General features: G+C 38.8%; 1 protein-coding gene across 1 annotated transcript; it reads right to left on the bottom strand.

Annotated features, from left to right (window-relative positions):
* Positions 1-60,929: 60,929 nt before the first annotated feature.
* PLPP4 (phospholipid phosphatase 4) lies at positions 60,930-126,334 on the bottom strand. Its single transcript, XM_074907854.1, has 8 exons — positions 125,922-126,334; positions 106,021-106,129; positions 101,545-101,635; positions 98,158-98,221; positions 96,511-96,635; positions 70,525-70,695; positions 63,818-64,006; positions 60,930-62,454 (listed from the first exon to the last, which is right to left on the bottom strand). Exons 1-8 carry the CDS (start codon positions 125,975-125,977, stop codon positions 62,444-62,446), a joined length of 816 nt encoding a protein of 271 aa, XP_074763955.1. The 5' UTR covers positions 125,978-126,334; the 3' UTR covers positions 60,930-62,443.
* Between the last annotated feature and the right edge of the window lie 17,845 nt (positions 126,335-144,179).

Raw genomic sequence — 144,179 nt, 5'->3', positions numbered from 1 at the left:
AGATAGAAAGGCTGTGCTTTCTCAAGAGAAGACACAGCAGCATGGGAGATTGTGGGGAGGAGGATCCTAACCCTGGAGCAGAGAGCAGCCGAGTACGTGTCACTGGGTTCAGTCCCAGCACCACCTCTCTGGACAAGAGCACTTACATCCAGGAGAGGGAATGAAGGCATAAAGAAGTCTAAATTGTACAGGGTTTGCGGAAAATAAATGCTTTAAAGATTTGCCTAAAACTGTCAAAAACTCGGTTTAAATTTAGTATCTCCAGTATTCATGGAGATATCAGGACAGGACTGGGGACTTACTTTTAGTGGGGCAGTCTAAATTGGATGAAAAATCTGCTTATGATTAGATTTGAAGTCAAATTAATTCAAACTAAAAACAGAATTTACCTGAACATCAAAGGCTCTGCACATGACTTCCTTATAGACAGAAGGGAGCCAAGTTTTCACCAAAACCATAGAAAATTTATTTCTTTGAGAAAAAGAGCAAAAGTACAAATCACAGTGATTCCTTTGGAATAGGACACAACTTCTCTGAACCTTGGTTCTGGCTCTCAAAAATTAGAGAGAGAAGTCGCAGAGATTTCAAAATCTATAAAATTTCAGGTTCTAAATGTAAAACTGAGAACTGAGAGTTTGGCTAGTATTTTAAATCATGGGGTGGTTTAAAAAAAAAAAAAAAAAGAAAGACATCATGTTTTATGGAAAGTGAGTTGAAAAAATCAGACACAGTCATACACATACTGCAGGGAAAGCTCTGAAACAGCTTGGGTATTGTTTCCAAAACTCATCTGTAGATAAGACTGCCAATTGCATTTTTGGTAATCTAAGTAAAAGTGATTAAATACTAAAACATGGTGTCACAGATGTCTACTGGAATCATCTCTGAAACCAAGCTATTTATGTGTCTGAGCATGGATTTCAAAGTCCACGTGGTATTTGAAAAAAAAAAAATGGTGGGCAATTTTGGCTTCTGTTTTTAAATACCTAATAAAGCTAAACCTCTAATCCTACAGAACATCCCAAGACATTTTTTTATAAATATACTAAGATGAACGAACCCCCCCCCCCCTAAACTCAAAGGTTTAAATCACTGCATTTATTATGAGAGATAAAAGTACATTCCTCAAAGGAATTCATTAATGTAGTAAAGTTCCTATCATACACTGAACTTTGATGGGTCTTTGAGCAAAGAAATAACCTGATGTTTGGCACTGCTATGTATATTTTTATCTTTTGAAATAATGATTTTATTTTTTTTTGCTGTCACAAAGGGGAAAAAAGATGGTCCTTTCATGTTATTTTCATCCTGTAGTCATCAGGTTTTGAGCTACGTATATTTAAATGTTCCTTATCAGACTGATACAGTTAACAGAACCATAATATTTTTAACAGTTTATGGAACTGCTGACCTGATGCTAGCTGGGAGTTCAATGACTCTCTGTAGTAGTACCCTCCACCTATCTTCAGCCTGGTAAAATCAACACCAAGTCACCAACCCCATTATTAGACCATCTTGATGTAGACCTGTGAGGAACAACTTCATGAGAGTTTACTCATCTGCGACTTTCAGTCTTTTGGCACCTAATGCTAGCTCTAAAAGTGAATGTGACTACTGTAACAGAAGCATGCAGATCCTACGAACTGCGGTAAGGTAATTTCCAAACAGGTACGTATGTACCCTGACTGGCTATATGGGCTATCCTTGACTTGAGAGGATGTCAGACTGGGCTGTTAGTCAACAGTCACCATCTAGAGATATCTTCTGCACCCTTTGACCTCAAGGGTTGAGAAGTTATTTTTCAGAGTCCTTGAGCCTGGCTGAACTAAGCTGTAGTTTAGCTCAACACACTGTCTACCACCTGAGTACTATCTTAAATCTAAGTTAATTTTCAGATATAATCATTTTGCCATACAACAGACAGAAAGTGAGACAGTCCTATTCAGACTTTCAGAGTCAGTTATTTAGTTAGCACTATTCACCTTGCCCATTAGAATATAGGAAAATGTTCCCAAAATAATCAGTCTACCCTCTTTTCTGTTATTGATCATAACTTTTGACACTACAGTATATTACGCCAATGCCATTTTATCCTTGTTCAGTTTTGGGTTTGACATAAGAATAGAACATGATGATAAAAACATGGAAAATAGCCTGGCCATGAAGATCCAAAACAGCTCACTGTCATTTGAGAAAACAGCACAAAAATCTGTGCAGAGAGTGAAAGGAAAGTTATAGTATTTAAGGGTTAGATTATTATTCTGGTGACCTTGGAGGTTAGTATAGTTCAGCTGTACCAAATAGACTGTACCACTTCATTATGATACCTTTAAACAAAAAGGACAAATACAGATTCCCCATTTAATAACTCAAATGAAAGTTTAAAATAACATTTTTGGTGTTCAGCTGAAAAAGCTTGAGTATATATTCAAGTGGAAGCAGACAAAAAGGGGTTCACTCTTAAATTGCATTCTCATAAAGGCCATTTGAGGCTCATCAGTCTGAAGAGGAAAGCTGACAGTGTACACAAACAGCCTTTACCCTCTAGAAGTAATAAAAATGGATAATGTGACATTTGTCATAGACCTTTGACTGCTATAAGATTGGGAAATAAAATACAAAACAAGTTCAAACTGCTCTAGAGTAGCTGGTTATCAGTGAAAGCTAGATAAATTTTTCTTGCATGTTTGTTTTCTCCTTTATTTTGGCCTGCTTTTCAGAGAGAGACACGTTAAAATAAGTTCTTGTTACACAAGAGGTAAAAAAAAGAGCATTACCATATTCAATTTCCCAGAAATGCCTATTGTAGCAGTAAAAGCAGATGGCACCAGAAACAAATGAACATCAACTATTCTTGAAGTGAAGTATGTCTAATTAGAACAGGTTGGTTTTGATGAAGATAATGACTTTTGAAAATTCATCAATTTTTATGCAATAAAAAGAAATTGCAGCAAACATTTTCAATAGCCTGTAATACTTGCATCCAGGCAGAGTTAATTTAATTGGTCTGCCAAGGGTTGATCTTGCAAAGGTCTGAGCACTTTTTTATTTCTTGCTGAGCTGACAGAGATATAAAGACATTCGAAACTTTTTCAGGAGCCTGCTGGCAATATACACACCCAACAGAACGTAGCTCAATGTGGTCAAAAGCAGGGCTATAACATTGCAGTGACAAATGTTTTTTTGACTTATTAGCTGGACATTTAGTGCTGATTATTCTGAAAGACACATACCTACACTGAGTTGACTTCTGCCCTGGAACTACTATATTTGTGCTGAAAACGTAATACAGGACTGTAGATGCTATGGCCATGGATGCAAGTGATTTCCAGAGATCTGGATTTCAAATATCTATTTATATATCTTTTTCTCACCTATATGGAGCCGAGACTTAAGGAGTTTGACCTTGCAGTTCTGAATGGAGAAAGGGTAGGTACAAGGCAGGACAATAAAACATTACTACACCTGCACGTTTTATGGAATAGCTGTAAAAAGTTTCTCCCCATCTGTCTAGCAGTCTTGTAGGGGTTTCCAGAAGATTCTGACTAAATCATTCCTACGTGAAGAACGCTCTTATGTTCAAAGGTTTCGTTTTTCTGTTATTTTCCTACATTCAGCTCAAAGAGAGCTTGGATTTGCCATGCTTGACATCTCTCTGCCCTGTTGTAACGGCAACCATTTGTCTCTTTACCTTTTACTGTGAAATTCCACGATAGAAAAAATAAAGGTAGCCTTATACTACATCCAGCATTCATCACTTTGTCATTCTGTGGGATTTCCCATGCCTCCCTCATAACATCCTCCCTAAAGTCTCCAGGAATACTTGGGCAGAACTGCCACTGGTAACAAACATAGACATTAAGACTTTTTGAATCCCTATGTCTATCCTACAAAATGGTATTCCTGTTTCTTCTACAAACATTAAAGATCAGGCACCTGGAGAAAAGACAGATCATGAATATTCTCTGGAACAGTCTCCTCCTCTCAAGTGCTTCTGAGAATATGCAACTCACATCAAAACCAAGCAGCCTTGCAGACTTCCTGGTCATGGACATTAAAGTATGGCTGAAAATCAACATTAGCAATTCATCTCAGGTTAATATACCCACTGTTTTTCTATGAATGAAATGAAAACTAAAAGAAACTCACACCACTCTCCCTCCAAAATGGCCCAATATCATTGAATTGACAAAATTTAATAGGATTTGGCAGTTAACAGATATAGAAACAGGTACTGGATAAATTGAGGAAGATCCAGCTGCAGCTCCACAATTCTAAATAATAGCTCATTACAGATTACTTCTGAGTGTTTACTCAAGAAATAAAATTATGTGAATTAATTTCGTTTGTTTCTAAGAGAGCAGGAAAATGAAGTACAAATGTTTTTAAATGCAAATAAAATTATACTTTTTCATGTATGCCAAAAGTCTAAGAAGTGTTTCATAGGAGTTGATCAGCATGCCTCACAAAAAAGAACAAATATTTTTTATGATTTGAACATTTAGATACAACTCAAAATTTAGAACACCTGTAATATGAGATTTTAGGTTGAAACCAACAAAGATCTATTTTCAAGATATTGCCTAAGATGATTTAAAAAATACAACATAAATAATATATCTGACAGGGGGAAAGCTTGAGAAAGAGAATTTATAAAGAAAACTACCCTATCTCTAAGATAGGGTGACATTTATTAGAATGAGAGCTATTATAATGATGAACCCAGACATGATGTTCAGGAATAGGGTTTTCTCAGTATGAATAGAAAAAGCAAGAAGCTTGAAAACATGGAGCCACTAGAGCATTACCATGTAATATGAATATATTAATGTATGTCAGTGAATTTTGTTGAGCTGAAGCATACTCATTTTCATATTACTTACTGAAGATGATTACTTAACATTTTAGTTAATATTCAATGTTAATTAAACAGGCTGACAGGAGAGAGATGGTTCAACATTTTTTGCCTCTTCTGTCTCCTTTATTAAAGCAACTTTGGCCTCAGGATAGTAAAGGATTTTGCTACTTAACTCTGGCATCATTAAGTATATTAAACATCATCTCATCAATGAGACTGTGAATTTCCAAATGGTTTTCTATGAAGTTTCCTCATCCTGCTCCTAAGTACTGTAAGTTATTTCAGTACAACTTTGCTGGGGAGGAGAACTTCCATCAGGTTCACATCCGAGATGTTTGAAAGATTCAGCCATAAAAAGTTATTTGATTTAGATATTTTTCCCTCTGCTTTATTTTTATTTTTTTTCTTATACAGGTTTGTATAAGCCATAAAATACTTCACTGATTCCCTAGACTTACACAAGTGTGGTTCTTTTGTAATTTCTGACAGCTGCAACACTGGCAGCAGTGTTGGATTTAATTAACCTGACAAAATGTCTGCTGTCCCTCTCCCTCCAGAAGAAGAGCTTTTGTCCACTAAGACTCAAATATTAGGACAGGTCTGTGAATTGTGAAGGCTGAAGTTAACTGACAGATGTCCCAGTCCATATCCACAAACAATAAGGCACCTGATTTGCCTGATTGAGCTAGTAGGACCTAGACAGTTTAAGCTCATGCACGGCATGGCTTATGGGAGTAAATATGGGAGTAAATAATCACAAATCACCCTGCCTAGCTTGGATGCTCTCTACTGAGCTAGGTTGTAACCTGTCTCTAGCCTAGCAGGGGTCACTGAAATATAATATGGTTGGCTGAGATTTTTCACTTTCAAAACACTCGAATAGCCCATAACGTTTCCACAAAACTGGCTGGGAGCCTGTCACAGGGACCCCCTGGGTGCTGCTGCTCCATTTGCTCATTCTCTGGATACGCACAATTTTCTTTCTCACTTTCTCACTGGAGCAATATGGGAAAGCTACCTAGATTTTCAAAAAATACATTGCTAAAAACATGCTTATCTGCAGACATGACTTTACCACACAAGCATGGCCGTAACAGTAGCATATAGATGAGGTCTTGCCAAGTGTTTTTCTGCCTCAGTCCCCATAATGATTACTTTGATCTCTGAAGGCAATGGAAACACATTAACAGGAATAGGCATGTAACACTAAATGGGATATGACAGCATCTTTCTTCTCACAACAGGATTCCCTTGCCTATGATCTCGCTCATCCCCTTTTTCTTGGCTCTTGTCTAACAAAAATCTGCAGCTGGGAGGTTCAACATGTTTCTCACCAGCGATTCTAAATTTCAGCCTTCTGGAGCCATGGCTTATAAATGAAAAAATCCTGACTAACCCTCCAGATCTCTGTTTAAGGCTACAACCAGTGCCTCTCAGCAGTGTGGGTATGATAAAATGGAGCTGTCAAGCCCCATTCCCGGAGAAGAAGGTTCCAATAGCAGCTGTCTCTGGGCCAGGCTCTCCCTTTTCCTGCACGAGTCATGATCCCTGCTGGAAAGGCTGGATGTAGTCTTGGAACTACTACTTCCAGTAGTCTTGGAACCCTTCAGCTTCAGGCGTGGTGTTTTCTATGTGTTCTTGTGCCCTGGTGTTAATGTGCTGGTCCCGTGCTTTCTGTACATACCTAGATGTGCTTAGGGTGAGGATCTGGTTTCCCTCACAAAAATAGTTTTGTAATGCTAAAAAGAGAAAGGTCTTTTAGGCTTCCCCCATAAATCAATCTCCTTATTCCTCCTTCTGTTCCAACTCGCATTCATCTTTGACCATTTTTGTGCTCAGATTTGCACAAGGAACTCCAAATGAGGCCTCATTGCCACCCACCACAAGACATGAGGATCTCTTCGCCTTTATACTTTACAAGGCTGGATACATGCAGGTTTCTTCATTAGCTGAACAACAACAGAAAAAAAAAATATCAGGAAGGGCTCTTGGTAATCTAGTAATTAGAATTCAAGATGTTGAGATCATGGACAACTGCAGACATGGGAAGAAAGGAATTCCACAGCCTGGTGGTTTTCCTTCAGCAATCACATAGCATGGCCCTTGCCTCATAGGAACCAGACCATTTGAAAGGTGGGCTTATAGTCCTCTTCCAGTTAACCCCAGCTGCTATCATGCAATAGGAAATCTAAGTTAAAGTGGCTCAGCTGAACTGGGAAGGAAAGTGTCTCTGGAGGGTAGAGGATATCTACTGGGGCAGTGCATAATGCCACGGGGAAACATCATCTGACCTCCAAGGAAGCCACTCTAACACCAGGAGGGACAAGGAGGATGTAAAGTTATACAAATTGATGACCTAATTTCCTCCATAAATAAACACTGAATCTTTGCCTTTACCTATGGGTAACATATGCACTTATAAATCCACGGGAAACAGCACAGAAGCTGTTTCTGACCAGTAATACAAAGTGCAAATATAATTAAAAAAAAGAGGAAGGATTTTTATTTTTTTTTTTCATTATTTTCACTAGGTGGGAGGCGTTTTTTAAGTGATTGTATTACAAGCTTTTGAGAAAAGCCCACCTCTCAAAGTCATTCCGAATGCTCAGAGAAGAGCAGGACACTTACTAAGAATAAAATTAATACTGATAGTTTAATTTAACTCTGTCACATCTCATGATCAAGGCTTTTCTTGCCAGTGCTTATTCATTTCCTGTGACAGCCAGCATGGACTTTACAAATAGGGCTGAATAAACACAGACTTTATAAGCTGACACCATATAAGACAGCCTTCAAAATTTTCTTCTTTGAACAACAGCTGTTCCTTTCCTGATGTCCATATCTGGGCCCCAGCCAGCAGCCACAGGGCTCTCTGTGCTGGCCACAATACCAGTCTCCCTGACGCTGATCACATGCTGGGCATGTAATGTCAGCCCAGCAGGTCCTCCATACCTTAGGCTTTCCCATTTCTAGCCTCAGTAGGTTCCTCAGAATAATTACGTGCTTGAAATTTCTATACTGGGGCTGCCAGAAGTAAAGGCAAGAATCTGTAGGCACACCTACTTCGGTTGCCCAAGAAATTAAAAATGCCAACTGTTCCTTGTCCTGTGTTTGAAAGATGGGGACCACTACATAGCACAAAAGCTGACAGCAAACACGTTGCTTTGTTTTAGAGCAACTCTTTTAAACATTAGATTTTTTTTTTTTGTTAAATTTCTTGATTTTAGATTAAAACTGGAAGTATCTTAACTTGTAAAAGGATATTTCCACTTTCATCTTTTGCTGAAGCTGTTGTCTACACTAGACCTGATATTGCAACAAATACCTGTCACTCTGAAATCCTATTTTCCCCCAATAATCTATTTAATAAAAGTATTTTGCTCTGTGTGTTAAGTCCCTGGTTGTACGCTGCCTCAGGTCTTTCTGCCCCTTGTCAAAAGACAGCGGGTAAATGACTCCGTGAGGACACTGAGACCTAAACAGGCTCTCTCAGCCCAATGAGAAATACATTGCAATCTCTGGGATTTCAGTGTTTTCTTAAGATGCAGTCTCCCCTCCCCGACTTGGATCTTTTCTGCACCATTAATGTGTTTTGATTTATCACCCTCCTGGGCCAGCTGCTATGGACTTGCTTGATCCAGAGTGTTCAAAACCAGCACTCTACAAGGCAGACTGTATCCACATTGCCTGCACGGGGAACAGATTAAAAATAAGGTGTTCAGTTCAAAAGTCAGACTCTAATTAGAAGCAGTCTTCCTCCAGTGGCTGAAATCAGGAAAGACTGGGCGTGCTGAATTAACTGTAAAAAACGCTTTTGAATTCAGTTTTTAAAAATTCTGTCTGCATTGTCGTTTCTTCCTTTGACTTCAATCGAGGTATTTTATTTTCTACTAGTGAAAAATGTAGACTACTGAGCCACTGAGGTATAGTTAAAAGAAACTCTAAGCTTATATCTGAATACCATCTCAAGATTGTGTTCACTGCTAACAAAAACCCATTAAAGTGCTAAGATTTTGAGATGGTTAGAAAAAATCAGAAAAAAAAAAATCAAGGTGTTGATGGAACTCTTCACAAGGGAAGCTTGTAATCAGGAAAGCACATGGTCAAAATATATAATCACTCCAAATGTGGCAATGTAAAATACCACAGTTTGGTCATAAAAACAGAGATTGCACATGTAATGGGAGTTCATCAGTCGAGAAGGGAAAGAGGATAAGTAGCAGCCTAACTGAATAAATTCAAACTCTCCAGTGAGGTCCAAAAATAACGCACATACAAGGGTGGATGGGGATTAAAGGAGGGGTGCCTATCGCATCCCACTTGTTTTCACTGGAAGAAAAGGGGGTAGCGTAAACGATGGTGTGAAGTGAAAAGATGGGAAAGTGATGAGAAGAATGACCTGCCCTGATCTGGAAAACAGTGTTCCATGAGGTGCTTTACCCAAGCAGAGCAATCTTGCTAATCTGTGTTTAAACCAGACATCCCATGATAACAGTAAACATCTGTAATGTGAAAACATCTTGCGTAAAGGTAAAGACACAAAATTCTCTTGGAGCCTCTGTGTCCTCTTTAACCTCTTCTAATCGTTGTAAAGCACTCCTTGCCCAAAGAATTACTTTGATTAAGAAAACTATGACTATAGTGAGGAACTCTTTGATTTTAGCAATTTATGAGGGTTTCCTAAGGTCAAACTACACATTACCATTTTCCATTTGCTTTTTATTTCTCATGCAAAAGAATTTTTTTTTGTGTTACAACTCCTTGACTTTACTAACCTGTTCCCATTATGTTATAACTTTTTTTTCTACCTTACTGGAGGCTTTACATTCACTGCGAAACCTACCTTGGCAAGCAAAAGCATTGTGCACTAAATTTTCTGGTAGAAGAAATGCTGCATTTTGTGAAGAAGCCAGAGACAGTTACCATAAATCTGGGAGCAATAGTTTGCTGTAGGGCCAGGATCCACGTGCCTCTGTGTGATCAGGACTTGCTTTCTGCTCCTGGCTATGGGCCATTCCAGTAGCGGGCTGCCCATAGGTCACTGGGATGTTTCACTGATGTCCGCCAAGAAGAGATGGACACCTGGAAGCTCATCCCCATTTTTAGCTTCTCAATAACTGTTCCAAAGTGTTGCAAGTACTGTGATTAAAATTATTTTTTAAACAATGCTGACATCATAAATGTACCCCAAGATAACCAAAAGGTACAGAAAAGACTGAAGAAGAAGGGTCAGATTATGCTGTTCTGTTCTTCTCCTAAGAAGAAAGAGATGAAGAGAAGCCAATGTCTACTGGAAATTGTTATTACACTTCTCAGTGAAATTTCTTTGTAGTTTCAGGAGATGCTATGTTTTTTAACTGCTTCAGTAAATCACACAAAAGGAAGAAAGAGGATGATCTTACTAGCATGGGGCAGATTTGATTCCTGTTCATGTTGTTTCTCCCACTTGAAAGAGATGGGGTGCTTTTATTTTTTTATAAGTGAAACAGAAAAAAAGCAGGAATAGCATAATATTTTCCAGACAACACAGGCTTTTTGCTTTTTATTTGATAAATCTTCCATACCTCCCTCCCTGAGGCATGGGGATGATTTTTAAGAAATTAGCTGCAAAAGAAAGCTGACAGCATTCCTCATCAATAGACAGCACAACTGCTAGGATGTAGCAAATTTCATACTCAGCTTGCCTGTTAGCCTTGAGGGGTTTACAGGGACAGATTTTGTTTGTTTAGTTTTCCAAGATGTTAAGCAGATACAAGAACTCGGAGAGCACCCCAGACTAGCTCATTGTAAGGCTGCATCTGCAGTGAGACGATAGCATAAAGAAGAAAACAAAACCACATCTAATTGTGGGGTGAACAATTACAATATGGCATGGCCAACAGTAGAAATAGATAATAATGTAAGCAGAGTACAATTTCATATAGGGAAATGGTTTTATCCAATGCTAATCAGCTGCCTCAATCAATTGAGAAAAAATTATGCGTGATTGTGTTGCAAAATTCCAAATCCTGGTCTAACCCTCTCTCGCAACTTGCTTTGCTTGCTGGTATCTGCAAATAGCCACATGACTGGGTTTTATTAGAGAAGGGGTTTAGGGGATTCACAGATGAACAAATCTCTGCATGCAAATGAATCTGAGTTTTACTTTACTCATTCCAGCTTTAGATGTCAGAGCAAGGATATGCCTTTATTCTGCATAAGTATTTTCAGAAAAGTCTGTCGAATTCTCTGAGTGTTCAGAGATCTTTAACAAATCTACCCTAACTCAGCCAACCCAGTTACAAAATTGTTTTCTGCTCATTAGCTATGGACTAAGCAAAAACCCCTCAATAAACCCATCATTTTTATAGCTTACATGTGGGAGTAGCCAATCCAGGACCTGCTTTGGTCTGGGATGAAGAAAAATTGCAGGTTCCTCTGTGACAGATGCACTTGACCCCTTACTGAACCAGCAGTAGTTTGGTACAGGCTCCAAAGGAGGTAAAGTCCTGAGCCACAGCTGGGCCAAGAACTCGTCTAGTTTCAATCCGTTCTCTGAAAACCCACAAAGGAGCAGAGTGACGCAGTGAGAATCAGTGCATATGAACTTGGGTCACAGATCATGGGATTAACACCTGAATAGTGGGTAGCTTTCCCAAGACTTGAGAAGCAAAGAAAGTTGTGGGTACTAGGAGTCTCGTGCATACCTTTCCTGTCGCATATAAATTTGACTACAAGCCAACCACTTTATTCCACAAATAGGTCAGCCTAAGTGAGCCTTGTCTGAGCTCTCCCTGCTAGGCAGTGTGGCTGCATGGCAGCGATCTCCCCTTGAGCTGGGACACCTCTCAAGGTTGCTCCCCACAAGGCAGTGAGACATTTTACCAAAAGCAGTTCTTTGGTAAGTCACCAATACCATGCCTAATCTTATATTATGGAAACTTTGATTTGTGCTTTGGTAGTTTTGAATCATTGTTCAAACGATCATGCAATAGAGGGAACCTTGCCATTGAACTGTTAAGTCACACTTTTACAACACCATATTAAAACCACTTATGCGAATAGCTTTGATGGTGATTCTTTAAGTGATCTAAATCACCCAATTGCAACATTCTCGTAACCATTTCTTGCTTGTCAAAATTATAGGAGCAAGAGGAGGCATCTCTCACAGCCTGACCAACCTGGCTGAGGTCCCGGCATTGTAAAGTATGAAGTGACACAACTGTACCATGCTGATGCAGGAGAGATGTCAAAACTCTGGGCCACAAAGATGAAGGGAAAGAAGGTAGCTACAGATCAGTGGCTAGTTTACTCTTACATTAGTGCTGTACTAGCCATGCAAAGACCAAGAGAAAGAAGTCATTCCTTATCCTGAGAAAGAACAAGAGTCATTCTTAAAGAAATCCATTTGAGAGTGAGAAAGATTCTTCCTTGCTTCCAAAAAACCAAGGAGGCTTTTGCTCCCAGGCCATACTCTCAGGTAAGATCTTCTCAAAATCCCTTTCGCACGCATTTTGACTGAGGGAAGCAGCTTCCAGCCCACTGTTACCATCAGACCTGTGCAGGGACTGACGAAGAAGGAAACCACGTAGGACGGAAAAATGCAGCAGGTCTGGTCACGATCCTTATTTTGGTGGGTGCATTACAGTAGATGTGAAAGTTAATTCTGTTGAATTCATTCAACCAGTGTATCTGATTTATTTGTTAATAAACCTCAAACCTAGCAGTTTCACATCTTTCTAAAAAAACAACCTCTAGATATCACTAACAGAAAGTAAATCTGAGAATTGCACAACTGATTAACCGAATATGAAAAAAAGTGATGCTCGGCTCTTATAAGTGCATGTTTTTCAGCAAATTCCTGGATCCTCAGTTATCTGGAATAACAGTGAACACTACAAAATCAGCAATTAACAAGTGGTTTTGAGTTCCAACTGGCTAAAAATGAAGTGCTCATTTCCTTCCAAACAAAAAGTACTCCCCATCAAGTTTTTTGGCAAACTAGAGCGCTGAAGTGGCACCTGTCAATTGTTCCAGTTTGTTTGACACATTTATGTCAAACCAAATATCAAGAGGAGCACCTTGGCTGTAAAAATGTTATCTTCTAGAAGTTGCTGACATTTTAAAAGCATACATAACTATAACTATATATAACTCTATTCTAATTAGTGTAAAAATTCAGAGGGTTGTGGGTTTTTTCTGCTGTAGTTTGTAAGACGGATTTCTTCATCTTTTGATGCAAAAACTATTGGATTTGGTTTTGGTGTCTTTTTCTTCCTAATTGCCATCTTTGCAGACAGTATCGTGGATGGTGCTAATATTCTACCTATTATTCACCGAAGATTCTGTAACAAGAGCTTAGTTCAAACTTTTACTGAAGCTGTACAGGTCAGGGAAAAAAAAAATGAGCTTATTGTCGCATAAATATTTAGGCTTTGCAAGGATGAAGTACAACAGGAACTTTTGCCATGTGTTATAAAAAGGCAGTCGAGCGACTGAGACATTAAGATGTGTTTGATAACACTCCAAGTTGCACGTTTGGATACTGAACTATTAATTCATGCAAATAAATTTCACCTTTGCATAGTATTAATTAACAATGTAAATTAACTTTATTTGGCCATATCGGATGTACACGAGGTGTGTGGCATTTTTGCTGTATACAAAAAGCAACCGTATGCTTGCAAAGGGAATAATGCTATACGGTCTAAAAAGAAAATCATCACCAAGACCAAGCTCTGGTTCTCCAAGATAAATGACATACTGCATATGACTGCTGAAAAAAACTGATGTTGAGCTGAAACGACGCACCAGTCTGCATCAGCTTGGAGCTGTGGTACATTTTTCTCTAGGTTGAAACCTTTTCTTGGTTTAATATTGCACTTGCTCAGAAAGTCTTGTCACCACTCCCTGCCTTCCTGTCTGTCTTATAAATTATTGCTGCTGTTAAGCACTTCAGCTTAATAGGTTCAAGTTAGAAATACAAACGGCATCTTATCAAGTCCACCGATGAGGTAAACACTGAAATGTCAAGGAAAGAGTTCAGGGAGACAGGCAAGGAATGGAGTGAGGCAACTGCGATTAATCAGAAATGATTTACCCAGGCTGCCTATACTTACTCTGGACATTTACTGAAAACACGTATAAAGACTGACTGTGAAACAAAATTCATTGTGAGAGCAGTTATAAGCTGTTCTCCTGGGCAATATGCTAGCTCACAGACCATACTTAAAACAGCTATATTGCTGTGCTGAGAGAATATAGGTTGTGAATGTTTTCTTTATAATAGCACTTTAGCATATTTAAAAGGTTAAATTCTCTAAAGAGAAATAAAAGCAATGGCTGGGCTACATTTTAATGCATTTTATGAAAGTTAGTGTCTAGCTGCCAAAAAGAACGTTATCTTTCCCCACAGATTTGTAATGGGATGAGGTGTGGTTTGGTCTTTTCAGGACCAGGTTTGTTACAGAGCTACAGAGTAAACTAGTGCTGTAATTTGCAATGTATGATGTGCAAGGAGATGAGCTCCTGTGACCTTACGAACCTCTTTCATCCTTCAATTCCCTGGTATGGAAAAGGTGAAGTATAAAATGCATCACCTGGGATGGCAGGTGGTGGTGGTGGGTGGAAGTAAAAAGGCCAAAATAAATGAAGGCAGGATCTGTATTGTTGAAAGTTGGTCAGATAAAATGAATTTTTAAAAGGCCACATAGTTTAGATACAAGAATATAGAAAGATAAATTTGATGACCCCTTAGGATTCCACTATCTAATATTTTTAAATGACATGTCAGACAGCACACCAACCACTTTTCAAGATCACAACAGGAGTCTTGCATCACTCTGCGTGCTCCTCTTTGCACAACTGTCACACTCACAAGTACCAGATTCTTGTGTATGTTGGTTTGAACAGTACTCTTTAAAGATGCTGGTGGCCTTTTCTCTCTGTGTATGTCATGGCATGTGAATATTTTCATAAGGAGTGCTAGCTGCTACATGTCAAAAAGACTTTCCTAACTACATTCAGGAGGAGTAGGTAATGGAGGTAACAAGTATAGCTGCCTGGTGATCCGTTACACGATAAAAAAATGAGAAAGGAACCCAAACAATAGAAAATCAAGCTCACCACAATACCAGGTCTAGTTTCCTAACCAGCAGTGTTTCATGTAGCGACTATCACTCTGCTACTCAACTGCCTTGTAAACCAGTAACTATTTGCAGACAACTTCAAATTAACTATAATTTTTTAAAAAATGTCTTAAGTGAATAATCATGCATGACCTTTGTCAATTATTTCAGGATAACACTATTAACAGAAGAGAATAAGTCTTTAGGAGATTCTTCTTCGAGAAGAGTTAGTAGCTCCAAGAAGTGAGATTTTTTTGCTTATTTATGTTATGTTGTCTCAAATTTTTATACTCTTCCCCATCCAAGAGTTTCCCATACATTATCATTAGTCTGATGAAGAGGACTTTGAAGAAACTGGTCAGACCCTCATTTCCTGTAATCTTAGGCTAACTTTTGACTCTTACGAATTAAAAATAATAAACACTCCAAGCAGAGTTGAAAATAATTTGAGAAATGTTATCTAAAGGCAAAACTATTTTCTTAAATTTCCAATTAAAGCAAACCAGAAGAAGAAAAAGTCAAGTGTTCAAGGCCTATATCTAGTCATAATTTTTCTGTGTCAACGTAATGGAGTTCTGATTAGTACATTGCCCTCATTTCTTCAAATACTATTTTAGTCACCGACATCTCATTGACGCTTTATTAATATGATAGTTGTTTAAAAGGCACTGACAAGGAACAAGAAAAATCTAGGAGTATTAATCACACAGTCTAATTATTTTTTAACATGTCAAATACTTACTGAGTGACAAACTGCTTATCTAGGTCTACACATATATGGTCAATTGCCAGACTTTAAGGAATCTGAGAGAACAGAGGCTGCAGAAGGAAGCATAGAGGTAACAGTGCAGAAGTGCCTGTGGTGAAGGGGAGTAGAGAGACCTTGATCTCTGTCCCCAGTGAGGGGAAGAACTGCACTTCCAGCACATCACCAGCCTAGGACTGGTTGTATTTTAGTATAATTTCCTCTTATTTCCTGTCTTCCCCATTCCTTAGCTTCCCCTGTAGCCCTTTTCCTGATCTTTCTCTCTCTGTGTGAACCTGACAGCTCAAGTAATTGGTATTTATACACAGCATCATACATCACTGCTAGATACACCTTTAGTGACCTAAACTCTTTGACATCTGTTTGAAGACCTCGGTAAAATGAATCACTGCTCTTAGTGTCTAGTAAATAAGTCTGCACCTTTTAGCACTGCCAGAATGGTAGCGTTAACCTGTTATTAACAGTTAAGACACACTGCTAAAGAAAGGTTCACGTTCACCTTGACTCACCTGGGGTTTTGCAGTCTCCATTCTCTTCCATTATTCTTTTTCATTAAATATGTATGGTGTTATATGCCTGGTATTGTGAGAAGGCACAAACAGAAGCAAAGAGGCCACGAGTCAGTCCCTTAACAGTGCTGAGAAGCAATCCCACAGTGTTTGCTGAGAGATAACACGCTCACCAAGGGGGCCTGTGGTAGAAATAGATTGGAGGAGATACAGATGGCAAAGTTGGATTCCTCCATTCGCTTCCTACAACTGAAGTTTTCTTTCTTTTATCCTAGTTAAATATACCATTATTTATCAAACTGAGTCTACAGGGGGAATAATCTTCTCCGTACTTTATCTTTTTCTCATTTACTTTGCCAAACGATGTTTCTCAGTACCGGTTTGTTGAACAGATGCAGTTGCATGGCAGTTTTAAATAGAGCTTAGCACTGCGTGCAGCTGAGGTAACATCACATTTAAACCATTTTATGTTTCCACTTGGTAATTGCTTATCTTTGACTTTTAAAGTCTGTCAGATGTACGTATGATAACTATGAAATCTATTGTGAAGACTAACACCCAGGGCTGATAGTCCTGTTTTGATATCACTACTTTAACCTTATCTGGAGTGTGTTATATTACAGTGTGTGATAGTGACCCATCAGGAAACTACCAAAACCTTTTGGTTTAATCGATACATGGAGGCAGGAAAGTGGGGAAAAAAAAAAAAAGGTCCCTTCTCATAACAACACCTCAGCTCCAGTAACAAGAAAGACCAAACCAATGTGGCAAAGCAATGGATAGAAGGGCTTCACTTGTTTGCAAATGCAACCCTACACTTCCCGAGGTTTGATCAAATATCTTTTAGTTTCCCTTAGCATCAGGACTATGGATTGAAATATCATGGCGCTGTGCTTGTGAAACAAAATTAAAAGCTTTAGAAATATCACAGAAAGCTTTCATTATTTCTAAACTCTATTTTAGACTGTTGAATATCAGATTTAAGATGCGCTTAAGGTTTCTGCAGAAAGTAATTTAAGAATTCCATATGGGAATTTGAACCTGGCGTGATTGTATATAAGTCAGACGTGTTCACGTTCTTGGTTCATGGGTAATTCCCCTCTGAAGTGTCTGTTAACTGATTGGATCGTATGTTTTTACTTGCTGGCTGTCAAATTGGAATTACTTTTCTTTTTTCTACTTCAGAGAAGAAAAGAGTAGTGAGGGTAAACTTGATAGATTTTTCAAATGTATAAAACTTTATTGAAAGAAAAGGCGATTCTCCCTCAGCACCCTTTAAGACAAGAAGCAGTAGCTTTAAATTGTGATGAGGAAGTTCAAAGTGAGGTAAAAGGAAAAGACTAATAATAGTGGAGCATGGGAAGATATTACCCAAGGTGACTGAGGCATCTTTGTCACTGAGGGTTTCCAAGAGGATGATGGTCTGTCAGGAAATATTTACCTAATAGTTCTGTCTTGGGAGGGAAGATCTGGGCCAGCAGCTTTCAGGTGAACATCTGCTGTGACTTTACTAAAGTCACCATGACTCCCATTTTAAGGGCTGAACACAAAATACTTCAGAGATTCAGTGCTGTCACATGGACCAGCACTGAAATCCCTGGTAGTTCCAGTCATTACCGCAGCATCACCGAGCTGCTCGCCCAAACCACCTCCTGGATTCCCCAACTCCAGTGCCGTGGTCTTAGCTGGGGGTGGCTGACACACATTCGAGGACATGATATTTGCAAAAATGCTACTGCTTCTGTGAGTACAACCAGCAATTGCTGAAGGCGGCTAGGGTCTGAACCATAACAGCAGCAGTAACCTGTGGAATGTCACAATTTATATCACACCACAGTAACTAACATGTGGAAAAACTTTTGAATCCTAAATATGAGTGCAAATAATAAGGTCAGAATCTCTTAAGAAGTTGTAAGAAACCATAATCCTCCTGTGGATTTTTCCATAGAGTGAGAAAGTAAATGGTAACTAATTATATGCCACATCATATTTGCTTGTGCTTATTTGTATCAATTTTCATATTTGTAGCTAAAATTGCTTTTTATTGATTTTTTTTTGGTCATTAAAAATTAAGTTATATCTGTTGGGTTATAAATCAAGGTATAATGATTTAATGTCCTCTCCTAAAGGAATAAAAGTGGTAGTAGAAAATTCTGACATCTTACAATATCTGGTAAAGTTGATAAAACATGGCCCAGCATTTTCAGAAGTGATTACAGACTCTGAGCACCTGATTAGGGAAACCATGTCTAACAATTTATGAATATCATGCTGCTTCTTCATGTCTAAGGTTGAGTATCTTAAAGTGAGACATATAGAAATACCAGTTACTTTAGGAATTGTGTCATGACCCACAAACCTAAGGAGAGCAAGCACAATTGGTCGGCAAATCCATATCTCATTTTTAAGGAATGATCCCATATAAATCCGGTTAAACCTACTGTCCACTGAAACTTGCTGTTTCTTTAGAAATTGCACAAATTTTTATCACTGATCAAATCACAGAATTGAGTTTCTCCAGATCAATTGCTCACGATTAGTAAGCTTTTTGCTGTTTCAAAATATATCTGAAGATAGAGCAGGTGAAAAGAAAAATGGCACCAAGGGGATTGTTAATTTTTTCATATACAGGAACAATAGACATAGCTGAACTAAACAAAGACTAAAATAAAATTGAATGATAAAATTGAATTATTCTGAATTTTCCATTATTGTCCACAATTCATTCATCCAAAACAACCAATCATCCTGCATTTGTAACTGTAATAACCTCATTAAAACCGTACTTTTGAATAAAGTTACAACTGCAAGAGATATTTATATAAAGGACAATTTTTGCCCAATTCTACTGTAGCTTACATTTTGGTCACTGCAATAATTTATGCAAGCTAGGACCTCTAGTCAGGCATAATAATATACACCTTTGTGAATGGATAACCAGTTATATAATCAAAGTATTTAGATACTCTGAAAGTATTTTTTGTTTCCAAAAGCACCATTGTTGAGCAGGCCATGTTACGGCTAAACTCTGCTTTTGAAACTGTTCATTTATTCTGCTGTGGATCCTTGGCTTTTCACCACTGTGGTGCTGATTCTTGTGCAGTTGATAATAGCTCAATTAAGAGGTAAGGAATTTGGAATCAAATAAAGCAGAAATATTCCCTATATTGAAGACTGATCTTATCACCTACCTGAACTTAATTTCTTCTTTGTAACAATATCGGTGTGTTTGCTCATCCTACAGGCAAACCTTCACAGAATGAATGTCCCGTGATTTATCTGCTGGTTCTAAAATGGGAATACTCACTGCCTGCTTCAAAATACAGATAAAGTCTGAATTTGAGCCTGCACACTCTTGCCATGGCTATTCCATCATCTCCTGGATTAGGAGAAATGAAAACTTTGCAAGTAGTCTGTGTATTTGAGCTGGGCTGGGTCAGGGCATGGATTGATGATCTGAATTTTTTACTCTATTTGTTATGCTCACGTTTCTTGATATAAAAGGTTCATATTAAGCAAAACCATAACACCATGGGAATGCCAGTTCATGAAGCGAACACCATTCCCTGCTATCTTTCATATGTGGCATTTAAGTAATAGGTTGTAATTGTGTGAACATGAGACACACAAAAAAATGGAAAACTATTAGGAACAGCTCTGGAGCTTTTTTGAGAATACATATGACATAGCGTCCACAAGACATACAGATTTTTAACTTCAGTTGCTGCCAGTTCGTGCCTTTGAGTCCCTGATAAATAGAGCTGATGTCACCATATGACATTATGAGTCTTCAAATTAGTAGAGATGCTCTTGTTTTGAAAGAGTTTAAAAACAACAGAAAAAGACAGACCTACTGGAATGATGGAACTTCCTTTGCAAAAATATTCATGGCAATACTCACCTTGCTTTTGATTTCTGTTCAGATAATGACATCTTCCTAGCTTTCCCTGAATTTTCAGAAAAAGTGACAGTCTCTTGTACTTTCCATCCTATACTGCAGCAAGGTGTTATATGCCTTTTAAACAGACAATGTATGAAACAGAGATGGTTATATTTTATGAAGCAGTTGGTTTATAATATGCACATACACAATATCCCTATACACACACTTAAATATTTTCTTAAGTATTTTGGAAATTTCTGGGAGAAGATTTGATATATAGATGTAGATATAAGCCATTTAATTGCTTGCCACCCTATAAACTACAGCTTCAGAATGTTCAGACTCTCCCCTAAATATCATTTCTAATTAACAGCAGACTAAATTAATAACTGAAAAAAAACCAATCTGGAAACATTTGTGTGCAGTCTTTGCCTTAAAGCATATGTAGGCGACAGTTTGTATAAATAAAAAAAGGTAGTGTTGTAACTACACCTCAGGTAAAGCAACACGCATAATATATTTAGATCTTACTGAATCCAAATACTGAAAAATCCTTCTTCCTTTTTAGAAACAGTAGCTTAGCTGAAATTTCAAAATTTTAAAATGTGGCTGTTCTTTTGAGATACTTAACCCGAGTTGCACACAACAAATGAGCAATTACTTTTTTAGATAACGTTTCCTTTGTTTAATATTCTCTGGACTTTTAAGTCAGAATCTTTCAAGTATTTTTAATTAAAGACAAAAACCCTAGGTAATGCTTGGCAAATTAAGGTCCTAGTGGTTTGTTTAATTTTGTCTGAGACTAGTTTCATGATAAATAAAAATAGTACAGATTATTAAAACACAGGAGAAGAGACATGAGGGAAACTAGCCAAGTAAGAGACATGCTGCGTCTCTGAAACTTAACAACAGATATTTTGTTGACAAGGAGCCATGATTAATTACACTTTATTGCTCTACCAATCCACAAGGCATAACTGTGCTGTAGAAAAAAACTCTGCTACTTCTTAAAACTGTCTTCTGTGCAGAGTCTGAACAAGAATCCCCAACTGATCTATGCCTATGTACAGGTGATTGTAGGCACAAAGTGGTAGGATGTAGAAAGAGAAGTCTCATTCTCTGAACTGAGAAATTATATCCTAGGCTAGTCCCAGGCTTCACCAGTACAACTAGAGAACAGGTTTTTTACTGTCATGCAGACCCTACTGCAACAGAATGTGAGGAATTGATCTGTTCCTCTCCTCCCTAATGGAAGCAGAATTGGAAAATTACGTTCAGGTATTTCCTAGGAAGAGGTAGAAGTAAAGAAAGGGCTATTTAATTGTAAATAACTAGAGAACGGAAGATCTGACAAAGTGGGGCAAGGTCATCTTTGCCAACATGGCTGCTAAGGTAACAAGGAGTGCCTTAAACAAGGTCTGTGGGGGATGGACACCAAAGCCTGAAAAGAAATGGAGCACTGGTGTCAAGAGGAAATTTGTGTAGGGAAACCGAGACGGAGTGCTCTCAGAGGTTACAGTAAAATGGCTGGAGTCAGCGGACACGTGTTAAAGCAGGGAAAATTGCCTCAGACACTGGGGTAAAATTCTGCGCGGGGTTTAGCATGGAGCCCAGAGAGGCTGTGAAACCTCCAGCCTTTGAAATACTGAAAGCTTGGCTGGACAAGGACCCGAGCTAATGGATCAAGCTTGAAAATGGATCTAACTTCAAAGTTGGCTCTGTCCTGGGCTGGGGGGACCGAAGCAGATGTCCTCTGGATGTTCATTCCAACCTCAATTTTTCTGATTCTGTGATACAGATCTGAAATTGCTGCACTTAAACTGGGAGATGTGTCAACGTGTTTTGAAGAACTGAGTATTGTCTAACAGCTGCCTGAACTACACAGAAGTGAAAGCTGAAAAGGAAGGAAGCAGCTCATAGCTAGGCTGAAATATGGTGTTGGCTGTAACACGACAACTTTTTAGTGGTAAGCTATATCCTAAGCACCAGACATGCTGCATTAAAATCCCTAAAATCCAATTGGTTTCATTGATGATGGAAAGCTCACACAATGTTTCACATTGGTGGGATAAATGAAGATAATCAGAACAGTGGAATAAAATCCTCATAGGCATTCACACTAACACTCCTTAGTATTTTTTTTTTTAGTGCCATATGTGTTAAACAAAACATGTTTACATCTCTAAATTTGCACGTTACTTTAAGGTTACAAGTTATTTTAAGAAAATCTTGCATCAAAATAATTTTTGTCCATGACAGAAATGTCTGTTCTCTTCAAGAATTAATGGAAGCAGCTGAGGAGGGAGGACAGCTTTGAGAAAGTCTGAGCAGAGATGCAGACAATACAGCCATAATCTGGACTTCACCCTTTGTTCGGGCTGTATACTTTGAACTCATCTCCACCAGATGAGACAAAAGATCCTTCTATAAATAGAAAATGATTTTTTGAAAGCAATTATACTAATATGCCTCTATTTCTGCTCATACCAGTGTCAGGGACATAAACATGATAGCTGAACAAAAACGCATGTAACTTTTTAAAATCCCCACCTTAAAAATGGGTAGAAAGATGAAGGAGTAGGGGAAGTCATACAAATGTGATAAAGGTTATGCATCTAATAAATATGGTCAAGCACACCTAAAGCTTTTTCTTACTCTGCATCATACTGTATTCAGGCTTCTCAGCCTTACAAAGAAAGTGGTCGTTTCATCTTGTTCTTCTGGGCAACTTTAAATTTTTAACATTTCGTCCAATGCTTTTTTATAAGTCATGCAGTAGACTGTTTGTAAAAATACAATACCAAAAAGATTCAAAAAGTGATTAATGTTATTGCATAAAAATACTCAGATTTTTTTTACCTTATTTTACATTATGTCAGTATATTTATGTGAACTGTCTCTTGCCTTCCTCAATTTTATGAATAAATACTGCACTAGGGAGGCCAGGCTTGCAGAGTGCCTTTGAAATAAGTAATATTGCCTTCTCCCCAAGAAGTTCTCCACCAGAAAATCTAGACTTTTCCCCTGAAATCAGCTGTGCACAAATTGTCAGCTCAGAGTCAAGTAGTAAAACGACCCCATGAATCACACAGTGATGAAGGTGGCAATTAGAGTTCCTCTGTGGCAGGTGATAGATAAATCTGACAAAAATGAAAAGAATTTTGAAGGTTCGTATTCTTTCTTTCTCTGTATTGCTAATTCTGGGTTATTCATCAGAGCTCAACTTCGGTAAATACATCCCCAGTACTATTCTTGCCCATGGCTAAAACAACATTCCTATCCATTGTTTGGTCAATCATGTAACTTCAGCAAATGCAATTAACATAAGTAACACTTTTTCTAGTCTGTGCATTGAGAAAGCCCAGCTCCCATAAAGAAGAATCAAATTTGTATAACTAAGTGCCACTGATACAAGGTGGTTTTACTTTTTTTGTTTTGTTACTTTCTTTACAACATCTGGATTCATGATATTGTTGAAAATTACAGCCCATGCCATTTAAACTCAAAACGTCTATAAATCCTGATAGTGCTCATATATTCCATTTTATTTTCTGTTTGTGCACCAGCTAAACAAAAAACTACATAAAATGGAAGGTGATTATAGTTGTGTTAGAATCATATACTTCCCCACTGCTGCTCTTTTGATAAATTCTGCTTCCCACTCTTGCGGTTGGGATCAAGTGTTTTTAATGACTAAAGACTTTATCATTAAGTAGTATCTCAGCCTAGTGGCTTCCCCAAGCTGTGATCATTGCATTCAGCTTAGAGAGAATATTGTAAAGCTGGAGGTACATACATACAAACATCTTAAGAAACAAAGAAGTAGCATCTACTTGTATTCAAATATCAAATCAGACTTTTGATCATCTCTCAGCTTTGTATTTGTTGTTGAGAGAGGAAAGAATACAAACCAGCTCAATTTCTCACCTCAGAGCAAATGTTAAATCCATGTACAACTTTACTGTTTCTCTTATCTAATCATACTTTTTCCTCCTGCCGAAAGATAAAACTTCTGTGCAGAAGTGAATAACATGTAAGCTGACATTTTCAAACAGGAGCCTAAATCTCATTAAATCTCAGAAGACTTGGATATATTTGGCTGTTGACAATTCCAGAATTAAACAATAACATAAAGGAAATGCTTTCAAGTAAAGATGATGTTTTCAGATACAACTCAACATGGAGCCGAGTTGCATTTTTGTGTTCATCTGCCAGGCACCCACCCAACAGTAGAAAGAACACTGGGTTCACATGGATGCCACCGAGGAATAAGTGTAATTGAGAATCTGATCCCATATTAATTTCCTGATTTATATAACGACAAGGGTGGAAACAACCAGAACCATTACCTTTCTGATCAAAGAATGTAAACAGAAAGGCTGTGCCCAGAAACCAATACCCAGATGTACCTCAGTGACTCTGATGTTTCAGTGGTTTGGTGTGCTGGCACGGTCAATAAAATTCTTAAACATACCGACCTATACAAGTTCTCAATGCTTTGAAGGGCATTTCTGCAGTCCAGCAGCTAGTTTCAGCTTTCACATTGCTACGTTACAATCCTTTCAGATTTCTGATCTGTTTAGAAAGTGTGATTTGTAATTATTTATCACCAGGATCTGAGCTTCTTTGAGAGTTCCAGATATGTAAAATATCTTTCTTCTTCCTCCCTACAAACGAGTCCATTCCAGGTGAGTTTTAAGTTTAGTACAAGTCAGTTGACGATTCATTAAAGAAAAGGAGATTTAGAACAGTCATCTGTCTCCGGCATCACATTTCCAGTTGTTCTGGGGACATATCTGCTTGTGTGGAAAGTCTGCCTGTACTAAAGCAGTGCCATTTGTGCCTGAAGAGCTACCTTGCTTCGACCCTCAGATTAGATCAAGAATGGATAGCACCTAACAAAACTTATCCCAAAAGTTCATTTCTGTCAAGTCATTTATTGATATCAAAGTGATGGTCTTCACCAGAGCCTGAACCATGCTAAAGCAGAAATATTTATCACGCATCCAAGTTTCTGCCTATGACTTCATATACTTTTAGCAACATCTAACAAAGCATTAATAAGAAACATCAGCTCTAGGAAAGTCCAGAAGAATTATGTATTAATTTTATCTATTAACAAGACAATTTTTAGCACTTTCTAACATGAATGTGGCTAACGATTTCATTCTTCATGATACAGATTTTTTTTTACACTTACATTTCCACTCATTTTAATATTTCTATGGTTATATTACTATTGCATCTCAATGATGTGCTTAGTTACTAAAAACCATCCTAAGAGAAATATAGATTGCAACCAGAAAAAAAAAATTTCTCTTCTTTCTAATGAACAGTAAAATCCCAGTAGGTTTTCTAGACATTAGAATGGTTCTTTATCCAGTATACCCAAAATTTACTTCACTTGTATCAAGCAAAGTACTTACACCTAAATTTTCCACACATGCCCTTCTAAAACGCTTAAGAATCACAACAACGAAGAAAACAGTTGTAGAATTTTTTTTTTTTCAGTTGATTTCTTTAAACAGTGGGATGCGTAGAAAATTTTTGCGTTTTTATACAGTGCCCAGATGGATTGATAACCATGGTGAGGAGAAGGAGGACAATGAAGTCAGAAAGATAACAAACTGAGAGATTAAGTTGTATAAGGCTTCAGAGGGACTGTTTCTCAAAATAAGCTTTTAGCAAAAGTCTAACCTTTCAAAAATTTATATTAATGAAAAAAGGTACCAAAATCTAATTAGGAAGATTATATCCTGATTTCTGTGAAGAACAAAATGGAATGATGTCACTAGGGAAAAAACCTCCAGAGATGTAAAGAGCTTCTCTCAGAAACATTAAAAAAGAAGGAAGTTAAAATTAGAGCCAAGTAAAATGTTCACAGTGAGACAAAAAGGCAGAGTTAAAAAAAATGTTAGAAATGTGTGTACACCTATCTTAGGCACTAATCTCAGGGCCAGGTTTTATTTACTGGTACATTCTCCCTCAGCATTGCACAAAAGTGAATTTCTGTAAAAAACAAGTATAATAAAGAGCAGCTCCACTGATACTAATATCTTGTCCAGATCTTCTCACTAGCATCAGTAAGAGTAAAATAAGCAAAATGGAAGTAATTTCTCCCAAATCAATTTCTTTATCTGATGTTAAACATTTTAGCCCTATCCCTTTGTCAATAGTAAGTTAAATTAAGCTTACAGAGGGATAAGGATGTCAGCCCATATTTTTTTCAGTTTTCTGAAAAAAACCCAACAATTTTAAATTTTTTTCTGAATATTTCTGTGTAGATGCTTTTCTTTAAGAGCTCCACTTAGCCATACTTCTATAATAAGCATTTAGGAAAGAAAAGTAACACTGTGGAATTTCCATATGATATTCTGATATTCTCAACTGGCATGAAACATTTCTGGTTTATAGGGTCTTTTATTGTGTGTTTGGCCTTCAGATTTGTCTCTGCTGTTCCCGATGTTCCAGCTGATGCTGGACATGGAGCCAACTGCTCTTCTGGCTTTTTACCAAGGCAGGGAACCTCACCACAACCTAGAAGCAAGTTGACACCTGTCAACTGTCACACACTCTTCTCAGGGGGTTGACCTCACAGAAAATACTTGCTCCCTACATATTTTTTCCAGCTTTCAGTGAATATAACAGGAAATGAAGAGAGAGAACAAGTGCATCACATAATTATAGTGTTAATGTTATGCAAAAACACAAGAACTGTCACAGTGTGCATGCTGAGGAAACACAGCCTTCAGCAAAGAGTGAGCAGGGTATGTCTTCAGACATTACTTATGATAACTCAAAGACATGATTGTTTAAAATGCATAAAATATGAAAGATGGAGTTACATACAGAGGTATCATAGGTAAGATATGCGATTCATCTGTACTTGACGGCTTAAAATGAATGTTTTTTTCAAAGAATCACAGAATCATCAAGGTTGGAAAACACCTTGAAGATCATTTAGTCCAAACATTTTTGTGAGTGTTCAGTGGGTTTCCTGAGGCACACCACCCTAGAAGAGGTTATAGCATTTGAATGTGGAAATTTGATGCAGTGTCATTACAAAGGTACAGACAGCAATGCATGAAGCACTGGGTCTTCAGACCATCATGAATGTGTTGGTGCATACAGGGAGCTTGTATTTCAGTCCGTACATACAAATATCTTTCTGCTTGTCACTGAGTGTTGGAGAGAAAAAACGGTGAAAGCAATTAAGTGAGAGACTTGCTTTAATTTTTCTAAAATTCAGGGCCAAACATCCTATGTTCCATCTCCTCTACTCTCAAGAACAGAACTAGTGTGTAGCATTAGGAAGAAATATAGATGCTTTAGGAATGTACGTAGCCATATACACCATTGTTTTGCCAATTATCCGGCCTAGCATAAAGGACACAGCCAGCATAAAGATGAAGCAACAACCAAATTGTATTTGATACACAAGGGTCAGTCCATGGGGGAGCGCTGGGGGTACAAACAAGTCGGTCAGATTATACATAATCGACATCAATCCCACTGACCCCAACAACGACACCGCACGACCAACAACGGGTGGGATAAATGGTGACATGCAGTCTGCCATAGAAGGGACGGGAGACAACCGAGTCAACCACCCAAACACATCAGACCAAGGAAGCCACAGACTGAATCTCTCCACAGCCCGCGTTTACAAAAGCCAGACCTGAGTGGAGCCCAGTCCCAGGGAGGCGGGAGGTCCTTCCCCAACAGGGAACTCTGCACAGGGCATCCCCCTCACACACAGACACTGCCCCTCCTGCAATGGTCCCAGCTTTTATCCCTCAGGGGGAGCCCTGACCTTGGGTTACTCACTGCGGGACCCCTGGGGCTCCTTTACCCAATGGCTCTGTCTGCAAGGCCCCACCCTGGGGGGAAGCCTAAAGGGAAACTCACCCCCCTTTGGGAAGGGCTGTGGGAATCACCCATGTGTCAACCTTAATTGGGGGCTTGGGGTTGAAACCCCAGCATTTCAGCCATCCACATGTTAACAAAGCTCCTAGCTATACCATCTATATGCTGTGTTCTTGGTGCTATGCAGGAATAACTGGATGCCTGCTTAGCCACTCTTTGAACAGGTTCGCCTGCCAGCTACTCTGATTGCCATTTATTTCTCAATGCTTTTTAATAAGCTGCTCAGGATCAAGGCATTAACACATTGCATCTGTTGGCCAATAATTGCAAGGGATGCCAAGTGCAAAGGCTGAGCTCAGCTGCCTCTTCCACTAAAGTACAGAGCCCAGCTTTGCTGGAAGCTGATTTATTGCCACTGGGCAAGGATACAGATCAGGCAATTTGCGCCAAATCCGGGCTATCTCATCAGGGGTAACCACACAACATCGAGAAAGGGACATTTTGCCTGAACAATATACCTCTAAATCCCAGTATCCCAAGGCTTGTAATATGTAATACTGCACCCACTTCCTTTCATTGCATACTTTTTGCCTTTACTGACTAATATTAGAAAGAACCAAATTTATCCCCTCTTCGTCATACACTTCAATGTAGTGAACTTTCGGTAATGGACCAAAACTCCTTCCCTCTATTCTGTGAGAAGGGGGAGTGTGACCCAGAGCATCTGATCCATGCTGAATCTGTTGAATAGAAAGCTTGGGTGGAGATATAAAAATATGGAATATGCGGTGATAGGGAAATCCCTGGGAGTACATTTAAATTTAAAAATAACCTGGAGGGTTTCATCTGGTTATTTTCCTCAGTAAGTGCTTGAAGCAAAGCTAATGGCCTGTCTAAATATTTTGGTGATACAATTCTGTACTCCTCAGAAATGTACAGGCAAACATTTACTGGAGACATGTTTACCAATAGATGTTTAATATTTACTGGTGCATGCAGAAGTCCTCAGGAAAGCCCATCAGCTCTTAATCTTTGACATTCTAACAAGAACGTTTCCTGGAAAAACTAAACTACACATTATATTCTAAAGGAGAGACAAAAAAAAGGTGTAAACAGTGTGGAGGAAGTTAGAACTAGAAAATAGCAACAGAATCACTAAGTTCCTGCTTCCAAAAATCCAGGCAGCAAGGTAGAGGCAGCAGGCAGAGGAGTTGTCAAACACCCTGTGGAGTCACATCCTCACTGCTTATGATCAGACTTGTCCAAGTATTCTGAGACAAATTTTTATTTTCTTACAATACTGTGTGTTCAGGTCGACCAAAATTGCAAAACTGATGCACTAGGTCCCAAATTCTCTGACATCCTAGAGGATCATTATCATTTACAAAACACTGAAACGAACTGATTTTATTTCTATCATATCTCTTCAAAAGCAATATCAGATGTACACCAGATAATTTGTTTGGCCTGTCTGGCCAGATATAGCCAGTCCACTTGTAATTAGAAGATCTATTAAACACTTAAGCAGTTTTATATTTTTTACTTGTTTTAGAAATAATTTTTCAATAAACCACTTAAATGCAGGAATGGCTATAATATCCATCTGAGCTTTAAAATAATAGATCGTACTCCAGTTTATCAAAACAAGGTGCTACAATAAAGCATTTTGCCATCCCTTTTTTTATTGGTTTATGACATCTTAGATGTTAATTCTGTATTCTTCTCATGATTATGTCTGTGTTTGTGGATCTGCAACTGAGATAGCTATTCTGCTGTGAGAATTGCAGCGATTTATCTTTCCTTCTCTGTGACACAAGGAACACAAAAGTCTTACAATTTCTCTTCAGAAAACAATTTTACTTGGGCCTCCAACAATCAGTTAGAGTTTTCTTTTAAGCTCTAATTTACATTTCACCTTTAACAATGGAGGCTTACAAGTGAGTTTGTTTTACATAAGCATACAGATAACTTCAAGAGACTTGTAATACAAAGACTTAGGGAACAGGCTCTATCTTAATGCTCTATGTTGCATTCTTCCTGCATGCCAAAAAAAAAAGTACTTGCCACCTTCTCTTTGTAATAGTCACTCAAGCACATTAGAAACTAATTAAAAATGTAAGAAGTGATACTTTTTAGAGCCTTCAGAAGTATTTTCATGAGCTGCACGGTGAATCATTGATCTATGTTTTATAGCACTGCGCAACCCAATATATGTATTTTTAATGATTTGGAAACTGCTTATAAACTTGTATCCCCATCCTGTAATAGCTCATGACTGCGTGTAAAAGGAAGCCATTATTTCAAAAGGAGTGTAAGAGAGAAACTTGCTTAGAAGTACCTGTATCAGCACTTTTAGGAAAGTCAGAAACTTTCAGTTCTGATTTCAAGCTAGTTGTATTATTATGTAAGAGATGGGTTTTGAGATTCCAGACACTCAGGCACCTACAAGAGAATTTACTTCACCTGGTACCAAAATTGTTAGGAGGTCTTGGGCACATGCAACCAGCTGGAGTTTAACAACTGACATATAGCTGAATGAGCTGTGATAATTGTCCAGAAGCAGATGAAAGCTAAGCTGAGTTACTTATCTCAGGCTACAAAACCACACACCTATACAGTTAGTGTGTCTCGAGTGATGAAAGAGAACGTAAGCCTCAGTAACGTGACTGTTTACCTGAGCCCAATCTGTAAGCGTAGGGTTTTTGCATTAAGGTCTGTCCTGCAGTTCTTTCTACAAGATTGTCATCGCCAGTGGGGTTAGTACTAATACAACACAGTAACAGGGATAAGAGATATTTTCCCAGATATGGATAAACAGATCTAGACTTTTCACACTTGTGCCTGGCTAAACTCAGTGGCTGAGCCCACACGAGGTTCTATCAATAATTAAGGCTATTTAACACTCCTTTGTGCCGTTTATTTACCGGTTAGACAAAAATTACCTCTTTTATCAGTTGCTATCAATTATCAGGCATTCTGAGCCACTGCAGAGGAAATATGTATTTTTTCTTATTTTAAATGAAGCAAGAAGTTAGCTGTGCTTTCTACAGACGAAACTTTGCTACTTTTCCAACAGTGTTGTTCTGAAGCACTGAGTAAACTAAAAAAGCTTACCCTAAAAACTAGATCTCAGATAGGAAGATGCAGGAATTTACTTTTGTCTAATCTGGAGAACATTTACTTGTAACCATACACCTTGGATCAGCTGGATTATAAATTCATAATACGTATCCACTGCTACAAGAACGGCTTTCCAAAGTTTGAGGTTAAAAACCCAAACCAACCCTTCTCAGCTGCACCAATATTAGCCTTCCCTTCTCCAGGCTGTCCTAAGAGTGATGCTTTATCCACAGCACTACAAATGCACAGACTGCACTTTCTTTCCTATGCACACCAGACTTCATAATCACTTTTTTCTAACTTAAGACACTGTACTTCTGCCTCCTGATTTGCACACAGGAAGATCCAGGGACCTAGAGAATGACTCGGGCTAATGGATTACAAATCACAAAGGGAAGGAAAGAGTAGAGAAATGATACCTCTGTCCTTGTTTTTCTACCTCCAGCTCGCTTTGGGTCCTGAGGCAAAGGAGCAGATGCTCTTCACTGACTCATTCCTTCCCTTTGCCAAACAGCTGGGATAAAGGAGAAGCAAATTACATCTCTCCTCAGATGACAGGGGAAGAGAAAAAACCTGTTCCATGACTTCCCTTGACTCATTATGGATTGGAAAAAAATCTCAGATCCTTTGTCCCAGACCAGCATTAGAAAATGATTTAGTCCTCACAATATCTCCTCTATTCCATAGGTTATTCCAGCTCCATCATTTTCCACAGGGAGTCAAAGTACCCAGATGTTAAAATCATGTTATGGTTTCATAGAAAAGAAGTTTGCAGACATTTCTAGGGGAATACAAAGAACAAAATCTATTTCCCAGACATTTTTGAAGGTGTTTGAAGGAGACGTTAATGCGTCCTTGGTTGATATATTGGGTCACAGTATGAAATAGCAAATAATTTCTGTATCTGCTTAGATTTATCCCTTCCATGTAATGTTTACCAAGAAAGATTATCTTTGGAAATATTTGTACTTTGTTTAGACATAGCAGATCATTAGCTACTTTGTTAGTCAACACTGGGAAAGGGGGGCCTATAAGAAATATCATGTTGTTGCCTAGAGACAATGCAATGGAAAAACAAATCTGAGATTATTTTTTAATTCATACATTTTCCCCACTTAGGTTGCATAATTTTATCTTTTATCTCCTTCATTCCTCAGATATTAAGATAATAAATAAAAATAATAGTGTCCTCCGTAAGCCCAGCAAGGTTTCACTTTTTTTTTTTTTTCCTCAAAATCAGTTAAGAGAAGACAGTAAAACTGGATGTTTTCTGTGTCACTCAGGGACAGCCAATGAAAGATTATTTATTACTGGATTAAAACACAGGAAAGTTCAGTCCTGTTGTCCTAGGTAAAAGCAAGTAATGCTTTGAAGATTTTATAATCCAGACAAATCTCTGAACACATTTACAGACAGACAAGTGGGATGCAGAGTCATTTCAGGGTTAGAGAGGGCTAAAATAACATTGAGTACAGCACACTCCAAGATTCCTGTGCTTTCTCTCCATGGATGGCCCAGGACCTTCCACACCAGAGTCCATTTTCCAGTATGAGCAGCAACGTGTTAGAGACCAGGGAGCTATATTACTGGAAGTTCTCACTGGATACATCTGACCTATAGATGTTCTGGTGATGAGTGAACTATATTAATATATCTTCATAATATAGCACAGAACAGAAGAAACAGGAGACACAAGCCAATTGAACAGCTCTTGGAGATGCTATGCAACCATAAAAAGCACCTGTCTCCAGTTTTGGACAGGATTTCACCATTTATGGAATGAAAAGTCCAGATTTCCATGAAGAGCAGAAATTTCCCCTCCTAAGAAAGAATTAATCCAAACACTACTGAAGTAAAAGAAAAATTTAGCTAAAAACCCCACCTTCCAGAGGAAGTTCTCTGATCAGTTTATCAGCTACCTAAATGAACTGTGCTTTGAGCATAATTTCCCCCAGCCTACCTGCAGTTGTCTTCCTTACAGACCTCTAATAAGCATCTTAATAATTCGCAATTTCTGTCTCCTTTGTGTCCCAGGTCCCTCCGGAACCTAGTCAGATCTTTAGCATTATATTGTCGTGGTTCATTTTAACAGTGTTGTTCGTGGCTTTCCCTGCTATATAAGCAGAATACTGTCTTCAATGCATCTAGTGATACAAGTTGAATTTTCTTTATTCCTATGCCTTCCGTATCTCAAAATGAACCGCCTGATTTGAGATGTTTCTCTGCATTCCCTCCACCCTCTGTGTTTCATTTTCTGTGAAGCATTGCCCCTACCTCCTAAGCAGAAGGTCTACCTTTGATTCTGCACCCATTTTCTGAAGTTTCAGCAACATCTTTCTGAACAACACAGCTGTTATTAATAAAGAATAACTAGTATTTCTATATTTAACAAGCTCCATAAAATTTATGCTAAGAACAAATGGTTTGACTCATTTGGCTTTAATCCTTCAATGTATCATTTTCTCCATCTTTAAGGAGGATACAAGAGGGGCAATAACTGGTGGTTTAGAAATAAAGTAAGAGGGCTAACTAAACCATATCACTACGTGTAATATAATGTGCCTGACTGCTGAATACAGGCTTTTTTCCTTTCATAAATAATGATAATACCAAGTTATTATACAATGTTTTCCACCAGTAGAGTTCAAAGTGATTTGTTAAAAAGCAAATAAGAACTGAGGCTAACTCGGTTAGTTTGCTTAAAAGAACAGAGTTTACCTTAAAATACAATAGTAAGATATAAATTAGAATTTTCACACTTTTCCAGTCTCCTAGAAGTTATATATCAATGTGACTAGGATTTTATGAAAGCTCCAGAAACCAGCTGTCTGCAGCTAGAAAGGGTACTGCTAACAGAGGAAACTGTTCAAAAGTGCACTTCTTACAAGCTGTTTCTGGAATTTGCCCCTCTATCCCTGAAATTTCATATATTTTGTCTGATATGAACAATAGAGCATATCTACCTGGAGGAAATTTAAACAAAAGCATACATAATTTTCATCTGTGGCAACCAGATCCTGACTGGGAGAAAAAGAAACTGCCACTATACTTTGCAAGAAAGGGACTGTAATTAACATTAAGACTGATAGGCCCACAATTAACCTGCTAAAAAAAAAAAAAAAAATAAAAGAAACGAAACAGCAGCAATATAAAGAGAATAAAACTACTTTTCTAAGTAAAAAAGGATGTCTCGGAGTTAACTGTGCTATAGAGTCTTTGCAAGAGTAATTGGGGATTTATCAAAGCTTTTAGCTTTAACATTTAAAGAGAAGGAAGAAGCAGATGAAAGGAAAAACACTGATGAGCTGATGAACATGATGGCAGGACCAGAATGGGAGGAAAAGAATTAATGGACATCTATAGCAGCCTAGAGAAGCAACCTCTAAAAGTAATCACTTGAACTCCAGGAGCTCAACACAATTGTGATCAGATTCAGGTGAAGGTGTGAAAATTGCAGAGCCACCTTCAGGGTGAAAAATAAAAAGGTTAAAGATGAAATGAAAGCATGCGATTGTGAAAATGACATTCAGACTTTGGGTAAAGATCAAGGGACAGGGAGCACCCCAGTCTCCTCTGTTTCACTAGGTCACAGCCCTCTCCTATCTAGTGGCATACCAGGAGGTCCCAGGATGTAGGAGAGAAAAATATGAAGGCGATAGTAATATAAGTGCTCCCAAATCTTGCTAGCATATCCCATTCATCTCATTCTGCTTTTAACCTCTGTCAGTTTTTTCCCCTATCCGCTTCTCTTCTCTGACCTGAGGCTGCACAGTCTGTGTCACTCAATGAACATACAAGTACTTCAGAAACAAAAAGCAAATAGAAAGACTGGTTATCAGCTCCTACGCCATAAAGGTGTGTCAACTTCATTAATTTGCCACTCAGGATTTTGCATACATTAATTAATACATGTGTGATACCCTCGAGTTCCTACCTGGGTTTCATTACAACTTCGTAAACTCTCACAGCCCTACTCTCAAATTAAACCAATTCCACCCATCCTGAAAGAAACAGGGTGAAAAGTGAGAGATTCCAAGGATGGAATGAAGAAAAATAGTCCTTTTCCTTTGCTTCTGCTTTTTTCTATAAAGGACTAAGAGAGACAAATGTGCAGAATAAATCCATAAGAAATTGAGAATAACAGAAAAAATTACAAGATTATGGATCTCGAACAGCTTTTCCAACAAGAAATCCTCTTTCATTTTTAGTATTTAAAAATAATTTAGCATGAAGCAATACCTAGATAATCACCACAGAATCCTGCTTGTTAGCAGAATGTCAGATTCAAATCCATGTAAAAAAAAAAAATCAGGAATTTTACCCATACACAATGTGGGTATAAATATAAAAGTTTAATATAAATTATATTAATATAATATAATATATAATATAATATAAATATAAAAGTTAAATATAAAAGGAAGTTAGCAAACTTCCTCCAAGAAAGGATAGAAAATTAAACTTCAACAGGTAGAAGTACACAGTTTTGATTATAGAGTACAGGTTATTATAGGAATCCTTTTCCTTTTGATGCATTTCTCTGATCGACACATCTTTGGTATCATGATCAATTTAGACTATAAAACAACTTTGCCCCTCCCATTCATTTAGTCCCTCTTTCCACTTGTAAAATACTTTTTAGCTTTTTCAAATAGCACATTTGAAGTGTTTGTGTACAACCTTTCTGGGAGTTACCGTTTGCGACAGGAAATCACTACAGAATTTTTTTTAAAAAAAAGCACAAAACCACAGGAGGGAAATCAGACCCTTCACAAATAATGATTTAATAAGAGCTATGTATTTTGGCTATAACCTTCTAGAAATAAGTTGTGCCTTCATTTTCTGTACTGGACAGGCTAAACATATTATAACACCTAATTACTAATTAATAACCATTCACTGAGTAACCTCAACTTTCTCTGTACTTGCAGAGACTACCAAACTTGTTATTCAGCCCATGCACATCCTGCAGTATTATGAGATCATGATTACCCAATTTTCCTTCCATTTACTTTTAGTTTTATTCTAAGTGAATATTTTTAGGCTAATCAGTATCTGTTAAATTAAAGCAGCAATTCCCGCTCATCAGCTCATGTAAGCCTTCACTTCCAGCATTTAACTGTGCGCATAAGAACCACCTATATTTAATATAAATTCAGGAATGTTTGCCATCTGAAGACAGAATATGTCGAGAAACTTTTTTAAAATGCATGCAGCATTCAGCACCAACAGCACAGAACACCATAGTATATATCACTAAATGTTAAAAAAGTTATAGAAAAGGACACTCACATTGCCATTTATCAAAAAGTTCATTTATTAGACAAAGAGAGTAATGACATTCAGTGGGAAGGAGGAATAGCATAAGTCTCCATCATCACAGGACATGCTGAGCAGGTGGTAAGTCCAAAGGTATTAGAACTGTTCTGTTAATCATGTAAATTATAAATATTGGCAAGATTTTACTGAAAGGAAACTCAGTAAGGTAGATTAGACTGGGAGTTTAAGTCATGTAATACTTTGGTGCTGTGACTCTTAAGTTCAAGTGGAAGAATATTTTAGATGTGTGCATCTTCGCTGGGAATTTTTTTTCTCCTATGAATCATATAACCAAGATCAAATATATGTTTATTTTTAAAATGCATAGCTTTAGATCTATAAACCCTTGTGAATATTTTAATGAAGATTGAAACATTTTGGTTGAAAAAAATCTTTTCGTTCAAAAGCCATTCTGATGGAAATTTATTGGTAAGCTTTTTTTGACTGGCACGCATCTCAGAGAAACTTGAGATAACCCCTGAAGAGACAGAAACTCTCCAAACCCAGGAGCACTTTGCTAATACCAAGATGAAATGAACCAATTTAATTAATTGCTGAAGCCAAGTGAAGTAATACACTGTGCAAAACAAACGTGATTTGTGAAAAGCCCTTCTCGTGGGTGGATTGCCATGCGAGGCTGAGTCAGAGGGGTGCATTGGTAGACAGCTGTGGTACCCCTGTGCTGTGGGCAAATGAAATCAGTACAGCTGGAAACCCGACAGGACTTGGAATTTATTAACAAAATACCAACTTTGTGTTCTCAAAGATCACAGTGCTCACCACCTGGAGAGAGCATATGAAGGAGGGCTGTCAGCAAAGCATGCTGAGACCACAGCCACATCTCCCTACCTGTAAAGGCAACAAAAGTTAGTTTGTTCTTACCCGTGATGTTTACCTACTTCTGTCAGATCCCTCAAAGCTAGACTGTAATTGCACAAGCTGCTGCTACTAGTAGTACGTTTAAATAATGCCTGAAATTCAGAGATACACAGATTTTAAGGATACAGTGATATACTTTTCATATACACAAGAGAAGATGCAGACTTAAGTTAAAGAATGAGCTATCTTGGATTCTGATCTTTTGACCGAAACCAAACAGCTAGCAAAAAATAAAAATAAAAAAACCAATCATCATTGTTTGGAAGCTGATTTGTAAGGCTTTGAGCACAGCTAGATTTTAGGAAGTACTGAAACTTATCACAGGACTGGACTCATGGTGGGCTGACCCCATCGAACTGAGCAATCAAATATAACTATATGACAGGGTGATTTAAAGATCTGCATCTCTTGGTCTCTCCTCTCCACACTTTAGCATCTAAAGGTTTATGTCAAAAAACCCACAGAAATTGAAGAACATTTAAGTCTGGACAGCTGGAAGACAATAGAAACAAAAGGCTCCATATAAACAATTAGACCTTATGATATTTTTACAAAATGAAATTACTCATAGGCTTGGTGCTCACTTGTCCCTTCTCTGCTGACTGTAATTTTTCATCAGCAGCTCCTTACAGCACAATTAAGTTGGTGGCAGCTCCGACTGCAGACCTCACGAGATGAATGATAGCATTAGTTCTGTGATAAATCTCAAGGTTTTGTGCTGAGCTGGTAGAATTAGCATGGCAAATTGCAAGTGACGGATGTAAATGATCCAAGGAATCCCAGCCTGGAGCATGTAACTGCCTGTGAATTTGTGGAGTGTTTCTGCCTGTGGAGATCCCTTACAGAGTACAAGGCACCTGCAAGCTGAGGAGCTGTGGGCTGTATTCCATTTAGCCACCGACTCGCTGCATGGCCTCAAGTGGGTCTGTCCACACTTTTCTGTACCTAAATTTCAGCCTTCATCTTGTCTAATTAGTAAATTATTAACAAAAGGCATTTCCCCCTCCCCAGTCTAAATCAATGAAGTCCTTTCTTGCATGCGGTCTTCATTACATAAGTATTCATAATAACTGTTTCCCATTGACTGGTTAGATTCCTACTCCATAAACTTGTTTTAATATTGTTTTTTCTTTGTCTGTTTAAAGACCAAGATAATGACAGTATAAAGAAAAGCACTTTCAGAGTAAAAACATGTGGTGCTATTATCCGAATGCTTTCCATTTTCCCTTTCATTAACCTTCTGTTATACAAAAATGCTGCTTTGTGTGATTTACTGGCAAGACAGAAATGCACCCCTTTTCCAATCACTCGGAAAGAGATTATATCCATGTTTTCAGAAAGAAGTTCTAGTATCCAGACAAGTATGCCTATGTGCCCAACGGTCTTTCAGCGTTAGGAAGCGTTTGTGCATGGACATTTGCTGCAGAAATTTAACCCTGGCAGAAGGACTAGGCCAGTGATGTTCTTATCAACCTTGCCGAGATGCCAAAACTGAACCGTGGTCAATGCTGCGGTAGCCAGCTATGACAGACCTCGGTCTCCTGTGCGATTTTGGTGTGTTAACTACATACAACTCCATTTTTTCTCGTTTGAAGTAATATGTTAACCAAGCAAGCCCATGTTGGAGTTGAAGTTTGCAGTTGATAGACCTGTAGCAACTGCCATGGGCTGAATGGAAACACGGTGAGCACAAATGTCTTTGAAAAGCTCAGGGTAGTTTGGATATAAGCCCTGGCCATTGTGTTCTGATCTCAGACTTCTTGTTTTGGTCTCTCTTTTAGCAGGGCCCAGATCTTGCAAATAAAAACTCCAGCTGGCATCAAGCCTCACTGCCTTTAGCAATGGATCTGGCAGCACATGGAGAAATAATTGCAGTGTTTGGACCATGGTACACATGTCCTTGAAAATCACTTTAAGAGCTACTCTCCAACTCTACTGCAGCTACTTATAGCCACAACCTTTTATACTTCAAGAGGGTGAGAGAATGTGGAAAAAAAGACAAGGTCTGATTTGATTCTGGGGACAGTATCAGTGTCTGGATTAAAGCTCAGCAAGTCCCTCTTATCTCCCTTAAACAGAAGTAGCACAGCCTCGGCAGGTTGGAAAAAATCAAAACGATACTCCTATTTGTGGACTTACTGAAGTATTTGAATAAATTCCTGAGATCTCATTTCATTCAAATGTGCTGGTGAATACACTATTCATACCACTAAACTTGGCTTTGCAAGTAACCTTTTGTCCATCTCATGGGTTTTAAATTTTTAATCAAATTACCTGATACAAAGCTACGGTTTAAGATGATGGAAGGTAAGGTTGGTGCAGTCTTTCAACAGAAATAAAGATCAAATCTTCATTTGCAGCACAAATCCAAAGCCCACACATATATTCTGAGCTATGCCAGGCCACTCTAAACTTCCTATCAACCTCAACAGAAGTGTCAGGATTTGGCTGTTCCTCATCACTTCTTTCATAATAAACATGTAAGTGCAAGGCTTTGAGCCATATTAGTCAGACCCTTATTTAAAAGGTAGTAAGAAGCTTAATTGTGCATAGAACTGTACTACACAGGTTATTAGGATAAGGCAATAGGAAACAAACTGTAGAAGCTGTTAAAACTGTTTACAAGCAGTTACAGCAATTGACATCACACAACTGATGACATGAAACGATTTCGCCTTCCTAAATGATGGATTTAAAGAGATGTATAGTTACATCTAACAATTGAAGGACTACACATCCCTTAGATAAAGATGAGAGAACAGAACATTTTTCAATTTCTGTATATCCAAGACAGCAAAAGAATGAGAACCGAGATCTGAACTATAGAAGTTATTCCATGAGACACTATTTTTTAAAACTTCTCCAGGTTTTAATTTGAAATAAGATATTAGAATATATTTCTAATTCTACTATCTCTCTTCCTGTAAAACTACTCCAAGGAAAACAGTACAGTGTTTGTTCTGTTAGCAGGGTAGACAAAATTAACTACTTAATGCAGAACTTTTATAGACTGTAAGAAATTACAAGAGAAATATCTGTAACTTCAAGTTCAAATTGTCAGTAGCCTGAAAATGGAAAGTCCATCTGTTTCCTTTGTACTGGAGTCCATATCTCCAACTTCAAAAGAGCTGAAAAGGATTTAACTGTCTGTTTGAATATAAACATTTCATCAGAAGCAAAATTATCCACTTAGGACATATAAGCAGAGTGTTACAAGGGCCTAACAAACATTTACAAGAACTTTATTTGTAAATCTCCCTTATGAAAAAGGTTTTCATCACTTTGTCATTTCCCTTTTCGGATTTTAAATATACTTTTGTAGAATATTAAAGATATCCATGTTTATTTGGGGCTAAGCATATTAACTTGAGATACTCTTGGACCTGCTCAGCAAGTCATCATAGCTCACCTGATACCACTTCTACAAACTACACTATGAGCTTAGGACTCTCCCTAAGACTATTTTCCCCATACAACGGTTTCCTTCATCTATAATAGTTAACTATTCTTAAAGTCCAACTCCCCCTTATCAGCTGTATTTATTAAAGCATCAAGATCTTCATAGTTATCATTATTGGCAAGGGAAGAATGATTTGTTCTAATTAAGCTGGTATAAAACTAATTATCCAGTGCATTTATATAACATTTTAATTTCATGTTCGTTTGTGTTTAGTTCCTTTTATAAAGTTCCCAATAAGTTAATAACCTTTTGTGTGTTCTTTCTCCTCTAGAAAAAACAAACACGCATCCTTCTTGGGGTTACTTTTAAATCCTAGTATTGAAAGCCCACCTTTTCACATGGGCTGCTGCTGTATTGGTCTGTTCCGTGGAAACTCTATTGAGCCCTACTGGCACTGAAAACATCAGCAAAACTTGCTCTAAAGGCAACTCCCAAATGCTGAGAAACCCAACCATTTGCCAATAAACCCAACACACTTCCCACTGGGCTTTATGGTCTTCCTCAGCTATGCATGAATCTAGAGCCAAAATTGTCGTGCATTTTTATCAAGCTCAAAGCAGCCTCAGGGCTTTAGGCTGACTGAAATCAGGTGTTGGCTGGTGTCTGCTTTTCCTGAGGAGTTTCTCCAGGCTTCATACTTAGAGTCAAGGTCACTTTTCTGCCCTCAGAGACACTGTTGCTCCTCAAAAAAAAAGACAACACATGCGGAGGGAGCCTAGTACACGGACAGCTTTGTAGTTTAAAAGCCAGTGGGCTTGGCTTATGGGCCTTAACATTGACCCATGCAAGCCTTATCACTATGAAGCAGAATAACTCAGGTATTTGCTTTCTTACCTAGTACTTTATATTTTAGTGAGAAAGCCACACACGGAATGCCTGGTAGTCACCGCAAGCTTCACCATTGACTGTATTAGACTAACAAGATCAGCAAATATTTTGCCTACAGATTGGTAAAGCAAGATAACTTTTCTTTGAGGTGAATACTTTCTTTACCAAGTTATCATTCATCATCTGCATCAGAAACACATTGCTGTGAACTGCTGTTCTGTTCACACACAGAGCAGCAAGGGGCAGCATGTCCCCTTTTCTCAACACTGGTTAGCAACAAAAATGGGAATTTGCAACAGGGCTGCACCGCTCGAATGGAGCGGGGTCTGTCAGCTCAGTGCTGTGCAATTCCTTATATTTGAGTTGATGCTTCAACAACCACAGTCAATAAGACATTTCCAAAGAGCTTGTAGATAATTAGATTAATGAGTTGATTCTCCTCAAACACACGATTTGCAGTAAGCCTTTCTGCTCATTTCTTTATTGACTGGCACAGTAATGATATCTATTAAACTTCACTCAACTATCAGGTAACACAAACATATTCTGTAGTTGGATGCAGTCAGAAAAGCCAGGCACACTATTGCTGCAGTACATATATTTTCTGAGACAATTAGCAACCTCAACTTGGTATTAAATCAAGAAGCAATAGGACGCTAACAAAGTACCAAATTATATCTTGCTGGAGTAGAGATCTCTAAGGTATGATGTCCACATAAGGATTGTTTTGTAAGAAATCATCTAACCCTTTATTTTGCTACTAGTAATGAGACAAGTCAGTCAACGCTCAGCATAAAAAATCCTGATTGCTCTGGAGAACCACCTTGACAAGCCAGAGAGTTAGAAACTACAAGTGCCTTATTCAAAGGATCTTATTCACCTCATCCCAGCCCAGCAGCTGGAATTCAGGTTTTGAGCATAGAAACCTCTGTCAGTGTCCTTCAGTGACTTCCAAATAACAGCTAGCAGAAGCAAAGCAAATTAACTAAAAGTAGTTAAAGCCTCGGAAGAATGGAAGGAAAGAGGATGTAAACAGCAGAAGATATAAGTACCCTGCACCTGTGAGCTACAGATTTTAATGAACCCAGTCAGAAGACATCTTGTTTCTGACAATATCTGGATTTGAGGCACTTACTGTTTTAAAGGAATTCAGTTAACTCAGGAAGATGAGTTTAAATGAAAAAATTCTGTTCTAGAAGTTTGAGGAGACAGATTCACCAGTTAGACTGAATGGAAAAAATCTTACAGCTCTGGCTAAGCAAGTCTTTTCTGGGACTTTACCATGATTGGTATGAAAAATAAGAAAAAACACACAGAAATGCAATTGGCCTAGAATCAGTCCCTCCCAAGGTAATTAGCACCTGCACAAGGCAAAGGGACCCAGTTAGTCTCAGAAGATTGGGGACTATAAATGCAATAGAAAAATCAAAATTACTCAGTAAAGAGGTCTGAACGAACAGGCACACAGGGGAAAGAGCTCATTAATAACAGCAGAAGGAACAACAACAAAAAGCAACAATTGACAGCACTAAGAGTGTAGAAATCCAAGAACTTGACAAGAGTCAAAATACGAATATCAAAAAAAAGGAAAAAATACTGCACAGCTGACTATCAAAAAGGTTAATGACAAGACTAACTTCTTCCAGAAGCATTTGCAAAGCTGCAAGGGAAAAAGCATCTGCTATACTACGTTGTAAAGCAGCAGATAAAGCAATAGTTAGTTATATCGTAGAAAGTGGCATTGGGGTCAGGGGCACTTACTTTAGAGGAAACTGGTAAAAGAGATACTGCTCTGTAATGCATGTGATATTTTTGGTGAAAAGCAGTAGACTATTCATACTAGTGATTATCAGTTGGAGAATAGAAGTGTCCTATCTGAGTGACGGTCCTGGATGCTGGTGCATGTTCCAGGATGGGGCCAGATGCTGCAGGCAATAGAAAGCAAACACCCAGCGCATGGAGAGCGAGCTCGTTAAAACCTGGGACGTAATCACATATTGCAGGGGATGGTTAGCAAAATATGCCAGCTGCTATGTGGATGAAAAAGGTGACTTCATTAGAAAAGCAGGAGAATAAAACTTTCCATACAGAGAAAGGATGGATTCCTAGAGCAGGCAGAGACCAGAGCTGGGGAGAGACCTCATCACTCTACAACTCCCTGAAAGGACGTTGTAGAGAAGTTGGTGCTGGTCTCTTCTCACAGGTGATTGTGACAGAACTTTAAACTCCAACAGGTGAGGTTTAGACTGGACATTAGGACAAAGAATTTTCACAGAAAGAGTAGTCAGACAGTGGAATAGGCTGCCCAGGGAGGTGGTGGAGTCACCCTCCCTGGATGTGTTTAAGGGTCGTTTGGATGAGCTGTTGGGGGATGTGGTGTAGGGGAGAACTTTGTACAGTCGGGCTGATGGTTGGACTCAATGATCCCAAGGGTCTTTTCCAACCTGGATGATTCTGTGATCTGTGTGGTCCATGAACCACGTACCACTCAGCTTTCCTGCTGCGGTGTGTTATCTGGTCATAAAGAGAACCTAATCCTTCACTTATACATCCAGTTTTTCAATTAGGTCTGAGAAACACAAACTTCAAGAGGCAAGGACAGCTGCCCTGCAGGCATCATAACCAAAACTAACGGAGATTGTTATCTGACTGCTGCGTTGCCAATACAAAAACCACAGATCAGTACAAAACAAGGTGATATTAGCAAATACTTATAGGCACCAACTTTCTGTATTTCATGAAAGCTGGGTTATATAAAGGTTATTGCTGTATTTTGTCTGATGAGGAAGATAAAGGGGGCTGTAACTTCTTAAAGAAATGTGCCCTAAACCAGATGAAGGATGTCTGCCATCCCCTAGAGGGATTCTTGCTGGGACAGTGATCAGTGACAACTTGTGCACTGCATTTAACAAACTACTAAGCAGTTTAAGAGCTACCTGAAAGTTTAGGAAGCCTTCAAGTGCCAGAGAATAGACGGGATGAGGACACATACCCCACTGGAAATTCTTCTTACCCTAGAAAACATACCTGAACTGTACCTACATGAAAAATGACTTCTTCCAGGTTTCCCACATATAATTTAAGCTGATGTTTTAAACAAACACATTATTCATTTTTACCCAGAACATTAGGACTTGTTATGTTCCTAATAGGATACTCTCACAAATTTAACAGCACAGAATAATGCTGTGTAGGTTATTACCTTCATAACCAGGCTGAAGATCTAAGAAAAATCTGCCCCTTGTACATCATTGCTAGCCCCCATATTCTCCTATTTATGGAGAGGATTTGCCTAATTCTCCAACAACCTGAGGCATAACTGTAGTTGAAAATATAAGTAGGAGTATAAATGTACAGCAGAATATGCAAGTCTGTAGGTATCTGTTATGTGTGCTCCTTTGAAAGAAAAAAATCCTCCCGCAAAAACATCCATATCAACACAGGAATTGATGATACCCACCATCCCTGCGGGAGATGCATCATCCTTTCCAAAAGCATGGTGAGATACCAGGACAGTGCACGAGCAAGAACACTTTGTCTAGCTGCAATCCAGCAGGAGCTTAGGATACGTGAATATCCCTACCAAAACAGACAGATCACTACGGCAAATCTGCTTTTTAAGGGGTTAAAAATTTATAGACTTCAATTAAAAATTGTAGTGAGAAGCATAATGATGCCAGGTGGTGAAGTATTTTTTTATTAGTATCAAGTCTAAATAAATACAAGTTTAATAACTTGGTTCGTTCTTGCCCCACAATTTGGAGATAGGCTGAGAGATCAGTTATTATTACACTTAACATGCTAAGTCTTCAGTGCAGTGGGTAGATCTCCCCTGGGAGCTCATGCAACCAGTGCCAAAACCCACTTCATTTATTTTTACAGGCATACATTTTATATTGTCATTTTGCCAATTTGCCTCTGTGCATTATCAGGTTGATATTGCCGAATTGTGAAAAAGACCCCCAAAACCATTATCTCCTAGTACATAAAAATACGTAGGACAAAATACAATAAAAACTTTCCCCGATAGCTTTGACAATAGATGTTTGACAAATCTAACATGTATTTGTCAGTCAAAAAAGCCTGTGGGATGAGTGGGAGGAAAGGGGTGGAAAAAGTTTAAGGCTGCTAAAATATCTACGATATATATTTATTATGCTTGTTCTTCCTGTAAACCCTGAAGACCTAACCTAACTTCTCTTGCAAACTGATGAAAATGAAGTAATTCCAACCTAAGGATCTTCTCTAAAATTTTGTACTTGTCACAGCCAGAGTCCAAATTCTAAAGTCAGAGATTTTTTTTTTCCTGGTTACAGGTTTAATCATTCACTTATGCAGATGAATGGATTTCAAACAAGAAAAAAAATAGTATTGTTTTTCTTCAGCTTGACTTCCCATTAACCTGAGATCTAATTAGAGCGTATCTTTTGGAAAGATACACAGACTTGATGTATGGGATTCTCATAGTGTTGATATTACTGCTAATAATTAATAATCAGAAAGGATTAAAAACATATTTCTTCACTTACAAAAGTGGTATCTTATTTCCAGTTTAAGTTTTTCTGTCTCAGGCTTCCTACCACCTGTTCTTGTTCTAAGCTTTGATTTTTTACTTTAGGGATCCTATTTTCATTGTAGTAACAGGTTGTAGAACCTTTACCCAGGGGTTAAATATCGACCCTGATTTTTTTTTTTTTTTTTTTTTTTTTTTATTTTTTTTTTTTAAGTCTCTGGCCATGTAAGTCTATCCTTCACAACACTGAGGTAGGTGTCAGTGTGCCAAACATTTGCTAACCCTGGTAGAAAGGATTTTCCTGACAGCCTTCTGCATAGGTACATAACTGCAGCTAAGCTGCTGCTTAACCTGCTGTGGAATGCAAGAGCTGCACTATTATGGTGATTGGTTTGCCATCAGTCATTAACATTCATTAGTCAAGATAAATGTAGGTTATTTAGCCAGCTTTCCATGTAATTGATCCATAGTCTTTCTTGGGTATTTCCAGATTTATCCCTAGGTGGATTTAAAATTAAGTATATCATTTATAATGGATAATTCATGACAAATTAATGTAGAGGAAATAAAAACCATTCATACATAAACTGTTGGTAAAAACTCAAGAGCTTCGGAAGTACCATTCAGGAAGCCAAAATTTAGAACTCCTGCCAAAACTCATCTGATGTTTTCTGCTGATCAAGAGGCAGAATCCTTGCAAGCAGAGGATGTCAGCAGCCAGTTTGCACCATGAAGCAGAGGGGTGCAGGCAATGCCGCTCAGCAACTGTACGTTCCCTCAGGGATCTTCAGTTTTGCAAAACCTTCCTTCTCCAGAGACATAGGAATGATCTATTTTAATAGCATCACTAAGGATTTCACTGCATATTAGAACTTACATAAGCAAGGTACAAAATTCACTGCCACATGATCTTTAACATGAACCATTAATTGAAAACAATTTTGTTTTCACAAAGCAGCATTCTCTTTAAAATACACTGTTCTGATGGACATGTTCAAAGTACTATTGTTGTTAACTAGGAGGGTTAGCTGTAGAAGTGGAACATGCCAGGTTCTCTGAAGTTTAACACAGAAGCTAAAAATAAATTAGAGATGCATAAGTTACACAGTGGATCTTTATGAAAGTAGCTGTGCTAATAAAAGATAGAGAAGTTTTCCAAGTAGAATTTCAAAGACATTAAACTGAATGAATTGGGGAAACAAATACTTCTTTCCAGGAAATGTAATCCTTGTTTTGTGATTAATATTATTTGATAAGTGTTCTCACCTTTAATAGTTGTTTGCTTAAGCAAATAGTTATTTGCTTATGTATTGGCAATAGCTTTCCCCCCTTAAATACAAGGTAAACAGTGATTTAACTCAGAGAGATTATATAGTTTGAGTCAATGCTGTGTTTTCTATTATGCAAAAATATAGGTATTTAATGTTTAATAGGACATAGATGTAGAATAATAATACATATGTAAGGTTATTTTAGATAGCCATCACAGAAAGGTCAGGGAGATAGATATCTTCCCAGAATAAATTAGTAGCAAATTGGATGGTCACCTAAGGATGTCAAACTCACTGTTTAATTGCAGTGGACTCTGTTTGGCTTCAAGCTGTGCAAGACCATTTTCTGAATGCTCTGAGCATATTTTTCTTTTTTTAGTCCTGTATCCAAAGACTAAAAAAAACTTATTTACTTGGCTGTAACAAGGCAGAAAAGTGAGCTCAGCTCCTTGCAAAACTCCTGGTCCCTGGGTGTTCAAGAGCTTGTTCTAACCTGAGCCAAATCTCCAGGTTTGTTTGCCTGAAACCCTGACCTTAAAGTGCTTCATATCTTCAGAATATGGAGTATTTCAAAGCACCCCTCTCTACTGCCATAAGTGGTAGATTGCTTGAAGTCCTGCTCCGGAACCCTGTGGGACATGGGTAAACCAGAGCTGAGTTTTGGTTTTGTAGGGAAGAATATGCTGAACATCACCATTTCACCCCACGCTGCACTTCAAGGAAGAGCACAAGAAAAGGTGTGCTGTTTCTTGACACCCAGGAATAGGACAAAGTCCCTGGATAGAAAAATTAAAAGCAATACCATAGACAACTATTTGGGGTAAAATAACTGGCTTGATTCAGAATGAAGAGGTCATATGATAATGATGAATTTGGCCTACCGTTCCAGAAATAAAAGATTCTACAATAATTCTTCACTATTTTTAAAGATCTTAAAGTTATGCTCAGAATAACTAAAATTGATCCTACAGGTTCATCTTCATTCTGCTGAAAACTACAAACTGTATTTAGTGGAAGTCCCCAAAATAATTTCCTTCATGTCATGCATGATGGAAATCTTCACTGTTTGTTTCTTCTGAATGTGCTTTCTTATTTTTACATGAGTAAAACATGTACATTTTAGGCTTTTTCTAGAAAATTAGACTGGTGTTCCAAAGGAAACTACCACTTTCCTGTGCAGATGTACCCTGACAGGTAGTCCGCACTTCCCTGCCTTGTCTCCTGGTTTTGTATTTTCCTTCCATTTCAGACTTTGCCAAATATTTCAAAGGTCCAGGGTGTGATGTCTTGCTGCAGTCTCATTGTATAACACTACTGCACTCTACACAGTGCTCTGATTTTAATTTTGGCCAACTGCTCGAGACGCAAAAAGAAGCCAGCTTCACCATATCCTAAATGGCCTGCAGCTGGGTGCCAGGGAGTCGTTACAGTACATCTATCTAACCAAGGATGGACAGATTAATTTGCAAATGAGTGACCCAAATTCAGACTGCATGGTTTGAGGGTTTGAAAAATTTTGCAGGATAATTTATTAGTGTCATTGTCTGCAGATCTCCAGGTGTCCTGGAACAAGGAGAAGACACCAAATATATGAGCAAAATGGTTTTGAGACATTTTTCTACTAGGAGGCATGAAACCTGAAAAATTAAAGGTGATAAAACAAGCAGAAGTGACTTAAAATAATGAATGACTTTGGATTAAGGCCAGAGGCAGGGAAAAATATCACTACAGTCCTTCTCTTGCTTATATTAAGGTAGAGTAATTCTCTAATCACTATTGCATGTAAAGAAATTACAGAAGCTTTCCCACAGGATGAGGGATACCTTCCTGAATGCCCAGCCAGTATCCCAGGGAAGACACCTCTTTCCCAGTCACACACACCGTGTGGATAACGCATCGTCTCACAGGCTGCCATTCTCAGCAGGGTTCCGTTTAATAATGCTGGTGGCTAATCACGCTGTCACCGCTGTCCTTCACCCATCTAATGAAAGTGCCCTCCACTGCTACCCACCCAGGGGATGCCACCCCAGCTGAGACACTCCTGATCTCTTCTCTGGGTCGCTAATGCTTGCAATATTTAATCTCTGTGCACAAAGCGGCATTACGATGGATTTCACAGGTAATTTGCAATGTTAGATGGAACAATTTCATTTAGTCTTACATTTAAAACAAAGCCTATGGAACTGACAAATCCAAGCAAGTAGCCTCTGGAGTTCATTGTAGAGTCATGGCAAATCAATCTTCTTCATTCACAGGTAACAAATTTCCTGACTGGCTAAGTTGTTAAAGAATTAGCTGACATTAATGTGGACCCTACAGCAATGCAGTAGGTCCTTAGTGATTGCTTACACCGTGGGGGAAATGAAAATGCTTCCGGTTATTTGTTGTATAGCATGCGTGCTCAAGTGCAAGTTGACTTTGCTCCTTTTTCTCCTGAGAAGGAGCATCTCTTTTGTAGTCCCAGGCTCAAGGTTTATAGTACACAGCCTATAGCTCTTATTCCATGGCTCCCCTTCATTAAAATAGAAGTGAGAGGCTATTGCAGAAATGAGTTACTGCATATGGCCATAAAGTGTCCATGACAAATTACTTGGCAAGTGAAGCACGGTCACTGAAATTTAGAAAGGGTACTAGACCTCCTTCCACATTACAGTCTCACAAGTCCCAAGAACGAAATGAACAAAAGAGTTGAGGAAAACCATTTCTACTATATTCCTAGCTGTATCCAGAATAAATTGCCTATGCCTTGTCAGGTGAGCGGTATTAATCTCCATCTGCTTCAGGAAGAGGCTGTTGGAATGTGCCCTTGCACAAGGGCTAAAAGAGCCCTTCACTGAGAAAGCTTCTAATGTTCACCCCAGCCATTTTCCAGCTCAAGCTTTCAAAAACATAAACCTTTGCCTTGAAAGATTGCCTGAATCTCCCTTTTCTTAACAATGAAGATAAGGCAGCTGAAATGAAGGCATCCACTGCCTGCACAAAAGCAAAACGCTCGGCTCAGAGCATCTCCATCAGTTGCTGACTTTGTTACTCTAGCTCAATCCTCTGTTGTGATCCCATTTCAATAAAATAAGAAGTGACCCTGAAGCCAGCACACTTAGGTAACAGTGGGGTCCCAGCAGTCCTCTAATAATGAAAAGCCCTCAGTTGTCCAATAAAATAAGGGGGATGAAAACAAACCACAGCCCATGAATAAAACAAACCACAAACAAACCAAGGCGTAACCTCGTGTTTCATGTTCAATTTTTTATCAGGATTTTCACCTAGCACAAAACCTAAGGAAGGAAAACCTGTAATATGTATAATCAATAATTAACCTACTTTAAGTACTTGAAAGAAAGGTTTATTCAATACCTAGCACTTAATAAAAATGTGAATGATTCTAACTAGAACTAGGCATTAATACTTAATGACTTGCAATATTCCAGACCTATTGCCTATATAAATACAGTGCTCACACAAGCTTCACAGCTTTCCAAGGCTGCAGTATGATTTTGATTGTTGTGGTGGTGTTAAAGCGTCTAAGTTTACTCTTCATATTATTTTGCCTTTTCGAGCAGTTACTAGCTTGGCTACCAATAAAGATGCACTGAAATGCATCCTGGGGAAGTTCTGGAACTTCAACCACCTTCTCCCATACTGGAGGCAAAGCTTAATCATGGAAAGTAGCTACAGACTTGAAAAGAGGGTAAATTTTTTTGAGAATTAGTATCTATCAGAACCAGCTGGATCAAATTCATTCTGAGGGTAGCAGAACTATGTATTCTTAGAAAATATGGTGATATAGCTAGTATATTCAATGTGTGGGAAGGGATATGCATGAGACAACACAGTGAATGGGGCTCCAGCAAGAAGCTCCTGACATCAAAGTGGTACCTCTGGAAGGATGTGGAGTCAGAGCTGTGCTCTTCCAGGCTTTTCCTGTTGAATAACAGGGTGTTATTACACTCATTGCACATAAATCCAGGGGCTCGTCTTTAAGTTAGTATGGACGCAAATATTGTTGTTTGAAATATTGCATCCAGGCATATTTCCTTAGGAGCACACCATGCAAAGGAGGAAGGCATTTTCACTGGACTCATTTAACCATAAAGAAACAGAAGAAAAAAAAAATGTCATTGATTTATTTCCCTCCAGGACACCACTTCTGTGGGGACAAGCAGCCATAAACATTAGAAATATTTTTGTTTACTGCTTAAATCTGACAATTTTGTTGCTGATACATGTGGCTGTGAAAAAAAAAAAAAATATTGTCTAAAAACACAAACCCTCTCATGATCAATTTGGGTTTACATTTCATTGACCAAAACCTGCAAGTCAATAACCTGCAATATGAAGTTTCTACCAAGTGTTCTGACATCTGGTTATGGTGACCCTGGCAAGGGTTAACTGGCAAGATGCTTTTTCTTTGGCAGTTAGCTACTGCAGATGAAAAGTTGAGGCTCAGATATTAGAGCCGTGGGAGAGCTCAGAGCACCAAGATGGTAACTTGTTTCTGTAGCATCCACGACCTTCATTGTAACAAGCACTGAACAAAGGATGAACGGGAAAACAGCTCCTGCCTAGAGGAGTTTAATGCCAGAAGAGCTAAAGGAAAGATGAAAGTTACTTGTGTCCCTCGAGCCCTTTCATGCCCTTCACTGGGTGTTACCAGGAATAAATAAAAAAAAAAACCAAACACCAAAAACCAAACACCTTTACAGGGGATTAGAAGTGATTCAACCCCTGTGTACCCCAGACAACTATCTGCATCTACTGTGTAGCAGGAAAGAGCAAAAGATTGTATCAGAGCTCAAGGATCAGTGTGAATAATTGGTATTAACATTTATTGAAATTTGAGCTGTTTGACTGACCCACTTTTAGACAGGGAACTTTCATGTTAAAAACTATTTTTAGTTTATGATTAATTGTTTAAGAGCATCTGGGTACCTGCCAGCTCACCTTACCATAGACAAATTTATAGAAAGTTAATATGCAGTATAATCCTAGTATTCCTCCACTATATTTGACCTCCATTGTTTTCTGCAGTGATCAAAGGAAGTTTTATTTCTTAATGACCAGTAACGACATTAATTTTGGTATAATCTTTTCCTTATGAGGTCTGTAGACAGATATCTGTATTTGTCCTAAACAGAGACATGGATTCACTTGCAGCTGGAGATTTAAAACCTCCTCTAGAGCAGTCTAAGTACAGAACGGTCTGATGACTATAAAGAAAGCTCAGAGTCACTAAGCCTCATTTGAGGGCCCAACATTGGGTTGAACTTGGCTCAGATCCCACTTACATGAGTCAGTTTCAGCTTCTCTGAATAAAATCTGAACTTCTCAGCTGTGTACCCTGTACTGCTGAAAGCAAAAAAGAAACCATCATTTAACTGACATAGGAAGAGCCTGTGCTTTGCAGGAGAGTCTGTTTCTTTAAAAAACACCTTTGGAATCACTGTTTAATAATAAAAGGGAGCAATCACCACACACAAGAGATACTCAGAGCCCATTTAAAAAAACCTCACACCTAAAAACACATCTTCTAGATGTTTTTTCCTGTGCAGTACCATTAGCTCACAAAAGTTATAGGGAACACTAATGTAAGCATTTTGAAGTGACCCAAAGCAAAACCATGCAATTTAGCCTGAAGATAGACACGGTGTGTTTTATGAAAGCACATCACTTGAACCATAACTGTTTCGATGCTACAGGAGAGCAGGGCTAGAAGAGGAAAGTACCTGTGAATCTTCCTCTACTTACCTGAACATTGTATGATTAGTTTCCCCCTTTGAACCTAACCTTTATTCCTTTAACTCACCAAGAAGAGTAAATTGTACCTCTTGCCCTCCCTTGAAACTAAGTGAAAATTCAGCATGATGAGGAAGCGACAGAAAAGCTTTCTTCGAATTCTTTCAGCTGACAACAAGATGTATTTTTGACCCAGTCTTTCCAAGCAAAGCTATTCAAATTCAGGTCACGGGATTGTTTTAGACTGTATTGTGCCTGTTAGTTCTGGTGTTTAAACAAATTCTTCACAATCTTGATGTACCTAAGTGAATGTCAGCAATGCTACCAGCAAAGACTGAGCAGAGGAAGAGTAAGCTTACAGTCTTTAGTGTACGATTTGCTTCACTAGGTGCTGAGGACGTTACACATCACCTATGCTTCTGAATGGTAATACTAATCACAGCAGTGACTCTAGCTATTAGAAGGATTATCACAACAAAATGAGACAGTATTTCTATGATTTAACTTGTAGCAGCTTTTTTTCATAGCTGCATTTACTGCATTATAAATGCTTCTTATTGTATGTCTATTACCAGTGCCATTAAACTCAATAAACTGTCGTGTCATGACTGTAATTTTACAGGAAAGTAGTAGTACAAGTAGTGCAACTTCTCCTCTTATTTTTAGCAAAGACAAAAAAATGGCAGAATACGTATTTACTTGCCTAACAGTTCTGTATAGCTCCTTAGAAACTACTATAAGCATTAAAAAGATACATGTTCAAAAAACTAGTTGACTTCTTCAGAATAATCACTCCATAAGAGTAAAGATGGAAGAGATTAATAGCCTTGATTGATTACAAGCCAGTACACTTCAAGTTAGAAGCTAGTCTTTATTTAATAGCAGATAGGAAAACACTTAACAACACAAACCCTAGCGCTTCTCCATTTATTAAGAGTTAGGAAAAAAATATGAAGCTGAAGAAGATCACTAGGTGATCAATTCCAAATCTCCCTTGCTGCAGAAACCTTCCACAAACTAAGGGCCGTCAAGAAACAAGGTCCCTTCTTCTGTCCTCCCTTCACCCATAATATAGAAGTGTTCTACAATTTGACTGTGTTAAACTGCACAGTGTTTAAACTTCACAAGTTTCAAGGTGAAACAAACTCACAACTAATTTATTTCCATTTACCTTGGGAAATCCAAAAGGGAATAAAGGCTGCCTTCATCTCTTCATGTAAAATATGTAAATCCACCTATTGGCCATGAGTTCCTGTAGCACCTCTTCTTGCACCACAGACCAGCTCTATCCTTTCCCTGAACTTTCCAGATCTTATTTAAAATGTTATTGCAGGAGCCTGGGTTTGTCTGTGCTAGTGCTTGTTCTCTGTTAGCCTGAATTGGATATTCAGATCAGCTGTGCTCATCTCTTTTTGGGGTTAATGGCACAGGAGTTTTCTTTTAGTATTAAAAAAGAGGGTACTCTAGCTGATGCTAAAAATAAACTGGTCAAAAATTAAAATGACATTATTTCCCATCAGAACAATTCGCAGAAACAGAAGAGTTGCACTGACATTTTGGGGGAGGTTTCTCAGCCCAGGATAGAATTAGGAAAGGAACAAATCACCCACTTGAGAATAACCCTGTCACTATGGGCATTTGCTTGACATGAGTGGGTTGGAAGCCTCGAAATAGCAAGGGTGGAAATCATTCTGTCCACATGCTGGCAGAAGGCTTTATACACTGAGCTGTATGGAGAGATGCTAAGCCTTTTTCCATTAAAATATTGCCAGAATTTTGAGTTTTCTTAACATATTGAATTAAAACTAATTTCTAACCCATCACATGCTTGTGAAATAGAATTTCTGTTTTCCAAACAAGCCTCGGAAACGTGATTTCTAGCCCTTTGTTTCATTAAATGATTTCTTTGAAAAGACAGGCTCCAGTCTTTTTCACACTCACTATACAGAGGTTGTTTTAAGTTGCTTTATCTTTGTTAGACAATGCTGCAGATACAAATTCCAGCACATTCACTCCATAGACAAGCTTACGCCTCTTAGATTAGAGTGACATTGTGACATTGCCATAATGCTCTTTTCCCTTTCCTTTTTTATAGTGTTATATTGGTTTCAGTAAGAGCTCGCATCTGAATCTTTTATTGTGGCTTCAGTCTTTTGGACTGGAAATGAAGATGAAATGCAGTTTTGTATACACAAATGCTCTGTAATGCTGATAAGAAATGATGTGCACAGAATACAGACTAATACAATAGAATTGTATATTCAGCCTGTCTGGTAAAGGAGGTAGTTATTCAACAGTCTGTTGAGTAAAAATAAATGATTTGTAAACATCACCCTCAATAAAGTGGGGACTCCTTTTTCCTAATGACCCTCATACAAGGAAGTGAATACAAAGCTCAAGGAGATTTTTGACAATAATATGGCTCCCGGGAGCCCTCAGAGTCACCTACTCTGCGTGTCCAGCAAGGGGCACTGAGCAAGGCTGTTGGATCTAATAAATCAAGCATTCCCTTGTTTAGATCTCTTCCGGCAATTATGTAATGGGCATATATCTTAGTTAGCATCTCTTTACTCTTAATCCTCTGACTGGTGTCAGAAAGTCACTTTGAGAGAGTGATGCTGACTTGAATAGTGGAAAAAATTGGCCTTAGCTATGGTTCTCACATAAATGTTTGCCATAAGGGCAGATTAGTGTCATCTTTATTTCACAGATTGTTTCCATCCTGCTGCAGTGACCACCTGTCAAAAAGCTGGAGGGTAGAAATAAGCTTCTAACAGCAGTAACGTCATAATGCTGGAAATATGGAACAAGGGGAATCAGAACAAATTATTTTACAAAGCTTTTTTATTTCACTGAATAATGCAAACAATGTAGTTTCATTAGCCAGGGGTCTGAAGAAGAACAGCTTTATTAGGTGTGCTCTGTCTCTTCTTGAAGTAGCCACATCTGGATTCATGCTGTCTTAAATGGATGATAAACCAATACCTGTGCCAGGCTGAAGATGTTTGAGGGCAGATTAGGTTAAGAAGTTTTTTGTATCTCAGAAGGATCTTAAAAGTGAAACATTAACCTGCTGTGAGTGCAGCTGTGTTGGTAGGCTGCCTTCTGAAGGCATCGTGGAGGAAAGGAGAATGTTTCTGAAGCATTGTCTCCAAACCACACTCACCAGTCACTCACAGCATCTCACAGCTCAGATGTGTGTTTGCTCAACCTGTAATGTCACAAATGTGAAGAACAGAACTCGACTTCTGCTCCAGCTGTGGATCAGGAGAAGAATTGCCTTGAACTTGAGACCAAAAGTGCATTTGGACACTTCTCTTATTACCCTTTCTCACTGCAATACTGAGAAATGTAAAAGTAGTTTCTTAAAAGTGCCCTGTGGCTTAAGAACACGAGGTTTTGTGTGTCAGGCTATGGCAACCTGATCCCTCCTGTCGGAGCTTGTGTGTCAGGCTATGGCAACCTGATCCCTCCTGTCGGAGCTTGGTTTGGTTCTGTTGGATAATTTTGTAACGATATCTAGTCCCTTAAGAGTTGCTTTCAGCGTTGTGGGTTAATGTTGTTTACATTATGTAAGCACATTAATTATAATTGGAAGCTTATAGATATTGATGCTTCTGTTAACTGAAAAAAAACCCAAAGCTCCCTCTCTGGGATAAGTGTCTATGTAAGGGATTAAGCTTGGAGGGGTTATTATACTTCTATATTTAATTCTTAATATTCTAAGGGTTGGGGTTTTTTTCAGTGGCTTCCTGTTACTAATTTTTGTTTAGCCCCAGTATGACTACTGCTGCCACTCAGAGGTCTCAATTTCTCCATTTGTTATTCACATGAAGTGCAGGTGTTCCAGATTGTTCCATTCCTGAGATTTTCCAATGTGCAGATCTAAATAGTGTTTCCTCATACAGACTTGCTTAGGGCAGCCGCAGCAGGGGCCGGTGAGGAAGAAAGAGACTTTGTTTTCCTACTTACAGAGCAGGTCTGGAAGAGGTTTCATGCAGCTTGGGCAGATGTTTCCATTCTGCATGCTGGGTGCCTGGAGTACATCCCTGCATTGCTGACCCCAGGAGGGGCAGGGAAGCGCAGGGCAGACTCAAGTTGCAGTGCTTGTGAGCGGTCTCGCTGGCATCGATCTACATGTGCAGATCCTTCAGTGTCGGTTTATTTATTTCAGTGACATTAAAGAGTGAAAGCTAGCCCAAACAGCTGATCCCAAAGTAACTGCTGGCTGCTTTCCCCGAGCGTGGAAATAACAGAGTTGCAAATGTTAGGTCAAACCATTCCGGTCTGTGAATTAAATCAGTGCCCCAAAGGTGTGTCTGTTGTGTATATCAAGCTGACTAAAGCTGTGACTTCAGAAAAAGGCAGTTTTCAAACAGGAACAAGAGAATATACAGCAGAACAACAGAGAAGTCCACTTTAAAATCCTCAAATTAATGTAGAGAGGGTGGAAGGGAGAGAGGAGGCAGACTGACACCATCCAGGGGGAGGTATGTGTAGATGTCTGCAAACGCTTCTCTTCCCCTTCCCTTCATCGGTGGAGAAGCTGCTCTGGAGATGAAAAGAACAAGAAGGGACCTGAAGGAGCTCAGAGGACATGGGGGGCGTAATTAAAAAAGGACAGTTAGACCTGTGAACAAGCGGACTAATAAAAGCAAACCATATATATAAATGTCAGAATAAAAACCAGAGCCTCCTTGTGCCCAGCCCTGCATACTCCTGGAAATAAACTTGTTTCAGACCATGTGAATTGAGTTTTCATATCAAGTGTTAAATTTCAGTAGGTCAACAAAATCACAGATGACAGCTGTAAAGCTGCCAGTGAAATTAAGAGCTTTTTTGGTGAACTAACAGAGAATCTCAGCCCAAAGGTTTAAGGTTTACGGAGCCGGTTGAATTGTGTTTCATGCTTGACATTCTGCAATACTCATTAACTGGTCGAATGCATCGCTGTGTTGTTTTTATCAAGTCAAAGCATTGCGTAAAGATTTTCTATTTCACGCCCGGTTCATACCTTGGTGCACGGATTGCATAATGTGGGCTACCCCCAAACGCCTCTTGGTTTTCCCTCTGGAAAGTTTTGTCGGAGCTGGCAGCAAAATAACAGGCAGATCTGTAATTTCACCATATATCTTCTACAGCTCAGATGTTTTTAGTACAGTTATCTGGGTTCACACAAGATCCAAAACTGGCCTGAATGGTCTGAATGTGGAGTTCTTGGCTCTCTGCAAGTCTAAAAAACCCTGTAGCACTCGGCCAATGCGCCAAGCACCTGTAAAGGGAATCCCAGCTCAATTCAGTGCATCAGGATCTATCCACCCAGTCTTGTCATTCTAACTTTACACATGTTGAGTAAGTTTTTACTTAATGGAAAAATTTATTTATTTATTTTTTTTTTTCCTCTATTCCAGGCATGTTCCTGAGCAGGGAATGATTTGTGCACCTGTAGAACAGTTCTATATATATAAAACTGTATGAAACTGGGTGCATCCTACCGAAAACTTCTAATTTAGTTTTAGCCTCCTAGGAGAGCAATGTGAAAATTCTGGTAACCAGACGAGTATGGAGTGTACTCTTAAGACAGCAGATGAGATTCGATACCTTGTAAAGATGGCAAAGAGTAATATGGAAAGCATGCCTACAGGTTGTGCTTGTGGGTGTTAATCTTAACTGTTCAACAATATGGTCGTGCTTAGCAATTTTAAAATACACTTTAAAGTGTGGGAATAAAACCCTAGTAGGTGCTTTAGTTTTGTATTTAAGAGTTAATTATATTAACTAATTTGGAACTATTTTCTTATTGATTTTTACTTTGTGTCTAATCTACTAGCTATACTGTTGTTAATGTATAGAATTCTGTTCTTTTTGGACTTAAGGCATATTAGTACAGCCTTAAATTTTATTTTACAGCCCTAATAAAATAATTTTATTATTTTAAATATAAATTTATATTTATAAATAAATATAAAATAAACTTTTATTTTACAGCCCATTACCTAAAGATTACCAATCCTACTGAATACATAGTTACAAATAACAATTGATCAATATGAAATTCTGCTTTCTCTGCATAAAACTGAATTTAGCAGGTTTTTAATTTTGATTTCTATGCTTAATTTTATTTCATTTATACTGTTCTGAATTTTTCTAAGTGTTCTTAATAAAGGGAGCTGCCTGTATGTATGATTGCCTTTCTATGAGAATTGAGAAAAAAATTAGAGAAAACCACTGGAACATCTGGAGAGGATGCTTAGACTCTGTGATCAATGGGAATTCTGGGGGAAAAAATAACAAGTATTCAGCATTTTCTCTTGCAAGAAATAAATTCTCTATTAGACAGATGTTCATGCAGCTTTTAAACCTCTCAGTTATAGACAGACCCTGAAGGTTTTCCTGCCCTGTTGAAATGGTAACTGTGAGTCTCTAGACTGTGCTTCCCAGACAAATGTTTAGCTACACGAGCTCTGAAACTTTCCTGTGTTTACAGCAAGTCCAACACAGGATGACTTCTGCAATATAACACCCATCTCCGGAAAGGAACGACAGGCTCTCCTTTTCACATTTAAGTTGACGAGAATTTACTGGAAGCAAGATCCAGCCTACAGTGACTAAAGACCAAACTCTCAAATTCTGCTTAGATAAGAAGAGTATTATTGTGAAGTAACTCCACGCAATACAGCAGTGTTTACACCGGTGTAATGAAGAGCAGAATTTCTGTTTTCTTTCTGTGAATTAATATAAACATTGTGTAACTCTTCAGTACAGGACCCGTATTGTATTTGTCCCAGCTGGCACAGCACTGCTGAGCACATAATACAAAAATTTTATAATCATTGTTACCTAGTGCTTGTGGCAATTCTGAACACATTCTGAACATCAAAAGCAACAGAAACCTGCGTCTAACCTTTTTGCTCCTATCATCCTGATGCTGCTTCAAGACTTTTCCCCTTTGTTAGGTCAGAGCAACCCAACAGTTTTCTATCTTGGGAGAGATATATGTTATCACAAGAAAGCAAAATTACAGACAAATTAGCTGCAATATTCTGCTAATTATCCTCCTAAAAATGTAACAGTGTGAGCAAAAACTGTGTGAAGCCTTTATTCCACCTTCTGGATGTGATGTGCTTAGTGATCCAGATCAGTTCCACTGAAGTCAAGGGAATTTTAGTACCATAAAATAAAAATAAGGTGCTTTTTTTTTTTCCTTCTCTCAATCCATAGCACAGTATTTTTTTGCCATGGAAAGAAAGAAGGAAAATGAGGTTCTCTTTTCACATTAAACAGAAAGAATAGAGGCCCAAATGAGACTAAATTGCACACAACAAAATGAGAATGAATCAGCATAAACGCTCCAGCTCTATTTCTAACACATTGCCTGAGATCTGCATTCACTATGGGGACATTTTGCTGACTGGTTCACAATTTCATGCTTTTCTTGGTTTCAGGATATTTCTGCTGTGTTTGATTAGATTTCGTGCCCTTTCCTAGTCTAACTACACTTGTTATTAAATACGGCATTAGTATCATTTGAGATACGGAACCTGACCGACGAAAGGGACCTGTTGAAGTTGAGCTGGTTAAGTATTTCAAAATTTCAACCTTGCAGACTTACACGGCACATTTTCCTCGATGAAAGTTGGATAGCATCTTTTGATTAAAGGAGGAAGGCTGTTCCATTTTAGGGGTATCAGTAATGACTTTTGGAACTGCTGTTGTTTTTCAATAATGCAGTCACATTAGGGCTTGCTTTTTGTAATACTCCACGTAGTTTATTAATGAAACTAAACTTGGTAACTTTTATTCTTCTCAAAAAAAATGATAACACACAGATGTACAAACCCACATTCATGTGTTGTTTTATTGGTGCGTTACAACATTACATTTCCTTCACACCGAGAAAGCATGAGATTAAAATACATTGATCCACAAAAATGCCTTCCCTACACTGACTTTGCACTGGTAATTACAGCGCCTACAGATCCTTCCACAAGTTTCATTTCATTAAGTCTTTCATAATTTTAATTACATTTTAATCAAAGCTTTTACATTGTCTATTTTACGACTTTCGGTTTAGTTATTCCCATTAAAATATATTATTCTTTACTGCTTTGCAAAGTTCACCAATCGCTCTTGCAATGTAAGTATTTCTGCTGCATTACACTTCATATTCCGATCTTTTAACAGTCACCGCTCATTTGAGGACTGTATAAGCTTTCCCCATCCCAAAGAAGATAGCTTGTTTGTATCAAAAGCCATTAAAATACTGGGAATGTGTACAGCACAGTTAGGAGGCCCCACTCATTTTTGAGAATAAGCCAGGTATATATAAAAACATGCAAAATGCTCTATGCATCAGTATTAAACTTCTAATTTTGATTTATGATTTTTTTTTAACATTTGCATATAACCTGGAAGACTAGGGTTCCTGCTGAAAGAAAAAGCTAATGGCTAAGCCCTACACAATGTAAAGACATGATACTCTTACTCTAGGGCTTTCATTAATTCTCCCGTATGAAGTAATAGAAAATGATATCCCTGTTACGGAATTCTGTAGGATGGTTTAAAAACTGTATAGAAAGATTAAACCTCCACTTAACTGTGTGGATTTCTAGCATAAGACCTCAATTTCACTAGAGGAGTGTTCTGTCAAATTCAGTGCAAATGCAATGCCAGAAAAATTGTGCTTTGCTGATGCTATTTTTGTGAACTAGCATATATACACCAGCAAAACCACAGTTATATTTGGGTAACTGTCTCTATCCTAGGGCTCAGGATACTGTAACTGTCAGTAAAAAAAATCCTACCTCAAACTGATGCAGTCAAACTGGTATCAGTTTTACAAGGAGATCAGGCCCTATTTCTGCAGAACTGTCCTGGGTTCATGCCTATTACATTCTGTTCCTTAATGTCATTTCTTATTTATAGTTATTTCCAAATACCATATAAATTTATACATAGCATCCTCTGGTACACAATTATTACATTTCTTTTTAAAGGGATTCTAATTTACTTGCTTTCTATAAAAATTCAAGTGTTGCCAATCAGGAAGTAGCTCTTCTCAAAAAAAAAAAATCTATAAAGCTTACCGTTGAGAAAAGTAAATGACAAGCCTTACATAAAGACACTGAGCTGACTGAATCACAAAATGCCTACAAGGCCAATACATATTCCAACAGGAACACATAAATTATAATTATGGCAGCAGTCTCCTCCAGTCTAAAGCACCGTAATAATGGTCGTTGGTCAACGCTGTCTTGATCACTTTAACCAGCTGCTCCAGCTAAAGAAATGTTCAACTGCCCAGATGTGGTCTGGAACATCTGCCTGCATTTTCACAGGATATCTAAGAAAAAAAAGATTCTGGAATCTGACATTCTGCCATCAAAAGGTACATCATTTCACAGGAATGTGATGTATACTGCATAGTGCATATTAACAAACCAGGATCCTACCAGTAATAAATTATCTAAAGTAATACACTTAGTAATCTTCTCCATACCAACAGTGTTTTGAATCAGATGAGTTTCAATTTAGGTACCAAGCCAACCTGCGCAAACACCATGCTCAAGAACATGATGAGCTGAAAATGTCGAATGGGTCTAGTGGAAAACTGCCTCCAGCATTCCTCTGGATATGTTACAGGGCTGGAGACCACCACAAGCATTCATGGTTGTGCGTCCAAAGTCACAAATGAAAAATCTTTGCATTTCTTTAGATCACAAATGCTGCAGTGAGTCACTACACAAGAATGAACATGGCACACCGAGATTCACAGAAAACATTGTGTTTCTTTATCCTCAGAGTTTTAGGATTTTTTTAAAAAAAATTGTTTTAAAGAGTACAGCTTGTTGAGTGTCACAGGTGTTCTTTTCTTTCATTTTGTTTTGACAGTAATTACTGCAAGAGCTCTCGAAAAACTGCTGATGATGTAATACCAAGTTTCTAATCCATCCTATGAAAATATACGTTATTGTAAGCTGATAATTTTAACAGTGTGGAATTTATTAAATGTCAGAATCATCCTGTGGAACTACTAATGCATGAGGCTTGGGTCTTACAAACACTTAACCCATTCATACCTTTCATCTGCTTGATCATTAGTAGCTCAGAATGACCTTGTCAAAACTTGACAACTAATACAATGTTCTACCAGCATGTAGAGATTTTTTTAATGTTAGAAGGCAACAGGATAAACATAAGGATGATGTCCTAACATCAAATTACATAAAGAAATGGCTGGTGACAAAAGATGCTGAACATCTGGTGAAAAGTACTGTGTGTACTCACCACCCATCAAAGTCAATGAGTGCTGAAGATGACCAGAACTTTCTAGGAGACACTCAGTACTTCAGAAAATCTGTTTCCAGATCTACTATATCCTCAACCACACCTTCTTAAAATTGCTTTTAACCATTCTCCACATGGGATTGTTCTTATTAATGTTCTTTCCCCTCCCTCAAGTAGTCTATCTGTTTGCAGTAGTAGACTGAAAACAGATGATTCAGCAAGTCAATATGAAGTGAAAATTTAGCTTTAAAAGTATGATGATGATATGGCATTAAAAATAAAATATTTCTCTTTATAAAAAGGAAAGAAACAAACGAAAAAACACATACAGTAAGAAACACCGTGTTAAGAGACCAGTTTGGAGGAAATGTGAGAAGGCTAAGAGTTCGTTCTGCACATTTCTTAAAGTCATACGGGACCTTCAGTTATTCCTTCTAGAGGCAGGCCAGTAGCATTATCTGCTGTAGGTCTCTCTTCTTTCTTCACAGAGTTCTGATCTAGCAGGCTGACGTAAGATTTATGACAAGCTGTATTACCCAAAGGAGGGTAGTGTTGTCTGTAGCAAATATAAGCAAAAATGAGGCCAATGATCCCTCCAACGAAAGCATCTAGATAAGAAAAGCAACAAAACCAGAAGCACGTTACCATGGAAAGGTCAGCCATAGTGACAGCTGTAAATAAAAGACATTTGGTTAAAGTGGAAGTGTTTAACCCAGAAAGCATGAATTTCAAATTTTCAGGGAGATTTTGGAGCTGAATACAACAATCACACAGGACACATAAAATCAGTATTTTGTCAGGGACATCACCAACATTTTGAATACCCAAAGCGTAGATGGTGGGCTCTGTGTTTCAGGAGATGAACCGGGAGAAGAGAATGGCCTCCATGGGGCATTAAACATTTATGACGTTCCAGCTCACCACTGATGAACATCTGTGGGTAAGTAACACATGTATCCTCTTCCAGTTTGCCATGATTTACAATGACCATCACTGGGTTTTCTATTTATGAACAACGCAGCTGAACGATGCTGTTTAGAGGATGCAGAGCTCTTAGGCTGACAGGTACACCTCAAACTATGGCACTGTTTACAGTCTGCTCCTTGTCTCTGCCCAAGTACCTGCAGGAAAGAGGGCTGCTAAAGTGCCAGATCTACCCTTGACTCTTTTGTATTCCGGAAGGCATCTTCCAATGCAGACAGGGAGAAGGTAGGATATAAGATGGAAAATTATCTTCCTTCAGGAAGTGGGACACTGTAGCTAGAACAATTCATTTCACTTGCAGCCCCTGAAAGGCCCCTGAGAAAGACAGCTGTCAAGAACAATTTCAGGCTGGGTGAATTCTTTTTAAAAGCACCTGAAAGGTCAAAGACTAAGCATGCCTGTTAGCTGATTTAACACCTGTTGAATATCTTTCTTTGATTCTCTTTACTATCTTGTACTCCTACCAGAAAATAAAATAAGATAAAATAAGGCCATTATATGAGATATCTGCAGCTCTAACACATGGGCAATTTTACGTTTTCTATGGGAACCGGAGAGCACCTGAAGGGCAAGATGATTCATTCTGTTGTCAGGTTCTCCCTGACTCTTACTAATATACACTTCTGATCTTGTGTTTCATTTTCAAGCAATCAGAGCAAAATTTCACTGAAAATACACACTGACTGGAAGCCTCAGATTTGAACACAAACAATAATGGAAGTGAGGCAACGGGCACTGGTTAGAAAATGACCTGACACCACGTTTTATTTTAACAAGACTTACTAAGCACCCTACAATCTGCGCATGCCTATGCTTCTGTATTCCACTTTGGTTACAAAGAAACCACAGTGCAATAAAAATGGTGAATCATTGAGTTTAATGACAAAGAAGGGTAAATCAATACAAATGATTTTTCTTTAAAATACTTAAATACAGATTAAATGCCCTAGTTTGTCAGTCTAGTATATATTATATCAAAGGGCATGTGGTTCACTCTTCAGTGGGTAATAAATGGCTTCTAACCACTGGAGGAGTGAGATTCTGAAAGGCCTCTTAACAGGAATAGTTAGGTCAAGAATACCTGAAAAATTTAATACTGAAATGGATAAATTTGAGAAATGTGATTATAAGTCACAGTTGTCTGCTGAGGAAGAGGACTGGACTGAATGACCTAGGAGATCCCTTCTAATCCTATCTTCTCTTCTGACATGCAAAAGGACATAACAAATCTATCCAAAACAAAGACAACAGAGATTCAAATAAGATTTTAACAGGTGATTGTGTACACACAGTATTTGCAAACAGACCGAAGCTTGTCCTACCCACACTGGAAGCTGACTGATTTTGTACCGTTCAGACTGTCTATGAAACTGTCATGGTACAAAAGGGCAAGAATTTTCACTATAGTATACTATTACAGCATCAATCAACTTGTAAAAAGAGTGTTATTGTGACAAGATTCATTTTCCATAAACCTGTGTTGGTTGCAATTCTCAGATTACCCTCCTTTCGCTGTGATTAACTGAATAATGTTTCAGCTATTTTTTTATTTTGCTTAACAATGAGGTCAAGCCTATGATTATTACTTTCATTTATGGAGAAACACCAGGTTTCTCCCAGTCCGTTGAAAGTTCCTTGGTATTTCAAGACTTGCTGAAAACTTGCCTAGATAATTTGTTTCAAGACACTTACACACAAATACAATTCTGGGCCCGAGTTTGGGCACCACAATAATAGAAATTCACTACATGAATTATGCCAAAGATTTCTAGCTTATTGATCTTGAAGGTAATGACCAAACACAAAGGCAGCTATTTTGACTCCTGGTTTTGAAGACAATTCAACAAATCTTCTTCTGCTTCCTTTTTTTTTTTCCCTCCCTTGCCCATAAAGGAAAAAGAATATTCTTTCAGACTTAGTATTTATCTCTACTGTTTTTCATACAAAATCTCCACTTATTTCATTAATAAATTAACATTTTCAGAATATAAGCCTGCAAAGAGATCTAGGGACTGAAAAGTAATCCATACATTCAAGATTCATAAGGAAATATCCTAATATTCACCAATACCAACACTAGTATCTTGAATACTACATTCTCCAGCCAAACTGAAAGGAGCTCATAAAGTACTCATAATATTCACGTTCTGAGCCCACTCAATGGCTTTTTAATGTAAGGATACTCCACTCCATCTTTCACCTACAGTATGCTAAGTTTTGGACATTATATTGATGGTCTTTGTTCATTCCCCACAGCATAGTTAAGACTCTATCACAAAGCCACCATAAATAATTTAGCACAATTAGTTGACTCTGCTGAGGATAAAAGATGACATCTGAGCTTCTGTGCTGTATATTACAGAGTGAACTAGTCTCTCCCTTGAGAATGCAGTTCTTTCAGGTAAAAGCATATGTCACCTGCAGGATAATGTCTGCCAGCACTGTTCTTCGCTTGGGAAGAGCTGAGTTTTCAGTTCTGTCCCCATAAACTTCAGACAAAAATACGAGCAGCTGTAATGAACACAGTCACAACCCCTTGGGTGTAGTTTTCTTCTATCATATATAAAATACACCATAATAATCTGCCACACAGCACATGTTTCAGTACATAAATAATTCAAACTCTTGGCAAGAGATCGTACACACTGTAAACATGTGTTCGAAACTTGACAGTAAACCTGCACACTCATCCATTCACACTCCTCTCTCTCTCTCCCTCTTTAACCAAGAGTTCAAACCAGCCAAGCGTCACACGTCGAGCATGAGATTCCTAACTGCCGTCTGTCTGCCTGGCGAGGCACGCACCTCGCGTTCAGCAGCTTTGTGCTGGAGGCTCTCTCCGACTCCACATGTCGGTGAGCAGAGAGTAATGAGCCCTGTAACAAGACAAGGTGTCTGCAGGAAACAAGGCGACTCCTTAAAGAACATGTCAAGACTAATGGTTGGTGATTAAGCAACCATGGGAGAACAGGAGGCTGCAAGAACACAAAAAAATGAGCAAGACAAATCATGGATGAGCCTTGCTCTGGTATGCTGACTGCTGTATGAGATAAGAAAGTGCTCAGCGGGACAGAGATATACTTACTTAATTGGAACTGTGTAGAAGAACCAACAGAATGATATGTCTTTGTATTGGCTTTGCTTGGCAAGGTTCTGGTAGCAGGGGAGCTACAAGGGTGGCTTCTGTGAGAAGCTTCTCCCAAGTCCAATAAATCCAACGCCAGCCAGCTCCAAGACAGACCCACCGCTGGCCAAGGCCGAGCCCATCAGCGTCAGCGGTCGCGCCTCTGGGATAACGTATTTAAGAAGGGGGAAAAAGACAACTGCACAGCAGCAGACGAAGCAAGGAGTGAGAATGTGAGTGCAACAGCTCTGCGGCCACCCAGGTCAGTGAGGAAGGAAGGAGAGGAGCAGAGATTCCCGGCAGCCCGTGGTGCAGCCCATGGTGGGGCAGCTGTGCCCTGCACCCATGGGGGCCCACGGGGGAGCAGAACCCACCCGCACCCATGGGGGACCCCACGCCGGAGCAGGGGCATGTGCCCGAAGGAGGCTGCGACCCCGTGGGGAGCCCCCGCTGGAGCAGGCTCCTGGCAGGGCCTGTGGCCCCGTGGAGAGAGGAGCCCAGGCTGGGGCAGGTTTGCTGGCGGGACTGGTGACCCCGGGGGGGACCCACGCTGGAGCAGTTTGTGAAGAGCTGCAGCCCGTGGGGAGGACTCGTGTTGGAGATGTTCATGGAGGACTGTCTCCTGTGGGAGGGACCCCACGCTGGAGCAGGGGAGGAGTGTGAGGAGTCCTCCCCCGAGGAGGAAGGAGCAGCAGAGACAACGGGTGATGAACCGACCACAACCCCCATTGCCCATCCCCTGGGCTGCTGGGGGGGAGAGAGAGAAATCTGGAGTGAAGCTGAGCCCAGGAAGAAGGGAGGGGTGGGGGGAAGGTATTTTAAGATGTGGTTTTATTTCTCATTACACTACTCTGATTTAATTGGCAATAAAATAAATTAATTTTTTGGTTGAGTCTGTTTTGCCCATGACGGTAATTGGTGAGTGATTTCCCTGTCCTCATCTTGACCCATGAGCTTTTCATTATATTTTTTCTCCCCTGTCCAGCTGAAGAGAGGGAGTGATAGCACAGATTTGGTGGGCACCCAGCATCCAGCCAGAGCCAACCCACCACAGCCTCAGAAAACAGGCAGACAATATATATAACCAGTATGAACCAGATAATTGAAAGAAGCACTCAGGACCTTGAGGGAAGTATAATTTACAAGGCCAGCAGTACTGTACCAGGAACACCCCATAAAGCCAAGATGACCTACATAACAGTATCTGATAGGAATATGGGGACAAATAGGGAAAAAGTAATTACAGGCTGGTATACTTATTAGGAGACATGAAGGAAGGACGGCAGGTACAAAGGTGGCAGTAAAGAGGGTCAAGAAATGATAAAGGAAATAATAAATGTAGGATTTTCTGACAGTGAAAGTGTAGATGCTGACAGACAGTAGTAAGTTGACCTGTGGACACTGGTGGAAAGCCATGTGGACAACCTACCAGATCTTCTCCAGGTCCATGTCTGAAAGACTCACTGTGGAAGGGTAAGGCACAATATAATTTAATAGAATGAATTAACAGACTTGTAATTTAATAATGTAAGTGTGTAATTAACTAATACCATATCCTTCTGTATGAGTTACCTCACACCTGAACTTCAAAGGACTTGGACAAAGTTTTCCAGTGACATAAGCAGCTGGTCTGACTGGTGTTGCCCTCCAGAAGTGCCTACTGTGAGGGAAGAGAGCATGCTGAGGCACAGCTATGAAGCTATGAAGGTCAGTTCTAGTTAATTCAACCTGACTAAGAGACCCCCTGAAAGGTATCTTCTCTGGTTACACTGTACTATAACAATGCCTCAGTTACATGAGAATATATAATATGAAGATTCAAAGTTTCTAGTAGAAACTGTAAGTGAAAAAGAGATGCGAATTAAACATACTTCAGACTGTTGATGCTCCATTTAAGGATTTCCCCTGTTGTTCATTATATGTAGCATTTTAAGGATGCAGGTTCACCCAAGAGCAGACATTTATACAACTCGCCCACATATCAAACGCTGCTGTTAGAGTCTTAAGAGCCATCTCCCATTCTGTCACTAACTGTCATTCCCTCACAAATGTAAGATTTAAGGTTGTGTGCCATGTTTCTTTAGCTTGGTGGATGTATTATACAATAAAGAAAGACACTGTATGCTGCTTCGGTGACCTGCTTATCCACATAGCATACATTCCACATTTATTTGTGCTTACAATTTAACAAATATTCATTGATACCACATGTATGGTACCATACTGAATCCATCACACCAACATCTAGTAGGTATAACAGATTACCAACCTCAAAGGATTGGCAGCCCAAAACTATGGATATTAATAGGGTGTAACAAGAAGATTAAGTAGAACTTGATTTTGGAAAGCGTGGAATTGACATATTGGGAGCAATTACAACCTTGCTCCAAAAAATTCAGAGAATAGAAAACATCAAACTTTGCAGGGAGGTTTTCAGTGTGGGCCAAATCTGTTACAACCTAGGCTATGTAGCTTGCTATACAATGTCTCTATACTTCTCAAGGAGAGGGGCCATGAATCCACCTCACACCCAATATACTCTGATTTGAATGGAAAACAGTGTATTACATCATGTGCATCAAATGACCAGAACGTAGACAAATGACTGAGTGCATCTTTGCAATGACTAGCTACACACAGATACTTCGGTCTGGCATAACACACATGGAGCCACATATTAACAATCACTCACACACCCAACAGGTCCAGCTTACAGCTGGATCCATCCAAGACAGCCATGGCACTGATGTACATTTGTGAAAAATGATGATGTAAAAAACTCGCTGATGCAGATTTATACATAAATATGATGAAATAGTGTATCTAAAAATATAGAAAAGGGCCCCTGCAGTATTTTCAGACATTGAAACCCTCAGCATCAACCCAGGAACAGAGAAAATTTATAGCATGCAATTGCATTTTAACTCCTATGATTTAATGCAAAAAATAAAATCAAAGAAATACAAGGCTAATTAAAAAAAAAAAAAAAAGTAGAAAAAAGGTATCTCTGTGGCTCACCTTGCCAGTGATGTTTGTAATCACACATACGCGACAGGGCAATCATCATGGCACAGTAGAGCGGGAGAATTGCTGCACAAAGTCGCCAGCTCTTCCCCCGGCCGTTTTCCGTGAAGCAGTGTAACTTTCCCGCTAAGTAGAAGGTGGTAAAGCCAAGGCCTGAAAAAGCAACTGATAAAAAAACCCCACATAATTACAGTATTTTGTCATTAACACTGTATGAAACTACCCCTTAAATTCTGTGAGCAGGATTCTTCTACTGCAAAGAAGTATTGGACTTTCTAGGGTGATATTAGGAGCTGAGGTAAGTTGAGAAGACCCATCTGCAGAAAAACTGAGGGCATTTCATAATTTGAATGGTGATTCTTATGTAACTATATAAATGATGCTTTTATAACTTATTTTCTTAAAGGAACATAGCAAATTGCCTAGGTAGAGTTATTTTTTGTGGGTTGGTTTGTTGTTTGGTTTTGTTTGGGTTTTTTTTTTTGAATAAAGCAATCATGATCTTACAAACTTTAAAAAAAACCAAATTCTTTTGGGGTTAATGAGGGAAGGTAGTCTCCCACGAGATCCACAACATACATATGTTCTCCGCAGCAGTGGTGTTATCTAGGTAGCGATGCAGGCAATCAGGCAAGTGAACACTGCAAAGCAAATCGACTTCCTTCTCAGACTCAGCCTTCACATAATCTGACATGTCTGCAAATACCGTGGTAGCTCTAGACATTCATCTATCCAATTGCAATTGATTTTTCTTTTCCTTTAGCAAGTTACCTTTTTCCTCAGGGAGGGGAGACTTCAGCTGTGGAAAGAATCCCTGATTTTATTTGCACATTAAATTAAACATTTAGGTAAATTTTTAACTCAAGTCACAAAAGCTCTTTCATGCTTATTCTTCAGATGTCTTTCCCGATTTTAGACCTATTCTAAAAAAGTTAAGGTACAGAGCAGAAAGGGATTCAGTTAATTTGTGCTGCAATTGAATTACATTTAAATGAGATTTTTAGGATCCATTAACCTGTTTCTATAGAACATGCACAACTGACAGTGACAACAGAACTCAGGCACCAAGTTTCTGTACTGAACTTCTTTCCCCTCGTGGCTGGTCACCTTTCTGAGACATACTGGATGGATTTTTACTTTTTTTTTTTAAATGTGCTTTTTTTTTTTTTTTCCTGTATGAAAATTAGTGCTGCATCTGAACAGGTAGCTCCATGAAACACATCATCTTTCTCCACAAATGTCACACTCAATTTTGTTCCTGACTGCAAAGATCAAAATAAAACATAAGCACATAAACCACAGATAGCAAAATTATAAATATTTATCCAAGCATTTAAAATCTTTTTTTTCTGATTGCCTTTATACTTTTTATCTTTGTGATATCTAAGCACCTCTATAAGAGGTAACAGGTCACATTCATAATACAGAATTCCGTTCTGATTCTGCCATCAGTGAATTTAATGGTAAAATCATCATCAGTGCTGGGTCAGATCTGCATCTTTTTTCTAATCTCCTGCTAGGGCTTTTCAAATGCCCTTCTTCTCATGTTCCCAAACACTAGATACGATAATTACTTTGTATTCTGCTGACAAATCTACGGGATGGTCAATTTTAGTTGACAGTACAATAGAGTGGTTTCATAAGTTTATACTACACAGCTGTTTGAACGCAATTACTGAAGATTTGCATTTAATCTTTGAACACACAAATAAATCACTTCTTTAGACCGGCTGTGGCGGAGCACGACAGAATGCTGATTAGTCATCAAACCACTACACCAAATATATTGTTTCCTAGAAGCTTCTTCAACAAGTGCTGATTCTGTACTTGTCTGAAGACAGTGGGAGGCAAAGCTGAAAATATATCAAACAATTCTGAATAAATAAAATATTTCTTGCAGACCGGGTTACCTTCTTATGTACAGACCTTTGAAAATCATACAAACTTGCTTCGCCTTTCAGACTATCTACCAGACAAGAAGAAATAATTTCTTTTGACATTTCTACGTCATAGTATTCTTGAAATGAATGTATTTTCCTAAAAGGAGCATGTTTTACACAGAAACAGGCTATGAGATGCATAGTCAGAGCACCAGGCTATAGCAACCATGGAAAAAATAAATCTATGATCCTGAGACAACATATCTCAGCAGACTGGAATACCCTTCCTCTAATTTCAAACATCCTCTCCAACTCTCAGTAGCCAGTGTAGACTGACACACTTGAAACAACAAATAAACATGTATTCTTTCTAGTGTAGGCTTTCTCTTGTGCTTCTCCTGTTTGCTAGATTAGCCACTGGAATATGACAAAAGACAATACTGTTCACTTTCGTGGTCTTCCTGTTGCTTATGGTATTGTCTTTTGTATCAAAGAATAACAGAATGATCTTGGTTGGAAAAGCCGTTGAAGCTCCTCCAGTCCAACCATGACCCTCACCCTGACCGTTCCCAACTCCCCCAGATCCCTCAGCGCTGGCTCAGCCCGACTCTTCAACCCCTCCAGGGATCCCGGGGACTCTCCCCCTGCCCTGGGCAGCCCATTCCAACGCCCAACAACCCCTTCTGCAAAGAAATACTTCCTGATATCCAGTCTAAACCTTTCCTGGTGCAACTTGAAAGACCTAAAGTTCATTATACGGTCTTTTTCTGATGGCTAAAAAACACACATTCACATCTGTGTGAGCAGACATAGGGTCCATTTTGCAGACCTTTGGAACTAGAAACATGTCTAAACTTACCTGTGACTTCAAGGACAGGACTCATCTGCATCATTTCATCTTCCAGCTGAGTACATGGAGTAAACAAAACTAAATCTGTCTTGAATATTTGTTCTCAAGTGAAATTATAGACTGCTTTCAAATGCTTCCTCTCACAAATTAGTTTTATTTTCATATTTCCATTTTCTATCTCAGTTTATTATTTTTTTAGATCCTTAGAAGAAGATGAACTGAAATCTGAAGACAGTATTCCCAGGCAGCAGCATCAAGTACTTTGTGGCTTCATTTTCATGCAATCTACAGTGCCTAGCAATTTAGAGGGCTTACAGAAATATTGCTCCAACTACAGAGTAGGCGTTCAGTTCACACAGACTCGTATTCAGGATTACTAGCACTGGCCAGGCAATTTTACTAGCAATTGCCAGTGTGGTGAACAGAAGCAGCAGATTTAGCTAAATGGGCTTTAGAGCAAACCTTGTGATTTTTTTTACAAAGTATTTCCCCAGAATTTCTTTTTTTCAGGATCTGGCACACTTCAAGAAGGAGGTGCTCATGAATTAATATGGAAGTTCAGCAGGATCTAGACTTGCCCTATAAACAAAGGCAGATTTTTGCCTTAAATGGTTGATGTGTTCCTCTAAACTTAAGGTCAGGAAGAAAAGAGACTCACAAACACTCCTCCAGGGGAACTTACGCCTAATGTAAGATAGAAAAGTAATATAATGATGCTCTAGCTTGTAGCTATGAAATTATTATTCTGCGGAGAACTTTTACGTTGCAATATTGTAAGAGTGACTTCCGTTACCCTGGAGCATGCACATCCAGAAAAAGCCACTTGACCCAATAGTCCCAGTGTGTGTAGAGTCAGCACAAAGAACATGGAATTAACAGCAAAACATTCTGTGATGTGGGAGTATCTATTATAAAGGTAAATATTTATTCCAAGACAACTCAATTGCTGTGTATTCCATGTAGGCAACTTTGCTTGATGGCTGTATTTTGAAGATGTTGTCAGTCAATAACATCAAGAAAATCAATTCACTCTTCATGAATTCTGGGCATATAGGTGATATTTACACTGAAGAATTGGTCAATCAGTAGAATATATTTGAGCATTTTTTTTCTGCACCACCTAGAGTCAATACGTCACTGTATCACAAAGAAAATGCAAACACACACATCACACACCACGTGCTCTAACGTATTACATACTGCCTAATGTTATAATAAAAATTATCATTCTGCATGAGAACACAGATTCCAAAGAATCAGCAAAGCAATGGTCTTCATCTACACCAATGCTTGGTTGGTTTCATTCCAGATCATAAAAAATTAATACTCTATACAAAGAAGGCAAGAGCAACGTAAAATACCAGTCAGCCCTCTTTGGAGACACTGACACAAATGAAAATAAGAAAATCAGTCTGATTTGGTTTAAAATAATGTTAAATCAAGATAGGTGTTGATGCAAATTCCAGACAAAAATATTTAATTGATTTTAAGTGTTGGCAGAGTAGAAAAGAATGAATCACACACAGAGTATAAAGAAATGAGATATTTTAAGCAATTGGTGTAGCTAATTCAATTCGCAGTCCTGATGCTACAAGTTGCTGAACACAAGGAAAAACCTCTCCTGAGACAAGCCACGCCTTCTATAGAGCTTGATAAAATGCTGTAGATTTTGTGAACTCACTGAAAGACAGAAAACCGAGTATTTGCATTGCAACACCTCTGAAAGGTCTCAGCTGAGGCAAGGTTACCGTGAATCTAAGTGCTGTGCAAACACAGAGAGAGGACACTGTCCTACAAAGCTTAGAAACTAAAGATACAAAGGCAAAGGAGGCAAGGTGAAGTTCAGAGAGCAGAAGGGATTTGCTCAGTCAAGGATGAAACCTGGCTCCTAGAGAGCCAGGGTCTGTGCTCTAGCTTGAGGCTTCTGCTGCCTCACTGTCCTCCCTCTGCCTTCTGGAAGGTATTACTGAACTGTTCTCTTTAAATAAGGCAGCTATGGTTTCTTAAGAAATTAGCAGAAGGAATTTCGGAATGAAAAGGAAAATTTAAGTCTTACAGGAATAGGTGCTATGAGTTATCTTAAAGGGGATAAAAGACTTGAAATGAGAGGAAAACACGTTAAGTAATGTTTGATGTGTCCCCTTATTGTTTACTTTTATTTCCCCATCTGCTGACAGCATCAGATAATTGGTTCAGGGCCGATGGGGCTATTCAAACACTAGCAAAAATCCTGGATTTGCACAGCTTTGTACCTTTCTGACCAGATTCTGAAGGGAGTTGAGATTCACAGTGCATGTTATCCATGTTTTGAGTTTCTTTAATGGAATAACTGGAATTCATATGTATTACATTTTTGCTCTATTTATACAGTTTTATTTCAAACTATTACCTACAAAAAAAATCTTTAAAAATGCATATGCACTCTCTAAATAATATTAATGGTATCTAGACTGTCTCTCTGTCATGAATAAACATTAGTTTGTGAAAAATTAAATCAATTTCCATTCCTTCTTATACTTGTTCTATCTGTTCCACGTTTTCCATAACGTAGACCTACTGGTTATGTAGACTTGCCAGTCTAACTGATTTTTTTTCAATATGGCTATAATCCACTCTGAAACTGTACTGCGAGTTCTATCACACAATCCAAGCCAGCGTGGTCACAGAGAGCAAGCGTCTTGTCTCTCTGCTCATCAAAATGAATCCCCTATTCCCACTCTCAGAATGAGAATTCTGAACAGCAGTTACACATGGGATTGATCAACTTGAACTCACCACTTTAAGTCAGACCAGTTCACAAAGCGTGCTGGGGTTTTTCTCTGCAGATAACACTGCCTATTTTTCTTGATGAATAAGGACTGTTCAAAAGTTCACAGAGCTGGCAGCCAGAAGGGACCAGCTGATCTTTTTGCCTGACCTCCTGTGCATCACACCATTAAGCATGATCCAGTTAGCACCAGAATGTGGGTTTGGATAAAGTATAATTTTCAGATCTAAAAATAGAGGAGGAGAATTATCTCAAATGCAAGAGGACTTGTATCACCAAAGTTCTTACTGACAAAACCAAGATCAAGTTGTAAAACACCACCATCATAAGCCATCTTCATCTGATGGTCTGATTCAGTAAAACACAGCAGAAAGAGAAATATGAACACTGCTATGTAGGCAAAATAATCAGTAAGGCTCTCCAGCTGCCTTCCTACAAATGCTGCTCCTGCTTCACCATAATCAAGTCCATGCAGAACTGATGCAAACACCGCTACAAGCACCTACTGAGGGAGAAGCAGAAGGAAGTATCTGTTTATTTACTATTACAGCAATGGCGTGAGCAAAATAGTTTATAGAAAAGAATGAAAACCTGGCATGCCTTCTGCCCAAGGAGTTCATGTCCTAAGCCCTCATCCTGCAACAAAGGGTACAGAAGCTTCCCACCACAGCAAACCTTGATGGGGGTAATGGCACTCTGTAAAGGTACCAGATCCAAGTCTTTCAGATCTTATGAACCAATAGAAGGTAAAAAAAAACATGGAAGAGTCAAAAATACCCGAACTAATAGGCTTTTAGATCTAACTGGATAGCTGTAGGCTTCTGTGTGAAGACAGGAAAGTGCTGTTTTGACCTTTACAGGCTAGGAGTTTAGGAATTACTAACTTAATATGTCTTTCACCTTGTTTTGTGTAGGTGGGGTTTCTGGAACTGCTACTGAAAGGCACATTAAAAAAAAAAAAATCCCATAGGGTACTTGAAGTATCAGCTTCCTCTTGGGCATTATCATTACTGGAAGAAATAAAACTACATTAGACTCAATCTTTTAGTTGGTTTTGATCACATTCTTTGAAAAAATAAAAAAAAAAGGTTCATAGAAGAAATAAGATGATGACAGCATATGGAGGTACTGCAGACCCCACCCTGACATCTCATTCTCTCCAGACAGGGGATCTAGGTGAGTTTAAAAACCCATCTGTAGAGACCAAACCAATTACCAAGTTGAAATGCATAAAACGAGAAACTGTGAACAAGAATCTGATCTAAAGCACCCCAAATAAATTATTCATTAAAACTGTAATTGCTTTTGTGGGTGTTTTCTGGAAATTAAACTACCCCATGAGGATCTTCAGCTTCTCAAGTTTTAATGGATGCTTTGCTAAGCACACAATGCAGGTCTTCTTTAGACTAAGCAGTTTTTGAGCTGAAGAAAAAATCCTCCACTTAAGTGGCAACAAATTATGAAACTGCAAAACAACCATTCAAATGGCCTACGTAACAATCAGAGAAAATGATCCATCTCTTTGTCTGTAATGTTTTATGCTTGCAGTGATTACTGTATATTTTCCAAATGCAAACACATAGTATTCATCACTGGAATTGCACAGCAGCCTACTGCAATTTTAGCTAGGGCTACTGGTGAATGTTTTCTGTTTCACACTGTTCAAAGACTGAAATATTTATCTTTCCTGGAGGAAAAAGTATGATACCAAATGGCTGCATAAATTTTAATGCTGAAATTCAATTCAGAGAGGATTTTATAGAAGTACAGTTCCCACAAAATATTTTGAGCTTATTATCACAGGAAAAATATTTTTATTTTTTTCCAAGTGGGACAGTCAATCACCTTCCCTTTGGCTTAGCTTTATTCATTTCTTTTCACAAAGAAAGACAGTTCAGCAGAAGCAACATGAAAAGCACATCACAGGATACAGAAGTATGCAGGGACTTGGGAAACAAAAAGGAGATATTGGAGACAGACATATGTTAGAACAAAAATAGACCTATATTATCTGAAAAGCAAGTAACTACAGTATTAGTCATTAGGTTGTTTTTGCAGGACTGTCACAGTGAATTCTTATGAACCTTTTTGGGTTTTTTCTGACATATTTTATTTTCATGCACCTTTCAAGATACCTCATTACACCTGAAATATCTGAAGTGTTCTCAGGGTGCATCTCACTGCTACCAAAAAATAAGAACCAAGTTCTGATTTGTTCAGTTAATGATGTCATTTACAAAAAGTCCTAAAAGTGAACTTGTTCCATAGCCTGCTTTGCCATTTCTGTTGACAGAAACCTTGAACAAATCCCCTTTCTCTGAGAAGACAGTAAAGACAAGCCTAAAAGGGCTCAGATTCTGGAATTACCTTAAGAAAAGGGGTCAGCACTCATGTACTAGCATCCACAGGCAGCCTTTGCATTAATATAAGCTACAAGAGACTGTCTTGTAAACTCAGCCCTAATCATACAACTGTATCAGACTAGAAAAACATCTTTGTCTGCAAAGTACGTTTTTTTTTCTCTTTACTCACTGCCAAGATCTCCATGCTTCTCAGTTACACTTGGTGAAGTTAGAGCCAATCAATGAACTTGTACCAGATTTAAACCTAGGACAGAATGACACCAGGATGCAACTGGTCCTTGAACATGCCCGTGATGTGCTGCTCTAGTATGGTCCCTGGCTAATGCACTCACTCTTCTCCTTACAGGCATCAGGAATACCAAGTGTTGACTGAATTTTTTTTGTTAGATCAGATATGCATCCCTTTATGAAATAAAGTCCTGATACTATACCTTTACTTTCCTAAGAAAAAAAAATAAAAATTAAATTGAGATAAGAGTTGCCAGGTTAATTCAAGCAGGTCAATACTAATTAAACAACTACCACCCTGTCAATTATCAATAAGCAGAGAATAAATTTCTCTTTCCTGAAAGAAACATTTATTTTTCCTTATTCACAGACCTTACCATAAAACCAATATCTAGCTACAAGCTTTAGATCATCAGCTCTCCAACACAAATAGAAATTATTGTCACTGGGGGATTTATGAAGTATCTACTTACAGACAGTCCCTGTCAAGAGCAATTTTTTTCTTTCCATTTCAATATTGGAATATACCAAGTCCCATGCATTGGATCAGGGTAACTTCTTGCTTCCTGCTTTGCCATACATATGCTATCAGTAGTATCCTTGATAATGGATCACACCCTGCTCAACTACTTGTCCTTCCATTCACCACACCACATATTTGTATGAATCTTTCAGGGATGCGCATTTAATTTCAAATCCATTTGAAGCAAATAGGCACAAGTATACAAATTAGCATGTAATGTACAGTTAAAAGACATGTTGAAGAGAACCTTGATGGATGGAAACTTCTTAGAATGGAAGATTGGAATATTTCTGTCAAAAATATGATGTGGCATGGTAGCCAGTGTCAAGGAGCTTGCTGGATTACACCAGTGTTAGTACTGCCTGCAAATAATCCCCCTAAATACTTCAAAAAATAAATCAGGAAAGCCCCAAGACTGCGCACAGACAGAGTAGTAGGAGTTACGTAGAAGATCTCTGGCAAGACCCAGCAGGAATAGGAAAATGTTATTTATTCCTGCTTTGCACTTTGCCATGTAGCAATGAAGCCTGATCTATCCAGAAATTATCACTGTGGGTTTTATGTAAAGAAGAAGGGGGGGGGGGGGGGGGGGCAAGAGATCTGAAGCCTTCCTTCAACCACACTTTAAGTAGCAAAGTGAACCAGAACACCAAAAGGAGAGTGGATGCATGGCTACATTATACTATCACTGAATTCAATTCTGGGCTCCTAACTTGTAAGTAACTCTCATGAGAGAAACTTTTAAATAACTCTCTTGAAGATACCACTTTCCAGTCCCTGATTCTCTCATTTCCAAATCAGTCTAGATCCTCTAAAGATAGCAAAAATAGAGTTGCGGTCCATTTTGGAGTACATAGTAGAACTGGGATTAATCTCTTTAATCATGCAGAGAAAAGGAGAAAATATATTACCATATACAATAATTTTTAAAATAATTGTGTTAAATCTACAGTGTAAAAGACAACACAATAGAACATGTTTGCTAGGTAGGATAAATACCAGTGAGGAACCACTGTTTTACACTGACATGGTATCACATATTAAAAACCTTTTTTTTTTTTTTAATTCATGAGTCTTTTGGAGGCATGCTGGAGACATACATAATCTGAACCTCAGACTAGCAAGACTTGACTATTATTAGAGCTGGAAAACTAAACTTTAAAGAGTTCATCTCACAAGCCCCTCATGAATTCAAACAGCCTTTGTTACTGAGCGCTGAGAGGGGTAAATATGTCAAAGAGGTAAAAGCAGTAAACACAACCATTTCTGAGTATACTTAAAGTTTGAAATTAAGAAGCCAATAAACCCCACAGGAGATTTTATTTTTCTCCTTGCATATCTAAAAAATCCATTCCTTATTTCCCTGGATTCTTCTTTAAGAGGATGAAATATTTCAGAGAGATGCTGCCATACAGCTGTTAATTAAGAGATTTATCTTGAAAATAGGGGAGTAGCAGCAATTACTGCCAAAAACCTGTGGCTGGTAGCTCATCTGTTACTTAAAATGTTCACTTTCAACTGAAGGAAATATGATTATCCTCCATGAAATTGCTAGCTAAAGATAATTAACAGTTCAAATTTAGATACTCAACTATAATTACATGTACTGCAATAATATTTTATATAAATTATCACAGGATAGCAAACAATTCTACAGCAATTCAATAATTTCTTCACTCTGAAGCACATAAATAATTTTAATTTTTCAAACAGATGAATGGCTTTTAAAATGTACAAATCTTTACATTTTTACAACTGACTAATTTCAATTATTTAGTGAAAAAGGGGAGGAGGAGCAAGCTGTCCTTTCACACTAAAGACATAACATTTTCCATTCTTCTTTTTTCTTTTTAGGGACACAGCAAGACACACCACAAATACTACGTTCATTTAATTAGTGTTTCATCAAGAAAATCTGGTGCAAGCACGAACTGCATAATCAAATTTGATGTCATAAGAGAAGGCAACTCCTTAAGGGAATACAATGGTAATGCACTATCCAGTGACAAACAATACCGAGTGGAACGGTTAATTTTGGAGATAGAAAATAAAATATTAACCAATCAGCCAGTGAATAGCTAAGGTGCAATTCAAGAACTGTTGCAATAGTCCTTTACCTAAGGTGACAACTCACACCAATGGGACTCCTAGTCTGACTGTCAGAGACTTTGTAACTGGCTTAGAGACAGAAAAAACCCGAGAGATTTCTCTCTCTTTCCCCCAAAACCAAGGAGTGGGCTTCACATAAAGCTAATTTGGGAGTAATCTTGAGAACGCTTTCTGCCGAAATAAGCAGAGTTGAGCTAGGAGGAATAGGACACATCCAAACCAATGCAGACACTGGTACGAGAACCAGTTCTCGAGACTATATTCACTAGAGATAAATAAGCATTTCCAAGATATGCAATATAACATTTCTGTTAACAGAATCAAGGCCAGACCCATAAACAGCCACATGCAAATTAAACTCCTGCTCCTCATATTTAACTCCTACCCATTTCCTACCCTGCTGCAAGAGGCATTCTCTGGATACAGAGCATACAGCGCTCTCTTTCATTCAGACTCTAGCCTCCTTGCCATACTAAACAATACCAGAAAGCGATATACTATTCTATTGCTTGATAACATAAATACCTTTCAACCCTTGCCTTTAGACTTTTTTGTTCCATTTTTCTAGACAGGATCTTGCTGTGTTCATCTGCACAAACTTACTTATTTCAAGCAAGTAATGAAGGAAGACAGCCAGGGGAGGGAGGGAGAAGGAGGGAGAGCTTCAGGGCTGACCAAAACTTAAAGCAAATTATTGAGGGCATTTTCTAAATACCTCCTAAACACTGACAAGCTTGGGGCATCGACCACCTCTCTGGGAAGCCTGTTCTAGTGTTTGACCACCCTCTCAGTATGAAAGAAATGCTTCCTAATGCCCGGTCTAGACCTCCCCTGGTGCAGCTTTGAACCATTCCCACACATCCTATCACTGGATACCAGGGAGAAGAGATCAGCAGAGAAGACAGGCTAATACTATGAAGATTTAAATGGCTGATCATATGATAGCGGATGTCTTGCATCACTGAGCACCCCTCACCAGTTTAAATCATATTTAGTACCAAGTGTCTGTGGGAACGCTTTATCAAAAACATCTACTCAACCTTTCTGATTTCTATTTTCTGATTAATTTCCTCAGTAAAGTCATCCAAAGATTTTTTTCCTTTCCCCCTCCTCACCTGAGAGTGAATGTTTTTTAAAAAGACCTCCTATGATATTATCCACTGCCCGTTTCACCCATAAATCCAGCTTACATTGCCTTCCAAAATGACCAGAAACTTCCAAAGTAATCATTCTCCAAAAGTTTCTGGTTGTTTAAACAAAATGTAGGAACCCCAGATAGAGAGAGACTTATAAAGCCACTGTCTTAGTTCACACTGAAACAAGGAAAAACTAAAAGTTTCAAGAGAAAACCACCAGAAAGATCAGTTGATTACAACAAAGCAGTATAAGCTTTAAAAATATTTTGCATAAACATTTTTTGTGTAGGTGTCATTAGATAAAACACTGGCTTCATTATTTGCTCAGTCCTCTGCAGAAGGGAGGGGAAAAAAACCCTACCTACTTACTTATCTGTAATAGCTGGTGCTTTGTAGAACTGACACTAACAGCAAAATCCAAACAAGGCTCTCTGCAGATGTTCTGTACTTTTTCTGGCATAAATAATATGCTTGATTTCCTGCATTTATCTCATAGCTTTTATCTCAAGAGACTTTTAATATCCCCTTGTTTTCAAGAGACCTAAATTAATGTTTTCAGAAATCTTTATGACTGAGATTTCTGCAATTCCATAAATCAGTCAGACCCACCTCTAAAGAAAGGTACCTAGTATTTTAATTTTATAATTCAATTTCAAGGATTGTATTGATTTATTTTTCTTTTGCTTACAGCAGAATTGTAGTTGATACTCCTGTTTTTATTGAAATAATTCTGGATTGAGTCAGGGTTCTTTTACAAGAACATGGGCTTATTTATGTGAGTCAGCTCTATCACTCTTGCTGCTCAAAAAGTTTTTGAGCCAGCCAGCAGCATTTGGAAAACACACACCCCAACTCATGAAGGTGAGCAACCTGTAGACAGATTTAAAGTCCCCATAGAAATAGAATTGTTGGTTTTACTTTCAAGTACCTCTATAGTCTAGGCAGAAAACTCACATATTTGATTTATTCTTGGTTTATTCTTATCATGGGCTTGAAGACCACACAATGATGTGAAACACAGTGCTACAAGAGGAGACTGTCATAACACTGTCTTCGTAACACTGTCTTCAACAGCCTATGCCTGATCAGAATGAAAATGCTGCCACAGAAAGCCTTACCCTTAGCCTCTACAGACGTGGAAGATTATCAAGATTAAGAGCAAGGACTGTTTCTAGCAGTCATTCCTGATCCAACCTAATCAAAAAGTTTCACAGCTGATGGGACTGGGAGCAAATTTACACACAAATATCAGCTTCTAGTTCTCAAAACAAGAAATATGACTACACCTATGGTTCCCTATCTTTTGCAGAGGAGGATAAAGAGATATCCTTCTTGAGGCCAGTGTCTGACCCAGAATTAAAGTTAGAAGAAAGCAAAGAAACATCTTTATGCAGTTAATGCAATGAACATGCAGCCAAGCCATGGTTTTGCCTGGGCTATTCACCTGCTTTCTCGTGTACAGTGCAGTAGCCAAACTTCTCTTACCTCCCAAGTGCTGCCTAAAACAGCCCTCTCTTGAGCTTACCTGCCTTAAAGAAAACTCCACACTGAAGGTTATATTACTAAGTAAGAGCTAACTACACATCTGATTTAGAAACACCTCTACATTTGGTTTGTTCTTACATAGAAATGCTACACAAAACCATTACCAAATGGATTTCAGAGTGTGATGTCAGTGCTATGCTGCATGGCAGTTTTAAGAAATCTCAGTATTTGCCAGTGCTACAATGAGACTTCTCTTTAAAGATGGTCAGAAATTGCTATGCCATCCTCCTCTGTCTGAGCCGAGTTGAGAATCATCCGTTTTCAAATTAGACTTGAGCTTTCTGACCCATTTCGCTCCAGAGAAGAGCTGTCACTGCAGTTCACAGATGAAAATTGATCTCTAGATATCTAGCGTAACTCAAAGTCCTTTTAACTGAAAAGGTCAGTTAGAAGAACAATGGTCTTAAGGTTTACATACAGCTAAAGTCTACAACGTTACAAGGAAGTCTCCTGCAGGCTGCGAAATCAAGCATATACCTTAACATTAGTTTATGAATTTTACCTGAAAAGTTAAAAGTTAGGCAAGAGAAAAGAGAGAATTAGACTGAAAGGTAATTTTGTTCGCTACACTGATGAAAGCAAACCGAACAGCTATAATAACCACAAAACAGCAATAGCTGCTGGAAAAACTGGTTTATTAGAACTAAGGTCAGAGATTTACTCATACTCCCAGCTCACTTTATAAATTCAGCTCTCCAGCACTTTATGAGGAACCATGTTGACTCACAGAGTCATTCCTTCTTTTCCTCATTAATGACCCAGGATTCAAGATGACTCTATGTTTGTGCTTACTCTCCTCTGAAGTCTCTCTGCTCTTGAGTTCTCTGCATGATCTGGTCTCCAGATTAGGAAAAGGAAAAACAAATAAAAAGTTCCTCTGCACACCTCTTCGGTATCCTCTGTGAATCACAAATTACAGTGGACTACACGTCAGCAAATCACAGTCTTGCAATCAAAAAAGCAATAGCTTATCTGGTACAATTTCTGATTTTTCATGCAGTCCTTGGTATTGCTAAATAACATGTTACCATCAAGAATCACATTACTTTCAGCTTTTCTTCACAAAGGTCTGCTGAATTTTGCTATATAGCAGAGATATAACACCACATGCTTCAGTTTTTTTAATCTTATTAACCAAAAAGGCTGGGTGCTGGTGAGAAACAAAGAGCTCTTACATGGCTTGGAAGCAAGCCTACAGTTTGCAGAGACAGTGATGGAAAGATGAGGATCTTTCCTTTCACCTTAAGATATGGTATATTCTCAGACAGATAGATGGTAAGCACTGATAAAGATGAATAGCAAACCTGCATGACTATATCTTTTCATAACGAAAATAGGCAGATAAATAGCCACCTTTTTTACCCCAATAATATGTATTATAATTGCTTGATAAACTGGCACCTGAGGCAGTTTATATTCAAACTCTTGATAGCTTATGGAAATTAACTGTTGATTTTTCTTAGCAAAAGGGTGGAGCACAGACCTTCAGCATTCACCTTACCTATTCTAGATTAGGGAACTATCTCCTGAGCACTGCCTCTAAAGTAGGGTATATACTGCCATTCCTGGACAAGGTGGGATGCTCTGTAAGAGATGAGGTTGGTGATGAACATGGCCATTTCCTCTACTGCCACCTGCATTCAATGACAGTCATCAAATAAATGCCAACATAGTATTAGCTTTCCAGTAGAGACTCTTTAATTCTGTGAGGAGTGTGAAGACTAAAGAGCAGTCCTAAGAAGCTAACACAGAACCTCCACTTCTGGGCAATGTCAGCGCTGGAGGGAAAGATGTTCTTGTTCCCAAGATCTGTAGGATGTGGTGGCTGACCTTGCTCACAAAGGAAGAAACGTTAATGCAGTGAAAAAAAAGTCAGATGGGTTTCCTCTCTCCTTATTTGAAGACAGAGCTGGGGGACCTCTGCAGAAGAATTTTTCTTATATATTCTTAAGCTTATTAAAAACGATTGAGCAATTACTTCTGTCATTCATAATGGAGTCTGGCTACTTAAAGTAGGAAATTACTATTCAGGACTGGTTTAAAGATATAATCTCATTTATTATGCTAGCAGAAAAGGGTAATCAATTGCTTTTTTCCTATTGTACTTCCTTTCTTAGAGACACTGTTCTTTCTCCCAACAAATAAGCACAGATGACTTCATATCCAGTACTCATAACGTGCATATCCCTACTTTAAACAGAATTGACAATGTGTAACTTGCTGCACTGGCAACGTTTCGTTAACGCTATATTGAAATGCACAGTAGGTATTAAGATCCTAATTCCTTGGACACTGCTCCCGTTGAACCTGTTTGCTGATGACTTCTTTGATGCAGTAATGATGGCTATTAATAGGTTAGAATTCTCCAGGCAATTCAGTCTGGCATTGATTTTGATCAGACCAAGGTTATGCCCTGTGTTGGAAATGGATACTTACCTTGATCTGAAAGAAGTTTACATCTGTGAAGGCTCATCTTGAATAACAAAACTGAAAAATCAATTCTTTGTGATGCCACAACCCGTTACAACTTTGCAAATCTGGCCACTGCTAATATCAGTTACATTAGCAGTGATGTATGACTACCTAGGTCTTATTTGTATAAAAAGTGCAATTTATTAAAAATACACAGTGAAAGGAACTGTTTGTTTGAAAAACATAAATTCCTTATAAAAATAGGATCAACCAATACATAAAAGTTGAGCATTTAGCATCTTGTCTATGAAGACTGATGTAAGTATAAACTATAGCTTGCAAGGTAGAGAAAATAATTTTCTTCTTCACTTCTAAAAGGCCATTATTCTCTCAAACATAACAAGACACCTCCATTCATCAAAGAGGTAATTAAAAAACATACAACGTAAGTCACTGTTATTGTCCCCACAACCAAATACTCTGATTACATGCTTCATTTCAGATTTCTGATTAAATTCTCTGATTTCTTCAGCAGTATTCAACAGTAATCACTACAGCTCTCTTCTTTGTATTATATTGTCTGAAAAAAAAAAAAAAACCAAAAAAAAACCAAAAACACAGGCGCAAGAAACAAGAAATAAGACCTCTTATACAGCACTATATCAACATTCACCCTGAAAGCTGTACAAATCAAACTGAGATGTTACCACAATATAATTTCTGTGAACCTCGATTTTTGCTTGCAAAAAGAAACCTCTGGAATCAATAAAGATTTCTATTAAAAAAAAAAAAAAATCAATGGCACAATTTATCCAGAAGTCAACTTTTCAAACTAATTTAAGTAACTAAATTGCTGCTACAAAAATAAATCACGTACGTATTTTATTTATTTTGTTGCTAGTACAGCACTTTTATACAGAAAATGCTTTTTTTTTTAAAAAAAATTGATTTTATTCCCATGAATCTATCCAATCCAACATGAAATTGTAAGTTTAATTATCTCTGCAGCCACTGTGTTATTCAGTTGACTAATTTTTATCAAGTCGGTCTTTCAGTCAGTTGACGTGCAATCCACTAGCATCAGTTTGGATCTTTCTGGCTGGGATCAATAGCCAACATGAATCTCCTGAAGTACAAAATCTTGTACTGGGGGAAGTAAAGCCAGGCTCTTCTCAGTGGTAGCCAGTAAAAGAAGAAACAATGGGCACAAACGGAAGTCCAGGAAATTGCGTTTAAACATAAGAAACAAAATTTTCACTGTAAGGGTGGTCAAACACTGGACCAGGTTTCCCTATGAGACAGGTTGTGCAATCTCCATGTTCAGTTACATGCAAAGCGCGATGACATGCCGACCTGAGGAACTTACTCTCACTGACCCTGCTTTGAGCAGTGGATTGGGACTTGACAATTTCCAGAGGTACCATTAACCTAACAATTCTGTGAATCAATCTATAAGCTGATACAAACCAGAGTAGCAAGTGATTATTTCATTTATTCATAGCAAACACATCAGTTTCAAGATGCCTATGTGGGTATTCATAGAATCATAGAATGGGTTGGGTTGGAAGGGACCTCAAAGATTGTCTAGTTCCAACGCCCCTGCTATGGCAGGGACACCTCCCACTAGATCAGGTTGCTCAAGGCTCCATCCAACCTGGCTCTGAACACTTCCAGGGGTGGAGCATCCACAATCTCCTTGAGCAACCTGTTCCAGTGCCTCACCACCCTCACAGTAAAAAACTTCTTCCTTGTATTTAGTCTAAACCTCCCCTCCCTCAGCTTCTACCCATTCATGACAACCATGTGCTTGATCTGCCACTGACTACCAATACTAATCAGTACAGGCTCCAAGGAGGTTAAATTAAACCCTCACCAAGCCATTATTTCTTTCTTCAGCACAAAGGTATCAAAACCAGTTTCATGCAACTTCCTCAAATCTATGACAGCAATCCCTTAGCTGAAAAACATAGCTTAAATACTTTTGACCAATTCAGAAATAACACATTTAAAAATAATCACTAAATAAAGCTGAGGCCAAAACTCTGCCAATTGCAATCTGCTTGCAAATGCTTTGAGTAGAATAAGAGCCTAAACAGAGTTATGTCATGAGGAATTAATCACTTCCTCTAAGAAAGCAAACAGGGTCAAGAATTTGGCATTTCATTCACACAGGATTTTTGGTGTTTCTAAATAAAATGTGTTGTGTTACTATTATTTACCCATACTTGCTTGCACAAGGACTTAATTACTACAGTCATGTCAACATATGATATCCAACTGTCTATGATTTTTTTTTTTTAAACCTAAACAACCTATTTTACTCAACAATATTTGAAGCCAGTCTGTATGGCTGAGTTGTTACTCTTTTCTAAGAAAGCTTCAGGAGATAATCCATTCAGAAATCTTTTACATGGCAAGTAGATCAGAAGACAAAACTATGGGTTTTGATGCTTGTTGCAAAGCTGTATGTACATCAAATGGTCTAGTGCTTATTGAGCTATGAAATAGGTCTCTGGACATATTCTTTCTCTGTACACAATATGGTTTTGGACATTCCTTTAGCTGTTTAATAATAATTAAAAAAATATTTTTTCTTATGACTACCCAATAAACAGTCAACAAATGTGAAAGAGAAGGCAAGTTATGGCAGTAAGAGCCCCACACCCTGAGACCACTATTGACCATTTGACCACTGATCAATGACCGTTGGTCATTGACTAATGACCATTGACCTTTGCAGTTCACAACATTCATGACCAGACACAGGAACACAAGACTATTCTGTGGCTGGATGCAGTACAGCGATATTTCTGACTGACAGCTCAGTGGTTAGTTACTTTATCTACTTACTGCTCTGGGAAGTAACATATTAATAGAAGCAATCATTTAAGGTCAGATCTCATCAGGAAGTTGACCCAGCTTTGGCAATGGGTCAAGACTCACTCATTAAACTATATTAACATAAACACATAATACTTTTGGAGCACTTTTTCGCTTGCTATTGGTGGCCTATCCTCATTTATACAGATGAATTCTGGGTCAAAGACTCAGTTAAAATGCCATGAGTCAGGTCTTTCTCCCTCTGATTTAGAGGTCTGTACTCAAAACTCAGTATCACCAACTTGGAAAGATGATATAGAATAATATTTTAAGCCAAAATCTTCACACCCAAAAGCTTATGGAAATGAATTTCAGACAGCAACTGGAACAAGACTTGGATTTCTATTAATTTGTGCTTCTAAAACATGCTTTTCTTGAGAGCTTTTTTTCCTATCTTTTGTAGTATGCCTCACTTTCCACCTCTTCATTCCCTAAACTGCTTACTAGTCTTCCTTCATCATACATACAAAGTATGCTCAGCTCCTCCTCCACCTGCAGATATCTACCTGCAGTCTCAGTGCAGTCTGCCAGCCAAGATAAAGAAGATATTATTCCACTCTACTCAGCACTTGAACGCCAGACCTGGAATACTGTGTTCAGTTTTGGTCCCTACTATAAAAAATAAAAAGATGTGGGTAGGCTGGAGAGGGTCCAGAGGAGGGCCACAAAGATGATCAAGGGGCTGGGCAGCCTGCCATGTGAGGAAAGGCTGAGTTAGAACTTTGTTCAGCCTTGAGAAGAGAAGGCTTCGGGGAGACCTTATCACCATGTTCCAGCATTTAAAGGGTGGCTACAAAGAACACGGAGACTCCCTTTTTACAGGGAGTCACATGGAAAACATGAGGGGTAACGGGTACAAGTTACTCTTGTGGAGATTCTGACTAGAGACAAGAGGAAAATTTTTCACAATAAGAACAATCAACCACTGGAATAATCTCCCCAGAGAAGTGGTGGATCCCCCAACATTGGACACTTTTAAGATTCAGCTGGACGGGGTGCTGGGCCAACATGTCTAGACCGTGCTTTTGTCAAGAAAGGTTGGTCCAGATGATCCTTGAGGTCCCTTCCAACCTGGTATTCTATGATCCTATGATTCTATGGTAAATGTTGCTTTAAATCAACTATCAATCATACAAACAGCCTAACGGTATCCAGTAGATAGGTGTTCATTCTTGGCCAAAGAATGCTGCTCATTCCAGCACACTGTGCAACCTCCCTCCTTCTCCTCATTGTATCTAGTTCTACCATGTAATTCTTTCAGACATCATCAGATGTTTTCCAATGTTTTCGATACTTGGGGTGTTCCACAGTACAGTAGCCCAAATAATTATCTCCTGAAGTCTTTATTAGCATACTTGGTGAGAAAAACAAGCAAATGTGCTACTAATGATATACATGAATACAAAAAATGAAGTTAGCATGACAGCAAAAAATAAAAAATTATGCATCAAATTATTGGAACACACAGCAAACTGTAATATTAAACTGCAGTTTAATAGAGGAGAATCAACTGACATGATGAATTCAGAGCAATCTGAAATAAGGCACCAAGCTCAGAAAAGAAACGTTCAGTTAGGTGGCTCAAGATTAGATCAGAGAGAGTTATTTATCCTAGACTGAACTCACAAACCATATAATAACCAGTCTAATTTTAAGCTGCAGAAAAATTCTACTACGTAAGATGCTTAAAATTAATATAAGAACTTTTTTTAATTTGTCAGGAATCACATGTATATAGCAATGGACTGACTGTAAATGATACAAGAAGGCTTTTCCACATTCAGTGTCTATGAATCTATGTGTGGACCTGAAAGATAAAACGTGTTCCTGGACTGATTTCTGTAAGATTTCAGTGTACAGAGCTTCCAGGCTAAACCTTCCAAAACCAGACAGAGGATAGCAGATTTCCCCAAACTTCATATGCAAACTCTGAACATTTTTTGCATATTGAGGCTTCAAGAGTTTAAGTGAGCTCTACTGTTCAAAACAAGGAAAAAAAAAACCAACCAACCAATATTTGATAAAACTAGTTTATATTTGTGATATTACTAGGACCATAAAGTAAAAAGAGAATTTGCCTTTCTAGTTGTCCCCCTACTTACAGCCACTTGACTGGTAATACTGCAACATCACAGCTACCTTATACTGGTCATATTCTTTTCTTCTCCTCTGCCTCTCTGTCACAACCACCACCTCCTCTAATAGAATAATCACAGTGTATCAGTTGCTGATCTCCTGCAGTTCATTTGTTCCACGTGTAAACCTGTTGGATTTGAACATGCATCTTTTGCTGCTTCAATTAATGGAGTAAAAACACCACGGGTTTTAAAACCAAAGTCAGCATAAGCTGAAGACGCACTTGATGTGGTTCAAACAAGTCATCATTCTACCCAACTGCAATGGGTGACTTGCTCTGCATCATCCATCCACTCCAGCATCCTTGTGACAGACAACTGCCAAAGACCTGGAAGATATTTTACTATCTAACCAGAGACAGGCAAGAAATCAACTTAACTTTTTATATCTCCCACTCCTGGAAAGTAAAGGTTTCATCTCCTGTATAATGAAGGGGTGGGCATGTTAATCACTTCATGTATTTTAGAACATTTCCTTGTGCTTAGGAAAACAACTGAATTTTTGCTCAAATTCATTTTTTATCTGTTGCTTGCTGCTGCTTTTTGAATCTTGCAGTAAAGAGACAAAAATGGTGAAGCGTCTTGTATCAGTCCATCAGCAGTTGTGTTATGTATTTTCCAGCACTGCAAGGAATGGTCCGAGGAAACAATATATTCTCACTCCTGCTGCACATCAGGAGGTTGAAGTAGGAAAACTATGTCACCCCCAGAAAAATTATAAAAAAAATACAGCAAAGGACAGTTCCCATCATACTTCACCAAACACAAGAAAAAGTTTCTTCATAAGCTCACCGCAGAGATGGCTGAAGACCTCCACTCCTTAGTATGGTCAGCACTTTCAGATGGTGTACCTGGCTTTTGGATGTTCACAAACTCCCACTATTCTCAGGGCCATGTTTGAGAGAGACTTATTATTTGGATAACAAGCTTGCAAAGTACACCCAGAACAAACCCTGAAGGGTACGTGTGCTTACTCTACACATCTTGAGAGGTTAGGATGCCAGGAGGTATCTCCAAGGCAGGCTGCCTGAAGGGTCTCTGCAAGATAACTCTACAGAAGACACACAGGAAGGACAGAGGCATGAGGAAGAAATGCTCTGTTTGTGATCTTCATAAACATCATTCTTTCAGTGAAGTATGGACATAGAGAAGCTGCACGGTATCTTCACAGGTAGTAAGTTTAAATATTGTAAAATTGCCAATGGATCAATGAAACCATGGAAATACTAAATATGGAAAAATAGACCTACATTTTGGAAGCATTTTGGTCAGAATAGCTACATATAAACCTGGGACTCAAGAATACCTCTGAGCTACTGGATGCAGGCAGGAGTATTGGCTCCCTACCCCCAAACATCGGTTCGCTCAAACAAATTATACTGGCAGTTCAACTGGAAAAGAGGCAAAATATGCTGCCAACAAACCAGAAGTTCCAGGCACTTCTTTCATCCAACAGAACATGCACTACTGGGTAAATTTCAATAGAGTCATTAAATGCTGGGTTGTGCTTGTGCATATTCTAAACTCAAGTTGTTGTTATAAAAAAGTTATCAAGAGGAGTCACCTAACTTCAACAATCTTTCCAGTAAAAGGACAACAGAAGACAGAGCTAGGGGACAGCAACCTTGAACGAGGTATGCCAGCTCAAAGTACATTTTCAGCAGCCACTGCAGGTAGAGTTCTGTTCCTCGGTCAGAGAAGGTAGCACCAACAACCCTGTCTTCATGTGGGTCAACCTTCTGTTCTGATTTGGTACAAACTGCCTCAGTTGTTTCAGGCAACTATAGTTTGCACCTATCTGCAAATCATTCTTTGTCTTTACAAAAGAGTTGGTGCTCCCTACATTTTTCTAATTTGTATTACATGCACTCCTTGGCACAGGGGTATGAAAGAGATGGTAATTTAAGCCAAGAAAATCATCTACGCTCTAATAAGGAGAATGTACGCTTCTTCAGGGTACAAGTTGACTCTCAAAGTGCAAGACAAGTAGTTCACAACATTTTTATTGAGCACGCAGGTCAGGTCAGGCCATCTGGGGGTGTGAGTACTCTCACTCTTGTAATACATCCCTGCACTACATTCTTACAGCACAGCATTCACAGCACCACAGACTTTCTTTTTAAAGGCCTCATTTTGCATGGATGAGGTTTTAGATCCTGGTATAACAAAGCTTTTGATTGACAGCCTGTCCAAGGAATGCTCTAAGAAAAACTGTTTTGAAGATGAAAAAGGCTCTTGACTGAAGCTTCTAACCTCTCTTTATGAGCTGCCTGGCAGCTTTTACATGTGATTTATTTTCTTCATGTGTTCAAGTGAAGTAGAAAATACCAAGTGGTAGTGGGCCACTTGTAACTATCATTCCAAGGGAGGTATTATAGTTTATGTCAACTCTCATCCTCCCCCTTACATTTCCATGAAAATAGAAAAAAAAAACCAAAACAAACCAACAAACCAAACAGAAACAGAAAGAAAAAAAACTTTTTTTAGTGCTGCTTCACTAATTCCACAACAAAGAGAGAAAGGATGACAGAAATCTGAAGAATGGAGTTCCTTCATTTTACCTTATGCTGAAGGAAAGGGAAAAAAGAGCCAAGAAAAAATCTTGGGCTGAGTTTATGGAAGGAAAGTTTGCAATTCCCTACATGTTAAGAAGGCAAGAAGAACAGCTTTTTAAAAATAAGAGAATCATTTTTCACTGGCAGCAGGTGCTAAAGGAGGTATAGTTCATACATTACACAATACAAAATACTGAAAATGTAGAATTACAGCAAAATTTCCAAACAGGAATTACTATACCCTCAACATTATCATTGCTTCATATGTCCAGGAAGATAGTATAATGTCATGTTTCCCATATTTTTTGCTTTTCACTCTTCAGTCTAGTGGGAGATGAAGTAACAGCAAGAATACATTTATTATCACAGCTATAAACTATTCTTGATAAAATAATACTGACAATCCTGGTTATCTGAATAATTTTGCTACACAGAGAAGCAAAGGTTAGCATTGTAAGATTATCAAATACATACGGATTTTGAGCTTCAAAACACACAGTCTTGTCAGAGACTTAGATATTATAACATCAGGCTTCAAACTAAGTACCTCAAACAGCTGCAGAATTGCCTCACTCTTGCATACACTTACCAAGAGATAAAAATTACTGCATATAAAACATCTTCTCATTCTTATCACATTGTAATAAAAGGCTTTGTGGTAAGAAATACAGTCAACTCAGCCGCATGCTAGTGTTGTATTAGTGATGGAGAAAGCTGTTCTGATAATTTTGATCTAGACACAGTGGGCCATCATTCTGCTCCACCTGAATTTTGCGTGAGCTGCAGTAACATAACTCAGTGCTTATAAAACTAATACCAGTTAAAATTAAAACCCCAATATGCGTTCTATGGCTGCCCCACTGGCACAGGGACAAAGCACTTCGCTGTGTGATGAGCAGTCTCGTTAGAGAACCAGTATGTGTGCCAGAGCTTAGCAGAGCGTGCTACCCATACAGTGCTTCTAGTCTGTGCAAAAACAAACTCACACTTTGCAGCCTCAGGGTAAGCTGTTGCATTTCAATAAACAAAAGTGACCAACTATAACGCTTGCTGAGTCCTAATCTGTAAATTCTAGTACATGAGTGTACACATGCACGTATTTTAAGCCTTTGTTGTTATACATTGATGAAATACTTAACCAAGGGGATTGCAATTAAGCATGACAATCAGATCTGAAGACAGACTACAAATAGCAATAAATACCACTTGTTCTAAACACCATACAATATATTCTGCTATTGTCTCTTTAATGTAATTGAAGCTTAATGGTTTATTTCTTAGGACTATAAAACTTACAACATATCCACAAACATCTACTACTCCCTTATCTGTTTCTGGGACTCAAGAAAAAGGGAGCAACATCCGCTCAGAATTTCATTTATCTCATTACCCAACTTGTTTGCAATATATAATTCTGCACAATTAGATAATTTGAAGTTATTACTTTAAAAAAGATCAGAAAAACAAATTCCAGAGCTATGACTTACTGGTACTCAGTTGGCAGTTCTCAGAAACAGAACAGCACAAGGCAACAAACAATACCGGCCAAAAAAAAATCCAACAAAAAAGCTCACAGCAATCAAATTATTTTACAGATGAAAATAAGTTTTATTAGACAATTGACATAAAACACTCTAGAAGACAGCTCCTCAAGACAGAGAAAGGAACCTTTGTAAACATCTGATTTAATCCAACTAATTAAATCAGACATAACGAGTTTTCATAAAGCCACCTAACGTCTGTCAGGATACAGCATAAGCTAGAAGTAGCTGACCAAACCATCACACCCAGACTGAGGACCACCTCAAAGCCACATAGAGTGACAAGTGACTGTGCTGTCCTAGGAGCAGACAAGAAAGCAGAGAAACTCCCAACTGTGTCAAATTTACCTCTGTTTTCTGTGCAGCTGCTCCTCTAAATAAGATACTATTGATACACCTGTAGCCCCCATTGCACACTACTTCTGTGTTACCACACTGACAGAACAGTCAGGATGTTCTACCTGTTCTCCTCTGCTTGCCTGAGCTGGGAACAGAGCTACCATTTACTCCTGCCTGTGCCCAGGGCAGCAGACATCTGAACATTCTACCCCTTCCACCCTCAAACATACAACCTCCCGCGAAGAAACCTTAATGATAAAAGTAGTTGAACTGTCTTTGCGACTAGAACTGTGGTTTAACAGATCTAGTATTTGAATGATATTAACTAGATCTTGCCAAAGCTATGGAGGTCAAACATGCCTTGTCACATGTTATGCTTCAATGGAATATAACTAAATAAATATTTACTATATAGACAGAGGTTGCATACAGAGGTCTGCATTAGGGAACAGCTACACCCTCAGAACCACTCTTTTCTTTAACCTTGAACAGTGCTTCACTCAGCTGACAGTCCTGCTATGGTACTCAATGATAAGGAAGGGTCACAGGCTCACAACTTTATTTCCAGAAGGAAATTTCTGGGGGTGGTAAACTAAGACAGAAGTCCAGGCCCCTCCAGCAAAAATCAGGTTTGTGATCTAACAATAAAAAGAGCAATTCCAAAACATAAATAGGACAGCTTTTTACAAAAGAGGAACTGCACTTAAATGAACTTACAGGAAGAGTGGATACTCGGAAAGCTTTTTCTGCCTTCAGACACCAGATCTGGGTCACCTGTGCAGTGCATTTCAGAGTTCATTACTCCATCTGGAAAGCAGCGGTAAAAGAAATCGGGACGCGGTCTACAAAAAACACCATGGATATTAAAAATATAAAAGTTGTAGTAACAAATAAACCTCAAAGTGATTATTACATTTACTGCTTATTACATACAGAGTTCGTTCCCTCCTGCCTTAACACAGCAACAGAAATCATAGAAATTATTTAGGTTGTAAAAGGCCCTTAAAACCATTGAGAACAGTGAATCAAACACCTACAAATCCACCACTAAACCGCATCCCCCAATTCAAGGTCACATTTTGCTGGCAGGTGCTCTCAGGGAAGCTTCCAGTGCAGCATGCAGGTGGGAGTTGTCTCTAAAAATGAACATGCAGGGTTACTCTAGCCCAGAGCTGCCAATCTGGCACAGCACTTCCAGTGACAGAGGAAAGCAGCATCACCACCCCACAAAGTTGCACAAGTCTTGCCTATATATCTAGCTGAGCATAGGACTACAATTGGGCTACAAAACAATCACCCAATTCTAATGCCAGCCTTGATGCTGACTCTCTAACTGCATTGAACAAACCGAGTTTCTTTTGACCCTGCTCTGAGCTGAACGACAGCACGTAGGTTTGAGTGGTGTCATACTGATCCTGAGCTAATAAACCCCGTAGAGAAGCAAGGTGAATGACCACAGATTCAGAGACAAGCTGACAGAGCAACTAGTTGGCTGGGAGTGCAGGCAAAATGAGCTCATGTCTGCCTGAAGAAGGAGGTGCAGACATTCTTAATTATATTTCAAAAGCACTCTTAAAATGAAAGTGCCAAGTACTATTATTGTCAGGGCATCAGTACTGCAGCAGGGAGGGTTCATCAGAAACCAAGCACAACTACCACTTCTTCAGGGCTGCAAAACAGGTGAACAACAAACAGCACTGGTCTATTAAATAATGTCTATGAATTCAAGTTGAATATGTCTTTTTCAGATTCTATTATTCAAAATTTTGATAAGAGCCAAAAATATACCTTTTTTTTTTTTTTTTTTTTTTTTTCCAGAATTTTGGGTGCTGGTATTTTTCTAGGCCCTTGATTCAAAAAAATGGCCTACCTAGGAGTGCACTTGCTGCTTAGCTCCACGGTTTGCTCTGCCATGGATCCTGTTACCTGGAAATACCTCATTCAGTAATGTGCTTCACACAAAGCACAGACACTGGGTTATACAGAGACTCAGTTGATTCCTGTTTAATCAGACCAGTGGCACTGGCATCTGAACTCCCACATGCTGTGACTCTTCCCTTCTGTGTTGCCAATTTAATGAACGGGTTTCAGCTCACACCTTTCCTTTCAGACTCCTTGTTTGCCTGGATCCACCAACAGGTCAAACAAATAACAAAACACAAGGGCATAGATTCCTACCACAGCTGGATGTCACATAATGAAGTTGTACAACACCTGCACCAGGGAAAGGACAGCTGCACAGGGGACTGCTCTAATCCAGCGTGCAGCACCAGCTATCTTTTTACTAAGATGTATTGTATTTGTCAATCTGTCTTCATTTCTCTTAACAGTTAAAGCTATAATTTATAACATGACAAGACTTACCTTCCCACTATTAATTTAATAGTATTTGTGCAGACGCCATTCAGAGCTAGAGCCAAGGAAACAGCTACAAAATAGAATGAACAAACAGAACAATAACCTAAATATCAAGCTATAAATTGCATCATTACAGCATTTGATTTAGAGACTGAAACCTTTGCTGGACTGAAAACTGAATGATCTTTGCAGCCTACTATTTTTTTTTCTTATTACCCAGAGTAAGGACAGACCAAAGAGCATCATAATAATCACATGACTGACAATGTTCTGCTTTTACTCTCGAGAAATCCGATTTCCTTATGCAAAGCCAGTCTTCCTATCATGCCACAGGTATAAATCATCAAATGGAAACAATTATTAGAGAATCAAGTATTGTGTTTACCAGTTTTAGAACTTACTAGATGAAAATCTTACTCTCTTTGGGTCAAGCAGAATTCCTGTACAGACATATACGTAAGATATGTATGCATGTATGTGTGTTTATATATGTATATATGTGTATGTCTATGTATGATGCAATTAAGCAGTCCACTTTGAGGCTCAAGAATTGTCTTTTTGTGAGAACTAGAATTGGATGATTTTCTTATTTTTCTTTTGAAAGAACATGGATATTTTGACTAAAAATGTTGACATTTTCCCCATACACTTGCTCCTGGGATTAACCAATTTTCCTAGTTAAATTGGAGTAATAAACAGGAACTGCCACAGTAGGTATGTCTAAATCATCTTTTTTATTTGTACTCGCATCCCAAGTCTCCCTTTCCGAAGAACCTCATCTAAAGCCTGTGGAGATCTCTGCCTTGATTTCAGTGGCACGTGGATCCAGTGCACACACTCCTTTCAGATTAAAACTGACTTAATGTTGCAGTCCACACAATAGCTTCCTTTTACAGCGTAAGAGCCACTGAATTTTATTTGCCATCAGAAAAAAAACCTATCAGGCAAATCTCCAATTTCCAGCAGAATAGTTACAGTAATATAACTTTTGATTGTGACAGCTATATGAGCTATTTTCTCATTGGACTACTGCCCCAGATGCTGCACTTTAGCAGCACCCATCCTATCTACATAAAATCTTTGCCTGAGGATATTATAGATTATAAAAACGTGTGTGTTATAGAATCTATTTTTCTTTAAGTTAGAAAAAAAAAGTCCTCTTTTTTAAAAAGGAAAAAAAAGGGTTTTCTAGACTATAGCAATACCTGCCAGCAAAATAAAAGAACAAGTCAATCCTAGAGACATGGATATTGTTCAAAACTGTATTCCACTTTCAACATCTATGTCCACAATGACCACTCAATCCCATGCTCTCTTTTTCCTCTCAATTGTTTTCTCTCCATTATTTATGGTGAGGTGAAATTTCCTAGAAAGTCAAATGCATGTGAACAGCAATGTCACAGCAGTACATTCTCCTTTTTTAAAAAATAGGACATGTAGAAATATCTGCTGAGACATGCAGTAAAGTTTACTCTTTTCGTTGAGCTTTGTCCTGACTGTTCATTGCATATGTGACTGACCCTTGCTTTCACTGGTGCGGATGCCTTACAAGGCAATCCAAATATCAAATGGCACTGTGAATGTAAACTGATAAACAAACTGCATTTGCTCTCATTTTGTTCCCTTTAGGAAAGAATCAGACTGCCCACCAAAAATCACAGAATCTAGTCAGTAGAGAGATGTAGTCACTTCCAGGGGAAGGATTAAGAGCACCTACATTAGGAAGCTAACTACTCCTTACCCTAGATGCACTGAACCACCTTCTTTATATTAATGGTTATGTGAGGGGCAAAGCATTTTCACATCCTTTTAACTTTTGATCTCTTCTAAGTATGATGCCTAAAGAAATTCACCTTTGGGGGGACTTCCTGATTATTCAGTATGAACATTTTGTGCCAGATCTCAGCAAATCAGCAAAGCTCCACCACAGTTACCATCACCAGACACATTAACATACTGAATCATATTAATGTACAGTACACTTGAACATAAATAAGCCACAAGAAGTTCCACTCTTATGGCTCATACTGAGCAGGGATACCCTGCAGAACAGAATATCAAGGCTGGGGTTTCCTGGAAGTCTGGGTAGCAAGGAGAATATTGGGGAAGCTGGCAAGTTTTCTCCTGGGAATTATAAAAGAAGGCAAGAACAGCCAAAATAATGTCTCTCTAGAACGAAAAGGTGAGAAAAAGTGATGGAGAAACCAATCCAAAGTTCCTTTCCTTCTTAAATAATAGAAAGTGAAACTCAGAGAAGTGTGACTGTATGCATTTTATGAATCAAAGTTATTTCTATAGAATGGACTTGCCAGTAAAGTATCACTATAAGACATTTCAGAACTTACTACAAATGACTGGCAGCAGCCAAAGCAAAGCTAGGATCTTCTCACACTTGTGTTAGAGCAACTGGAGAAAGAACAAGCTGGGAATCCAGCCTTGTCTAAAAAAAATTTTCAAAGGCAGTACATAGTGCCATTTACATCCTATCTAGTTAAGGCAAGGCTGAGTATCAGTTTGACTTTATGATCTAAGGGCCAATAAATTAAAGTGTAAATTAGCCAGTAAAAGAGAATTTCAGAATTAGGCATATTTCAAACATACTGCCAACAAAACCATTTGCAGTTCTTAGTGCTTCAAAGTATCCTCTGCCAGTGAAAGTGCTTTAGTCGATTTTGGTCTCTGGCAACATCTATGTAAAAAGGATCTGGGCATACATCACTGAAAGATTTCAAAAGATAGGCATGGCCAGAATTAGCTGGAACATTTTAAGACTTACCATCCACATTGTCTCCTCTGCTTGAGGTTGCTGCCTAAAACTATAATTAGACTTCAGCCGTAACAGAGCCATAGCAGTTCATGGTCCAGGATTAAGTACACATCTAACTCCACTGGCAGTTTAAGACGAAACATCAGTTTATGAACAGAAAAGCTGAACCATGAGCATGGATTTTGGAACAGGGAACGGTAAACTCCCAGAGAAGGTCAGAGGAAACAATGAGAGAAGTAATTTTCTCGACTGAGCACCTGAGTCTCACAGGACTTTCCAGTCAAACCCTTAATTTAGAACAGCTTCAGGTATAAGAAAGAGGTAAGTAATAGATTGGCTGTGACAGAAAAACATACATCTGAACAGTTTTTCACATGGTCTTGGCTTTGCGGATTGAATTCTGGCCCTTGCTAGCTAGTCTATGGAATTAACACACAGAATTTGCACATTTAGAAATATACATAAAACTAAAGGCTTTTGTGTGCCGGTTTGCAACTATAACTGCACTGAAAACCACTGTAATGGACTGTAACGCAGACGGGTTTTCTTCAAGGTTTAGACTACAATTGGAATCGACCTCTGAGAGCTATCACGCATTCTCCATCTTGAAGTATGACATACATTACCTAAGAAAGCCTCTTTAATTTCAGTCTTGTCTGTTCGCCGGATTATTTTCACCACAAATATGACTGCTAGTGGCGTAAGGAAGGAAATTGCCTGTAAGAGATAACAAATATCATGTGTGAGAGCATCAGTTCCTTTTCAGTCCAACTGATTAATAATTAGTTCCAGTTAGCTCCATTTAAACTGGAAGGCTGAATGATCTTTATCAAACTCCTGACCTTAAGCAAAGAGGGATGATTTGTCTTTGCAACTACAGGGCAACGAATACATTAACACTGTAACACAACTGTGGGTTATAATTGATTTGTAATTGCCTGGAGCTGCATTTAAAATGTCAGCTTCATAAATGAAAAAGCAACAGTCTATAAGGTTCACAAAATTCATACGCTGATCCATACAGATCTTGTGTATTTTTTCCACACACAGCGTTGCTCCAGAAGGCCGCCCATCCAGGCTGTGCTCTCAGTAAGACCCTATTCAACATAACAGACTGCAGTACCAACTTCCTGACATTTTAAAATGTTCTTTATTTTATTTATTTGTTTTCTTTTTAACAGTCATTCTTGAATGCATTGAGAAGATCATGTCTTTATGATTCTTCCCTTTACAAGTGTTTGGATGTGAACTCCTCGATTTTGTTCAAAACCAGAAAAACAACACCTGAACACTTACCAGTATACTCACTGGTTAAGCAGAACCATAATCTTTTATTGTCAGTGCTGTAGGACAGGATTCTTCCTACAAGGAACCTGAAATAGCATCTGCACATCAATGCACACACTTGATTTTCGTGAACAGCATCCCCATTATCATAGAGCAATTTGGACTGTGGTGCATGATTCACTGTAACCGTGCCAGTTATCTGAAAAGCATCCTACTTCGTGCACTGTCTGCATACTGCACTTTGTCCTCCCAGAGCAGGTATTTATTGTCTTTCTTCAGAAAAACATATGAGTTTCTCACAAGCATGATACCAGGGAGGTTTTCATTAGTAGCTTGCCATGGAAACTATGATTTTGTTACCAACTGGTCCTTCCATCATCCCTTCTGTCTCAGACCTTCAACTGCAGAGGTAAAAGGCAACTTGTGGGCAAGGTAGTCCATCTGTGCTGCTTGCTGGTTCCAGCCTGTTAACCAATTAGTTTCTGGAATCTACTAACCTCTTCACAATCATATTTGTTCAAAAACAAATCAAGGTCTTTCAAAAACATTTATTCTCTTGAATAAAAGTGAAAATTACTAATTTTTTTTAAAAAAAAGGCAAAAATTAACCTGTGTATGGCACACAGGGCACCAGAGCTTAAGTAAGATCTTTACTGAGGCTGAACAGTGCCTTACTTCTTGAACAGCCACACTGAAATAAGAAACAGACAGGACAGACATGTTCTGACAAAAGATGTGTGACTCTCTTCTTTTTAGAATACAGATTAATCCCAGTCCTCATTGCATGCTTTTAGAATATCTGAGCAGGGAACGTGAAAACGCACTATATTTGTTATTTTGGTAGTGCACCTCGGACCAGAGTTCCCTCACCTGCATCTGCAAAATATTATCTCACTCAGTGAGCCATACAGATTAAAACAGAGTCTGGAGTCTGCCCCCCTTTTTTTACATTTAGAAGGGCATGCATCAGGTCTTGAGCAAAAAGATTCACCATTTCCACTTAAAACTCCCTTCTGTTTATAGCATGTGTGAAATTCAAGTGAGGACGCCAGTGCCATATTACTACCCCAGAAATGTTCTCTTCTCTCTATCCTCAGCATTAGTTTAATTTCTGCTTTTAGAGACAAAGAGTGAAATAAATTTAAAAAAAAAAAAAAAAGGTTAAAGCAAAACTTTGATTTATTAGTTTCATTCTAAAAAGTAAGAATTGCCACCAGGAAACAAAAGAAGAAAGATATCTATATTCCATTGTTGAAGAACACATAGAAATACAGCCAGGCTGACAAGCTTATAGTGGTGGTTTAATGGAGTTAGAAATCTTTTGAACAAGCAGGAGCAGTAGAAAATACCAGCAAAGGATACAATTCAAGTGGCAGCTTGTTCCAAACCACTTTACAATCAATCTTCAGAAATCTGGTAAAACTGCAGATTTCCTCATATTTCACAAGCATATGGACTTTTGAGAGAGATAAAGAACTATTCATGTTTGCAGTACATGGCTGTTCCTTACACAAAAGCATTGGCTGGAAGGTCTTTTTAATTCTGCAGCAAAATGCACAAATACGGAAAGTTTGGCTTGCTAATGATGCCTTTTTCTTTATTTCTGCAAAAAGATTCTGTATGGCTCATAGCCATAACTGATTTGGCAACAGTCTAATGAGCAATACTCTCCTCAGATGCATCTCAGTAATGTTTTCTTTTCCAGCAGTGAAATATTCCAACATTGCCTTGCTTTTGTGAAACATGGACGAAATCTCTCTCGTTCATTATTCATCCTGGCAAGCCAGAGATATGCTAAAGTTACAGGGACTCCCACGTACTTCCATGATGCATTCAAGAGAAGCTGACAGTACCTCACACTTTCCAAGAAAAGGAATATCCACTGAGAGAGAGCCAGAACAAGGCTCAGGTCTTTCCAGCCCTTGTGGCTTGCTTGATACCCACGCAGAAGTCAGCTTCGTTGAATTTGGATCTGTGTTTGGAGTATTCACCACATTTCTCTTGAATTCAAATCTCTCAGTATATAAAATAATCCAGCAGTTCATAAAGTCATAGAGATCATTTTCTGATAAGCCATAGCCATATATTTCAACACCAGAGTACAACACTAGTGGCAAGAAATTCTTTACATAATGAAAGCTTGTGATCAATGCTAGAGTTGGATTTTTCTTCTTTTTGATTAAAGAAGAAAAAACATTTAGAAATTATATATGTTTCTTAATTTAAGAAGCTGTTCACTGAGTCACTGAGATGTCAGTGGTCTGAGCCAGAAAGAGAACACGGATATAAAAACATTATGGACTCAGAGCTGTCTGGAAGTTCCACGTGCCATGAAGTATACCAAAAGCTGGCTCTATGGGAAAGGTTAAGAGAAAAAGTATTATACTTATATCTCAGCACTGTGCTTCCCAGTAGCTAGTGCCTAGACAACAGAGGATGGACTAGTGGTTACACCAACTGTTTTCACAAATAGGTTCACCACTGCAGCAAAACTCTGTACAATGATTGACTATTGGTTCTTGAACCTTTCAGTTACAAACACAGATCGGAGAAAGCCTGTAGCAAGGTAATGCTCAGCCTAAGGAAAAATGACAGAATTAAACTCAGTCTTCCCCAGCACAATTTAATGCTTGGTTTGGGGGTGTGGGGGTGTATTTTTTTTTTTTTTTTTTTTACACAGCTGTCTTCCATTTCAGGAAAAATGTATCTTTCCACCCATCCAGGCTGAAAAAGTCCTTAACAGAGCTTCTTCTCAATGCAACGAACAATATGTTGGTGAATTTAAAACCAGGCCTTCAAGTCTCTGCCTTAGAAGGCTGGGATATATTGTTGCCTCACAAATAGGAAGCACCTTCAAACTGTTCCTTACTTAATTAAAAATTTTCCATAACTGAAGGCCTGAGCCTTTTAAAAACAAAATTGAAGAGAAATTACATAGCTGATTTGCATTTATTCTGAGTTCAAGCCTTAATCAGAAAAGTAAAATCCTGGCTTCAGACACAGAAAAAGACACAGAAAAAGATGCTTTGATGTAAGGGTACTAGGATCTGCCATGCTCGCTCCTGGAAAATCTCCACTTTGACCGATGAAGCAAAGACTGACCTACTTGTTTTAATAGCCTGAACTATGCCCATAATTTCTTAGCATTTCTGTAGTGGTCTATCTTTATTGCACTCATATATGTAGATTATTACAATTGATAATCATTGCTAGTGAAGGTTATCAAAACCATGAATTTTGATAACCACACAAACCATCAAAATCAGACAGCATGTCAACATGAGCTGTGCTGGAGAGAGCCAGAGCGGTGACAGCAGAGCAGCTCTATGATATATTTAGTATGTTTGTTGACAGAAGCTATAACAAAGGTTTTTATCTACATGAAAAAAAAAAAAAAAAAAGGATTTGGAGGCAAATGTCTCAGTGCCTAACATGCCGAAACAACGAAACAAGTCGGATTTAAAAATTAAAGCATTTAACCTAATAAGAGCATGGCAAGGTTTTGTCAGGTCACCTAACCAGCTAATTCGAAAAGCTTCTCTAATCATTTCTCTAGCATCACTCTAAGTTAACACTAGCTTAAATCTGAAACTGTAAAATCAACATTCATAAATTCAGTCACCTGGTAATGCTGCTTTTTACAGACACCCTATGAATTCCTACAGTTTGTCATTTTGGACATCCCTGGTTTGGAAAACGATTGTCACTAGAATTAAAGGAACACCCTGTACTTCTGAACGATTTCCTACTGCTTACCAAATGAAAGCGTACTTAGTTTACAGCCATCAAACGACCAATAAACCTTTAGTACTTACAAACATAAGACGCGTAGGTATGTTGTCTGATTGCACCAAAGGATTTTTATACAACCAGATCTCTTCTGGCTGGATAACCCGCTGGAATGGATCCAAAAATTCTGTAAAGCTGAAAATAACAATTAAAGATACATTTCTTTTTCACAATTTGAAACGATGACTGAAAAACCCAGAAGAGTCCTGCTGATTTAAAGCTTCTCACAAAATTAATTATGGTATAACATGCATGAATTATCCTTATAATACATTGCTATCCCACCTCACTGCTTTTTAGTTATACAACCTTCATAAATACACCCTTAGGAAAATGATTTTTAATAGCCTATATGCTACCACTTTATTCTCCACAGTAAAGCTTATGGAACTTTTATAAATCGTAATTTTAGTTTTTTGTGGGAAAAGTGTGCAAAGAATATTGTGAGGTTAGAAAAATCACATAGCAGATGTTTTACACTGAACAAATTATATACCAGATATTGAATATAAAATGTGTCTTTCAAATGTCAAGATTCAGACTTTGAAGTATGACAGTTGTATTTGCAGGATCACAAAGCAGGGAGAAAGAAGCAGCCCAGACAATTCCTTCTACTGATAGAAAGAACAGATAACTTCAGGGAATATCTCAAAAGAGACTCACTCCTAAAGCAGGATGGGCTCAAAGAAATGCATTTTTTCTTTTTTCTTTTTTTTTTTTTTTTCAGATTGCCAGTATTATATTTGGCTATCAAGCTTAAGAATAATCTAGCTCTGCCAGAACTGTCTCATTCTACCAAAACTGATTGTTTCAATTTCATTCTCATGTCATTTGGCTCTTAAACAAACCAACCAAAATAAAACAACAAACCAACCAACCAAACCCCACAGTTTTGTATAATAATTACATTATTTTGAAATGAAGAGCATCAAAATTAAATGTTGAAGTTAAAGTTTTATATAGAAAATCAATTCGTGTGGGTATCTCCTGTCCAGCACTGAAAGAGGAAGCAGGATTTGCGATCTTTGACTGTAGTAAGAAGTTTCAAAAGGTTTTTATGACTACATAAATTGTCTCTCTTCATTTAAGGCATACTCTTTTTTTCCACTGAGTTCTTCACTGGCCTTTAACTCTTCTTAGCTTTGAAGTCATATCAGACTTCCTGGGAAGTTTTGCCTTTACTGTACTCATTTCAGGACTAGTTTACTAGGATTGAAAGAATGGCTGCTGAGAGAAGACACAGGGACCAGTTTTCTGCTGGTCTTATCTAATAAGCCCATAGAGCCAGAACACAGAGATGTAGTGGCCCAAGGATTTTTTTACTTTAAATTTCCCAAAGCCAAGGGCTTTAAAACCCTCCAAACCCATGTCTTATACAAGTAACAGCTACAACAATTGTCTTTGTAATAGAAAAAGCTCAAAGCAATCTGTAAAGCAGAGTAAAATTAAACCATATATATGCAACTCTCCCCTGTGAAAACAAGTCCTCAAATCTTGCCAGGTCAGCGATTTCCTAAATAACACCAAGCCTTATCCAGTCTTCTGGGTCTTAGGAAATCCTTCTTTTTATCCCATGTGAGGACTGACCAGCTGTTCTTCATTTTCTCACTGTAGTCTACAATCTCTGCATTAGCTCCAGTCTCCCACGTTCCCAGCACATGCTACTACTGACCCCCTTTACCTGAGCACACTCACACTCCCACTAGGTAGAAGGCACAAAACTCAGCCTACTCTAAAGAGCCCAACTGACCTCTACTTTCTAAAGAAAAACAATGAAATCTGAGGACCAAACAAGTCAAACACAGTCTTGTCACTTGTACTGATAGTTCTTCAAATACGGGGTCTGACCCTGCTCTCCAAAGAAGGTGCGAAGGTGAATTTCAGAATTGCCAAAACACTTTGTTTCAATGTTTTCAAAATGAAAACTTTTATCTTTCTTAAGTTTAAGAAATAATGGCTCGTGTAAGACATGAAAGAGGGAAACATTTCTGAAGAAGTTAATTTCCAGGAAATAAACCACTTCATATATGAAAAATTCATTTTACATATTTTCTCTTCAGCTAGAAAAATGAAGACTGATTTCTAGACAATGCAAGCAACTTTGTTTTTGAATTTCAACTGAGAGTCCTAAGCTATATTATTTTTATTTTCAGTCTTTAAAGATATTGACAGAAAGTGGAAGCAATTAACCGCTGATCGAAAGAGTTCAGTTGCCAAGTAGAGTCACAGGCCTGGGTAAGGCATCCAACATCTGTCACCTGGGAGAGCTGAATGGCAAAGTTCACAGCTGTCCAGGACTTAACATTTGTTATGAAGATGTATATAGGATCCATGGCCAGGACGTACTTCACCACTGTCATCTAAACATAAACAAATAGATAAGCAAATGCATGTCTGGGCATACAAGAAGTTAAAGCAGCCAGCTGAGTTTCAGTGACTACATTTTTCAGCCAGTCATGTCTTTTCTGATATATTCCCTCAGATATTTGCTAGTTAGACTGTTCCGAGTTAGTTTTCAAAGCACTGGGACCGAAGGATACGCCAGGGAACGCCTTGAAGCAAAGACACGTTCTTTGATGTATCTAGGCCTTGAAGCATTTCTAGTAATGCAAACAGCAAATAATACACATTTATGATTCAAAGTGATCACAGTATATCCGTGCAACGCTGTACATTTGAAAAACGTGTCACATTAGACCAGAGATTTAATTAACTTGACATTAAGACATTTGACATTATGAGCAAATACCAACAGAGTTAAAGGTTTGGGGCTCTTGTTCTTTTGTTTCCTGTCTGCTTGTGATGTAAAAAAAACTAAGATTAAATTATAGTTGTTTAAATCTGAGAAATAAATACAAATCAAATTCATAGTTCTGACAGGAATCTGCTATGACACCACAAATATGTGCTACGTTGTAAGATTTAACTTCTTTAAGAGCAAAATAACACGAGCTAAAGAGATTAAACTATAATAAATAACACAAATAGTATCCGATTCCAATTGAGGGCTGATTTTCTGATTAGTATATATTTGCTATGTATACAATTCTAAAGAAAGATTTATTATTATTATTATTTTATTTAATAACAGCAGTTTTGTATCCACTACATAATATTGATTATGTATCCATTTCTTCCTCTGACGTGTTCTGAGTATCTTCCAAGAACAGTGCTCAAATATGCTGAAACATAATGCAAAAAAACCCCCAAAATTTAATGGCTGAAACCAGGTTAAATAATTTCAAAATCACTACTGAAGGAGAAAAGAAAATAGACATAGAAGGCAGCAGATCTTGTGTGTGTGAACAATACAGAAATACAAAGTAAACAGTTCAAGGAAAGTGACTATATAAAAAGAAATCACTTTTTTTTCATCTTCAGAAAGAGCTCAGCTGCTAATTAAATTTTTATGCCAAGACTCATAAGAGAACAATTCTCTTCTTTTTTTTTTGAAGCATCACCAATGGGCAACTGGATACAAGATTTCACAAGCTTGAAGGCAATTCCCTTTGTACTCTATTAAACAATCATGAGAACGTACTGGTTTCTAAGCTGCCTGACACTTAGTGATTTATGTTCCTTCGTCCTAACCAAAAGTACAGTCTATTACTATTCATAAGCCAGCACAAGCTTGTTTAAATGACTAGATGTTATTAGAAATGAATGTAGTCCTTGGATAAAGAAAACTGGTTTCTAGACATTTTCTATTATGCCTGAAAATACATGCTCAATCACATATTGTCCCCTGGTAGCGGGTGGGCAACTTAGGAAGCTTACTTTGTATTAGTACATGAAATTTTAGTATTAGCTTTTTGGCCTTACATTTTCTGCATGTTTACATATTCATCCAACATTTTGAACAGTTTATCAAGTGAGACTTTGAACACTTCAGCCTGATAACATATATGTAAGGCATAAAAGGACCTCCATGAGCTTCAAGAGCTTTTAACTGTGACTTTCAAGGCAACCTAATGGAAACACGAGTCTGAATTTCTTTAAAAATATCAGTGCCCAGAAACAGGTGCCCAAGTCACTTGTGGTTGCTTTGGACATCACAACATTACTGCCTACAACACTACACTGAAGAAAAGTGCTGTCATTTTCTGAGGACACAAGCACTTCTAGGTTACAATAACTTTATTGCCATTTAACAGCATGTAGCCCGTTAAGATAATTTCTATGCAAGAACCATATCACAGACGGATCAAGGTAAAAGTGCACTGGAGTTTTGTGACAATATGGACTAATAATTTTTTTTTTATTAAACCATTCACTGGTAGTGAATCAAACACTCTATAAATATCTCACAGTCTTTGCCCTGAGCTTCCACAATGGTTTTCATCTCCCATAAATAACAGCAGGGTATTGTTTAGCACCTCATCTTATTGCTTCAAACACTGCTTACAGTAGCTACCATTCCCTGGCATTTAGCAGCATGAAATCAAGAAGCAGTGACATTTGGCAGTTGCTAAGATCAGAGGAAGAGTAATAAGCATTGGCAAAGTTGGTAAGGTAAAAACCTTGAAATGTTAGAGTAGAAAAGTATGTTCCTAATCTAACAACAAGAACAGGACAGGGATAGGATAGATGGGCTCCACATCAGGATTGTGTTGTTGTATCCTGTTAGAGCAAGACAGAACCTATCAGCTATGAAATCATGACTAGTATGAAATCACCTCAGAAGTACTTACTAGCCTTACAAGGACTGCCACTGGCCAACAGCTCCATTTTCAGAGTAACAACATGAAATCACACACGGCTTTGGTCTGGCAATCTTGGAGACTTAAATATCTGCTTCATCAGAAGAGTTAGATGGTTAGAGACTGCTTCCTGGTTGTAAGCATCAACTAAAGGATGTACAAGGGGGGGTTGGTTGGGGTGGGGAGGTTGGGGGTTTTTTGCCTTTTGCCTTGTCTCTTGCAGACAAGGCTTATCCCAAGTAACAAGCGACAATAACTAAGAGAGGACACAGAAGTACATATGGCATGACAAAGTACCAGAAAAGAATGAACATGAACTTGTGACTGTGATACTCAGTCTTTCATACCAGATGCCTAATGACCAACTCTCCTCTTTTCTAAGCTTCATCTGTTGATAATCAGATCTGATCCTAAAGTGGCTTTACATGCAACTCCTCATTGGAAGGGATAGCAGGTGTTCATAAACTCTTCTTATAAATCACCTCTGAGGTCTTGTGGAAAAAAGTTTGGCTCTGACCACCTCTCACTGACTGCAGAACTGTGTGAGCAAGCTCACCACTGCCTCTCCCACAGAAACATATTAGCTGGGACTGTGTTATTGGAACTCCATTGTGAACTTTCTTACATGGATATTTCCTTGAGTATTCCACAAACCAGGTCTCAAACCTAGTAGTAAAAGCTTTTACAGTGTACCTGCTATGTTAAATTGTGCAATCAGTTGTCCCAACACTAAAACTGCAGAATTGTGAGCAGCACCAGGGATGCTGAAGCTGGTAGGGCTCTGTATAGGCTGGCCTATCCACAGAGTATATACACAATACATAACTCCGTGAGAGATTCTCACACCACAGATTCGCAGCGCCAACATTTTGAATGAAGAGCCATAAAGTAGAACACATCATAGGGCAGAACAGCTGTGGAGATAAGAAAATTATATTCTGAAAGACAGAATTTGCATTAGGGGTTTCCAACAAGTGAGGTAGGCTCACCAGAAAGAGCCCAGTTGGCTGGGCACGTTGCACTGAACACTGCTTAGCCACATCGCCTTTGCTCACATTTGAATCCAAGACTTCAACTTATCCATTCTGAACCATATAACAGTGGGTAAAGCATTCCTGTCATGTTATTTGATATACCTGGGGAGAATAACTTATTCTCATGCCATGAGAAAGCCCAGTCTTGTTTATTCCCTATAGGCAATTTTAAGGAAAAAAAAAAAAAAAAAAAAAGCAGCAACGTTTTAGTGGTTATCTTAGGAACTCCTGCAAAGACAGACAAAATATGAAAAGCTTGAAATGGTCTGTGGCTGGAATACAAAATTAACAGAACTAAAGCAGACAGGATAATGATGAGGTGAGATAAGAAACAATGCCTGTGGTTTATCACCGTCATTCTGCTCACCACAGTCGGAGTTCAGTTTCTGAAAAGCTGCTGTCTACGCTTATTAGCATGATGAGATAGTTTTGTGTTAGCTCAGAGGTTAGCACAAGGAAAGAGATCTGAGCCATTTAATTTCTAAAGTAATTTGGGAAATCCACAGTTTCTCAGCCATGAAGAAGGGCATTATGTATTAGGGTACAAAAAATATGACCGAGGCCCAATTATTAATGATGAACTGCAGTTTCACCAAGGAAGAAGTTGACATGAATTAAAAATTTAACATCAATAATATAAACTTCAGTTTTGATAGAAAGAGAAACTTTCCCTATAGTTAAGGCACAACACCAGGCGTCAAGAGATTTGATGCTTTCTGCCACTATTTTCCGAGGCAAGGTAGGGCAATTCATTTCAGCAAGGAGGGTCAGCATCAGAGCAAGACTCCTAATGCTCTACTTTGCTCATTAGCTGAACGGGTATTCACATATGCCAGGTATGCGCTGCTGACGTGCATTCAAGTAGGAAAGCCACAGCTTTAAGCACCGTGGAAATCAAAAGTAAAGCGTTAAATTCTAAAATATATTAGAATTTATATTGCAATAGATATTGACTGCATAAGAAGCACCTACATGAGAAGAGAAATTAATGTTTTATTGGTTCTTCATCGGCTTTGATGGAAATGTGTTATTACTACCATCATCTTGTAACTGCACTAAAGCCAATTCATTAAGTAATTTACATTTGCACTAAGAGGTACAGAAGCAGCTGTACCAATAAATTATATCTACCTTTTTAACAGCTAAAAACTTGTATTTCCCAATGCAATGCCAGGCAGCGGATACACCTACCACTTCTGATTAACAATCTATAATCCTAATATGGAACTTTATTGGGTTTGAGTGTCCTGCAGGATACAGGGTACTTAACATTCACCAGGAACAGCCTACAAAGATAATTCAGAAGCTGTTTTTATTGCTACAGCAATGAGCAGATCTGACGCCTCTCTTCATTTGCAGTAACCTTCTGTTTGTAGGCGCAAGTATTTACAAAGACTGAGAGGAGTACTGGCAGAAAGCAAATGTTAAGAAAAATGTTTCAGGAGGCTTCTTTCATTCAGTCCCTATTCAGTGCTCAATACAGCTCTGGGAATAGTGCGAGTTGATAGCATTTTTTAAATTTCTGTATTTTTGAGAAGCTAGAAATGAAGCCTTCATACCACTTCCTGATAACATTTGATATTTCGATCTGAATGTATACAACTTCCCCCACTTTTAATTCTGTGGGTGCACTTGTGTCAGGAGAAGCCAAAAATCAATGAAATTAAACCCTGGGGCTGATAAGGACAAAGAGTGGGGGTAATATTTTTGGGGTTTTTATTTAATGTCACTGGCAAGTAGAGAACTGGTTCTCAGGGGTAGGTTTAGCTTCAGATGAGTCAGTATCACTTGATGTAAAATATTTCTGAATATTTTAAATTAGCTAGCAATTGCAGTGTGACATTTAATTAGCACATATGCCCACATTAGCCCTTCAGATATAGGAGAAATCATTTTGATCAAGAAGAGATTGAAAATAAATTCTGATGCAATTTTAAAAATATACATATTACCATAGCTGTCATATTTCCCAGATGTGCTGAAAAAGGAGAGTTTCCAGTATTTTATTCAGTCTTACTAGCACGTTTCCCAGATTTGCCTCGTGTATCCACGGATACAAAAAATATACATTGGGTATGACTTCTAAAGATGAACAGCCACCCGCTTTACTCTCCTCCTTGCAGCTAGGACTGTACTATTACTGGGCCAACAAAGCCAACCATGATGCGAGACAGGTTCTTCAGCCAGAACATGTCTGTCTAGATGATGGAGTCTGTGCCAGTCAGTGTCTCCGAATGATTTCTGAGCCACTGGACCATTCTGTGATATAGCATCTGGGGCTGTATTTATACAGGCTTCATCAGCTGTGCCTGAGATCAGGCTCAAGTCTGCTACAGCATGTGACATGAGTCACATATACCCCCACTAAATATACAAATGAACAGAAACAGGTTAAAACCAGACCCAACCCTTCTGTTCAAATTTTCTCTTCCTTGTTTGGCCCAAATTCAAAAAAACAATATAAATTAAATGAATCAGCAAGGAGGCAACAGCTGGGAAGCCTGGGCTCAGTTAAAACCTCAGATCTTGAACTAACAATATAGTTTCACAACAGGAGTCCTGTAGCTTATGAAATAATATATAAATGATATGTAAATGTTCTTAGACTACCTAATATGAAATAGTGAACCGGCAATCTTTTCACAATGCTGAAAAAAGAGACTAGCCTGGAGTTTTAGAACCTAACGTTAGTTTCTTTAGTACCTAAATTACACCTCTACTGCTTTCTCAATCCCTAGCACTTGAACTCTCTCTGGGTAAACTGTTTCCTTCCTGTGACATTATTTCAGTTGTACTAAACCCAAGAGGAAAGGCAAAGGATTATCTGAGCATACATGAACAGCAATTGTTGAGCAAATGAACAAGCAATTAACGTAGCCAGCCAGTTTTTCTTGTGCGCCTGAAAGAATCCAAAAACTTTCAATCCATACATTCTCCTTGCTCATGGGCTGAGCACTTTGAATGCAAGTAGCACTAAATGTCGCTGAGTATCATTACTGCCAGTATGAGGTGATTGAATCTAGAAAACTCCCATTCAATGGGAATAAAAATGGTTATCCAGGCATTAAACTACTTAACTGGCTTAGATACAACCTTTTCACCATCATTTTTCTTCCTTAGAGAAACAGAATATTTGGAAATGAGCAAAGTGAAAGGAGGAAAGAGGGAACAGTTGGTCATGCTGCATTGCAGCTTTGAAGAGAAGAGCAGGAGACAAGAGTGGCTATACTGAAGCAGGAAAAAACTACTGCAAAATTAGTCAAATTGACATATTTTGGCTCATTTTACATTTTTAAAAGTTCTTTTGACCTACTATTGAAAGCCATGTTTGCATCTTTTGCTTTCTAGGTGGCAGAATAGAAAATAAACCATTCTGAAACAAAATCCTAGTTGTTTTGGCATTTAGCTCCACCTGAGGTGAAAAAGCAGTTCAGTTCTTGTGATCCCAGCTCACATGGAGCAGTGGCACACTTCAAGCACGAGGTAAACAGGTCAGGGCTACTACTTATTATGTCAACGTACAGTACTTAGGGCAATCCAGTACAGCTGCACTACGGTAACACAGATAATCAACAGTGGCCGTCTTACAGAAATAACAGATACCAGCAAAGTGAAAGCTATTCGTTAATGTTTTCGTTGCATTATCTCTCATTTCAGCTAATAAAAAGCATGATTTATGGTATTAATTGTTGCCTCTATGCTCTCTTTTTATTAAATACACCCTATGATGCAAGCTCTTTTACAAAAGCCATTTTAATGTGTGGTTTGGGGAGAAAGGAGTAGAGAGAAAAGAAAACATCAGTATATGAACACTGATGTAGCCATTAGAAGTTTCAAAGCTGGCAGTGGTACATTATTCTGAAGTGAAAAACAGAATTCATATTGCAGGCTTAAATCACCAAAGCACCTATCTGAATAATGAACCAAAACACATTACACAGACAAAATTTTGCTTTTGATGTTTTTTAATGCTCGTTTTTATTACATCTCAACCTGTTCTCAGCCAAACAACTCTCCACAGTTCCTTGAACAACTATCCTAGCTTCACAGCAATTTGACAGAGCCAAGCAGTCTGCTAAAGTTTCTTCTGTTTTCATACCTGCATGCCACACTCCTATTGACTATAGGTTTGGACCTGAAATGAAAGTCGGGGATTAAACTTGCTAAGATGCTGAGTTTCTCTTACCAACCAAAGCTTTCCCTCTCCATTATTTCTGTCTCTCCATCACTCCTTCTCCAAAATTCCTTTTGTAGCTCACTGGTACTTCAGTGCTGCTCCCTCCTGTCCCTCCTGTGACAGCTCTTTAAGATCTCGCTTGGAACAAGGTTTAATCAGTTGAAAGTGACAGCTTGGCCCTAGCAGCTTATTCAGGCGCAATCTCTGAAACACGCTAACACGTTTCTCCATGCTGCAGGATCTCATCTCCGATCAGCCATTGCCCCTCCTCCCCCAATCTCTTCAAAAGCCTACTACTTCTACACAAGAAATTTTCTTTCTCACTCAGCTTTCTGCCAGAACCCGAATTTTAATAATATGAACACAATAATAATATGAACACAATTTGATAAATATGCTGCCTAGTTATTTTTAGCCTAGAATATGTTTATAATATGAATAGTTTTTATGTGTATCCCATTGGCGATGCACTACTGTTTGCTCCCTTTAAACATATGATGGATAGACAGAGACATGACCATGAAAGAGAACCTATATGGCAGTGAAGCCTGTCCCCACATAGTGCTATTTCTGAGGGGTATAGGCTGAACAAAAGTGAGGATTAAGTAGTATCACACAAATTGTCCACAACTAGAGCTAAGTGCCAAAACACATTCCCAGACCAAAAACTAAAGAGCTGGTAAGGAAGTGAGAGAGGGGAGAAATACTATGGATCAATCTAGAAGGCTCAATTAAGAATTTTTTTATGTGAAATTAAAACATTGATTTTTTGGTCAAGCAGGAACATATCATTTTAACCCAAACTTATATGAAATATTTTGTCTGAGAGTCCATTAAACTAATTTTAATGAAAAGTGCCTTTAAAATGAAACAATTAAAATACTTTAGTATTACTAAAGAGACTTTTTTTGCCAAGTAATTTACTAAATGTGATACAAATTCACAAGTTATTTTGATCATAGCTGCCGTATGCAATGCCTTCATTATTCTCTGGGAAAAAAAAAAAAAAAAAAAAAGAGATAGGTCTAATGATATTCACAATCAAATCCAACTATTTTAAAATCACTCAATCAAAAACCACTTGTGTGAGTAACTACATGTTCCAGAGCATTAATAATGATTTAAAAAATAAATATATAAAGATATAGTAATAGGGAATAGGAACATCACTTTTAGCATTTTGTATCAGTCACTAAAGTCCAGTAGCAATAGTTACACTCCTGTAAAGCACCCTGGACACTAAATGAATGAAATTATTAATGGTCTCTCTGCGGGCTATGAGAGTACAGTCAGGCTACTAGATTTGTTCTCCCATTACTGAAAATTGGCAGCCAATGAAAACGGAACACTTCATATGAAATTATACTCTCCTCTGTTGTTTTCAATTTGCAAGGCTTCACAACACTTGGCAGGGTGCCACAAATCCTTCAAAGTTGAAATATTTCTGAGCTGACATTTACACCTCCGTTATACATGCTAAAGAAGTAGTAGAACTTTTCACTCAAAATAGAGTAAAATGTTTAACTGCAAGATTGCAGAGCAAAACATTTCACCTAATCGAGGATTTGGTTTTGCCCGCAATCTCGTCAATGCAGAATATTTAGAATACGGTAGTTGGCATGGTGCTGCCCTCCAGCCAAAAGCCATCATCAGCTTCTGCTCAGTCTTTGACAAAGTGCTCTCCAAGTAACTGAACTGGTAACACCATTTCCTTTTCTGCCCATCAACATGAGACAAAAATCTCTTACAAGAAATTTTGCTTGAGTGGCTTTCAACTTCTCCCCACGCACTGCGGCACTCTCAGGCAGCATAAACCTCAGTCCAATAAGTTGATTCGTGCCAACTTACCAGACCACCTAATCTGTTCCCTCACAGCCATGCAGCAAAGGAAAACATTATGTAAAATACTCCCAAGATACTTCAGTGTAACTTGCCTTTTAGAATCTCCATTGGTGGAGATGCTACATATCCTTCAGGCAATCTATCACAGCGCCCAAAAGTCCTTGCAATTAGGTTGTATTTCCCCACACTCAGTCTAAGTTTCCCTTGCTACAAGTTTAAAAATCTTTCTTTTCGGTACAATTCCAAAAGGGCATGAAGAGCAGCTTGCCTTCTTCAGACATCTTTATGGCAGCTGCTTACATGCGAAGATTACCACCACGTCTCCTGAGATTTCTAGATTAAACAGCTCAGCTTTTTCTATCTTTTCTCAGAAAAGGTGTTTTCTATACCCCTCTTACCATCTTTTGCATCTTTCCCAATTCTCTGAAATTCATCTGCATAAGTAATCTTAATCAGCCACTTACTATGAAAACACCAGTTGTAAACCCTGTTACTCTAGCCTACAGTGCCTACAGTAAAACAATCCCCACTTACTGCATTTTATCTATATGTAATTTTAATTAAAATTCAGTGATATTTTACTCAGGAAAATATTTACTCATTTGGATAGTGAAAGCTAAAAGTGGTTTGTAATGCAGAGGAATAAACAAATACAATTCACAGTGGCTGTAGCAATCTGATTTACAACAAAGGAACATTCTTAATCTAGTTTTCTGCAGAATCATTTAGATCAGTCAGAGTTTCTTGCATAGCAATGACTTGTGGTCCAATGATCACAAATTTACCATTTAGGCAAGGGAAAACCATGAATGGAAAGTACCTTAAAATCCACCTAGTTAGGAAAAGCTTAGCTCAAGTGCCACATCTGATGACAACTTTGTCTTTTCTGCGAAGACAATCAAACTGGATCATCTGTAAAGCAGTTACTCTGATTCAGGAACCAGTGAAGCTTTCCTTAATTGTTCAGGTTTAAGTCCCTGATGTTCATTAGTGGATCACAACCAATACTTTTAACTAGGGACATATATATTGTCTTTAGCTTTCTCTCTTTGTCCACTAATCCTTGCCAGTATAGATGCACCACACAAACATCCTCTGTTCAACATCAGCACAGTGCTTACCACAGAAAAAGTTACAAGACACACTAAATGTGATCCTTAATCCACCTTTAGCATCAATAATTCTGCCAACTATTCCCAAGTACTCACTTCTCAAAGTCACCAACAGATCAGGAGACTGTAAAGATCTTGGTTTACTGTGCCAGGTATGACTGTGCTCTCAGCAATAAGACTTTAAGAAAAAAAGTCTTTGCCATAAGAAACACAGTTGTGCCACAGCTTGTCTGTGCTCAGATCAAAGTATAAAAATCAATTTTTTTTAAAGAAAAATTTCCCTTACAGAAACCCTGTCAGTCTTAGTAGAATTCTCACTATAAAACATACTCAGTCAGGGCTGGAAGCAGATAAAAGCACAATGTGCCAAAGTCAATGAGTAAATAGGATTCAACAGGAGACAAAGTCACCATTTACTCCTGAAAAATCTGGAGCAGACAGCTTTAGCATCTACAATAACATCCTTTTTTAGCATGTATTCAGCTGTGAGTTTACCATGGACATCAACTATAAATCCCATCCTATTAACAGGACAGTTAGAATTCCTGCCATTAAATCCCCCCCTTTTTTGCCCACTGAGCCTCAGGGAAGACAAATGAAATAAACTTTCAGGGAAGACAAATGAAATAAACTTAGTCCCATGATCTAAAGTATTGATATATCAGTCTGTAAAACAGTCTACCTTTGGCACAAACTAAAGTCTGCACAAAAGGACAATTATACTTTCCTCTCAGTAGCTGTTATTAAAGTCAGTAAAATCCTACCCTAGTTTCAAGAAATATAATAAGATAACAATGGAAACAGAAGCTTCAGCTCAGTGGAACACCAAGTACCAAGTGTCTCTGTTAGCTCGGCGATACTTCATAGATATTAGGACAGGCACACGGTCATTTTGTTGTGTACTTCATATTACACTAGGCATAATAGGTATTTATGGCCTTTTTGTTTTTACAGTAACCTCTCAAGGACGCAGAACTGAGCAAAGTTAAAATTCAGGTTACTTTGTGATATATCAGCTGCATTCAGCGAGTTACGGAAGCTCCATGGCATTCTAATTCTTCCATCACTTCAAAGGTATAACAGACTCTGCTGAGCACTGGAACAAGTCTGTTGCTTGCCACTGGAGCTCAATACGCAACCTTTGATATATGTTCTCAGATCCTAAGCACCAGAGAGGCTATGGTCTTTTTTAGAGCAGGTCTTTCCCTTAACTGTTCATTAACCCTACCTCAGTGAACTAGACTTCAACTCAGGCCATGAAACTAAATCTTTTCCTCATTTTAGTATCATCTATATTATGGTTTACAATATAGTAACTGTTTTTAAACAGGTTATTAATCAAACATGTTGATGTTCTCACTTCCTATTGTCATTACTATTTGTGAAACTAACACTAAAAAAAGCTCCAAGCATATTCAACATTCAATGGGTTTGGCTACTGTCCACATACCTCATGATGAAGACTTAAATGAACAAAAGGTGAGAAAAAGAAGTATTACTCTCCTTTCTGGAAGAGAAAATGGGGTACAGAGAAACGAAGTCCAAGACTTTTAAGATCAGAAGCCAAAAATCAGGTTCCAAACAAAGTCAGAGTTATGGGATTCTCAAATCAAGAATGTAGGACACAAAAAGACTAAGAAGCTCATGTGGCCAAATACCTACTCCACTTTGAAACATTCATCTAGAGAACCTAGGCTTAAAAGGTGCTTTGAAATCTTGGCTCAACTGATTTGTGCAATTTGGCAGCATTTGTGTCAGCATGAGGAAACAAATCTTAATGTCACAGACTGGTGATTTCTTCTCAATACCATTTTGCTTACATTCCCTACAGATCTCCAACTGCTCGTGATTCATAGCTCAGTCTATCCTCCAGAAATCCAGTAGATACAACAGAGAAAAGGCAAGCGCAAGCTGAGGAGAGTAAAGCGGAACTGCAGCATTGTGGAATTTGCTCAGCTAATTGATTTTTTTGTCTGTGTTAACAAGACAATACATAGTATCATTTATGAAGGCACCATATGCAGAATATCCAGAAGATCACCACCCATGACAAAGAAAGCTACTTGAAAGAGCTTTCCACACTAAATCATTTCATGCATATTCATAACTTGATTAAAATCTTCATATTGTAAACTTGTAAGAAACCCAACATGCACAGAATCAGCATTTATTTTTTCAAACCAGAGCCTGAACATGGCACACACACACACAAAAGATGTCAGCATTAGTCAGTACTGCATACTCATATGGGTGTAATGTATATGTATGTTAGTCTGCGGATAAACATTTATTCCCAGGGGAGGCTGCTAATGAGACCGTGCTGTAGGGAAGATATCCAATTACTCTGAATGACATTTATATTTTAATCACATCACACTCACTGAAGAGCTCGAGGTTTGATGAAGCCATCCTTGAAAGACTGTCTTTTTAATCAATTAGCTCTAGAAACATCAGTGATATGCTGTTGACAAGTCATGGGGCTAAATATACAATACATGCAAATTCTTCTGTCTTCCTAGCAAGACAATGATGTGGTCTTTTAAAACTTCTGAAACAGCTGAAAGTTTTCCTTGTAGGAAACATGTTCTGGTTTAGGTATTTTGCTAAGAAACTAAGACATCTCTATGGTCAATTACAAGCCCTGAGATACCACTCAATGAATTATTTTCAGGACAGATGAAGACCATTGTTTTAAGGTCATCACTCGTGTAAAAATATCAGACTTGCTCACAAATCTTTTTACAATTGCCTTAACAATAAAACCAAGTCAGTCAAAACAATTTGCTTTCATCAAGCATTAAGTGACAAATGCCACTGTCCGCACGGAGCAGATGAAAGACTGACCATGGTTTACATGTTTTAGCATGAATCAGGCATCTTAAGATGTTCCAGGTCATAGGAATAAGTACAAAACGAAGAAAACTGAGATTGAAGACCCTAATTCAATCATTCTTCAAATTAGCATTCAATTTTTTTCTATAAACAAAGTACATGCTCACAGTTGTTATATTAAAAATAGACCATGACTACTTCTGAGATCTTACATGAAAAATTTCACTTTAAAAAAATCCAGTTCTGTACCCATGGATATTTCTTAATAAATAAAAAACTAAAGAAACAAAAATATGAAGTGAGAATTTATTAAAGTCAAGGTTTAATTGAGAAAATATTTGAAACTGCATAGTGTAGTAACAATGTAATGGTCAAATTATAACGTGAGAATTTTCTTTGCTATATTCATTAGGATCAGTTCAGCCCAGTCAAAAGGTGTAAGGCTAAATTTTTGAAAATTAAAAATTAATTTGTTAATGATAAGAATGGGGAAAAAACTGTAGAACAAACCAGAAATACCACTGTCCTTGCAGCTTGTGACTTGCGGCTTGAGAGCAATCTTGCTGAAGGTACTCAAAGAACATCTATTTACCTTGCCAGTAAAGTGTGCACTAAGTATGTTTTTGACTGCAACCAGTTGTGTTTGAGTTTTGGCTGGTTTGTGTTGTTTTGTTGGTTTTTTTTCCAACTCCTGCTTCTAAATTTCAGGCAGCTGTAGTTTTATCTAATAAATCTCTCCTAACTAATCCTTTCTTCAATACTAGTAAATCCTGAGGGCTAAAATGCCCTTCAGCACAGATCTTTGTAAATGCACAGAAGCTTGAGTTGCTGATTTCAATACCTAAACCAGTCTTTAATTGCTAAGCAAACTCTTAGCAACTGCTAAGAACACAACATCTAGAACTGGGTCAGTTGTTACCAATATCCTCCCTGAGTGTCTGTTGAATTGATCCAAATCAGTACACAACCATCAAAAACGTGTATTACTTGTAATAGTGTACACTGGCATGATAGAAGAGATCTTACATAACAACTATAGATGTTTGCCTTTGGTGGAATGACTAAAGTTGATAAATATGGCAACTGTGGGGAAAAAAAGGTTGATGGTCTTAAGTACAGAAAATATGACTGTTGTTGCTGTAAAATACATTCAAATTGGCAATACATTCCATTTCAGCAATCATCAACATAAGTTTTCACACCTCCATTTTTATGAAATGACATTTATCACCAAGCAAAACTACAACATGGAATATGCACCCTTTTCCCTTTTGCTTTTTATGGTACAAAATATGCCAGTATATTACTCTAAAGTGTATTAATCGGTAGGTTGAAGCTAAAAAGACATCTGAGAGGCACAGATGGCTCACGATTGGCAAATAGCTATGGAACCATTATCTTCAAGGTCAGACCTTCCACACCACAAAGGTTGGTAGCAACCCAAAGTCATCAACACCTTCTCAGAACGAACTAATTCTCTTCAGTCCAGTCCCTGATGGACAAATACCGAGATGATCTCAGACCTACCCTCCACTCCCAGATGTTAACATCCCTCCTTCCCAAGGGAGGTGGGAACTGTCCAGCCTTCTCATTCCTAGAAAGAGGTTCTGCAGTAGAACCTACATTGCTGCTGCCTGGATTCCAGTCCCAGGGCTTCCAAATTCACCACTAATTGTTCATTCTTGGAAAGATATTTTAATGAACTCAACACTCCATAAAAATCCTTGCCCTGGCTGTCTACAAAACCCACAGTATTTAAACCTCCATAACATAGAACTTTCAAAATATGAGTAACTGCCTCTTTAGAAAAATGGAGAGAAATATTGAATATTATCTCAACAGCAAAAGATTACCCTGGTGTTAAGATTATCTGAATATAAAAGCAATTCTTTTGGTCTACCTAGAGATTATATTCCTGCACCACTACAAGCAAATAAAGTGCAGTTCTTCGTGAAACTAAACACCAACCTGAATTTCGAATACTAAGGTGTTCGGTACTTGTAATAGGTCATTTAGAACATTTATTGACATCTACATTGTCAAAATTATTTCCCAGAATTCCAAGAAGCCAGGAGCTGAGCTACATGAAAATGTGAAAAGTGTTTACATAGGCATTTGCCATTATGGTGACTCTACCAAAAGCTTTTCCTTTAGTCACCCCTCAGTTTATTTTAGAACCACAGCATAAAGAATAGTGAAAATTACAGAATCTTTTAGAGAGGAAATTAAGGCAGAAGACAAGCATACCCAAGAAATTATTACTTACAATGGGTCATGATTTACATATATGATGGTAATAAGCTATATGAAGAGATCTCTTACTGGATGGTGCACGTGATGAATTACACATGCACTTGCAATGAAGAAAAGGTTCTGATGTAGCATCAGATTCTGAGGTCTTTGCTCACCTTCTAATGCCACATATTCCAGAAAAGAGTTCTGCTGAGATGAACAGGACTATTTGCAAAGTAAGATGCAACTGAACTGAAAGGTATCAAAGGTACCTTAAAAGGTTTTTGAAGGTATCAAAGTTTATACTAAAATGAAGAAAAATACACTTACCAAACATGTTGCAGATCAAAAGAATTACATCAATATTCAAGACTAATGAGCACTGAGGAAAAACACAAACACCAGTAAATTGGGTAAGTTATTCATTAACCATGAGAGAGGTTCAGGAAGGAATCGCATCAAAGCATTCCAGTATCACCAGCTGTAAGTCAGTATCGCTGATGCCCTGTGCTGTTACTGCCTGCACCTGTGACCAACAGCATCCAGCCTTAAGTAGACAAATAGTCGCAGAATCCGATCCAGTTTCTGTGATACTTCTGGGAGATCACAAAAAATGGAGAACATTCATCTTCAAACAGTAAGGAAACGAAATGCAAACTTATATGAAGAGTGGAACTTTTCATTGTTCAAATGCGCGGAGAACACAAGCTGCCAGGAAGAAGAAACAGGTAGAGCGCTGAAGAGAAAGGGGAAAGCCTGCCTGAAGTACACAGGGCAAAATAACACCGAACTGTTTTCGCCTAAAGAAGGCAAAAAGAGTGTTCCCGCAGCGATAGCTGCATATCTTTCAGCGACCAGATTTTCACGACTTTCCTTCCTACATACCAGCGTGCCGAGACGCATCTCAAACCCCGCTACCCCCCCCCGCGCATCTCCCGTTCGGGCTCCGCGCACTAGCGCGGCAGCTTCTCCCGCCGGGGGTGCCTGCCCCGGGGCCCCCTCACTGCGGGCACCCGCTGCTGCAAGCAGCTGTTGGGGGGCATTTACAGCCCTGGCCGACGAGCCCTTTACTGGTTTGGTCGGGTTTTTGCACACTCCTCTCACAAACAGTAGTTTCTCCGACAAAAATTTCCCGCAGGTCTCCGGCAAAATCTCAGGGCAGGGAGAGGGCTCCCCGCGGCTCCTGCAACGATTCACACACGCCCCACACCACACCACCCCCCCCCCCCCCCCCCCGTGAAGAAATTTCACCCCGCGCCCCAGAGGGGAGGAAAGGGCGGCAGCTCCCCCTCGCTCAGGGCTCCCGAAAGGGCCGGCGGCAACCGAAGGGGGGGTCCCCGGCCGCGGGGCCCGCCTCGCCACCACAGACCACCGGCCGGAGGGGCGGCCGGGGGGGAGCCCAACCGCCCTCAGCCCGCTCCGAGGGGCGGCCGGGAGACCGCCCTCAGCCCGCTCCGAGGGGCGGCCGGGGGGGGGACCCCAACCGCCCTCAGCCCGCTCCGAGGGGCGGCCGGGGGGGGGACCCCAACCGCCCTCAGCCCGCTCCGAGGGGCGGCCGGGGGGGGGACCCCAACCGCCCTCAGCCCGCTCCGAGGGGCGGCCGGGGGGGGGACCCCAACCGCCCTCAGCCCGCTCCGAGGGGCGGCCGGGGGGGGGACCCCAACCGCCCTCAGCCCGCTCCGAGGGGCGGCCGGGGGGGGGACCCCAACCGCCCTCAGCCCGCTCCGAGGGGCGGCCGGGGGGGGGACCCCAACCGCCCTCAGCCCGCTCCGAGGGGCGGCCGGGGGGGGGACCCCAGCCGCCCTCAGCCCGCTCCGAGGGGCGGCCAACCCCGCACTCCCAGCCCGGCCCGGCGACCCGACCCGACGCCCGGGCGTGAGGAAGGACGCGGGCGCCGAAGGAAAGTTGAGGCAGTGTCGGAGTCCCCGCCGGCGCCGTTCCGGCTGCAGCCGTGTGTGTGCCCCCCGTGCCCGCTCCCGCCGCCCGGCGGGTACTCACACGAAGACCCCGAAGAGCAGGACCCGTATGCCGATCTCGATCGCCAGCTCCCGCATGGTGGGTCCCGGCGGGCTCCGGCAGCCCCGCGGCGCCGCCTCTCATTCCCCGCGCGGGGCGGGGGCACCCGGGGCAACTCGGCCGCCTCACGCCGCCCGCCCGCAGCCCGCCCCGCCGCCCCGGGGGAGGCAGAGCCCCGCCAGGTGCAGCCCGGGCCCCTCCATCCCCCTCCTCCGCGCCTCACGGAGCCGCCGCGTCCCGTCGGCGGCGCGGCCGGGCGGAGCGGGGAGCGGGCAGCGGCGATGCCGCCAGGGCTGACGCGGCCGCCGCCGCCGCGGCGGAGCCCAGCGCCGGCACGGGGGGAGGGTCCCGGTGACTAACGCGGTGTCTCCCCGCGCGGGGGCCGGGGGGATCCTGGGGACTCCCCTCCCTCCTTCCCCGCCCCCGAGCCGCTGCCGCGCCGTCCCGCCCGGCCCCTTGGGGCCGCCCTGGGCTCCTGCCCCCGCCTAACCCCGAGGAAGGGAGGGGGCTCGGGGCCCTTTGGGGGCGACCGGGCGTCCAGAGCGCTTTTTCTGCCCGGTTTAACGCGCCACTCGCCCACCCTGGGCTGGAAGGGTGGAATTAACCCCCTGCCCATCCGTGCGAGGGGCTGGCGTTGTGTCCCATCGCCGTGCTAGATTTCACCCCCCCCGGGAAGGGTACAGCTCCCGTGAGGGGCTGGGCTGGCCTTCTGGGTTCATCTGACTCGTAAGGAAACGCGGTGCTCCCGAAAAAAAAAAAAAAAAAAAAAAAAAAAATCATCACGGGGGAGCACCACTAGGCATAGATAATAGCGGCTGTTTATAAAGATGTAAAGTGCTGGTCATTTGTGCAACGGGCAATTACATAGCAGACCACCCATGCTAACACCGAGCTTGGCACATTTACTTGGCCTTTGTATAAAGGTTTAACAACATCTGAATACTTTCTGCGGTATGTATGTAACAGGCTTTCTGCCCGTTTAAGACATTCATGCCATTTTAAACCCTACTTCTTATTGTTCATGCAGCTAACCCAGCGTGTCACTCCTGCTTTGCTCGGTCTGATGCTGCCCAGTATGTCATATTATAGCCTAAATGTCTGTTTAGTTCAGAGCCCGTGCGTTCCTAGAGCTGGTTCCAGCTCAACCTCTGCCTAGAGGAGGTCGATATGTGGGGCAGCAAATTGCTGGGATGGGAGAAAGGCAGGAAAACAACGATGGCCTTGGTTTACTCCTGTGATTCCTCCAATCCATCCTCCCTTCCTGCCAATGGCAAGCTCTGAGCCACACTAATCCTTGTATTGCCTTAGCCTAGTTTTTGCACAAGAGTTCATTTCACTTCCTCTCTGCATGGAGGGATTGAATCCTGAGCATCTTTATTGTAAGAGAGGTTCAGCCTTAAGCCACAAAATGCAGCAAACTAATTCACATTTAAATGTATTTAATTATCTGCTTTCTTGTGGCCTTTGAAGGCATGTCCTTCAGGAAAGTGTTCATAGCTATTAATATTGCACATAGTTACAAAACAACCATCAGTATTGCAGTAGGAATTCAATTCGCTTTACTACATTATTATTGCTAGAGAATTAATGCCAGAGAGGCTTTATTAAACCTATCTGCTTAATATAACCACTATGCATCAGATGGAAGCTTTCAACTCTGAATTAACTACCATGTAGTAAAACTTTTATTGACCATGTTTGTGGAAGAAGAGAGGCATAAGCTTCTGTACTAACGTCATCTACAGACAACTACACCGGTGCTTAGATTTGTTGCAAGGAGGGTGACTGAAGCCCAGAAAACACAGGGGTGTGACTGGCATTGGAGAGCAAGCTTAAACATGTAACTTAAATGAGATCTTTCTCCCCTGTATGCCTGATTTCATCAATTTTCAAGACAGAGCCTGGTCAACTATTTATATTCTAGATTTTTAAAAATGCAATTCTGTTTCAGGAAACAAAGCTAAATTGTGAAATCTCCATATTAATCTGCTGGTGGTGGTAAAAGACATGTCCCCTTCCTTTGCAGACACTCAATTAGTTTGTCTTCTACTGTCAAATATTTGTACTACCTCTGCTTTGTACCCCCAGTGACTGAACATGGATGTATATGGTTGCTAGGTGTGCACAAAAAAAAAATAAAATAATTGTTGTCATGAATAGTCCTTCCCTACAGAAATAACCTCATAATGCGTGTGAATCAAGCCAGTCGTGAAACAAGGAGCTGCAAGGGCTCTCAGATAATGCTGGCAGACTGTACTGCAGTTACCAGTTCCACACAAACTGTGGAGGAGGCAGGTGGCAGAAGCAGGTAAGCTCTGTTTGCTCTCCTTGAGCACCTAGACACCATGTATACAGTGTTTAAGGGGGAAACACGAGTCACACATGTATTCCCCTTTTCTTTTTTGTCCTGGAATCGTGTAGTTCTCTTCAACTGTGTTGCCTTAGCCCATGGATCCTTCAACACCTTTGACTTCGCTACTGTCCTGCTACAGAAGAGGGGATTTTCCTCACAGATTAGTATTAGTGTTTGGAATCATTCAACTGTTATCAGCAGAGATAATAATACTATTTAGAAATTAAACAAAATTTGTCCTGCTGCAGCTGCTTTCAGTGTTCTGATTCTCCAATATGTATCAGCTGATGGTGTTTTATGAAGCATAAATACTTCAGATTGATTTTTTCAAAACTAGACCCAGCTTGCAGCTGTCTGCTGAACAGAACTTGCTTTGACTTTTAAACCAAATATGAGGTATAGGGATAACTGGCAAGGAACAGATTTCAGGCTACATTGTGGCGTTAAGCTGCAACCCTGCAGAAGGAGCAGTGCAGAGTCACTGCGCTGCAGCAGATTCTCAGAGCAAACCACAATGACCCTGGGAACAACACAATTTCTTAATCCTCCCATCCCTACAACAGGCACAGCAGGTGCTCTCAGTCCTGTTTGTTTTCTTAGGTGTGACTGTGCATAGAGAGAGAACTGATGCCACTCTGATGGAGATAGTGATCCAGCCTTTTAGGTGGCTAGCTAGGCTTCTAGGTGTTTTTCTCTCGCAAGGAGTAGTCTCTATTTGTACTGACTCCAGTTGGGGAGCAGAAAGGAGAAAGCTACTTGAATCCTTTCCTCAACTGTATACTTAGAGGGAAGGCTGAGCCACCTGCAGCCTACTTTCAGTCCACAAAGGCATGTTCGCAGGCAGAAACAGCTGCAGAGCTGATAATGGCTTTTCTGGAGGTTACAACTCTCTGCCAATGCAGCAGGATGTGTGTGTGCTTCTTACCTGCCTTGGGACAAAATCTTGCAGCTTGTGGTAAACTGAGTTTAAAAAAGACTGATTTTTCCATCAAAATGGATAACTTTTATCCTACCAAAAAGCTGTGGAAAATAATGAACTTGAAACAAAAGGGACATGACAAACACCTAAGTGGTAGTAACAACTGAAACTGAAGAAGCTGGTGGTTTTGACTATTCCCTAAGAGCTTGTAAGTCCTCTGGGATCTTAAGAACAAGAAAAAAAACCTCACTAGAAATTAGAAATAATGTCGGGCCCATTCGTAGGTCTTTAGTTGTGGAGGCTCTGAGGTCAATGGAGTTGCGTGGGCTGATGATGTCTTTTCTTCCCTATAAAGGATTCTCATGGAGGTTACATCAAACTCTAACTTTTGTAGTCTTATGTGGCTACATGCACTGGTTAGTGAAAGAAAAATCACAGGTCCAGCCCAAAACATTTGTTAGACAACTCCACCATCTCCACCCATGTACTTTTTATGTTTATCAGAGACAAGTATTACCTATAAAAATTGATAAATCAAGCATTCCCAGGCTGCACTGGGTGAAGAAAAAATTATCTGTGAAGATCTACCAGCAGTGTTTAAAAATTTGAAGAAAAACATTTCAATCCTAAGGAATGCATCATCAGTTGGAGAATGCATGGGTTTCAGGAGGGGAAGCAATATCAGGATTAACTTTAAAAAAAGATCATTGTTCAATTATTTCAGAATTCAGATTAATACTTTTAAACATCCTCTGTTTTTCATATCACTGCAAAAATGTAGAAGGTTGAAAGTCATATTTAAGCCCTACTGAAGTTGATAGGAATCTTTCTACTGCTGAGGATGTTAAAATCTGTCATTTATCTCCAAAATGAAGCATAGCAAAATTATCCTGAAAAATTCCTACCATTGCGCTCACTCAAGAAGTTCCACTTAAAACTAAATTTCACAAAAGAGGTCATTATTATCATTGGTAGAAAACAAAGGATAGTTACTATTAGGACCCTACATTTGTTCATTCTTGAATCATTTAAAATAGTGATTATGTTCACTCTGTTTTTAAACTTTTGGGGGCAAAAAGTATTTTTCTTTTCTTTATTCTTTTAATGCTTAGTATTAGTATCTAATCTATGAATATAAATGCAAATACTTTAGTGTTTTTTTTACAAAACACATAAATTAAATTATAATGTCAGAAATGGAAGCTATTTAGATCCCCAAAGTGTACCCATTGATTGAAAACATACCAATATAGAACATCTCCTCTATTTTAAATTGTTTCACTTCCTTCTTTTATTTTTTTAAATTTTATTTTCTTGAAAGAAGAATTTTGTGGATCTAGGCACTTTTCAGAAGTCCAAATCTTCATTGTAAGGGTCACGTACGTAAGGGTCAGCACCTGCAATGTTGGGGCCCATCTGCACAGTAAAACTAGCCCATTTCTTAAGTTTTCTCAAACTTCCTAACCCTGTCTGGGTTAGCAGAATGCACTGGAAGTTGATTGAGCTGCACTCTGAGTATACCTTGCACATGGGTTCAGGTGGCATATGTGTACAGTCAGCTCTTTTACCCAAATGAGGCAGCAAATGAGCAATGACAGTATCCATGTCCCCGTGCTACTCAACTAATGTACTAAGTGTTGTCCCTGTGAGTAAGAGGGATGTCATAATCCTGCTGAGGCAGTAGGACCAAAGGCAACGGGCAACACGAGGACAGAAACACAATTTAAGGACTCCATCCTATGGAGGCAGGCCCTTTTGTGTGCCTCAATACCTAATAAAAACAAGAGGGCTTTGTATAGATTTGCACATCTGTCCAAATCAGCCTCATTGATTCTGCAGTGACATGATTAACCATGTGAAACTCTTCCATTAAGTTGAACTGGTGTGACCAATTCACATCAGTCAGTGAACAAGAGCCACAGATTTTTTCCTTCTCTACCCTGAACTTTCTTCAAAATGCTGTCATTCCGTAGCTCTCTTCTGTCTGTCATTCACTACTTTGGGTTGCATAACCTAAATCAAAATGATGAGGAACGAAGAGAATAAGAAATATGGAATAAATATAAGCACATAATTTATTTCTGAGAAAATACATATGTATATGTGTGAGTACCTCAAGGGAAACTCTTAAATCTGCATAAGTCATTTCTTAATTACTAGAGCTCATTCCAGAAAGAACTAGCCTATATTTTTCGTTGTTAATTTCTGTGGTACCAAAGCATGGTACAGAATGCTTTAGCTAGTTGCCCAGAGAAAGATTATGTGAGAGGTTTGTCCTACATTAAGTGGGTCAGATCTACACAAATAACTCAGAACCATATTACTTAACAGTGAAAAATTACTGTTATTACCAAAATAGTTATTATTAGTAATTACTGTTATTATAATTGAAATTATGATTCCTTGAGATCTAAAAGAGTCCCCAGAAAAGAAAGCCAAACCTAGAATTTTCAGATATCGTACTGAGAAATTTATCTAGAATATCTGAAACAATCATTCTGTCTATGGACCAAACACCCTGGCTCTTATCCTTTATAAATTTACTGAGGCTTTTTATTGAGTAAATGCCTCACTGTTGAAGCCATGAAATCACGGTCATTATTACCTGATATGCAAAGGAGAGTATCTGAGAGCTGAAAACTTGATTTATATTTCCTCACAATGATGCTGCTACTGTTGAAATGAGCAGGAAGTGTATTTTGAGGAAGAGCCTTTCCTTTCAGAAAGTAAGAATTATACGTCCAGCATATAATATTTCACAAAAATATTAGATAGGACTTACTACATAGCTCAAGTTTAGTGCTACCTCCAAGTGAGATAGGTTTTTCACAGGACAAATGAGACAGAGCACTGATTCTTTTTAAACCCTTCTAAGGAGTTTGGAATGAGCCCTTAAACCAGGCACGGGTCTCACCCCAACACATAGGTCTCACTCCAACACATATATGTGAAATAATCTTGTATGTTTTAAGAGATGTTGGTTAAAGGTTGACAATTTTTTCAATTGTTCATAGTTCTGATGTAAAATCAGGTACAGCTTGGCATTTATTTTGGAGTTATTTACACTCAAATTTGTCACAGGACATAAAATTGATGTGGGTTCAAATCCCTTCAGATCATACACTAAGATGAACAAAATTTCCAGTTTCCCATTGCCAAAGTCTGTAGACTACCAGATGATTAAGCAAAAACAGCTGGCCAAACAAACAGTAAAATCAAGCCTGGCACAACAGTTGAGTAGCTTTTTATTCTTCAGCAATTACAATCTATTAAATAAATATTATTTTAAAGACATAAATGAAAGCCTATTTTAGCTCCTTTCTTATACTGTCTTTATTTCTGTCAGTATTTTTTTCTTTTACCTTTTCCTTTTTCTCTTATTCTTCTTCATGTCTACTTGACTAACCAAATCTAGGTCACCGTGGGGAAAAGCCCTCATTTTCTCTTCATCTTCCACACACCATATATCCGGATTCCCTATGCATACTCACTGAATTACCCTGATGTAACTGCTTTGTGTTGACATCTGGAGCTATCAGGACTAAAGCACAAGCAGAGGTCTCTTCTAGGGGAGTGGCAGCCAAGAGCTTGAACTATAAACTTTTTTGCCAGCTTATGTCAGTCAAGAATTTTACCTTTCTGAATGGTTCAACTTCTTGGAGTAGTGGAACACTGCCAGCACAAAACAGTTTATATAGTTTAATTCAGGAGATTTTGTCTATTACATATTATTAGTCTATTGCAGCTTATTTGTTAATTTTGGTAAATTAATTTTACATGAGATTTGCATGAGATGAGTAAAAATTTAATCTGCACCAAGAAAACCCATTTCCAGGGTTTAGCATCAATCTTTGCCTAGTATAGGACACACGTCTTTGTGTGCCAGGGGTTCAGAAATCAGTATATGTCAGTGTAAAGACAGACTTTATTCTAGTTCTAACCTTCAACAACTTCATAACAATTGACTAGGGGAAGAAGTGTCCTGCTCATTAGTGAAACCTAAGTAGCACTGCTGGTCTTACTGGAGATCTTCATCTATGCTGCACACCCAGATGCAGTTCACAGCCCTTAGCTGTAGATTTAACACTAGAATAACTCTAAAGTCATGGAGGGTTTTTTTTAAGGAAACCAGACTGAGAACGTTTTACTTACTCTGTACATGTCTACGCTGATGCATATAGCAGCTGGGAAGTTCCCATCATCAGTGGACTTGTCTGCTCTTCCATATATACTGCTGATGATTGCTTTCCTAAGCACCTATTGGTGCTCTGATGGACAAAAGAAACTCCAGAGAACAAAGCTCAAAGGAGTTACAAACCCCAATCCGCATGATGTAACCATGCATGCCTTAATCGCCCTAGATATCATATTTAAACATTTATAAAAGCAAATTGTTAACGTTTCTGTTTAGTTACTATACAAAGGCCTACAACTGGCTCATGATTATCCCTAATTAAAGAGTTCTTCTAAACATTAATGTATCAGCGTATTTCAGTAGTTGCCATTTAATGAAACTGTGTCAAGCATATCGTCTGAAAATTTATTAGGCTTGAATGCATGTGCTTGGAGCCATCGTGTGGCTCAGGACAACACTGCAATAAATGTGCTATTGTACCGGGGCACGGGCAACCCTGGTCGGTACCCACTGCATCTTGGGCATCCTGCCCCACCAAGGCAGGCAGCCCTGCGGGCTTCACTTCAGCTGCTCTCAGTGGAATTTGTCTACTAAAGCCTGTCTTAAAGGTTTGAAAACACTTCATCTCTAACCGTGCTTGGCCACCACTGACAGGGGCATATTTTCAGCTGGCGCATTATTGCACCCAATAATCAGCATCTCAGTGAAATCTGATAAATCTAAATAAATAAGTTCATGTATATATGAAATTGATATGTATTATTTATGAGCCAATTGACATTTGGAGCACTGTAGCTTTAGTACTCAATGTACTGTGTATATTACTGTGGGGTTACAGCTGTAAAAGTATTAATGCTCCCATAATAACCTCGTGATAAATTCTAGTCTTTAACATTTACTATATTTAGTATTCTTGTGCAGTGTTTAATAGGAGACTGTGACTTAAGCAGATGTCTGCTATCTTTAATCTTTAGTAACACTTCATGCCAAGAATGGCCTTATTGACTTCAATGAAATGGTTGTGTAATTACTTTTTCGCTTTTCTTTGGTTTTTGCTTGTAAATGTAGTAAAACCAAGAATTGCCACAGACATTTCAAATGACTCTTGACCCAAAAGGGAACATAATGAAGCAGGAAAATTAAATATAAGAGGTAAATCGAAGACAAAGCACAAACAACATAAATAGTGCAAACCAAAATAAAACGACCACTTGGATTGGACAGAAGTGGCAAAACAAACACTCCAAAGTTTGAATATGGCCTGATGGTTTAGCACTCAGCAACAATAAAGGGCCATTTGTTCAGGTTTCACTTGGATTTTTTAAGACTACTGGCCATTTCATCTGAATTTTGTGTAGTAATGAAGCCAGAATATTGAAGCTACTCAGAGCAGGATTTGGTTCTAACTCAATTCGATTGGAAATAGCCCCGGGAACAGCAAAATGGGATGAGACAGTGCATTAACACAGCTTCAGACTGCATTCCCCTTTAAGCATGCCATTTGTTGCATAGCCTGAGGAATCCGACTCCGTAAGGGCACACTCGAGTGCGTGGGGATCAGCATTCCCAGCACTGGGAAAACACTGCGTTCAGTGACTGCTCACGGCAGCGCTAGCCGACAGCTTCGAAAACAATGCATCAGGGGGTTCCCAGCAGGAATCATCTTTTATTGCTGTTCTGTGGGCTTCCTCAGACACCGATCATGTCAGTGAGGTGTAGGAGGAGAAACGGGATTTTCTGCTAGATGACAATGAGACCGATTTCTGAGTTGTGGCTGTGAGATACCACAAAAGTGATTTCTAAACCCAGGACTAGGAAACAACACCAGGGACTTCATTCTTTAAATTTTTTGATGCTATGAGATTGAGTGCATTCACCCACATTGCGGCAAAAGGAGCAATTTACTTTATCCTCACATCCGTGTCTTTCTTACTTTACTGAATGCTGAACTGTCCAGTCAACAACTGCAGAAGTGGAAGCAGAGCTCTTAATTCAATGGCTAATCAGGATACATCAGTGATGTTCTGTCAGATGCATAACACAGGTCAGAGGAGGGCAGAAACATCCTGATTGAGTACTGCTTTCCGTAAATGCCACTGAAGGCAAACTGAAATTAGATTTGAATGCTTTATGCTACTTGTGACTGAGGTGGCAAAACTTTGTTCCCCAGCTTGAACCCTGGAATTCATGCTTCATTGCCCTTACTTAGTCATAATTTATGTGCTTGTTTAAATACAGAAGTCATTGCTGTCTGACCCATCTAGCATGATGTAGATAATCTGACAAATGAAGATACGTGGTTTAATCTGTATAATTTCCAGCATGTAGTGAAGGATATATTTTACCATTAGTCAAGAAGAGGAAGGACAGGGCAAGTGTCAAGGAGTATAACCTTTTAGATGCCTCGAAAACATATTCATAATTTCATTTTTTTTTCTGTAAAGTAGGCTGAGAAAGTCTGAGAGAGCTTGGTGCTAATTTTTACCTGAGCTGCACTGACAGCCTCGGTACTTTCTCTCATTTTCTTTGCCTTCTGTATTATCTATATTTAAAAAATCAGCAGACCTGCAACTTGAGTAGGCTAAGGAGCTGATTGGGTGCGTTTGTGTGTGTTACTGCTAATTTTGCAGATCTTGCTGTAGTTCCTTGAAGTGAAGACTACTAATTAATTAAACACAGTAGCTGAATCCCAGTTTATAACATATAGCAGTTTGTGTTCCAAGACAGTTTGATCAGCAGCCATTAACGTTGTCTAGCAGGGAAAGGATACACCATTTATAGAATAACCCTGTAGTTCTGGACATCAACAGCTCCATGAGTTGGCCAATCTAAAAGCACTTCTCTAGGTAAACCAGAGATTGACTGCCATATGTAAGTGGAAAATGTAACAGTTGTTGATAACGATGACATAAAATGATGGGCAGCTGATTTAAATTAGCTCCACCGAGCTTGGTGCCACCTCAGGCTACAGCAATGTTGGTGCTGGCCACTCTAGGTACATAATCAATATTTAGGTCTCAATTTCTGAGACAACCGCGTCTCCTCTTAGAAGTAGAAATAAGCAAATCTGTTGATGGGTAATTTTCCCTGGGGAAGCCAATGGCAAACATTAAATATTAATTTGACTTTTAAAACATATTATGAAATGTTATGTATTGATTTGTAAATAATGATGATTGAATAAACTAGAGCAAAATCAGTTCATATATAGTTACTTTCTACAATTACAGATAGATTTTAATCAACTAAAGAATAAGTTTTTATACTGTTTGATGATTGAAAGAAAACTGTTTAACATTACACTATAGCGATACTGATATGTGTAAATATTGAACTGCAGAACTACTTCTGGCAAAAGGATCTCTTTCTGCTGTGTACATAACCCACAAAAGGATCCTGTTGTGGATTCGACCACAAATTACACGGTTTTGAAAAGGATATTGATTCCAACTAAATGAAATTGTGGGATTCCTACAGTATTCAATATTCATTGAAATTAGATCTGCGTATTTATCATAACCAGGGTGGTATCACAGGAGTAATAATGATTAGCTACTTATTGTTGGGTTTTAGGAAGGAACCTAATATTACTCTGAATGTTTAGACTCTGCAAACAAAAAGGAACAGAGCGTCTCTGTTAGCAATTCAGCCCACAAATATAACAGGCTTTCTGTTGAAGTTTCCAAGGCTTTTAGTGGGGCTTGACATGTTCTGTGCTCGAATTTGTTCTAGAGGGAATATTTAACTCAGCTTCATTGCAAGTGGGGTACAAGAAAGCAGTAGCTACTTACCAGAGATAAGTTAGAGGCTCTTTCACTGGACGGGCACTGTAAAGTTGCAAAGATATTCATTAGCTAAAAAGCTTTGAAATCTTTAGGAATGGATTTAATTAAGTACACTGGAAAATTCCACAGTAAGCAATAAAGCTCTTCTTTTTTTCTTATGTTAGGTTGACTTCACTGATTATTCTGAGAGGTTTTTTTTTTTCTACTGAACCTTTTATTTAAAAGAGTAAAATGACTAAAAGAGAATTGCTGCTTTTAGAGGAAGATGTGAAAAAGCAATGTCTTCAAGTGCTTGAATAACCCATCCCTCTTTGGTCCCCAGTTTTGTTAATGATAATGAATATGGTAAGTAATGTTATGCCACATTTGTGTTGAATATGGAAAAAAAAAAAAAAAAAGTGAACACATCGGATTACTTTCTAATTACCAAAATTCTTAGACAGATCTCCTTTTTCTCTGGATCCTCAATCTTCTCATTTTGCCTCTCAATCTTGCAATTTTCTTACTAGTTGACTGTTAGAACTCATATCATCTTGTCTTGTTCTCTGCTAATAAAAAAAGATACTGAGCATTTTCTACATGGTGGACATGAAATATTCATTATTTGTATATACCAAAATAGAAGGCTAACTTTAGTAATAATAATGAAAAAACCCACATTTTTTGGTAGGGGGTTCCAAAACTGTGGGTCCCCATTTTGCCCAACATTTCTGAAATTTGGACATAGTTTTTTGGATACTGGTATTCCATCCAAGTTTCCTCCACTAGGGTGAATTAAATTGAATGAGTGAATTCTTGGACCCAAATTACAAGTTCAGTTACACTTACTTTTCAGTCCTCTGTGATTTTCTGATTCTCTTTTTCCATGTCTCTTCTGATTCTTCCCGTTTCTTCTTCTTCTTCTTCTTCTTCTTCTTCTTCTTTCCCAATCTATTAGGTTTCTTTTCTTCCTTCAAAGAGTGACGACTTTTCCCAGCCCTATTCTCTGGCTCTGTATAATCAAAACATATTTGCTGGCCTACAGTATGGGTCCTGATGGAGAAAGGGGATAAATTACCAGCTGATGTTTTAATGCTGGTATTAGCATAGTTAATAGGAGTGATCCTTATCATGCTCAAGAATTGGAATCAAGAGGAGTTTAGATTTATAGTAGTACAAAAATATCAAAGCACTCTCACATCAATATAATCCCAAAATAGCCTCAATTTCTCATTATTTCTGAAGTGACTGTGACTCGTGCTCCTTTGGAGTTTTCTGCAGCATTAAAGAGCAGTTGAGAGGCTATGTCTCTAACTCCTGCTAGAGGCAGTGAAAAATGAAGTCTCTTAGATTTACAGTATCAAACCAAGGGCTTAGCAGTGTAGTGAAGAAGGCCACTTTTGAACAAGGGAATCAGGTTGTGATTTGTTTCAGTGCTATTTTCAGTTCATGGATTTGGGCTGAAAATTCCCATCATATCTTTCAGAAATAGGTCCTTTAGATCCTAGTGCAGAAAACACTGTTTGGGTTTATTATTTCCTTGCTTTTAAAGGAAGCATATGGACACACCATTAGGTTAATATTTCATGGTATATTTGTTGTGGTGTGAAAGTATAGATATTTATTTTTAATGAAAAGACATTAGCTGCAGTTTGACAAGCTATTCATTGGCATAGCACTGAATCTCCAGTGGTCTTTCAAGTACTGGCAGTGTTCCCACTTACATATTTTTTTGTTTTTATGACACAACAATTGTATCATTATTGTGATAATCTGTTTAGTAAATCCTTGAGAAGGGTATTAAGGTTTATATTTACCAGGTTTAAATTTAAATTTACATGACTAGAGTGACAAAACTAGCATAATCTCAGTTTACTGTAAATTGGGAAAAGATAGTGATGGAAAAGTTTAGCAAAGACTGTAGAACAAACAGAATCCTTTTCTAGGTATAAGAGGTGCACATTTTCATCTAGAAGTTCTCACAGGTCATGAACAGTGGATATTTGCTTACAATTTTCCCTCCGGTGAATGAGGGCATAATAGATTTTTAAACTGTATGAGCTTTGTAGACCTGGCAGAAAGAGAAATTTGTAACTTTGGTTTACCAGGGATAATTTGAGGGGAAAGTGCTGTGCTGGAGCACTTAGTCTTTGAAAAACTGAGACTGTGCTACCTGCTGTCTAGGTAGACACGGTAGTAATGGTAATCCAAATTAGCCCACTTTCAATTTATATCCAAAGCACTTTCAAAAAGTCACACAGAGCAGAGTTTTTTAAAGAAAGTAAGAGTTCAGTGGTTTTCAGCTCTAAATGTATCAGTGGGGGATCTGAGTCCTCCTTTTGTCCTCCAACAGTAGGTCACAAGACAGGCATCAGATACATGATGAAAGAGTCCACAGCCCAAGTTTCTGCAAGGGAGAAATCCGTGTTTCTTAATTGTGGCACAGAGCTGCAGCTTCTTTTGAATTTTCCATGTCTTTCAAGCTCTCTGCAGAATCAGAGCAATGTTAAACTGTTGTTAAGAGAATAGAAAAGTGATGCTAAAACTTTGAGAGTTTTCCTTCTTGCCGATAAACCTATTACAGCAACTAATTTTGTATCTAGAGACAGAAAATAAGGCTCAGAAAACGTAAGAGCTGCCATTCTGGGTGTTTAAAGTGCCTGATTCACTCTTGGAAATGTAAAATGCCTTGAACAAAGACATAAAAAAAATAGAGGCATCAAAAATCAGGTATTTCTTCAAAAAATTGTAGCTCTGTATAGATGATAATGATGCTTGCAGATAAAAATGAGCGAGTGAGAGAGAAAAAAGGCTTAAGTTCAGCTCCTGAGATGTAATTACATATTGCCATTATGCTTTGCAATTTTAATTGAGTCATCCAGCTCTCGTTTATAAAGCCCCTCCCACAACAGTCTGAAACATTTGATATTCAAGACATCAGACATAAAAAAAACCACAGTAGGCACCTGTTTTACAGTGACACCATGCAGTATTTGTATTAACATTTTAAAACTTAGAACACTCTCTTTACTCAAAATTGAGTTCATTTCTAAACAGCTCCAAGCTGAAAGAGACCAAAAAACCCCCATTTAAAGCTCTTTTACTCTTTAAAGAGAATATCAATTTCAAAGGCACACAAAGCCATCAGTCTGAATTGAGATGAAGCTACCAGTCCCTAACCAAAGCACTGCAGCCTCTAGAGTTCTTAGCCTTGTAAGAATTACTTGTAATCCTTTATAGAATTTCATAACTATTAAATAATATACTTGATATTAGAGAACATATCATAGACACTACTTTGCATATATACTTATTATGAAAGTAATAGCTCAAATTGTTGAATGAATCAAACCTTGCCATGCCATATGGGAAAGCTATCTACTATTTCATTTACTCTTATTCACTGCATAATTTTAAATCTATTGCCTACAACATATCTGTAGTAAAATAACTGCTATAGTAAGTGCCAGAACACCTACTCTCAAAAGTTTGCATTTTGCACTGTGATTCTTAGAACAAAGGCAGCAGTGACATTCAGTGTTATTTCAACTTATGATTAAAATCCTGGGTACTTCCTTCTCTTCCATAAGTCCCAAAGATCTGGGTTCTTTCTCTGCTAAGCGGTGTGTCTTCAGGCAAGTTAATTACCTTTAGTGGGAGCTGAGAAACTCCAAGGTGGTGCTGAGTTCTGGGTGACTTTCTTCAGACAGAAGTTTGAACTGCGAAAGAGGAATAAAATTATCCCCACATTTCCAAGGTATTTACACATGCTAAGCAATCTTAGAGCATGTGTCACAAGAGGACATAATTTTTAATAAAAGATAGAAAGATAGGGTACACTGAATAGATATGTAAAAATGTAAAGCAGAAGTTGTCATGTACAGGTGTTCAAAATATAATTGCAGTAAATTTGAATGTTGTCTTCTTAAATTCCTCCCTGTTTAAAACAAAACAAAACAAAACAAAACCAACAAACAGTTGAAATGAGCAGGCTGAAAATACTTTATCAAAACTCAAAAATGCAGGTTTTAGATTCAAAGAACTTCTTCACTGAAGGGATCTAATTTCTGGGAAATCTTTTTTTTTATTTTTCCTGCAAGGCCAAACAGTAGAAACATTTTGTTTCTCAGGGAAAAAAAAAAAAAATACACAGAAATGTAGAGTGTCTAATCAGCTTTACTGAAACAGTGATTTCTCTATGAAGCAGCAGCTTCTTCCCAAGTTGGCAGATCTTGGCATACACGGGGAGAATAGGGACAGTTTAGCTGCTTGCACAGCAAATGACCTCACATCTAATGAAAGGGGCATTACAATGAAACATTCAGCTTTCCTTTCCTTTCTCCACATCCCCCAGCCCTTGCTTCTGTAGTAAGTTGACTTTGCGTGCCAATAGTAAAGCAGATGGGAGGCTGCCCCTGCAACAGGCAGATTTTAAGTCATGGTGTAGTGATAAAAACTCTGAAGGCTGTCATCAAATTAGTAGAATAATGTCCTACGGAGAGATGGAGTTGCACAAGTCACATTTTACCTCAGCAAGACTGTGCAGCTAAATGCACAGAGGGATGGGAACTTTGTGGGATGCTGAAATGATTTTATATTTCCTGTAACATTTCTTGAGCAAAAAAGAGAAGCTCATAAACTCTCAAATTATTTGTTTCAGGATTAGGCACAACTGGAATATCTTGGGGCTAAGGTGCTGTGCTTTCAGCTCTGATTGTATCAGTGGAGCCTCTGAAAAAGAAAAACAAGTTATGTGGTAAACAAAGGGGATCCCAGCAGAGCAAAATCTTACTGTAACATCTGTGTTTATCTTTCAGCAGTTCTGGAGTACTTTTCATGAGGAACGCCTAGGGGAAAGTTTTGAAAATAGGGCAATATTCTCATCCTTACTAGTATTTGTTGCATGCGTATATAGGTTAACAGGTAGAACCGCCTACTAGGAGTGGGGTTGTAGCACAAAATGGTGCTGAGCTTTTGGTGTTTGTTATGTATATTGGGGGGGGGGGGCTGTTCCTGACCGTATCTAGGCTGATGCCCTGGACTGGATGCCTGTGAGGTCATTCACTAGGTGAGTTTTTATTAAAAAAATCATTAGATGAGTTTCCAGTTTTCAGATTGGGTGGATCTTCCCATTGGTTTCGTCCAACTAAAACTCAGTTACCGTGCTCTGAACGCAATGAAGTCAACCAAAATACTGTAAATGGACATGATCAGGAGATTCTCTCAAAGAACACGCTCCTGGTGCTAATACACTGATGGGGATGCAACTTCAGACACCAACAGCAATACTGAGACCAGTGAACGCTTATTTATTGATTCAGGCTTTCAGGTTCCCAAATCTCAGAAGTGATTCATCACTCCACCGGAGTGGCTAGCGGGTTATTCACTGGAACTGGCTTGGATACATTTCAGACCCTTCTGCTGTGAAACAATTCTTTGCTGACTCCATCCACTCTTCCACAAAACCTACTCAAGGTGCCAGAGAGGGATATCACAGACAGTCCAAGAGAGCTGTTTGTCCAGTCGCCAGGCTGACAGCTATCGTTCATTCACATTTCCACTTCCCTGCATCCCTTTTCCTGTATTTATCTGGTGATGAAATGAGGGTGTGAATGCTAAAATAGGCGTCTGAGACAGCTGGTGTGACTATTTGAAGACTGTAAAAAAGAAACATTTCTCCACATTTACACGTGTGCTTCCTATGCTCTGTTTTTATAGTGGTTCACTTCTGAAAGGGGGATGGCTTTACTAAGGAAGAAAAGCCAAGAAGTAGACCAGGATGTGGGAGATAAATTTCAGTGCTATATACATGTTAATTCCTATTTTCCATCTAACCTTATGCAAACACCTTGGTTGCTGTGTAGCAGTGTAACTGCACTAAAAACTGAGCTGGATAACAGAGGGAAAAGCTTGTAAGGATTTGTTTAGATTTCCTGTTCATCGATACATATCTATTTGACTTAGAATTTAGTAACTACAGATGAGCAGGACCTATACAATCTAAGAGAAGCAAAAGACACCCAGGCATAGTGAACAAAATACCTCTGGCTGAGAGGAACTTCCATACGGTACGGGAATTTGTAGCACACACTGGTGAGAATCCACTGAATGAAGGGGAACCAACCTGGAAGATCCTACAGCACATCACTGTTGAGCCAGCTGCAAATCATCAGCTTTGGAACCCAGAAGGGAAGTGAATATGCTGTATGCAACTGATTACATGGGCAACACTAAAGCTGAGTTAGAAACAGGACACAGCACAAATCTCTACCATGAAAACCTAACTAAATAAGGACTGGATTTCCGCATCTCATCTCCTGTCTATGTCTGTGGTCTGTTATTGCCAGCATCCTGGCCCAAACTGGTCAGGAGCCTTCTGAAGGATGTAAGATCTCAAAGAGACAACAAATGTAATTTAGAAGTGAGCTGCAACAGATCACAGCTAAAATTTTTGTCATCTAATAATAAAAAACAACCCCACGAATCCTTTTTCTGTGATGGTCAGAGACTTGTATGATAATGAAATATGCAGCAACTACCAAGATTATCTCTTTTGCAAATGGGAAAATCACACGCAGCTACAGAGAGGTTAAAGTGACAGGTCAGAAGTGGCTCAGGAAACATGAAAGAATCTCTCAGAAAGGTTTAACTAAAGCCTTGGGATTCAGGGTCCAAATCCCTGAAAGAAGATGGGAACAAATGCTGCTCTAATGAGTTCTAATGTGAATTATAAATTACATCTTCTACTCTCTCATGAAACTACATATGGTAGGTGTGAGCAACACGTGGTGTTTTAAATTATCTGGATCTGTTCCACACAAGAAAAATACATCCTTATTACTTCTTTTTATGGGATCCACCTCTGTTACCTTACACTTAATGATCAGTGCAATATAAAAAATCAGTCACTGCTACAAAAAGGAGCACAACCAAACCACGTTCCTCTGTTGATTTATACCTGGTGTGGCTGCCAGAGTAAACCTGGGAAATGCCTCTTCCTTGCTGTGTTAGAAGCTACAGATTGTAGTAAAGGACATTTTCAATATTTACTCTGTGCATCTTGGCTTGG

Source organism: Athene noctua, chromosome 5, assembly GCF_965140245.1.
Source record: "Athene noctua chromosome 5, bAthNoc1.hap1.1, whole genome shotgun sequence".
In the NCBI taxonomy this organism is placed as follows: Eukaryota; Metazoa; Chordata; class Aves; order Strigiformes; family Strigidae; genus Athene; species Athene noctua.
This window is presented reverse-complemented; position numbering and strand designations above follow the sequence as displayed.

What these genes read in the sequence shown, in the direction of transcription:
- PLPP4 (XM_074907854.1), bottom strand. Translation starts at nt 125,977, where the DNA reads ATGCGGGAGCTGGCGATCGAGATCGGCATACGGGTCCTGCTCTTCGGG. An exon ending in TACCTACGCGTCTTATGTTT is followed by an intron (nt 101,636 to 106,020) that starts GTAAGTACTAAA and finishes TATCTCTTACAG; the next exon opens with GCAATTTCCTTCCTTACGCC. An exon ending in ATTAAATTAATAGTGGGAAG is followed by an intron (nt 96,636 to 98,157) that starts GTAAGTCTTGTC and finishes TGTTTTTTGTAG; the next exon opens with ACCGCGTCCCGATTTCTTTT.